Raw genomic sequence first — 144,179 nt, forward strand, 5'->3', positions numbered from 1 at the left:
GAATGAGACTCAGTGGTCAATGAAACATCCTGCAATTCAAGACAACAACTGTGGTGGACTGACGCACAAATTACAATAATTTCACTGATGTCATTTATAATTAAAGGATCAGCTGTACCAAAGCCTACCACATAATGATTCTGGGCCACCTCTGTGTTTTTCACTCATGGATCCTTTACTGAGCCCCCTTTAACGTTTGCAGCAAAGTTTCCATGAGTAGTAATATTCTACCGTCATTCTCTTCTAAATGCTGCCCTCTGCAGGGCAGAAGTGCTTTGAATCTCTGGGTGGAAGCAGCGTACTCTTGAATTGATGTGAATAAAAGGGGACAGTGTTTTTTGGTCATGCGTCCTATTCAAAGATTAATGTTGCATAGATGGGGCTCTAAAGGGCATTTTGAATTGTGGTTTTGTGCCTTTCATGTTTGTCATAATTCACCCTGCAAAGATGCCACCCTGGAGGTCGGCCGCAGAGTGTAACTGAAGACTCTTTCATCCAAGGTGCCACAGGTCGTTTATGTCTAAGAGAGAATTATGACTATTTTTTCCTCATTTGTCATCACAGCAAAGCTTGGGGTACACGGTCATGAATGTGTCTCCACCCACACAACTGGGTGGTCTGCCAAGCTGAATGTGACCCCAATAAAGACCTTTGTGCTGAGCAGCTCTGAACAGTGCCTGCTCTGGCATGAACCTCACTTTTGTTGAGGTGTCAAGGGGCACTGATTCACGACACATTATGCAAAACACAAAGGAACAAATAGATGGCCTGTTTTCTATTGAAATGTACCGCAAAGCCATCAGCTGACTTTTATTGTGTCAAATGTCACTTTATTGTGATTTTTTTTGTTCTGGAATGAAGATGGAAATTTTCTTTGGGTTTTGTGTTGTCAGTTTAAATCAGTATAAACTATATGATAAACAATCAAAACTTGAATGTGTCCAATTGTTTCTTTTTAAAAACATTCCCCTGCAAGTCATTTGATGTTTATTGCAAGTTGCATCAGTCTTTTTATATTGCAAATCTCAGTAAATTCAATTTAGAATTTCCATTTATTCATTCACTATAGGAAGTGAATTTTAACACACTGTAACACACAGCTGACCTGGTCGATGTAGAGAGTGCAGGCAATGGATCAGCCATGTGTATCATGATATTATACATAAACACCTGAGCCATTAAGACAATGTGACTTTCTCTCTGTTTAGAATCCAAAATGTAATATTATCCTAATCATATGATAGGATCTCTGTGTGTGGTGACTTCTAGACCCATTGAAAGCCCATTCTGTAAACCACTCCACCATACTATCTATATTCACATCACATCATGGTTCATTCACATCACATGATGTATATCTGAGAATGTATACACCTTCGACAGGTTGCCAGTTTATCACAACTAATGTACACAGACAAACACATTTTCAAGCATATACATATACAGTACATGTAGGGATATATATGTGAATTAATATTTATTTATTAAGATTTCAGAGATAAGATTTAAACATTGTATTTGCAAAAAAGAACAGGCTTCACATTTGTCACAGTAGTCATAGAAGGAAAAGCACGGGTGTTACTAATAACATTAGCAATGGCTCTGTTCCAGGCAGTCATGACAGTGTGACAGTTAACCAGCACGCACAACACCAGGACCCTGAAAATACAGCAGCTAAATTGAATTCAGCCATCATTAATTTTATTATTTACACCTGTGCTTTTTATTTAGTGACATGAGAAAATGTCTTTTGTGAAAAATGGCTAATGACGAAGAGGTTTTAATCTTATATAAGCTACTAATGGCAGCATTGGGTTTAGGGTGTGTCAAATTGGGCTAATTAAAAACAGGTACTGATGTTCAATTAGTGCTGAAATGGGAACGCTGACCAGTTAGAAAAATATTATCTTACATACACATACAAATGTCTACAGTATCTGTGCTAATTTCAAGTAAAATAGATACATTGTTTTTTTGCTTTTTAGTGGCTTTAAAAATTATGTCAGACTGGCAGCTGACAAACCAGTGTTGACGTTTCTTTTCTCCCACAACATAGCTTTACAACAACCTACAATAGTTGGTTATAGCTTCAAAACATATCTAGTTGTGTAATATCTATGGTTGTGACATTCCCACCCCCCCAGTTCACACAAGAAAAAACAAATAAATGTCTGAAAGAAAAATGTGCATTTATTTTTTTTTCTGCTCTCTCATCATGTTAATTGTTTTGCGACCCCTCAGATTTATCTTGTGTAGTCCCTTAAGAGGCTGTGACCTGCGGTTTGGGAGCCACTGCTTTAGTTTATTTCATTAGAGATGATGTCAGATGAAAGATGAAAGAAGACTTTGTATTGCAAATGAAAGCATTGTTTTTGAGGTGAAAAAGACTCCTGCAAGTCGAAATTGTTCATATTAGTACGGCATTAACATAAATCACTTAAAGCTATTGAATATTCAAAGCCAAACATTCATTAACATGCCATGAAGTTACTAAAAAAAGAACATAGCCTGTATAACAGTCAGCTAAAACTATCATGCTGGTTTGCATTATTTCCAGACAGAATCCTTCCCAGCTGAAAGCCAGCTTGTCTAACGAGTTCACACTGCATCCCTGAGGCTGTATCTGATGAACTAGATGCAGGGATCATGTAATGTGAGAAATATCTTTATATATACAGTATATATATATATGCAGTGCCAGTCAAAAGTTTGGACACACTTTCTCATTCAAGTGAATGTGAAAATGTGTCCAAACTGATACTGCATATTTATATATCATTTTATACAAACTTAGACTGGAAAATGACCAGTAGAGCTTAATGGCTTTCTTGTCAACTGAAAGTGAATGTAAGAGGTTGTTACCCTGCAGCTGTAAGTTCACAAATGCACCAAAAGAATTAATATAGTTATTAAGTACATACACATACAAAGGCAGATGCTGACTTGCTGATCAGACCAATAGTTATGTTTCCTGGGTTGCAAGAGGCTATCCTGGAATTGAAGTGCTATATGAAGTCTCAAAAAAGACTTCCAGTATGCTAAGCCACTGGTAATATGAACATGCTATTCAAGCTTGATGTTTTCTCACTAAAATTTTATGTGAGGGACAGTGAAAACAATACTTTCTGGAAGCACCTATGGCAGTGAGATGTGTTTGGATTACCTCCCTTTCATCCTTGCAGATTAGCTCAAGTTCAGCCAACTTGGATGGTGTGCATCAGATCAGCTATCATCATCATCCAATCATTTTTTTAAAGGAATTCAACACCAGGCTTTGGTTGAGCTGCTAAGGGACTCTTAAAGTATTGTTCTGAAGACACTCCAGTGTTGATTTTATGTATGTTTATAAGGCCACTGACCTGTAAAGTGTTGAAGGAGGAATGGAAAGCTCTGCATGGAAAGTGGAAAATCCTGATTTGACACCACTGGCTGACTGTGATCAAGGGGGCAACATGATTGTGAATTCCAACCAATACTGAGCAGCAGAATAACAGTCTATCTGTATGAGCAGTATGTACGGTATTAATAGAAAATGAAATCCTCTTTCCTGAATAATCTCTGAGCTGAGAAAGGTTGTCCCAGGACAACAACATAACAACGTTGCTGTGCTTATGAAATCAGTACAATAGATATATAGAATGTAGTTTGCATTTTGTGGCTGTTACAGACAGTGTGAATTGTATTTTTTGTAGGGACAGCTCAGGTGCAGGAGCAAGTGCATGGTTAAAGTACTAGCCAGATCAATGTGTGCTGTTGTTTATGAGAGATGCTCATATACTGTGACTGTCCTGTAACTGTAAGTATCGACTTTCTGTCAGTATGATCTTCAATATTACCACAATCTATTAAATATGAATTTGTTGTTTTGTCTCATCTCGCTGTTTCCTATAAAACAGACATAGTGGATATAATGTCAAATTTATAACTAACCAGTAGAGGGAGCTATAATACAATTCATTTGAAGTTGCAGCTTGTCTGCTGTAGTACTGTATGTTTTCTATTTATGACAGTATATGTGTATTCTTTAAATTTAGAAAAGCCAGTTTTCCTAAACTAAGCTATAACTGATGGGTTTTTTTGTATTAAACAGTGCATTTTTTGACGAATGGAAACATTAATGACTGACAGCTTTCAGTCCAATAAGAGCATGATTCTCTTCATCTGACTTTTTGCAGTTCATCCTTCAGTTCTTCATTCAGTGTGCAGATACTGGTCCATGTTATAATTCTTTGTAGATCATGTTAATAATTACAACAACTTCCTCAAAATAAAAAATTCTCTATCTATTTAAATGCACACACAAACAGCCAGCACCTGTCTTTTTTGCAGCCAAGAATAATGGTAAATTCATGTGTTTACTGCTGGAACAGCACAGAGCATGCTTCCAGTTTGAGATTGACAGCTGTTGCCACCACCTGAGATAGCAAGAGAATAATGAGGGAGGAGAGGAGAGATAAACCTACTTGGGGATTTTAACACAAAAAAAAATTAATATTCATGATTAGACTGCAGGCCTGTGTGACAGGAATAAAATGCATTTCTGTTGTAGTGGTGGTAAATGTGCACTGGTTGGGTTCCTTTCTGCATGTTTGGGTCTCCTGCTGTAACTGATAACAGTTCAGATAGTGTGAAAATAGGACTGGTTGTGGATGAAATAGGGCATGAATAGAAATAGAACTGTAGCCTTGGCTCCAAAGTCTCAGGAGAGACTTGCTGTGTCAGTTGCCTCGTGTGTGCTGTTGAGCCGGTGGCCGTCTATTCTCTGTCCAGGTGCGTGTGCGTTTTTGCTCGTGTGTGGGAGATCCTGCCCAGCACTCAAAAGCTCCTGGAGTCCATGAGAAAGCATAAGGCCTCTGCCAACTGCATTAAAATTAAAGGCATTGACAAGGAATGTGTTATTGCCAGCTCAGATGGGGCCTGCATAATCTGGGACCCGGTGGAAGCCAGAACTCGCCCACTCAACCCCTTCTGTTTCTTTTCTGCTGAAACAAAGTCACATCACAGGAACGGTTAAATCAATTTAGTTCTAATGAAGGCGATCGTGTTGTTAGACCTTGGGAAACTTTTGTAGAACAACGCATTTAGTCAGGGCTGTAAAAATACACAAAGCAGTATTGATTTCTCTCCTGGGGCATGCTGTTTCCTCACTCTGTCTGTCTATGTAGGCATTTTGTGAGGAGTCAGATGGAGCTGGATAACACTGATCAGCACTGTCCACAACACCTCACAAATGTATGTCATTAGTGTAGGAAGCAGAGAGCTAAGGCTGCAATTATTACTGTCATTATGGATTAATCAGCCAATTATTTTCTCGATTAATCTATCCATCTGTTAAATGTCTTGTTTTGTCCAACAAACAGTCCAAAACCAAAAGATATTCAGTACACTATCATGTATGACTAACAAAAGTATTAAATCATCACATGTGAGAAGCTGAAACCAGCTATTTTTTTTGGCACTTCTGCTTAAATAAATGACTAAAATGATTATTCTTTTATGAAAATAGTTGGAAATTAATTGCCCGAGGATCGATTAATCAACATCGCAGCTCTACAGAGACGTGTGAAAAACATTCACTATCTTTAAAAATCAGGAAAAAAATGCCTAAACTTTCATTCTGCTTTACTACAAAACCTACAAAACAATGTGATGTGCACAGTGTACATTCTTGCCTCTGGTCATATTTTACTGAAGAAAGGCAGCCACGGCAGGGCTCACAGTGATAGCGCATTGTTCTTTCAGCTAAGGGAGTGTTTGTTCCCGGAGCGGATGGCATATATGACTCAAGCGACCAGATGGTCTCTGTTGCCTGCTTCATTTTTGGGGATGACATTTCCTTCTTTGCAGGGAAGAGCGTCACGGGCAAATTACCTCTCTCTCCTTTTATAGGCATAACGTCACTTAACTATTAGGCAACAATGCAGCAAAAGTGATCTAATCGTGTGTGTGTATATAATAATAATAATGATCATGATAATAATAATAAAACTTGAACCAGAACTGTTCTGCAGCGCTCTGAATGAAACACACCTTGCTGCCTCTTTAATTTGTATTATCTTAACTTTGAGATTTGAGACATTAATGTTCAAAGGACTGCACTTTGTATGAGAAGCACATCAAAGACAATAAAATATAGGCCACATAAACATGGAGAGGGAAAAACAAATCCACTTAACTGCATTTCTTTACTATGCATCATCTTCCCTTTTCATAGAGAGGGAAGAACACATTATATGGATTTAGATTTCAGTCTTAGCAATGCGAGAAATCAACTTTGCAAGAGAGAAATTAAAAAGCACCTGCCTTTTAAAGAATCGTTCTAAAAATAACAATCGAGAGAGGAGGCCGAAACAAGGAGACAACTGCCAAACACCGAGGTGATTGTTGCTCAGCCACAGACTCTCAAACATGCACAGCACTGTATGATAGATGACAGCAGCTCAGAGGTGCCCCTGGGTCATTACTGCAAAAGTTTAAAAATCGTATGCTTCATCGATGCTAGTCTTTTGGAGTAGAAGGATGGAAATACTCCAATCTGTGGCTTTTTGGCAGTTTTTATCACACTTTCTTGCTCCTATAGGCAGGTGAGGAATTCAAAGAGTTGACATAACATGTCAGGGGAGGACCACTAGCTCCACTTGCAGACTTGCATTCGGTATGCGGTGATTGTGTCAGAGAGGTCAGTACACTTTACCTCTGCAGTGTTGGTTCACATGCACAGGTAACATGCTTGGCTCATTGCGTGCAAGAGAAAAGATTGTTATTTGCTTCTTTTTGGTGACATCAGAGTGTTGGGAAAAGAGTATTGTTGGAAGTTGTGAGTGCAGTGAGTTCTTCTAGGCTATTTGAGTTACACTTGAGTTTATTCTCTCTTGAAATTCAGCCTGCTGCTTCCCAACAACAACAACAGCAACAACAACAACAGGTCCTCCACACAATCACAAGCAGCACTCTGAGGAGAAGCAGAGTAGGAGGCTCTTCTTGGCTCACTCTTCAGGTTGCATTAGCAGTGAGGGGGAGAGTCAGTCGTAATGCTTTTGCTCACCATTGCAATAAATCTGCAGTTTTTAGTGTTAGCAAGAAAACCTTGTGTGAATAAACATATCTGTGTGGTGAGCAAATGAGATAAGCAGAGCCGCCCTTGCATACTTCATGGCCTTGGAATGAAGGTAATAAGCCAGGACACTGTAACCTGTGTGAAATGCCCTCCAAGGCTTAGTTAATGAATTTCCTTTGTAGGCTGCTGGGGTCACACACACATATTCACACAAGAAATGCTCGCTTGCCGTTTTTTTTATTCTGAAGTGATCAAAATTGACACTGCCCATAGAGCAGAAAAGTGACTGACAGAATTCTTTGACATGAAAACCCCTGGTAGCTGATGTCTCTTCACAGTGGGAAATCACTTCTGTCAAAAAATATCATAGCAGATTTTTGAGATTTTCTGAAGGTACCAGAGGGTAAAGGGATTCCCCCATAAAAGAGGCATTGATGAAAGATGCGAGCACAGCCTTTCAAACAGAAAATCATTTTATGTAGTCAAATATAAGTCAAATAATATACTATTAAAGATTATAAATGAAACATGAGCTTTGTACGTTTTTGATTTTCATCATAAAGTAACCAGCATCAAACTTTTGGCCTATTTATGACCTAAAATGTGATATACATATTGAGTTTATACAGGCCTAATTTATCCTACTGATCTGTGGAAAGTTGTCAGTGCCAACAACATGGATCCAGACTGTACCCTGCTCTCTTATCTCCCACATGTGCTAGAATGTGGGAGGAGGCAGCCACACAATCACAAGCCTTTTCCAGGCGAACTTGGGAGCGATGGGAGGGGAGCGCGCAGTGCTGCAGCTGGACGGCGGAGCGGCTCGTGTGGTGCCGGGCATGACGAGATGCTGCCTGTCACAGCGGTGTCGGAGTGATAATGAACGCCTTCAGTAAGTGCTGGGATGGATGAGGAAGGTTTGCTGTCAGCGCAGGGTGGAATAACAGTGTGCCGTTGTGCCTCCTGGCTCCGCGATGGTGTCACCTCTGGGCGCTTTTCCCTCTGCTATCCGGACAGGGGACACTGGCGGAGAAGTGGCACACCGGCATCGGAATTTACACAATTATCAGTCTCAGAATAGACAGGCGAGGGAGTAGAGGAGCTGTCATGGAAAGACAGAGCAGAGTCAAGGAGGAAATGCCGACATTGAAGGAGGAGAAGCGCAAAGAGAAGAAGCCGAAATCTGGGAAGCTTTTCCGAAAGAAATCGTTAAAGTCTGTAGGGAGTTTTATGAACAAAATCATCAAAACTTTGGGCACTTTCACCCACTTTGGAGACGCTGACGCGCAGGACGCGGAGGACGACGACGGGGGGTTTCGGAATGGCGCACCTTGCACCCTCAGCGCCAGCTCAGGAATTATCAAAGAGGATGTACAGGTGGCGTGGGATCGGATGGTGAAAAACACTCAGAGCACGTCTTCATCTCTGTGCACCGGCAGAGAGAAACTACTTTACCAATACGGAGACAAAGTCCCAGGTGTTCTGGGGCTGAAAAACCACGGGAACACGTGTTTTATGAACGCCGTGGTCCAGTGTTTGAGCAACACCGATCTGCTCGCAGAGTACCTGGGGCTGGAGCGGTACAAGCTGGACCTGAGTGAGACCAGAATAAACGGGCTGGTGAAAAGTGATGAGACGAGGCTTGCCAAGGGAGAAGTCACGGAGAAGTTGGCATCACTTGTCAGGGCTCTGTGGACTCTGGAGTACACACCGCAGCTGTCTGTGGACTTCAAGGTACGCAGAATTCACTCAAAGTCCCCAAAACACAGACCACAGGTGGATATGAGCTCAGTATGAGTGCACATTAGATAGTAGGGTAGGTTCAGTGAAAGATAAGGGCAATTAAAGGACAGGTTCACAATTTTTCAAGTCTGTCTTAAAACAATACTCAGGTACCCAAATGAACATTGAAACATGTTTTTCTTGCTGTAATCATTCCTCCTGTTCATACTGACCATTAGGCCTACAGGATCCCTTCATGATGCACTTACAATGAAAGTGATGGGGGCCAAAATTCACAAACCTCCTTCTGTGCAAAAATGTATTTAAAAGTTTATCTGAAACTAATATGAAGCTTCAGTCATCCAAATCAAGCAATATCTTTCAGTGTTACAGTCTTTTTAGAGCCAAAGTCCCTCTTTTTGTTACTACACTTCCACCCCAGTTCAACAGGGAAACACTGTCCGAAGACACACAAACAGGGAATTTGATGTTAAAAAGACTGTAAATGTGGCAGATATCCACTTGATATGACTAACTCAGACTGCTGAAGCCTCATATAAGCTTCAGATAAACTTTTAAACGCATTTTTGCACAAAATGACTGTGGACACACTGTGGATTTTGGGTCCACATTTGAATAATTTTAATAGCCCGTGTGAACCTGAGGAATGATTACAGTGAGGAAAACCTCTGTCAGTGTTCATATGGACACCTGACTGTCGTTTTAAGATTGTGAACCTGACCTTATCAACGTCTACTCTTACTGTATTAGTTCTTTGGTAATAAGAACAGTTAATGCTCAAGTGCAGAGTGTCAAGTCAAACATAATCACATGTTATGCAGACAGCAGTATGCCATAATAACCACTATGAAGTGCAGGGAGTAGCCTGAATGTAATGCTCAGACAAAAGGAAGTGTCATGAGTGTTACATCATTTGTTATAATTGCCAACAGTACAGCAACCATTCTCTTACCACAGGCAAAAACAAGCGTACAGCCTTGTGACTTCAATGTTTTCCTGCCAGGTGATAATGAGGCTGCTGCTCGGTGTCACCGGAGTCTGAGCGCCAGGGTCAAGTGCTGTGTTAAGAGTTTTTCCACTAGAACACACCTGCGTTACAACACTAAAAACTTGAGCGATAAATAAAAGGGAAATCATTTTAGCTGCTGTTGTGATGTGAATTATGTTGGAGATGTTTTACTGGAGCACTCTCCACTTAAGATCTCCCTTCCCCTGAGAATCAGGAGCTGTGACTATCAGGAGACCCTCAGGCTTTCCTCCTCTGCCCACGCTGAAGATAGAAGGGGGGGAAAAAGCAACCATACTTTATCTGCCTGCAGCTCTTTGCTCTGGATTTCTCTGAGCCATAGTTCAAGGCAAGAAGTAGATAATATGGTGCAGCGAATAAAGACACCCCACAATGGATCTATTCTTGGAAATGCTAATTACTCTGTAAGAAAAGGGTATAAGTATGACTACTGGAGTGTCTTGACCCCTACTGTGTAGATGTAAGGGTGCTCTCATGTAAATCAAAGGTTTACCTGAGAGCCAGTGAAGTGTTTTGCAGTTTTGCAGCATCAACAGTCACTGACACAGAGAATCAATTTTAACATTTTCCCATCTGTTGTGCTCTTCGATAAACTCTGCTACCCCTGTTAAAATAAATTCCCTCAGCCAGAATTCCTGCTGCCAATAAATCCCCAATTCCACACTTTCATTTCCCTCTTATCTCATGGGAATCTGATCAGACATTTTTGGGACAACAATCAGGGAACAGCATGGAAACATCTTGCCAAGATTAAAAGACAGATTCAAAGAAAACAACTCCCTCTTGTATGTGATGCTTCCTGTGTTTGAGCACACACACACACACACACACACACACACACACACACACACACACACACACACACACACACACAGACCCACACACACACTGCCCTGCCTCTTGGCTGTGGTTTGAGACCATAGGAGGCCCAGAGTTCATGCAGCTTAGGCCTTCTGAAATTGCCTGTTGAGTAATACCATGGCTGCCTGGAGGGAGGCATTATAAAATAATCAGATAGCTCTCAGGCTTGTGGCTGAGAGGCAAAATTAACTCCCAGTTGCAGGAAGTCCAGACAGCACAAAGCATTTATAAACAATCCTCCAAAAAAGATTAGTCTTTATTTAAATGGATAAATCAATCAAGTGTTTTCGTACGTTGATTATCACTTATTGCAGGCTTCTGTAAGTCAGGTGTATTGCCATAAGGGCACTGGTTAGGTGCAGCTGAAGCATCCATATTGAAAGCACTTAAAAGGACTACCAATAGTACCCATCTTCCCATCACATGAATTTTGATAAGATATGATAAAAGGGTAGGTGTTGAAAGGGATTCTTTTTTTTTTGACAATTACCCTTTCAACAGGATGTACACCATGCTGCACTTTTTAGTTTAAATGAATAATGCTGTTCATGTACACCACACCTGTGAATGTAGATATATCCTCATTTGATCAAAAGAAAAGGTTCCAAAGTTAATAAATCAGGAGTGGGCTCCTCACTGGTCAGTTGTCTGCAGAGTCCCGGTCAGGAGCGAAAAACACACTAAAAACGTCCTGCTGAATGCCTGGCGCTCTGCCACATACCAGTACCACCTGGCCTGCAGGACAAGAGAGGCGAAAGGAGGAAAGCAGCTTTTCTTAATGTTCACTTAAGTATCGTAATGCTGCTTTGTGATATCTGATAATGTCAATGTGTCCAGACGTGTCTCTGGCATTAAACCGGGCTTAGACTACGCAAGTTTTAAAATCCTTGCCGATTTTGAAATCGGGTAGCATCACGCACACTTCATAGATGTTCTCCACTCTAATCTCAAATATGCACATTCTACAGGATTTGAAAATAATGGCATATCGCACACTACATGATGGTATTGAGATTATCGTGCGAGAAGGAGCAATGCACCACCTCACATGATCTCATGGGGAAGCAGATGGAGACTGATATAGTGCAACAAGTTGCTTTAGTCAAGCTCTTCTCTTTTTCCATATGGTTATGATATGTCTTAGAAGATATGTTATATAGGCAGTCGTGTTCTTGCCTCATATCATCAAGCCTATCCTCCATCTCACCTGTCCAAAGCACCCGTATAACGGCTTGTTGTTGTTTCTTCACGGTCGCCATTATAAAAGTCCTCTCATTCACTTCCGTCTCCTTGTAGACTTGTCTCTCTCATTGGCTATTGTGGTCCTGCTCAGAAAGTAGTGACGTAATCATCCAAATTTTAAATCCTAAATATCAAACATGTTTGAAATTATTGGGGTGGCCCCAATGAATCTGCAAGCAGTTCTGGAGGTTTAAAGTTGGATCTGTAAACCCCTCACATTACCAGATAATCTGGGCCGAACATCGGTACCTACCAAGTTCCCAGACCAGATTTCTCCTCTAAATGTCAGGAGGGGTGAATCGAGGATAAATCAGCCCAAAACTCCTGTAGTGTGATCCCAGCCTTACAGTTGAAGGGTTGAGTTTCTTCAACCTGCTCTGGAAGCAGATGTGGGCTTTTGATCTGGACAGTTCTCGTGCATTTTCTGAATCCCCCCTGGCAGGATGGTGTGTTTGCACAGAGGGGCCTGGACAGGGACAGGGCCGAAACTCAAACAGTTACTCAACAGACAATTTATCAGTTTCCATAACATGAGAGGCGTAGGAAAGAAGGGAGTAAGGGTAAGCAGGCAAGATGACTGAACAGGAATGTGGTCATCCCCTCGGTGAATATTTATGGGTCTATTTAGGAAGCTAAATATATGTTGTGATGACCTCATCTTGGTGAAAGTGGGCTTTGCTTGCAGGTATGTGTCAATGTTTGTAGTCTCCATGTTGATTTTGAATGATTATCTATGTTGCTGGTTACAGTAAATAAGGATGCAGGTGTAGATCAGTGATTCCCAACCAGGGTTACTTGTAATTGAGAGTATCTGAAAAATAGTTAGCAAGCTAGCAGAAAAGTCTAAATAGTAAGCTAGCTAAAAGTAATGAATAAACGGTTTAAAAGAGATAGTTATAAGTAATTCATAAATAATTTAAAAAGTTTGCTGGCATTAAAAATATTGGATAAATCATTGAAATTGTAACCAAAAGTAATGGATAGATGGTTGAAATAGTAAGCTAAAGGTAATGGAGTTAACATAGTTGAAAGTAATGGATAAATAATTGGAATAGTTAACTAAAAGTAATGGATGAATGGTTGATAGTTAAAAGTAATGGTTGAGATAGTTAGCCAAAAGTAATTAATAAACAGTTGAGATAGTTAGATAAAAGTAATGGAGAAGTGGTTGAAATGTCTCACTTTTACCATTAGTAGTAGCCTACAAATGCAAACTTGACCAAACGAGCCTTAACACTGACAGTTAAATTGTGTGAAAGAAATGTACTACAATATCCACCTTTATATAGTTAAGAACATCATAATATAATGTTAAAAACATCCAGTTTAAAATCAATTCAAATGAACACTTTTGGAGCATGATGAGTGCTGATGATGCACTTGAGTTAATTGGGCTGTGGGAGTTTGTCTGAGAAAAAGAGTGGGAACTACTGATGTAGAGGATAGATCTCTTTTAGTTAGATGGTTGAGTGAATATTTACCAGAAAAAAACACACACGTTGCCAACTGGCCAGTGGCCAATCTGCCAGAAAGCAATAAAAAACATACAACCTTTTCCACAACCTCAATTATATCACTGAGACAATTGCCACCTTCAAAAGGCTGATGGTAATTACTGTTATTACTTTGCTGTAATGACTAGCTGCACAACAGCTTTAGGTTAGTACATGTCCATGGCTCCCATGGTTAATATCATAGCATTTATGCAAAGTATTCCTGAATGTTTAAAGAGCATCGATTTTAAAAAGATCTGCTGTACTACATTGAATGTTATCTAATCAGTCTTCTTTAAAAACATTTGTAATGTTAAGTGTGATAGTTCTTAAATTTGACAATGAAGAGGCCATATTATACAGTATATGGTGTTAGCCACGACATTTAGAGATTACACATGATTAAGTTTGTAAATATCTTATTCTGAAATTCAAGGCAAACATAAGACCTCCCACAATCAGAGGTGTGTCACCCATATGAGCAACGTTTAGAGTGCAGTGAACATTCGCTGAAAAATGCAGTTTTAATACGTTGATGCCTATCTGCTGTTTTGACATGCTCTTTATGTAATAACATTGTTGCTCAACAAAGACGCATAGCTGTCCAGTTTTATCGGCTAAAAACAGTAGCTCTCTATTGGTTAACATTTCATATTTTGTTACAATCTTATTCTTTAAATGATTGTAAGAATCCTGTTTCACATGACAACACTCATATATTTTAAACTTTGAGATCTATGAGATAAAGGAAGCTTCACTTTCACTTTCAAGACAAGATCAGAAGAGAAGATTAGAGAACTTTATCGCTCTGCCAAGACTCCGCCAGCAGTTTTTCTCTGTTTATGAATTTTTATGTTCACTTTTTGCTCTTGTCGGTAACTACATCTCAGTAACTACTTTGAAATGCATTCCTGGCTCCACGTCTAGTCAGTTATCAATCTGGTCATACCAAACAGCTATCTTTTATTAAATGATTTGAAGGGAAAGTTGACTTGAGTATACTTTTTTTTAAAGATCTGCTCTTTCCTTGTCATTCAGAGAACTACACGCAATTACGCTGTGCAGCTGCATTGTAACATTCAGTTACATGCTTTACTCAAGGACACTTAAAGGACCAGTGTGTAGGATTTAGTGACATCTAGCAGTGAGGTTGCAGATTGCAGCTAACTGGATACCCCTCCCCTTCCAAGCGTGTAGGAGAATCTACAGTGGCCGCAAATAATGTGAAAGGCCCTCTCTAGAGCCAGTGTTTGGTTTGTCTGTCCTGGGCTACTATAGAAACATGGCAGTGCAACATGGCAGGCTCCATGGGAGGACTAGCTCTCTATGTAGATAAAAGTCTCATTCTTATTTTCTTGGCGTTATACACTAAGTAAAACATACTTATATTATATTCCATTTCTGCCAAGTCTGTTCCTCCTGATGCCACAAAATTTTACACACTGCACCTTTAAGTGCTGGCTCTTAAAGGACCAGACAGTGTGTTTTCTTTTTGGGACTGAACTAGCAACTCTCCAGTGACAGGCCTCTGACACCGTCATTAGACATCCTACATCACGTTATGGTTTAATAGCCATAAAAGGCATATCTCATATTAGTGGAATTATGAAGCAATGATTACAGTTGGCTGTTCCCTCTGCTATAATCTCTCATCACTGCCTGTGCTTCTCCAGGCTGCCAGCTGCGGTTCATACTGTTAATTCCTGCCTAATTGAGTTGGGTGCCATTCACATCTGAAGTCATATTATACAGTGTGTGAGCTTAAGTAGCCTTCAACCTACTTTTAAGAAGAATGTTATTCACACCTAAAATAGCAATTCTTGAGAAGTAAAGGGGGAGGCAATTTTTGGTTAGTGCAAATTTGCAATTCTAGGATTCCTCTGATCAGGGAAGAGCTGCCCATTCAGGAGCCTCAGTTGTACCAACGAACACACCCAAGCTGTGAAATCCAGTAAACAAATAGTGCTTGAGATTCACATCTAGTGTGAGAGAATTCATATTGCTTCTCCAGGTGCCCACGACGGCTTTTGTTTTTCATTGAAGTAAAATTGAGATTATGTGGATAGGATAAATATATTTGTGGATTTCAAAAGGTTTCTCTACACCTAAAACTATTATTTAGCTGTAGAAAAATTGCAATTTCATCATGCAAATTCCCTCCCTTCTCCAGACCATAGTGTCCAAGTATGGATCACAGTTCCGTGGTAATTCCCAACATGATGCCCTGGAGTTCCTCCTGTGGCTGCTGGACCGCGTCCATGAAGACGTCAATCTGGCCTCCCACAACAACAACAACAAGACCAAAGCTCCTGGAAAGGTAAGCATTGAGCAGGCTGTTTGTCCATGTAGCAGCAGTAGAGGAGACGTGATATTTCTACTTCTCAGTAATGAGAAACCTTTCTTGACTGTCATTGATCAGGAAACATGTCCCACTTATGGTAATATTTAGTAATTAAGGTTCACAATGCATGCTTAATCGATGCATAGTTAAAACATGACTCATTATGATCAAATGCATGAATTAATTCATACTATATCATGAACTCCTGTGGCTTAATATATAGTGAAGTCATTATTCATTCATGTGATTATAGGCGTTTAATGGATCAACTTTTGAGTGTTAACTCACACTTAAGACATACATTAATTAATGTGTCATTAAAATATTTTAATGACACATTAATTAATTAATGTATCTATCATCTAAAAATCTCTTTGTTCATGCATTTACAGATTGCATATTCAAATGTGCTTGCATGAACCAAGACGATATGCACTGAATGTAGCAATGTAGCTGATATTCAAACGCAATATGCACAGTAAACATTAGCAAATGTTTTCTGATGTTTTTCCTCCAGTGGTTCACATCTCTGTGTTTGTGTTGTTTATTATCAAGCTAGCAGGTCTTATCTCACTGATAAGGATGTCCAGAAGTTTTTTGATAATTCCACAGACAGCAGTATCATTAGCTCTTCAGAGGTTACCTCCAGGTCTCAAAATATGTTCTGCGGTGCAGTTTTCATGCGACCGAAGCCAGTGTGGTAATCTAAGGTGTGCAACCTTGCTCTGTGTCTAATGCATTGCCTATGGACAAGTGTGGCGATTTGGTGTTGGATTTTCTCTCAGCACATCTCCTCCTCGAGGTGGGCCTGCAGGCGCAGTGTATTCCGATACTCCCTGAATGGAACTTTGAACTGCTCTGCTGTGAGCCATTAACGCAGAACTTTCATGTATTATTAAAAACATGTTTTTACTTTTGAAATAGACATCCCTCTTTTTTGTAGTTTTATCAGGGTGATAACCAGTGGCATAATTTATGAGAAGTGCTACACTGTTGCTTGCTGTTGGTGAGTCATTGCAAATAAATCCACTCAAACTCAGTGCCCCCTGTTTCCTGAGGCGCTAACTGCAGTGATTTATTCTGTTGTTTCATCATTGTGGGATCGGGATATATTGAGATCAGGAAGTCTTACACTCCCAAGGCTATAAATTGGATAATTTAAGATAATGTATAACATGCTCTTTTCTCGTGAGTGTTGGTATGACCAACATGCAACCTTCACATGCACTGACTGCTTATATTCACTAAAAAGGTTTTCTGTTTTATTTTTGTTTTTTTTCCTGTCTGTGGGTATAACCTTGCTCCTTTTCTCTGGCTCGTGTATAGCTTGTGGTCCTCTCCTTCTCTGCTCTTGACTCTTAGTCCTCACATTAGCATGTGAGTGATAAAATGAGACAGATAATGATAGAAATCTGTCTAACAGAGAGACCTTCATCCTCTGTGGGGGTCCAGGTCTCTGTATCAACAGAAAATCTTGCTCCACCAAGTTTCCAATTTTTCTGTGGCTCATACAGAATACTCTGATATCACATGAACAACTGTAAGCCTCCATCTCCTTGTCAGCTGAGACTGAATGATGGAGTGAGGTCAGGGGGTAGGGGGTGGGTCTGGACTGTGTCTTTGAGTGCACATGGGCATGCAGAGGACATGACAGGAGGCTAGGACTGGAGAGCTGCTGATAAGGTCTGTCATGATGAGTCTGCAGCACCCCTGGGAAAATGTCGCCACACCTTCACCCACAGAGCCGGAGAGGTGTGGAAGATGTAAACCTGACAAAAAAAAAACGTTGACTTAATCCTGGAATCCACTCTATGTTGGTTTCAGCAGCATGATTCATTTGATTAAAAGAGCAGAACGTTTATTTGGGTTTCCTTTTTCTCAACATTTAACCCTCTTCTCAATTAGAAGCAGAGATTTTTACTTATCTGAATAGTATCCTGATTGGATGAAAGCCATTTTTTTACACTGCAACAACATGAAAAGGCCATTAACAGTTTTGCCATTGTTGTTTTTATCATGTTTGATTTAGCCTTTTACAGTAGCTGACCTGTTTTCCCTTATTCAGTGTTACACACTTTTTCTCCTCTCCCATTCTCCAAGGAATGCTCAGATGACATGCTCTTACCAGGAACCAACTTTTTTCTGGCCAGATCCTATATTCAGATTCACTATGTCCTCAATATCCAACAATCAGTCACTGATCTAGCCAATACAAGGTGTCATCTCCACTTTTATGTTTATGACATTAGCTGGTGCCAGTGAAGCCAAAGATTTGGTAGCTCCAATTCTAAAATACAAGCAATGACTATTTATTTTAGTGGAGGCAGGATGGAGGAAAGGTTGGTGGAACCATGGAGGGAGAATGTGTTTGTTGGATATTTCAGAAACTGATTGTCAAACTACAGAGTTGTATAGGAGGAGGAACACTGAGACCTGTATCCATGGCGACTTGATTGTCTCTATTGTCTGGGTGGCAACATTTGTTGATTAAGTTTGCAAAGTATGTAATCTTTGTGGAGGTTTTACCAGTCTTAAATCCATTGGCCTAAGATGTTGCACCTTTCAGTCAACAGACAGCAGGAATAAGCTACAGCTCTTGCTCGAGGTACAACTTATTATGAATAAACCTGCTGTAGTATTAGTCTTCCATATACAGGCTGTGATTAGTCTGTACCCTAGTTAATCTTTGCGCCATTTTATGGGCCTGTGAAAACCCCTGACGTGTTTAATTAGGTACCATTTCAGAAGACTACGGTGCTGTAATAGAAAATGCTGCATATGAATAAATATCCATTGCAGCGTCAGAGAGAGAGAAGGAGAGAGCAGCACTATGGCCTCTGTCCAGAGCAGAAAATCTCTTGTGACAGTTGTCTCTTATGTTTGTCCAGGCCTTCTGCCATCAGCCAGTGTGGGCTCTTTGCAGACACCAAGGTTGTCATGGATTTCGGTTTTATCAGTAAGGAAACATGCAGTCATATAGGCCTCTGCTCAGCATCAGGAATGGGAGAGAAATTATTCCAGTAATGCTGTCTCCCCATGAATCATAGTGTGCTCCTTGCCTTATTCCCTGCTTCATCCCTGCATAGCTCTAACATACTGTACCTCTGTAAGAATGTACAGTAAAGCCGTGGTATGCAGTCCACTATCGCTGCTCCACAAAGGAGCTTTGTGAAGGGCAGAGAGGGCCTCACTGAGGCCAGGAGAAGGGCAGCTGAATGAAAAGTCTCTAAGTCACACTCACATATCTACTACATCAACATGCAGTCAGGTAACTAAATGTTGTACACCTTATAAAGCTATTCAGGATTAGTTTTCGTCTATGACGGTTTGTTTGTAAGTTGTTTCACCTCAGTGCTAATCTCCTCCACCACCACTCTGTTGTAGCTTTGGTAGTGCTGGCTTGCTGGCAGAGTCATCCAGGGTCACAGCCAGGCTGATGAGAGGCCTCATCTCTGTTTACCAGTCAACGAACATCCCCACTCACAGCCAAGGAGTCTCCATCCTCTTCTGCTGCTAATTCAGGAGCCTGTGGACCTATGCTAACTGTTTTTACGCGTGTGTTGTTACCGTAAGAGAGCCAGAGCAACCATCCAGTGTCAGACCAGCTTGTTGTTGGAGCTGAAGTATTTTGTGTTTGTAATGGAGGGTGACAGTTCACAGTCCTACACATACACAAGCAGACATACACTACACACATTCTAACATTTAGTGTTGACTCCCTATGGCTTTGACTCATGTGGCGTTCATTCTCTCTCTTGGTTTGTTGATCGTTTATCACTTAGGAAACACAGTGCAAGTGTGAAGCTCTCTCTCTCTCTCAACTCCATGAATGTGGCTCTTTGTAAGTCAGAGGAAGAAAGAGACACTTGTTGTGCAGCCTTAGTTCAGAGAGAGAGGTAAGACTGAGTCCTCTGCAATAGTGTGGCAAAGGGAGAGGGAACAGTAAGCAGTAGTGACAGTCAGAGAGATGGAAAGAGAGAGAGGAATTACTTCTTTGATTCAACATGACAAAAATTTCTGTAGAAACTGAAGAATGTGGCTGTTTCTCATTTACAGATGTGTCTGGTCAAGTAAGGGCACTGTTTTAAACCACACTAACAGCGTGGTTCAAAAGATGGCAATAATCTGTGGCTCGATTGTTTGATCAACTGCTTTGGTCCTATCCACTATTGGAATTTTTGAACAGACATTTATAGTCCCCAGAGGATGAATATTAATGACTTTTGTGATCCCCTGACTTTTCATCTGGTGCCACCAGGAGAGTGGTATTTCAGTTTTTTAGTGGAATGTCTTGAACTATTAAATGGATTGCCATGACATTATGTTACAGAAAATCATGTTCTCTAGAGGATGTACCCTACTGACTTTGGAGATCCTCTGGCTTTCACTCTAGCACCACCAGCAGGTCAAAGGTTTCACTAATTTAGAAAAATATCTCAACATCTACCGGATGGATTGGCACAAAATTTTGTACAGACATTCATTGTTCCCACATGATGAATCCAAATGACTTTGATGATCCCCTGACTTTTCCTCTAGCATCACCATGAGGTTGACATTTGTGGTTTTGAGCACAATCATTGGATGATTGCCTTGGAATTTGGTACAGACATTCATGTCCCCCGCAGGATGAATTGTAATAAGTTTGGAACTTTTGTGATCCCTTAACTTTTCATTTAGCATCATCATCAGGTCAAAATGTTAATTTGTCCAATAATTTTGTCGACATTCACACCAGCCTCAGCTGCACTTTGTGCTTAGTGCTAATTAGCAAATGTGAGCATGCTAACACACTAAACTAAGAACATGGTAAACATTATATTTGCTTGGCACTGTCATTAAGAGCATGTTGCCATGCTAGCTCTGTAAACCAGAGGATCAAAAACTGAATCACACTTATTATCATAAGAACAAAAGGAAAATGCACGTGAAAGTTTTTACCTGGGCTTTGTTGTTCACATGAGTGACAATGTACTTGAAAATGTCACACCTACAGCTCCATGACAGTAGAAGTGAGATGCTGTATGTTGAGACTTAACGTCAAAAAGACAAAATTAGAAACACAATCTGTCTTATAAGCCAGTAGAGTAGCTCTCGGGGTCAGTAGGTCTATACTGTATGTTCTCAGTAACGCAGGCCTGAATGTGAAAATGTTGATAGGGGTTGATAAGCTAGGTCCTCATCCTCCCACAAAGTAAAAGCACAACAATCACAATGTGGCTCTCCTTTGTTTATTGGTTGTGCTCTCCTTCCCTTCTTCTGCCTGGAGATCTGATTTGTACGATGTGGGCGGTTGTGTACTTAAATTAGAAACACATCCAGACACTGACCTAGACATTGTGCTGAGGCTTCAAACTTGGTGTCTTTTCACTTATTTTCGCAGTACATGCCCATAAATGCACCTCTAAACCCACAGCCAAGCAGCGCCTTCGCCTGTGTGTGGTCAGTGCTGCTCCACGCTCCTATCAGGGCTGGATGCGAATGATTCTGCTATGAGTCTTGTGTGCTTTCTGTGTGTGTGCATGCACGCGTTTTTCCTCCCCCCTCTGCCTTTGATTCTGTCTGCCCTGCCAAGCTGAAATGGCTTCCTGTGGCTCAGAGCCACCCAGCTGGAAAAGCAGCTTGGAGGGAAGGGTCCGAATATGACCACTCTGTGTTTGAGGTCCTCTCTCACCTCCGACCCAGATTAGTGTTGATTGGCTAAGAGCCTGAAGCGCCCCGCAGATGCTGAGGTGAGAGTTGTCTGCATGTGGATATAAGTCTAAAATGAATTTAATGTGTTCAGTATCTCTCTGTCAGTCATGGAGGATGGATTTGAGGCTGCCCTCGCTTCCTAAAAAAGGAGCTGGTTTTGAAAGCTTGGGGTTGCTCACTGTGGCACAGACACTATTAAGCTGCAACTGTCTGACTGCTCCAGACAACACAATGCATCACTACTGTTTTAAAGAACAGTTAAAGAACATTTCTATAAACTGCACTCATGCTCTGCAGGGAGTCCAGCCCAGAAAAACATCTCGTCTCGTCATTAAATTGTGGGGAGCTTTTAAATGAAAGGAAACAAGGTCATGTTTGCTTGAGCATGATTTTGACTTACCAGAGCAGCTACATGAGTCTTAATTACTTAAAAAGTTTAATATTAACTAGTTAAAAGTTTAAAACAGCACAATCACAAAGCTTCAAAAATAATTGTTTGAATAGATTTGTCTTCAAACATGCTTTGCAGAAGAATGAAGTGCCTCATCTTGTTTTTTTATGTGAAATATTGTTAAAGCAACAGACTGATTCTTTATTTAATATAAAGAAATTCCCTCACGCACAAATTATTCCCAGCCCTGGGTCTGATTGGCAGACAGTACCAACCCCAACAATTTAAGTGATTCAGATTTGCTGAGTGGAGGCTTTCCAGAGAGTGTGTCAATTCAATTGCCTGAAACCAGGCTTGATGGAATGATTTAAACAGTTGTTGCTAGAAATAATTCAAGCAGGGAGGCATGCCTGTCACGCCAAGTCCAGTTGTAATGTGTTATCTTGACTTAATTTAAGTCTGCCTGTGAAGATGAATGGATTTTTTAAAAAGCAATAATTATCAATCTGGCATCACGAACAGTTTAGAGAAAGAGCTTTAATCAAATATCTATAGCTACATTTCTATTCCAACAATATTATACGTGTAACCCTTAACAAAGGCTATTAACTTATATTGCTGCTTGTGATGGCCATTAAAACAAACTGGCAGATACCAGAAGCTGCCGTTTGTCTCTGATGTGTGAAGTCATTCTATCCTCATCTGTGTCACCACAGTCATCACCAGCAGCCGCAGAGGCAGGAGGGTAATAATAACCCTCATCGGCTCAGGAGGCCGACTTCCCTTCATTAGAATTAATTTCCCCCTCAGCCTCTCCTGCTGCTCTCCTAAAGGTGGGATAAATCTTCTTAAGAGACATTTCACAAAGTCATATTCACCAGCACGATATGCCACTGGTACACTAGTTTCCAATGAAATCTCTCCCAAGTCTGTTCCTTTCTGTTCATGTTGTATGCCCTCTTTCTCTTTGAGAGCCGTGGGTATTTCCATAGAAACAAGAAGAGGAAGGACACAATCGAGAGGCAGATAAACATGGCATCCAAGTGTTTGTTATATCTTGATATGCAACACACAGGTTCATATCCAAATGGAACAAAGAAGTTTCACTATTTGGTATTATCTGGCATTATTTATTATCCTACAAAGTTACTTTCTGCTTTTGAACCCAAATTGAGGGTATCAGCCGATACCAAGTAGCAGTACAATTGAAGTGCTCTGTTTTCCCAAAATGTGAAACCTGTAATTGATTAAGATACTGTGTATGTGAGCTAACATGAGGCTGGGTTAGGGAAACATTCATACACCAACATGCTTTGTAGGCTAGGAAAAAAAACAACTTTCTTGTCTAATATATGTAACACACACAGTTTGTGCTGATTACTACTTTGTTTAACATGTAATAAAATGTATTCTGTCCATGGAAAGTTTCAAAACAACCTTCAGACAAATAGTATAGAAAACATCCAAAATCTGCTGTTAGAAAAACTGTAGTTAGTGAACTTTTGGTAAGTCATTGTCATCACTTCTGGTTTCACAGTAAAGCCACACCACTACCTTTACATTAAAGTGCATTATTGTGATGCGCATGCAGGAAGTGAAAAAGATTCAATGGTAACTTTACTCATGTTAGCTTACAGCTGCAAATGAATGGATTGAAACAGTAAACTATTTTTAATGTGGATGAGTGACGTTTGGCCAATTGAAGATCGATACCACTCTTGTGTCTGTACAGTAAATATAAGGCTAAAGCCAGCAGCTGGTTGCTTTAGCTTAGCATTAAGACTGGAAAGAGGGGGAAACAGCTGTCAAAACTGGTTGCCTGGCAACATCAGAGGCATGACAAGACTTCAGTCCTAACCCTAAAACAGCAATGTGTGGTTTTTACACTTCAATTTTTGTCTGGTTTACACAAACGAGATGTAACATGTTAAGTAGTTAGCTTTATAGGGGCTAGTGGAAGGATTTTGTTATGTTGAGACATAGCCAGGCAAGGTTTTTCTTCCTTTTTCCAGTCTTTATGCTAAGCTAAGCTAACTGGCTACTAGGTAAAGACATTATCGATCTGTTTATCTAACTATCTGCAAGAAAATGAATAAGCATATTTCCCAAAATCAGTGCATCTCACTCATCACCAGTACTTGTCTGTGATAAACTCATACAGCTGGAGCCTATCCCAGCATTTAGTGGATAAAGGACAATCCTGAACACGTTGGCAGTCCACTACAGACAGAATATCTTAAGGCAGACTCAAACTCACATTCACTGTGAGCAATTTTGAGCCTCCAGTCCATTTTTTGGTTTATAGTAACAAAACAATCGAAACCCAGCATGGCATGTAAAACCAGACAGACAGTAGAAAGAAGCCTTTTTTATTATATTGTTCTCATGTATGAAGTCACCACTTTCATTATTTAAAGTCATACCAGCCTCAGTCCACTGGTGTCATATATTAATGACTCACTCTTAGGTCAGTTCGGGCGGTCAGTAAAGGGTTTTCGTCAATGCTTAAACACTCATGATGATGATGCTCACTCATCATGTTTTCCTATCTTCAGGATCACTCACAACACTCAGCTTATGTCCCGTTCACGAATATGATTCATCCATATCACACCAAGAACAAAAAAAGATTTGCAACTTGCTGTTGCCACATACTTTCTCAATGTGTGTTATACTGCACCACACTGTCACTCACGAAGTGTGTTGACAATGCATCAAGACTTTTTAGGCGACAAGAATAGAGCCTCCTTCCTGACTAGCTTCTCATCTTGGCTTCCTCTTGTCTTTATTCCTGTCACCATGTCTGTCTGACCCATCACATTTTTTCTTCCACAGTCTCTTTCATTTCTCTTGTTGAAAGCCCTTTCATTTCCATCTGGTGATGATGAAATTCATTTTGAGGCCGGTGTTCTGCTCTCAGGCTAGCAGGGGCACAGTGTCTTTCTCCTTGTATATCTCACCTTCAGACTGTGGGATTCAATGAACAATGAATCCTTTATGATGGACCTTACATGATAAAGAAGATACCGCTTCTACTAGTATAGATCAGTCAAAACCTGAAATGCTTCTAGCAAATGCCAGCAGTCCATATACTTCATTTCAATTTTTGACTGACACTGCAATTTCATGATCTTGAAGTGTTACTGAACATTTTTATTGCTTGTGTTGTACAGATGGAATTGATCAACCTTGACTTTTTGAAGAAGTAGTTCCCTTTTTTGGAAATGTTACATTTTTACAGTTGAATGAAGTCTGGTTTCAGACTCTCTATTGTGTTGCATTCAACATGTAGGCTATACATTAACATTTATAATAAAAACACAAGAAGAAATTACTAGAATGAATCAGTAAGGATTGTTTCAAAACTGTAGCAGAGCAGCTTGTCCTTTAATCGCAGTGTTGGTGGTCCAACTCCTCCTTACCACATGTACAAGTGTCTTTGAGCATGACAAACCCCAAAGCAAACCCCAAATTGCTCCTGATGAGTATTGTATGTTGGAGGAAAAAAAGTGAGTTGCTGTGGACAAAATTGCTGTCAAATGAATGTAATTTCACATTCATTTTTAGCTTGTGGTGTCGCTCTAGAGAAGGTAATGTCAGTCTGTCGGTCAGTTCCCCACTTTGGTCTAGACTGAAATATTTGAATAACTGTTGAATAGATTGCCATGAAATTTTGTACAGACATTCATGTTCTCCTTAGGATGAATTTTGATAACTTTTATGATCTCCTGACATTTCATCTAACGCCATCATCAGGTCAAAATGTCAGTTTGTTAATGAATAAATACTTGCAAAACTCAGCTGTGCTTTGTGTTTAGTGCTAATTAGCAACTGTTATCACGGTAACATGCTAAACTATGATGATGAACGTAGTAATCATTATACATGCTAATCATCAGCATGTCAGTATTGTCATTGTGAGCATGTTAGCATGCTGAAAATAGCATTTAGCGAGTGCAGCCTCTGTTATCAGGCTGTAGACTCTCAGTCTGGTTAGAGTTTTGTGGCAGCCATAGCACCTTAGAAACATTTCATGGGTCATTTTAAAGTGATTCCAAAAATGTTGAAAACTCAATTTTTAACTGTAAACAAACCAGACTTTGTGACACAGTATTGAACACTTTGGGAGAAATTCACGATGTGGTTTTTACCTTGGCACAGGACAGTCAGAGCACAAAGCAGGAGCCAGTAAGGACTTTGGTATTTTGAGACATTTCATTATATTGGATGCTCGCAAATCCCACTGTAATACAACAGTAATACTTTTTTCTGTAGTGGATATATAAGGCAAATTGAAGATCTAACAGCATTACAGATGCACATTTGACACATATATATTCTAACAGCGACTGTATAGATAACAGTTGTAAATGGCCTCTGGGTCAGTCTGCCCCTCCTCTTGTCCTGTCAGACAAGACTTGAGCAAACCGAATCATATGCAGCAGTCATTCAGTTACAACCCTGAGGTCTGGGCTCTTAGTATATCCATTCAAATGTGCCCCATGCAGAGTGATCACCCACTGGGAATAATGGGCGGAAGGGTCAGGGAAAAAAGCTTCCAGCACTAGTATTATTGGGACTATTTATAGAGAGGTACGCACGCGACAGGAGGCAATGTTGAGGGAGATTGTCCATTATTTATGTTCACTCTGTATGTCAGATTGTGTACTACTTCAACTTTCTTAAACATTCAGTTACTCAATAACACTCTCCTTTCTTTCACTCTCTGTCTGTCTGTACCCACACACACACACACGCACACACACACACACACACACACACACACACACACACACAAACGTATACGCCTGCCCCATATCTTTCAGTTTCTCTCTCTCTGTTACGATCAGCATGGGGTTTTAGGTGCTGTTGAGTCTTGTTCTCAATCACTCCACTATAGTGCTTTCTTCACCAGCAGCACATGTCCATCCCTGTGTGTTTCCACAGCTTGTTTAAATTATTCACATCAGGACCATTACTGGGAACACTCACCCCCCCCCCCCCTTTACAATCTACCTCCCCCTATCCTTGAAAACCCATCAGGATGAGGCAGGTGGTCTATGAGGATGGGGGAGGGGGGAGGGGGGGGGTATATTTCCTGGATTGAGTCCTGAGTTCCTTTACAGTGGATCAACTGGCAGAGATGAATCACTCCCAGCAACATTTTATTTTTTTGGGGGGGTGAATTATTGAAAACCTCCGCGATGGGACAGAGTGCACCGTTAATCTGTGCGATTTCAGGCTTTCACGCTGAAGCACAGATGACCAAGATTCAACAGTCATGGATTTAACAAATTCTTTGGAGTGAGCTGCTCATCTGCGTCTGCATCATCTCACTGCTGAAATGGATAATGAGTAAATGCAGCGCTGTTTCCAAGGCTGCCAAATGTCTTTTTAATAACATTGATCTCATTGTGGAAAAGCGAAAAAAAGAGGCCTCAAGGCGTGATTTCTTGGTAGATTAAAGCATGAGCATTTGTTTTCACTGCTCTGATTTATTCAATATTGTACTAATGATCATAGTAATTTAGATTTTATTGGGAAAAAATAATTGTAATGTTTTGAGAAAGAGCAATCTTTTACTTTTTAACTGGCACAGTAAATATGAAAACAGACGATGATGAAGCTATATATATATATTGAAGTTCCAAGACAGACAACTGATTCAGATCCAGACAATCTTTTCAAATTGACTCTCTGTGAACATATATGCGATTCTGAAATAGCACAACAAGGGAAATGTGATCTTAAACACAACCACTAACGTGTTATGTTTTATCAAAAAATATTTCACAATGGTATTCCCATTAAGATACACTCACATGAACCCGGTATTCTCTATTGTTTGCATGAAATTACCACTTTCTGGCAGCTGTCAGATTTTCAGCAGCCAGCTGCACAACAATGTGCTTATCATGTCTCGCTCTCTCCGTCACTCTGGCCCTCTGTCGTCCTCTTTCAGTCAGCTTGAAAAACTCACCGTCAGTGAACTCTGGCCTCCTGCTGACAGTGCTGAGCCAGCAGCCAGGCTCCAGACCACCACTTGGTTGCATGCTGTATCTTTGTCATTTATCTAAATCCCAGAAATCAATTACAGCACACTAGGTGCCAGGGTGAGGGATTTGAGTTTTAATTTTCTCCTTGCTCCTTGGGCACTGGCACACACTCTCTCCTGGTATAGAGGCTTATGGATTAAGCAGAGGTAGACAATTCTCTGGCTTTACATATCTCGGATATTAGCAGTTGCACATTTTTGTGTTTATATTTCTCCATGTTATCTTTTCAGATGCATTGGTTGCAGAGTAGTGCAGATCCATTTTTAAATTTTTTAATGGTATTTTCTCTGCTCAACTTCACTTCACAAGTTACAACTTGCCAGTGTTTGTGACATTTAAATGTTGTTAAAACCAGTTTTACGAAGTATTGACTTTCCCTCTCTGCCTGCAGTGTTTAACCTGTCCTCTGTGAGGATTTCCTGTCCTCAGTCTACACTGCATGGATGCAGCATAAAACAGCGCTTTGCATCATGGGATTGTTAGCAGAAATGAGTGTACATGCCATGCTTTTCGTTCCATTGTGTGAAATTCTGAGGGAACTATACAGTATAGTGCATAAATCTGACTTTCAGAATAAAATGTTGGACTGTTGGACTGTTTTGGTGTGTGATTTGTCATTTTTCAGCCTATAACTCATACACACACTTTGAGCCAGTTTGTGACAAGTGGGGTACTTAAGTGGAGTACTTATGCATGCAAAAACTTTGGGTTGAAGAAAGCAAACAATAAGTTAGTGACCTTTTCAAAGCTGTATGCACATTCACTGCTGTTAGATCACCACAAGTCCCCTAGCAGAACTTGCTGCTAAATGATACTCCTGCCTGAACTGACCCCATAATACACCAAAAGAACTAAGGGGGACCAGAATGTACTCTCTCCTCATCTTCCCTGAAGGGAAGAAACTGGCACAAACAGAGGAACCCAAAATTTTTCCATCTCAATGTGGTTGGTTAATAGCCACAAAAAAGCTACAAAATAGCCAAAAAGAACAAATCAAATCAGTAGCCACTGTGTCTGCCACAGGATGTAACAACATACCAAACTGGTCCGGACCAAATTACCAACAAGACTAAATTAGACTAAGGCTAATTTACTCTCATCAGCATGTTTTTATCCCAGACAAGCCACTACTTTGAGGGGAGACAAGCCAAGTTAAATGACTGACATTACTCTGATATTTGATTAATATGTTTTTGCTTTTGAAAATTTGCTGCTCATTTATTTTATATTCACATTTAGAGTGCCAATGGTTGTTTCATTTGAAAGGTAACCTTTTAATTTACAGGCAGGTAATTTCATAGTAATAACATTTATTATTTTAATAACTAAGTAATATTGGTGTAATAGAAAATAAAGTACAATTACTGAGTAATTACTGAGTAGAATTAAAGCAGAACAAAATATATTAGCATGAGGTGCATGGGTCAGCTGCATCAGTAGTGTAGGAAATGTATGCACTCATATTTTGGGGAACAAGATCATTTGTTGATCTGATTCATACTGTACTGCAGCAAAAGGTTTGTTTACTTTCTTAGTTTCTTCACTTATTTTCAGAGGTAATTGCTTTGATTGATGATAATGCTCGTGATGATTATTAGGAAGGAGAGAGGTCAGTAAGTTTGGATACATTTGTACATACTACATGGACAGGCTTTCAGTGTGTGTGCACTGTATATAGTAAGTACTGTATGTACAGAAGAATAATGGAGTCTAAGTGTAAAAAATGAAATTTCACACGCTGTGCTTTTCCCATTTTTTTCTCCCATGTGGTAATAGCCGACCACTGGTCAGATCTTACCCTAAAAATAGCTTCTCTGATTTTTTTTCCCTCTGTTGCCTGCCTGTGTAATTTTTTTTATCAGTTTGAAGTTGGCATATTTTTATGACGACCAATTTCAAAGATAGCATCTCAATTTCAGACCGGCACATGGCACTTCTTGAGATGGACCCCTGCTCTGTAGGGGTCGCCCAACAACCTGTAAAACAATTTATTAGACCAGCAGCGGTCTGCAGTATCTGGCCATGATCTTTTAGAGACTGAGGTCTTATCAGAACCACATGTCAGCGGCCATATAACTTGTCCCACGTTCTCACTGTGCTTAAATGTCCGCATCGTCCACAGCTACTTTTAACACGCAGCTGACGCCTTGCAGTCTATTGACAAGGCAGAGCTGGGCATGCATTTCTGAGAAGTGATAAGACCAACTGTGTCTGCACTCGGTGGCCTGAATGTTGCTTTGTTATCTCTACATAACGATAGCTCTGGAATCCATTATGTGGAGGGAAAAAAAGGCAGTGAAATACAGGGCTGATGTCAGTGTATTTGATTAAAAATGAAAAAATCTGAAGGGTTGCACTCTGAATCTCTCTCACATCATCTAATTACATGTTTTACCTCAACAAGAAGATCAGCTGTGTCGAGTCTCCCCTTTTGGCAGTCTTCATGTTTCGTGGCAGAATATAACAAGAGGAAAAAACTCAAAGCAAAGAAGGAAGAGTGAGAGAGGAGGCAGAGGTTTGCCATTGTACATGCCTGTTGGAACACAGTGCAGCAGGAAGGTCAGGTTTCAGTCTTGCGTTTGGTTTTTGCAAAGCTCAAATGCTCTTAGAAGAATAGACTCAGGATCTGAAATGGTGGTGAACTGTAAAGGACTCTCCTGCCTCTCTGTCTGTCTGTCTCACCCTGATTTCTCAGACACCCTCCACCTTCGTCTCCCTTTTAGAAATTCTAAACCTCCTTTCAGCTCCATTTGTGAGCGGAGGTCATGGTCGAGCTGCCAGCCTGGGAACAGTGGCGGCCAGTATGGGACCAGGAGCCGTGCTAGAAATGGGAGGAATAGTAAACAGAGAGAGAGCGTGTGTCAACAGAGAAAGCTCAGAGAGAGTGCAGTTCCGGCCCGGTGTAAAAGCACAGCTGAGATGATATGATGACTTAAAGTGGAGATGAAGCACAGAATAATATGAATGTGGTTTGTATGGTTTTTACCTTGGATAAGATAGAGCTCTGCAATCAAACCTGAGATTCATCTAGATTTGCAGGAAAACTAAATAGTATTTCGCTTTTTTTGCCAATAGGGGCAGGTATTTTTAAACAAGCTAGATGGTGATGTCATGAGCATGTTCATCTCCATTGTTAGCTGTTTGCCACTAGGAGCTGTCAGTAAAAATGGATAGCGAAGAGAGCAAAGGACAATGACAAAAGGCCAAAAACAACTAAAATAAAACCATAACACTTGAACATATGTACACGTGTTGTTTTAGTGATCTGTGATAATAGACATCACTGCCTTGAGCTACAGCAAACTCAGTGATAAATTTAAATACATTAGCGACATTCACTACTTGTATAATATTACTTAAAACATCCATTCAGTTTGGTCATTACTGTCTATTCAGTCTACTGAGAGATTTGGCTACTCTGCGATTCAGCAAAATAGCTTTGCTTCGACTTTTACAACCAGTTAATCAGTGTTTTTACTACAATCATCTACCAAAACACTGTAGAGAACTGCACGGGAGCGAAGCAACTCTGACAGCTGACTCTTTATTGAGCCTTATAGCGAGTTTCGGCTCATTGTTTAGCTGTCCAACTGCAACGTTAGTGTTTTGGTTCACTCTCACCGGTCCCAGAGTGTCCTTTTTGACTGCAGCAGTACACTACCTGCTCAACACCAAACAGCAAACAGATACAGTCACACTAGCAACTCTGACAGCTGACTCTTTATTGAGCCTTATAGCGAGTTTCGGCTCATTGTTTAGCTGTCCAACTGCAACGTTAGTGTTTTGGTTCACTCTCACCGGTCCCAGAGTGTCCTTTTTGACTGCAGCAGTACACTACCTGCTCAACACCAAACAGCAAACAGATACAGTCACACTAGCAACTAGCTGGTGAACATAGTGGGGCATTTAGCAGCTTAAGAGGCCGAAATTTCTCCAAAAACAGAGCTAAAAGAGAGTGAATATTGGATTTACATTCATCAGGTAGACAGAAACACGACTCCAAATGAATGATAATGATGCTCCGTACCTACTGGATGTGTAAATAAGTTTGCCTTATCCAGGGCTGCCAAGTCTCACGCATTGACCATGAGACTCATGCAGTTGACACTTTTCACACACTCTCATGTCACACATCCATTGTCTCACTCAGTGAAAATCAAAGTCATAACTGATAACATTGCGGCACGAAAAGAGGACACTGACAGCACACGGACAGACAAGACAGAGCAGCACAGAGCAACAGCAGCAACATGCAGCACCGATTTATTCAGACCATCAAGTGGAAAGCAAGAAATATACACAAATATATTGTAATGTATTCCCATGCATGCTGCTCAGAGTAATCTCAGTCAGCGGCTCTTCTGGCAGCAGCACAGCATCTCTCCCTCTCCTCTTGCTCTTGCGCCGTGTGCACACAGACAGGAGTGAGTGTGAGTTATCCTACATACTTTATCTCTTCTCAAGTCAGAGGACAAGATAAACGTAAGTTAGATGGCTCACAAAATTAGTGCACCATTATTACCAAGTATAATGAATATATTCTAATGTTAGATTACAGATGAAGAAAAAATATTCATTTTACTGTAATGCTGTTTTTGGCACAATTAAAATGTGTTATAATATAAAAGACTACACAAAGCAAGACAGTTACCTGGCATTAAGACGGTAAAAGACAATATAATAACTGATGCAGAAGGTCTTTCGGTTCAGTTCTGTCATTAACACACAGCGGTGTTTGTGAGACAGACTCCCAGTGTGTGCCAGCCCACACATTTGTTTTGTGACCTTGCTAGTCTTTCAGTGATCAGTCTTAGTTTTTTATCTTTTTTTCCTTAATTCTTTTATCCTCATCCAAGGCCAGCTTTCCCTCTGTTGTAGGTGAGTAGATGAAAGAATAAAGACGGGGGCTTCCCAGGGGGTTATGTTTAGGTCAGCACATTCCACTGCTTTTGAATATCGCTTTATTGTCAAGGAAAAGCAAGAATCTGCTATAGCTGCATTCCACAGGAGCTTCTGTAAGATTACCAAAATGATTGTGGTACTACTACTATATGAGTTCCCACTCACAGTGATAGCTCTTGACAACCTGAGTAATGTATGATGGATCTCTGAAGAATCTGCCAGTGTGAGCGTTGTGTTTATGGATGGCCTCCTATGTGCTGCAGGGCCCCGGTGGAGCTGAGGAGGTGCTATCTCCTGACCCGTCCCAATCCCAGCAGCCCAGAGTCCAGCACAGCTTTGTCCAGGAACATTTCCAGGCACAGTACAAGTGAGTTTACTTTTTTTACATGCTACACTCACATCTGCCAAAAATGAAATTTGGAGCAGCTTAAGTGTCTGTTACATTATATTTATAAAGTTGTGAAGTGGGAGGGACTGCTGGTTCAAGAAGAGTTTTTTCTCATTCTGTATTCCCATTTCTAATTTTTTTTAAACAATTTACTCAACGTTACTTAATCAGAAACACAGGAATCTCCTGGGTTGTATTACGATCCTATAAGTTTAAATTATGTCCATCAGTTTCAATTATTTGTTACTGTTAGTAGTTTCTAAGAAATCGTGTTTTGTCATTTTCGTTATTTTGGCATGATGGACGGCTCAACATACTACACTACCCATGAGCCTTGGCCACCACTGCAATGGAGAAGAGGCCAGTCGAAATGCTTTGTCGTTGCAGTTAAGCCATAGTCGATGAATTAATCCACAACTAAACCAAAATTTAAAAAGTAATTGATTTAAGCTGCAGATTGTGTTTTAGGTTTTCTCAACATCATAATTTTTAGCTTCTGCCTGCTGTGAGCAACACCTGTGACAGAAATTTAAGCTCAGTGATTGGATGTTCTTTGCCGAAATATAGCCTGGGGTCATACTGCTTGTAACTTTGACTTTTTATCAAAGGACCAGATATTTTATTATGCAGCTGTTCATCTTTTATACTGATGATTTAACCAAGAGAGTTTCATGCTGATCCAAGCCATAGGAGCGCTCCAGCTGTGAGTCACGTACATAAATTTGTCTATGGGAAAAATTAATTGGATTCTTACTTCCAGAACAAAGGGCGCCCGAAGTAGCTCCTCCCACTTCACAACCCTACAACTTTTCCCTTCACAAAATATAAAATGGTTGTCTGTTATTCTTGCCTAATGTAATTTTTCAGGGCAAAACAGAAGAGGTGTTTGTGTTTCCAGTAAGCTTGTTATAGTTTAAGATATACTTCATGCATTCAATAGGATTTTTTAACTGTCCTGTTTTGGATATATCTGTTTTACTTAGGAATGTGTGGTGTTGAAGAAAATATACTATCACTACATTACTGAGGACTTCTGCTCCTGAACCAAAACAATTTACTGACAGTCTGTCTGTACTGTCTATAGCCTTATATCTCTGGTGGAAATTTAACATGTACGATATCACCGTGTGTCTTGTGAGTCAAGTTTACTGTACAACAGCTCTACTGTCATGTTGCCAGATCTAAATGTCAGACTTCCCTGCTACAGAAAGGTCATAGCCTTAACTGCCACTACAAACACATGTTTAAGTGTCTAAGAACAGTCCTGTGTTTTGTCCAGTGTTGCTCCGGATAAGTGACTGAAATATAATTGTATAATACCTGTGTCGAGACAGGTCCAGAGTGTAATTGATACTGCGGATGTAATGCAGATGTCATCATTTCTTTCCTCCTCAGAGACACATATGCCTGGCAAGAAGAACAGTAATTCAGTAAATCTTCACTGTAATTACCAAGCAGGCAAGAGCAGTAATAGTGAAAAGGTCTGATGAAAAACTTCCCCAGTGCCCTAACCTCTGTGTCTCTTAGGGATAAAGAAATCCCTTTAGTACAAGTACTTATTCCGAGTGCTTACTTCTTGTGCTGGGTGAAATAATTAGGGTTGTTAGCTGTACCAATGCTTGAACATTTTCACTGTTCTTTTGTAACACTGAAAGGAAGTTACCTTGTGAAGCTGTCTGCTGTACTTGGATTCTAATACCATTTTTTCTCTTTATCAAAATTGTTTACTGTTTTTGCTCTTTTGTGATTAACAGCAAAGCTCCAAAAACAGACTTTTCATCACACTGTGTTATTAACTTTTCTCATGCAGCTGGAGGTCCTCATGGCTCCCATCAGTCAGTCATCCGGGAGATAAAGAGGCAATTAATTTTTTACACAATATATAGATCTGTCAGCTGCAGCCTAATGAGAGTGGAGCATCACTTACATGCCGAGGTTATCTGGCCAACTCATCTATGTGCCATTTCCAACAGGAAGTCACTGCATTTTTAGTCTGGGCGTAGAGAACATCAAGAAGCTTGCGCAGGGTGTTAGGGTGTTTTGAACCTATAGTTCATGCATCACTAAAAGCCAGGTGAGAATGTTCACTCCACTCAGTGGTTAGATGTGTCTAGAGCAAGAACTTAACACAGGAAGACGGTCCTGAAGAAGCTCCTCCGGCCAAATGCAACTTCGCTGTTAGACCAGGTCAGATCTCGATTCACTCTCCCGCTAGCTGCTTGCAACAGTTGTAGCAACAGTATGCAAAGTGCCCCTGGCTACTAGAGTCGTTTAGCTCAAACTTGCATAGTACACCTTGTAGTTGGATCACATTCTCACCACAAACAAACTGCTCCAGTGTTGGTTTGGAACCATACCGAGGCAACTCCCTTAAAGGGTCTTGGTACAGTTGTTGTGGTCCACAGCCAAGTACAATTACTGTGTTCGGATCTGCCCAAATGAATCGTACCAAGGGGCAAAACAAATCGAAATTTAACCAGACTAAAAAACGCAGGTCTGAAAACACACTAAATTAATCTGAAGTTTCCAATTACATTACACATGGAGGTTTAAATGTCTAATCTGTGCCTCCTTTATTTAAACCAAACACCCATAGTGTCTGTATCCACCCATATCTCTTGATGCTGATGCAATTCTCTGCCCCACCACCATCAGGACTCCAACCATAAAGCATTGACCAAACTGATGGATTATAGAGGTTTTAGAGTCTATGCCAAGATCTGATCTATGTTTAATTAATAAAAGTTTGGAAAAGTTGTCCCTCCAGACCAAACCACTCATATCTTGTTTGTCTGTACCTTCCTCCATCTGCCAATTCCTCAGAAAATTGGCAGCTCTGTGTGACTGCCAGTAATACATCTGTCAGAGCGCATCTCTTAATTGCAACCCTTACTGTCAAATGTTTCAGCTGTGACACCTTGGGTGTGTCTAGACAGGAAGCAGCAGTCTTAGCAGCCTGGCAGGCAAATTTTGTTCCTCTCACCCACTCATATACTGTGCTAGCCAGGGAGAGTGGGAGAGATGGTACAGAGGGAATATATATGACTGGGTTGGCTAAGCACAAACTTTACAAAAGGAACTCTAACATATACAAGTGTACAATCTGAATCTATTTTAGCAGTGCAGAAATTGCAGACACCATGCATCACAAGGCTGTGAGGTTTTAAGAGGAGATGGATGCTCTAATTGCTAGAATCGGACAAATATTTCTTGACTCCTGTCCCTCTCTTTTGCTCTGAAGAGTCCTGAGGCCCCACCACTGCCTGTGTAACACTTAGCAATGCAGTGTCCAATGTGATACAACATCTCGAGTTGACAGACCGGAGAATTATCCTTATAATAGCCCAGTTTGTCACTATGCAATCATCACAGCCATTATACATGTCCAAACAAGTTAAATCACTTTTCCGAGCAAGGCGAAGAGTTTTTTATTCTTAATTTATGTTATCTGTCACCACATGCTGCAGCTGATCAAAATCAGAGCTGAACGTTTTTATGTTCAAGCTTCGTTTTGCAATAAATTGAATTAGCCTTTTGTTTCCTCCATAAGAAGAAACAGATGTTTATAATCTATTGGTCCTTCACTACTCCGATCAAGTAAATCTTAAAACTGTGGTCTTTGTCTTCATGTGAGTGAATCACAGGCTGCGATGAAAATGTCTCTGTCAAGCTTTGTTCATTACAGTGAAGCCAAGTGACGGGCAGCCGAGCGTTTCAGATTACAAACGCAGTGCAGTTCCAGTGGGAGTGCAGCTCGTCTTACATTGATGCCACTTTCTCTGAGAGAACCTCACGTCGTCTTTTCTCTGAATCAGTGGTGACTTTTGTTTTGATCGTACCATGTCTCCTGATTTATTATGATTAGAAGGGCAGGGTTGGGTAACTGGTACTTTGGACTTTACAGGCCCAGTAATTGGTCTGTTTTTTATGTGTATATTGTAGTTTCAATTAGTGAATCATGAGGCGTACATTCAGATCATTAGTGTGGTGAATAAACTACCCTTTATCCACCAACAGACAGTACAGTAGCTGTCAGGCTTAGTGGGAAGAATTAGCTGCCAATCTATTAAATTATAACTTATTGAGACTTTTTATTTTTTAATTGCCTGCCTTAGGAAAGAAACTCAATTAGATAAAGATACTAGTGTGATGCATTATCCTGGAAAATGTTTGAGTAGCTACCCTCAAAGCCACAGCAGTGAAGAAAGCATCAAGCTCAGAGTCTCTTCAGCATGGCTGCATCGCAGACAGGGAATACATACCTCTCAACCTTTGCACGCTTCCTCCATTAGAGCATCACCAGAATATCACCTCTTCCTCTGCTGCTTTTCTCTTTTTAAGTTTTTTATAGCAACGTGGGGCACATCTATGTTTTATTGGGGCCTGAGTGTGATTTGTATGCATGGAGTGCAGCTGCCCTCACTGTTTCCTGGCGAGAATAAGACATCCGTAGGGCAGCCATTCTACTCTGCCAAGAGGGAGAGATCCACTAAGAGCCAGTGTCAGCTGGGCTTGCTTGAATAGAGCTTTATTCACTCCCCCTCTCCCCCCTCCCACCCACCCCCCACTGAGTCTGTCAGGTGCCTTCCTATAAGGAAAACACGTTTGAACAGTTCATCTATGGCTTAATTTCCCATGGTAAGATGCCCTGTAAAGCTTGTAAATGTTCACCAGAGCCAGGGAGAAATGAGAAGATAAGAGGGGAGTATTTTTTTAGTTTGTGACAGCAAAAAGAAATTTGTCAGTTGAAATGAATCAGTTATTTTTTGATTTAATCAAAATGTAGTCTCTATCCTGATACATAAAACACATGATTCTTTCTTACTGTAGATTAAAGTCGCCCAGACTCTCTCACACTCTATATAACACTCTATGTGCTGGTGTAGCTACTGGTTTCAGCTGGTTTGTGCTTCACTGAAGTCTATCATCATTTTATATACAGCATGGTGCTTTGCATTACAGTTACAGTAGCAGTAGTGAATCGAATCGAATCTGTCATTGAGAAAAAGTTATTTCACCCCACATAGTTGTAGATTTATATCTGCCATGCTGATAATAAAAGAAAAGAAATGAAAAGCTAAATCAGAGTAAGGACATTAGCATTGTGCCCTGTAGATCATGGCATTGAAAATACAAATATGCACCTTATCTGTTGATCCATGGTGTATTTTTTTCATGTATATATTGTACTGAAATCCATTGTGGTGAGGGATTTCAAAACTAGCAGAAGAGCTTTCTTTAATGATCGTCTTTCTGCTTTTATTAGGTCTAACTAGTCTGAGGCGGTGGGAATATGTTTCTCCCTGTATTTTTCCAGAAGAAGCCTGCTGAGCAGCCATTTCAGCAACACCATCTTTCACACTGATATGCTAACACACAGTCATACCAAAGACCTGCAAAGTACAACCACACTCCTTTAATGTTTAGACTGCACACTTGCTAACGGGGGTGTCTTTACTCAGGAGAAAATTTTTTATTCCCTTTCCAATCTTTTTTTTCTTTTTTTTTTTGAATTTTATTCCCTTTCTGACTAAATCTTTTATTTTCTAGCCGGTTTAGAAATGAAACTTATGAGCTTCCATGCACAAGGTTGTTTCTCTAAACTCCAAGAAAAATTAAATTAGTTGTTGCTTCTAGATATAAGTGTGTACAACTGAAGATTGATTGAGCCCAGTCGAGCTTTATTACATTTTGAATTTAATACTACATTTGATTTGTGTGTCTGACTGGTTAATGTCAAATCCACTCATGTACAAAGTAATTTTGGTCGACATCCACTGATGTTTCTCATTCATGCAAATGCCCATTGAGCCTTGAGATCTAGAGTAATAAGCTAAATTTGTGGGCTGACTTTGCTGTCCATAAATCAATATTGATAGAAAGCATCTATTAAAGATTCACTTGATCATTGTGCATTTGCAGAAAAGTGTATCCAGGGAAATCCTTCACAGATTAAAAATTATGATTAAACTATGATTAAAGATTCAGAATAATGGACAAAAGATTTAATTTACTTGCAGGACAGTTTACAAAATCACTTCCAGCAATCCGTCCATTAACCTCAGTGGGCTGTCTGAGTCATTGCTCAGACAGTTAACTTACTGGAATAGGTTTTTTCCTCCTGAGAAGTGGAGAGGGATTTAAGCGTGATCATGAACAAAAGGGACTGAACAGGAAACTTGTTGAATTGAAAATCACTGTTGTACGCATCCAGTCATTTCCTCTTTCAGTGATCCATGTCTTGTGCATTCAGATGCAGAAGAAGAAAGGCCATCACTTATGAAAGCTCCCTACTTTTCTCTGCTTTGGATCCTGTTATGGCATCACATGAGCATTAGTAGCACTGGTGAGAGTGATGCAACAAGATGGAAACCGCTCCTGCCGTTTTCCGTTTATAGCACCAATCACCCCAGGGGGCTTCTTCTACTACTTACCACACCCCCACCCCGACCCCTGATCCCTCTCGTTCTCATCAGTTACATCACTCATCTTTTCCGTTCTCACAATCAGATCAAGGCGTCCTGTATGGAACACTGTGTTCATTTTGACTGTGTTGTTCACTTGTGTAACAAGATTAAGCCATCTCCATTCCTGCCAGACTTAATCAGGAGGACTCTGAAATTATTTGGAAGTCTGTGTCAAGTTAGTACAGCTGGTTTTTCAAGACTAATGTAACTGTGTACTTACTCTCTCGTAGATCTTCGCTGACATGCCCACACTGTCTGAAACAGAGCAACACCTTTGACCCATTCCTCTGCATCTCACTCCCCATTCCTCTTCGCCAGACCAGGTGAGCACTGCTGTTTTTAGCCGGTCAGTCCACCACTTTGGTCCAGACTGAAATATCTCAACAACTACTGGATAGATTGCTGTGCCATTTTGTACAAGCATTGCTAGTCTCCTGATCCCATGACTTTTTACTGCTAATTAGTTTATTTTTCAGGTGCCTTCATTTTATACTAATTACCTGGAAAATGTAAAGTAATTTGCAAGTATTTAATGGTTAATTTTAAAGACATTTTAAGTAGGAATTATAGGAAAAAACAGAAAAAAGTGTTGAGTTGGTTTAATTGTTAAGTACCCATCATTATATTTGGGTTGATAGATAGTTCTTAATTTGCAAAAATGGACTCTTGACAATTCTTTAACAGACATAAAATATTTAGTTTTCAGTGTGAAGGTTTGTGTGTCAAACAACATATTAGCACATGTTTTTTCAATAATTTAGTAAAAGTAGCTGCTGTGTAGCTGTTAATTCCTAGGACATTTCTTTGAAAGAGTTGGAAATGTAATTTGGTAGTATACAGGAAATGTGCTCATTATAGAGAAGAAACAACCTAATATGTTAATATGTAGTTTGACATACAAAACTACACAATGAAAACTGAGCATTTTCTACCAGTTAGAGTCCAATTTATGAAGAATTTCTGCAAATTAACAACTATATATGAACCCAAATATAATGAACTGGCACTTACCAACTAAACCAACTTAACACTTTTTTCGTGTTTTTTTTTATCATTTGTACTAAATTTCACCACACTCTGTAAAATTTCCTAAAAATTAACTACTTGCAAATTACTCAGATAATTTCCAGGAAATTAGTATAAAATGAAAGGACCTGTGAAATAAATTAGCGTTAATAATTAGCATTATCTTAATTAGCGAATGTTAGCATGCTAACATGCTAAACTAAGATGGTAAAATTTATACCTGCTAAAAGATACAGCAGCACAGAGCCACTTCATGGCTATAGACTCTTCTTCTTGTCTTGTTAATACAGACAGTAGTACAGACAGTAGTACAGACAGTTCCAAATAAATGATTGCATCCATTTTAGACTTTAGTTTGAGTTTCCAAGGCAATATTAATATACAATATCAGTGCTTTCTTTAATGCTTGATTGTTATGTTGTTGATTGTGATGTTCATGCTGTTAAACTTAAGCTTCAGGCATTAAAAAGAGGGTTGCAGTAAAAGAACAGCTGGACAACACCCACGTTTGTTCATGCACCACATACAGTAGGAACACAAGTTATTGTGGAGCTGGCAGGCTTTTATCAAAGAGGAAAAGCTGGTGGAAACCCCTCTAAGCTATTAAAAACAATGTCTTATTCAACTTTACATCACAACACCCACTCAGCCTCCATGTCAGGTCAACGAAGGTCAACCTGTTCAGGAAATCCTGACATTTTCAAGAGGGGAGACCCCATTCATTCTCTGTTTTTCAGCCAGTGCCTCTCTCACTTTATCTACGTGGTAGTCTCTTTCTCAAACAAACACACACCACCTATTGGTTTTTGTTTTAAATTCTAAACACTGGCTTTCACTTAAATACTCACAACATGCTTACAATACTTGTTTTTGGTCTTTATAATACTTGTTTCTGCTTGTTATTGTGATCCTATTCACAACTGAGAAACTAAATCTGATATTTGGTCTCCTGTAACGTGCCTCTTCTCCCATCCTGTCCAGGGGAGACGGGCTGTTAGAAGCTGACCACTGTAGGTTCCCCTACACGCTTGGAAGGGGAGGGTGATGGGAGAGGTTGGTTGCAATCTGCAACTTTACCGCTAGATGCCACTAAATCCTACACACTGCTCCTTTAATTGTTTGACATCTCCATCGGTTTTCAGCTTTTTCAACTTCTTTTATGTAGTATGGTGCAAACTGAGTTTGACTTCTCAGGGTGGATATAAATAGAGTTGACTGACTCTAAACCAAAAAAACTTGTCCCTAACCCAAATATTAAAGGGGACCTATTATGCTTTTCCTTATTTTCAGTTATACATATATATATATATAGTTACAATGTCAGATGTTCATGTCAAAAGTGGCTGACATGTCAAATAATGAGGTAAATGTATGTAGAAGTAATTCCTGTGAGCAAAAAGTACCAGCTTCAGAATGCTGTGAACACTCAGTTTCCAACAGTTTTTTCTACTCTCAGCCCAAGCCGATATTGGCTCGTGATGGATTTCTTTATATGGTCATCTGCTCCACGCACAGCGCGTGAGTTCACTGCTCCACTCCACTAACATTACGGTGTTTTTCCATGTTTTGGGAGTAATAACACCAAGCCATGACTCCATTACACAGCAGGGAAAAGTAAAATAAGTAATTTACCTGTTGGAGCTGTGCTGGTTGTCTGCAGCTCTTCATCAAACATCATCATCACTGTGGCTGTTCTGCTTGTTCTATACCTCCCTGCGTTATTTCTAACTGATCCACTGAACAGGATTCTAAATATGTCCATATCTTGTTGTGTCACAATAAAAGTGTCCCATTATTTAGTCATTTAAAAGCTTTTAATTTGAAGCAGTGAAGCAGGAAATGTTGGTTTGCATCAGCAGTAACTTAACATGACTCTCATACAGCTGCCCCTCAGCAGCTTCCGGAAAGCTGGCCAATCAGAACAGAGTGGGCTCATCAGAAGGGGGGCCTTAAAGAGACATGAGCTAAGCTTACCTGTTAAGAGACGGAAGCTGAACTGAGGGGCTGCATTAAGGGTCAGTATAAGACAAATAAGAAGTATTTTGTACTGTGAATCATACAGCGCTACTTTAGTGGAGTCCAAAAGTATAAATTTAGAGCTGGAAATGAGCATAATCAGTCCTGTTTAACCATCTATCAGTCCGTTTTTAAATCAATTCTCCTGTTTAGGTTCACTGTGAATGCAGCAGCTTTTCCCAATTTTCATTGGGCAAGAGGAGGAGTACACCCTGGAGAGGTCAATCTAACCTTAAAGAAAATTTTACATTTTGGGTAATACACTTCTTTGCTTTTGGGCAGAGCATTGGATGAGAAGACTCATACACCTGAGAGTGGTATTAATCTTCTCATCTCACTCTTGGCAAGAAAGTGAATAAGTGTAAATCCCAAAATGTCTGTTGACTACTTCTTACTTATTTCTTACTATTTCTTTCTTATTTCATCTATAATATAAATCTAAATATTAACATTTGATTGGCAGAGCTTTTAATCTAAAATGTAGCTTTTACACAGCACAGCCCCCGTACAGTATGTAAGGCTCATCTCTTTATCATGATTGACACACAGAGGTGTGTTGATCACTCTTTGCCAGGTTTCATTCTCGCCACTTATTTCCTTCCTTTCAGCTTTTAGTCTTTGAAATAGTTCACACAAGTTCAGCCAACATCCCTTCTAATTTGGGAAATTGTTTTTAAAAGCTTCGTTCTGACAGTGTGCCAAGTTGAGATTATTTAGTCACCGTCCTTTCTTTTTACTGTGTGGCAGATAAGGTGAGAGAAAACACTTCTGAAAACACTTCTGAAGGGATACACAGAGGAGAAAACAGATGGATTGTCTTTAAAGCATTTTTAAATATATTTTTCTGTGTGAAGAGATCAGCTCACTCACAGCTAGATCATGTCTGTAAGCCATAAACACATACTGTTTGTTACCAAACCAACATTTGCTATGCCCAGCAATCCAAACATTGGGCTCTGTCTCTTGGCAATCATGTGCTCTTTACATGTTGGATGATTTTATTTACACTACATGGCTGCAAAGCTTGCTCTGGGAATGTGACAGAGACCTTTTGTACATGAATATTCTATCTCAGTGGCTGAAAACTGAAATCATCGTCTCAAATTAATGCTGAAATTAAAGCTTTGGGTGCAATTCCCTCCCCACTACAGAGCGGTTACCATGATTTGTTTTGTCCTTATTAGTGTGAAAAATGTAATTAGCATAAATTGGAGCTCCTCCTTGAACCGTGGCTTGATTAGTGCTGCCAATTTACTGTATACTTCTTCTACTGTGCTCTTTTGAAGTTTCCTGTTTCCCACCCAAATCAGTGGAACAAGAGTAAATCTTTCGGTTCAGTAGGTTTTGTTGTTTGTTTTGTTTTGTTTCAGATATACAGACTTAACAATACTTCTTGTGCCTAACAAGAACCAATGGAATTATGCAGATAACTCCTATTCTTAAATTTTTAAAATGGTTTCCAGTTAGTTATAGAACAAACTTCAAAGTACTGCAGATGTTTTGTATCCAAACTCCTTGGCTGTAGAGTAGAGGTTATCCTTGTGCAGTCATCTCTCATCCCCTGCTATCACTCTGCATCTTCATCACTCAGAGCCTCCACTGTGCGATGATCAAGAACACGCCAGACTTTTTCATTCTCGAACATCTTTCTAGGATAAATGTTTCTGTATGAGCTGTGATTTTGTTTTTATTTTGATCCCTTATCTAAAGAAATATTCTGCTTCTTTATTTTTCTGTTGTACCTATTCTTTTTCCATTCCTTTCAGTTAAAATGTTGATATTAGTATACATTTGAGTTTTCATATTTTTAAATGTTAGCTATACTATGACATGTTCTTGCACTTTGTTTTGCTGTTGTTACACTTTAATTTCCCTGAAAGGGATCAATAGAGTTGATCTCAGATTAAATGAATTAGTTGTACTATATTGAGGTGCAAATAAATAACAAAAAAACATTTGTCATCACCCCTCCATTCCTCCATACAGCCTCTCTTGGCCATGTCTTTCTATGCCACTAGCTACAGTCTCTAGGCCACAGACTCCCACAGGTACCAGGCTGGGCTCTTCTGTATCTCCTCAGTGTACTGGTATTCAAAGAAGCCATTATGTCCCAGCACCCTGCTCATGTCAGCACAGCCTCTGGAGAGGTCAGAGCCAAACGCTCCTCGTTTTTAAAAATGCAGTAGAGATTCCATTATTTTGCACACATAAAACTAAGTCCTAATGATCTATTATTAATGTTAAAATGTATTGATTTATTCATGAAAGTCTTCTTTTGTCCCTTCCTGGCCATAGAGGAGGCTGCAGTAGAAATGGCACAGAAGGCAAAATAGAGGCTGGGCTGTTTCCCACCGTCCCTGATTGTGTGTCTTTATCTCTGGCAGGCCGCTGTGTGTGACTCTGGTGTTCAGCACCAAAGGACAGAGGTTTCTGCGAGTCGGGCTGGCTGTGCCTCTGTTTGGTTCCATGGCCTGTCTGAGGAGGATGGTGGCTGACGAGGGGAAAATTTCCCCAGACCAGGTAACAAAAGCAGTGATAAACACAGTTGTGCTTCCACTCCCTTGTGTTATTCTTCTTATATGTTCCTATTTTAAACCATAAACTACTGTGACAGAGCAGCACAGCTCACCTTGGCTGGCACATGAGTGTGATTATAATGCAGATCTTATTCCACCGCAGCTCAACAGGGAAACACTGTCCAAGGAAATACAAAGGGGGAATGTGATGCTAAAAAGACTGCAAATATGTGGCAGATATCCACTTGATAAGACTAACTCAGACTGCTGAAGCCTCATATAAGCTTTAGATCACCTTTTTGCACAAAATAACTGTGTGGACACACTGGATTTTGGCCCCCATCACTTACATTAAAAGCATATTTGAAGCAGATCTTTTAATAACCAGTATGATGATGATTACAGCAAGGAAAACCTCTTTCACTGTTCATATGGACACCTGACTGTTGTTTTAAGACAGCCTTGGAAAATTTTGAACCTGTCTTTTAAGTAGGATGGATTTTTGAGTGTAATGGGAATGGGAATTAAGGGGAATAATAGTGCAAAGGTTGGTGTACTATCAAGTGGGTTCAAAGTTCACTTGTGCTGTATTATGACATATTCTGTATAACGGCACTGCAGTAAGGAAACTTAACGTGTATGTGTGTGTGTGTCTGTGTGTGTGTGTGTATCTCTGTTCGTCTCCAGGTGATCCTGACAGAGGTTTACTCCACAGGGTTCCAGCGCTCCTTCTTTGATGAAGAGGATCTAACCAGCATAGCTGAGAATGATGTCATCTACGCCTTCCAGGCTCCGCCCCTCTACATCAGAGGGGGCTCTGCACGGATCTCAGGTATAACATGTTATTTTTAGTCACAACATAACACACATCGACTAGTCTGTGGTACCACACTGATAGTTTTCCCGACTTTAATGTCGGTGTACACACTGATCTGTAAGCAAACAAAGTAATTTTATTTTATTAATTTACTTTGCTTAATGAAACCCACAGGGAATGCACCTTACTGCAGGGGGCCCTAGGGGAACACATTAAGAAGTATATAACTTCACATCGAGCTCTGTGAATTACGTACCCCCTGCACAGATTTCTCTTGTGCTATCAGATTTATGTCTTCAAAAAAACTGTGCTCAGAAGTATTTCAGTGTGTAGTATCCCCTTGTCTTTTGTTTTATGCTGTAAACAAATAGGTGCAGCTCTGTTGTGCTCTCTCACAGGGCTGTAAATGTAGGGTGGTCACAGTACTGCTGTTCTACCTTAAGAATGTGACTTTTAGTGTCTTAATTTATGTTGGTGAATAACTGCACAGAGCAGTGATGCCTTAAAAAAGCCCCCCCCCCCCGAGAGTCTGGCAGGTCTGAAGCTGGCACAGAGTAAATCTGCTGGGTTCTAACTGGCTCGGCCTGCTGGGGTTGATGGAGTCTCTACATTACCACTCAACACATCCACTCTCACAATTTGCTCTGTGAGAATGGATGTAAGACTACCATCATCATTTAAGGGACATTAACATATACTAATATCAACAAGATATCACTCATACACTGTAACTAATGTTTTAAATTAATATGCACTTGATAGAGTGAAATATATGCACAGCTCATCTGCTAAAACATTTAGTACCTTTCCTCCCACCTCCATTACTTTTTTGTCTTTATGTAACTTTTTTAAGGCAAAAACTGAGCAAACCAAGTATGACAGGACACTAAAAAGGAAACATAAGCTTGTTTTTTTTTGTTACATAATTGAAAATAAAAATTTACTTACCCAATAGATAAATATCCCACCAGTATTTCTTAAATTAAATTATATATTAGGTTACTTTATTTATTTTTATTTTACTCAGATAAAGCAAGTACAAACCACACCTCATGAATATTTTCTGCCTTACTCTGTGTGATTAATCAAAGTTGTAAAATCAAAATAGCATAAAGAGTGCCATTAAAAATATTGTATTCACATATAAAATGCATGTTTATTGCATTTTTTTCTGTGAAGTCACAACAATGATCTGTAATACTTTTAGACTGTCTGGCGCCATTAAGTTGTGATCTTTATGCCCCTCCTGCAATTAAACCTAAAAGGTCTGATCCCTGAGAGACCTTTCATCAATTATCCATAAATGCTTAAATGAAAACAAAAAAACTCAGTCTTGCATTTGAGATGGAATAACAAACTCTCACCAGGAGTCTCATTAAAGCTAAGCTTAGTAATCTAAGCATTTTATGTGCAGTGGAAGGAAAGCTTCAGTGCGGATTATCTCTTTAGTCCAAAACCAATACATCTTGTGGGCAATTGAAGCGAAAAATCTGAGGGTAACCCTGTTTTATTATGCTTCATAATGCACATTTGTGGCCAGTTCCTTTAATACTCGTAATACGCATGATTGATTGAATTTACTGCCGTCCTCTCAGTGAATTTCAAGGTAATAGTTACTCACGGCCCTAACTTAGATTTAAAACCTCCTGATGTGAGCGGCTGTCAGAGACAGCATGAGGCGCTCAGTAAAAAGCTGTTCAGTGTCTGCTATGAATAAAAAAATTACATACCCTTGGATCAAGCCAAAGGCAAACCAATAGTGACGTGACCTTCCCACTCCTGACTCCCAACCCTGTAGGGCTTAAAATTAATCTCTTACATCATCTTCTCACCACTGTATATATCACCTCTCCTCTATGCACTAAAGTCATAATTTCATGCCTTTCCTAGCACTGCTGTCTCATAAGATCATGTTGGGTCACAGGAATTATTGACCAGACATTATGGCTCTGACCCCTTTTTGTTATTGGTTACTGGAATTTGTTTTTGTTATCATTTTTATTCGCTAAACCCCATCCCTGTTAGTTACTGTTGCTATGCTTTCTGTTGTTGCACAGCAGATAATGCAGTTTACAATGATAACAGTGGAAGGAATACCACTCAAAATGTTTTATTTTTGAAACAATTGGTCCTTTTAATGCAGGTTTCTCATTTCAAGCCAACAATTGATTTTGCCTGAAATGACAACTGCTGGTGGCAGATTTTATCAGCTCTAGATAGCTTGCTAATTACGCTCACTTTAGCTTCATGAGTTTGTGAAAAATGCAGAATCTTAATTATGTAAAAGGAGTTTTACATATGCACTTGATTTCTCAGGCAAACAGTTAGCATCCTCACCAGTTGATGATCCATGCAAAAGATATGGAAATAAAGACACAGCATTGTTCTTGTATTGCAGTACAGAGCTAGTTAGACCTTGTATTATATGGTAATTTAGGAAAAATATAGGATCAGACAGTTATTTTATTCTAACATAACCCTGTCTGGCCACTTAGCTTTTTTGTTCATATTTTCAAATTGTATGTGTCACTTTTAATATTACAAGAGTAAAGGCTTTTAGGATGAGGACAAACTGATGCATTTGGCAAACTTAAAGCTATCTCAGTTAGTTTGGCTTGGGTTCCTGGATTGTAAACTTCCCCAAATCCAATAAAGAGCAGGACAGAACTGCTATCATTAGCTCAAACTCTGATAGCATCCAGGACCAGCTTCCACACAGTGGGGAAATACTACATGGTAGCCATGAATGGGGCTTTTTTAACACAACAAATGAATGTGAATGCATAATGCTGGTGTGTGTGAAGAGATACAAAGCTTGGCATGCCTAGTTGGGGTACCTAAAGCTATGATTGGACTATTGCTGTTTGGCAGAGTGGTTTAGCTAACAGTCTTCCTAAGTTTCTTCTGTTTTCGCATGCTTCGGTCTCTAGAAAAGAAAATGCACAAGTTAAATGCCAAAACTATAATGTCTCTTTGTGCAAGACCAGGTCCAAAACAAGTATATGCAGCTGTTGTCCTTATATATATTATATAAGGACAACAGCAGCATACAAGTGTGTGTATTGACAGACATTTGCCAGATGATGAAGGCATCCAAACTAGTGCTGACAGATTTTGTGGCTTGTAAGACATGTTCTTAACTATCTAGAAAAGGACCTGTAAGTGGTAAGTTCCCTGATGTGGACTGGTACAGCATTCCATTCATGTGCTGCTTTAAAAGGCAGATTGACTGAGAGCACATTGTCTTAGTGGGATAATGCAGTTTCCTCTTGTGACTCCTCTTGTAACCTGATTTGTATTTACTGGTTGCCTAACAAAGCAACAGAGTGGAAGAGAAGCCATGCAATTAACAATTTTATAGATGAGACATGTATTTGCATGTTCGATTAGGTTTTCCCAGCTCAGAGGGTTATGGTTTTTCCAGTATGTTGCTGTGGTGAAAACTATTAGGCTTCTTATCAAAGGTTTTCATGGGTTGTTTATATAATGATTCTAGTGGTCTCAAGGTTGAACTACTTGCCTGTGACCAGCTTGTTAAACAGTAGGTTAGGTGCGATATGATCACAGCATTCCTGTACATTCTAGCAGCCTCATTGCAGCCGCAATTCCTTATGAATCTGAAATTTGTTAGATTGTACTTGACCCTGTTGCAAACCTTCTTAGCCTGAGTTTTGAAGGAGAGATCTGAGTCTATCACGATCCCCAAGATATTTGAATCCTTATTTGAATATTTGAAACTACTAGCCCTTCAGTCATGATGGAACTTCAGAGACATTTTAAACACTCCTTTGACACATTTTTGATAAATGGAGGACAGTGCAGACATGATTAAGTGCTTTACATTAAAAATGAATAATGTATAAAATCCCTAAGCTTTGCTCACAAGTTTCAACTGAGAGAGAAGTCTTCTCTGTTTGGGATTTGATGGTGCACTGACAGAAATTAATAAGCACAATATCACTGTTGGGAGCAGCAGTGCCAAGACAAGACATGAATATGGGATCACCTGCCAAAGAATATAACAGATAATTGGCTTTCACATTGAAGTATCCATTTCACATTCTTTTATCTCTGGTACAAACAGAAAACTGATATGTCTTCCTCTGCATTTATCAGCCAGTTTTCAGTAAAAAGAGATCATGCTTCATACTGTAGTTTGGGTTTTGCTAATCATTTAATGGACTGCTGAACAATTTTACAAGTGAAGAAACACTTCACTGCCTGTGTTTGTGTGCCTCAGTTACAGTTTAAAGGGGACCTATTATGCTTTTCCTCATTTTCAGTCATATGTATGAGGTTATAACATATCTTGTTATTTTGACCAGGTTTTAGCGCTGGCAACAAAGCTCCGCTTATTTAGTGAGGAACATGTTTCACTCCCTGTAAATTCTTTACAATAAAAGTCTCACATTATTTAGTCATTTAAAAGCTTTTAATATGAAACAGTAAAGCAGGAAATGTGGGGTTTGCATCAGCAGTAACTTAACACGACTCAAGAGACAGGAGCTACAACAGCCTGTTTCAGACAGAGGGTGAACTGAGGGGCTGCATAAAGAGCTAGTATAAGATAAATAAAGAGTTTATGATTATGCAAAGCTATTCTAGTGGAGTCCCAGAGTAAAATTATAGAGCTGGAAATGAGCATAATAAGTCCCCTTTAAATCTCAGCTAAGGAAACTCATGAAGACATTCTCATTCATTTTTTAACAAATGATTTTAATCAAATCAAATATCTCATATTAGAATATTATCAATAGAATTTATCTTCATCGGCCTGCCACCTGTTGCCAATTACAGTGTACATGAAGCATTTGTCACAAGCAAAATAAATTCACCCAACCCACAGCTTCATTGCTCTGTGCACTAGAACTAGCACACACCAAATAAGATCTAACCTAATATTGCACAGTTAGTGAGACTAGTGATAGATATTTTGGAGCATAGATTCATAACATATTATACTTTTTATATAAGCAAAGTGCTTATTAAGTCACATAATCTCACTCATCTTTCCATTCAACAAATGAGCATCATGTATGAAATTCTCAGTCAATTAATTGTTTTTTTTAAGATGTAGATGTGTGCAGCTAACAGCCTTTTTTTCAAAAACCTTGAATATGCCTGAGCAGACAACTAACGGGATTGGGGGGTTGTAGCTGTGGGTTCAGGAGATTGCTGTAGGGGCAGAGGTGTTTAATTATGGGCTTTCACATAGTCTGGCTATGTTTTGCCTGGCTCATCCTGTGTGGCTGTTCAACAATGAAAGAAGCCTGAGAGTGCCGAGGAATGATGAATCCACAAGCCTCCTGTGGTTTCTTGGAATTAGTTAGAGGCTTTTTGATCATAAGAGATTAGGATCAACAGGTATGTGAGCTAAACAAAGTTAACTTCTGGTGTGGTGTGTGTTTATGTTTAAATATGAGTGTGGATTTTATGTGTTGTACTTTAAGTGCTTTTTTCAGTATGGGAATTGTTCCATGGTGTTAAAACACATACGCGCAACTGAAGACGCACAAGCACACACGCCTCATACCTCCAACATTATTCACCCTGTAAATAAGGTTTCAAAAAACAGGAGAGCAGTGAAAGGAGCCTTGAAAAAATGTCCAGAAATGGTGCAGTTTTTGACAGTGTGCCATAAAAAAAATTGATTTATTGAGCGATGAGAGGTAGGTCTCCCCCCAAGCATCCTTGTATAAATCTCAGCGGGACAGGCCAGGAGGTGACCTCGGCATTTTACTGCTGTTTCATGAACATGTTTCACTAGGTATTTAAAAGGAGATTTTTCCTTGTAGATCATTCCCAGAGCTGTCAGAGGTCACTGCTCATGTAAATTGCGCCACATGATTTAAGGAAGTTTTATTACTAGCTTGATTAGTCCGACATTAACAAATGAAAAGCTGTGCATACTTATCGTTACTGTCATTCTCAGGGTCAAAACACTGCAATCAGAGGTTTAATGTTAAAGCTTTGATGGTTTATATGTAGAGTTTGATTAGTTTTAAATAGGTCTCGCTCTTCATGCAGTGCAAAGCTTAACATCCTCACACCCCAATTATTTTGTAAGAGGAGGGATGTGCGACCGCAGCAGCTTGCTACTTCGCATGGATCTCAGTTACAGGATGCTCAGCCATGGCATTTTCCATTGGCAGCTGTGATGGATCATGGTTCAGGTGCAAACAATAGCGTGAATGAAACGTTGTGGTTTGGGGACGGCACAGCCAATCAATACCCTCTCGTCTGCGTCTGTGAGTCTAATTTACCATGTGATTTATCACCGTGAACTTCTGAGGCGCTGACCTGCGTGCTTAGCCCAGAGATTGTCAGCCGAGTGACGAGAACGCAGCTCTGCTGACGTCATGATTCACTGGAATCTTATAATCTCAGCTTTTCGCTCAGTCAGTCACACTCCTCTGTGTTGTTAGAGACACAAGGGGAACGGGAGAGAAGTGGGACTGCTTGGCACCCCACCAGGACAGGATGTGGAGCAGAAGATGCATCAGATAATACCTCCTGCTGAGGGTGCAGGCAGCCATTGGTCCATCTGTTCTCCCCTCTGATTCACTGTTCCCCAAATAGAAAGCTGCTGTCTCGCCACTTTATATATCTCAATTCTCCTTCTCACTCCCTGTTAGAGGTGTTAAGTTCAATGATCACATTTTCAGTACATGAGATCAGTCATCTTCCTTTCAAGGAGAAAATGTGAAATATCATGTATTTCATCACCACAGCCTCAGTATCAATGTGAAAGCATGGTGCTGTGAAGAATGTGATCAGCATCAGCAGGATTTATCAAGAAATTGTGACTGTATCTGTAGAAAATAAAAAAAAAAAAAACATCCTCTAGCTCATCGTTCTCTTAGAGCCTCTTTCCTCTTTCCTCTTTGCCCCACACTCTCTTTCTCACTTTCTCCTGTGTTATTCCTTCTCTGCCAGGGTACCATCACAGCCTGCCATCCTCTCCATACTCCACTGGTCCTGAGGGTCAAAGGTTACCTGCATCTGGGACGCTGTCGTCAGAGTTCCTCAACCAGGGCGTCCCTGTAAAGATTCTGCTGTTGGTGTGCAACGCTGCAGGAGCAGGCCAACAGACTGTTAGGTAATTACATAAATTGACCACTTGCAAAACCCATCCCCCAGCAGTGATTGTCCAATCATGGCTTAGCAACCATAACTAATGTAGCAACCATAACTCATGTTTCTTCACATTCTGAGATGGTGTGCATGGCTCACTAATAAGAATAATACTCAGCAGTTCAAGAGTTTGGAACCAAAAACACAAGATCAAAATTGTAAAGAATGATTAAACTGTGTTTATTTGCTCTAACGTAGGCTGCAAATGTTAGCATGCAGTTCTAACTTGCTTACTATCTATAGTAGTAATGTAGCATTAATTCCAAATCTAAGAGCCATGTCATTAGCTAACTACATTATTTTGTGTGGTTTCTCTTGTAAAAGTGAAGCAACTGTTTGAAAATATTAATATAAAAATATTGTTAAACCCAGGGTGTGATTTGTGAAAAAAATCAGAGGGGTAGGGCGTGTTTTTGATACGTTTTTATTCATGAAAATAAATCAGAGTCACAGTGGACCTATAGATTATGAAGCAGCTGTTACAGTAACATTTATAAAATAATTATGAAACAATTATGATACTTGAACTTCACCACTGCATTTGCAAGAATATTTTAATTAATTAATTTATTTATTTATCCATTTTTTTTTTTTATTAGCATGATATTTTCACTTTCAGCAATGCGATGTCAAGTTCATGCCTTGTGCTTTCCTCATCTGGACACATAGGAGATATAATTATATACAACAAAACAAAGGTTAAATGCTAATTTAACATGCCAGAATTAAACCTCCAACGCTTCTTTCAGTACTGTGGATAACGCTACTTGGCCAGACGTGCCAATACACATAATGTCATTCTTGCAAGTCACTGTTTAATTCAGCTCTCTGATTTTATTGTTGTTTGCACTAACAACTGTTCTCATGTTGCAGCGCTTTACTAAGATTAGCCTATTTTTATTTTTGATATTTTATATGGTCTACGAGTGAAGCAGCATAAATCACTGTGAGGGGGATATATTTTTGTTCCCACCGGGGATAAAACTCAGCAGAGGCAGGGATATATAGACCAGTGGGGGGGAAATCCCCAGCAAATCACACTCTGATTAAACCACTGTGTTGCTTGTCCAAGTATGTTACACTATAATAAGATTTCAAACCATCTAAGGGTTGTATTAACAACATTAGCCTCGGTCTTTTAGAAAGATATCATATATGTAGCCATCAAGCGCATATGAAGGACACTTTACACAGTTCTCATTTTATAACCTTTCAGCTTGAGACAGAGTTTTCAACCAACCGACAGAGTTTTAGTGTTAGCATTAGCTTATATTAGCCAGTTACAGCTGAGCAAATCATTAAAGCGACAGTCATCATTTTAGCTAAAAAAGTATTGAGCTAAAAATGAGAAAACTGACGCTTTTTTCCGCAGATATGAGTAGTTCAGTGCGCTTTTTACATCTAGCCTCGCTCTGGTGGTGAAGGACGCCAAGGTCATGTTGGCTCCCTGGAACAGAAAGGACTCACATCTATCTCAGTGAGATGAGTTTCAAATCAGACGACTGAGGAATCTGACATCTGGCACGATATAGAGATCCATCAGACACCAGAGAGATCAATATAGGTGCCAACACGACTGTGAGCAAGTCCAATCCCATCCATGAGGGTCGGTGTCTCAGTTTCTCCTTCAAACGCCTCAGCGTCGTTGATCAAACCACCCACCTATCTCGCTCTCATCAGATGACAGCTGGAGGACTCATCTGTGCCAAGAAAATGACATTGGAGTCACATACTTGCTTCTCGCTCTGGTTCTCTGCAGAATAGTATCATAGGTACATTTCTGAAAATCAGCAAAGTGTGAAAGCTCTTGGTTTTCATTGGCTGGTTGGTTTAAACTCCGAAACCAACAGAACACAGAAGATGAGAATGAATAAAGTTTCACATTTTATGTAAATGTTCATTGTTTTTGCATCACTTCTCTTGCAAGTGAAGAATTTCATGACATTTCACTTCTGATACATCTCAGTGCTGATTCTCACGTCTCTGGTGGCAGATATAAAATTAATATTAATTATTCGTATTACATAAGTATATAATAGATGATCACTGCATGATTCCATTAAAAAAGTCTCTTTTTTACAGGGATGATTAATTGCATGATGTCATTCTGTAAAAGAGTATAAATTAAGACTTCTCTAATATTGTGACAATCTTTAACAGGAATGGCTCACACTAGGTTTCATTTATAAGATATTCACTGCATTCTGTGTGAACGTTTAGGCTGGTAGAGTTAAAACATTCTCTATGGGAATGAGGAGAGAGTTGTTAACACAAGCTTAAAGACCTTTGAATTATACTAAATCCAATCCAAACCAAGCTAGTTAACCTACCGCAAAAGAAGGGATTTCTTTTGTCTCTGAGCAGCATCCAGTGGAAATGATTGTAATTTTGAGTCATTTTCTTTCCCATTTTGTTGTGTATATTGTCTCTTTGTGTGTTGTGGCTGCTGCAGCTGTTGCTCCTCAGCTACCACAGAATTTTAATGTTTGCCATCCTGAAGAGTAATCCAACCTAATTTATTTTGGTATTGACGTATGATCTTATGGGAACTTTTAAGACAGAGGATCAGTTTGATTTATACTCTGTTTCAAAGTCTGCAGGAATCTAAAACAAAGTAGTGCCTTTACAAATGCAGCAAAGCTTACTTTACGTTTATAACCCTCTACTCATAATGCCACTGATAAATCTATAGTTTATAGTACCCCATTGTCATTCCCTGTGTATTTTTGTGTGCATCTCTGTGCCTGTGTGTGTCTTTGTATGTCTCTTTATGCACATGCATGCTCACATGGTCTCGTACTAATAAATCTTGAGCATACAATGGAGGGCTGCCCTCAATTAAATGTCCATTATAATAAACGTGTCATGTGATCTATCTTTTCAGAGGGATGGTTGTCCCTCTCCTCATCAGCTATTTCCACTTCTTATTATCTCCTTCTGTCCTTCTATAGATATGCAGTAATGAGAATTCTGCTCTAATGCTGATAATGATAATAAATAATTATTTACTTTACAATAGGATAAGGGGACGTATGAGTCGGTCAGGGCTTAAGTGAACTAGCTGCATGTGTTGTGAACTGCCATTTGAAACTTGTTTTGGTCCTCTGTTCCTGTTCAAGGTTTGGACCACCATTCCTAATGAGGGAGGATCGGTCTATTTCCTGGGACCAGCTGCAGCAGAGTATCCTCAGCAAACTGTATTACCTGATGATCAATGGAGCACAGGCACAGGTACTGGACAGCTACTAATTATTTAATGTGATAATTAATCCATGTGAGCAAATTCAGTTTTTTCTTGCCCCTCTTCAGGGGAATATCAAAACACCACACCAGAAGCGGGGGATTTATTGATTCCCATACAGACTCTTTAGCACAGCAGATGCTGATCTGTTCACATGCAGTCAAGAGAATAATATAAAAATAATATTATACACAACTCTCTGCCAGTTAAAGGGGACATATCATGTACATTTCCAGGTCTATATTTATGTTCTGGGGTCCTAATGGAATATCTTTGCATGATTTCAAATTCAAAAAAACTCCTTATTTATCTTATTTTAGCCCTTTATGCAGCCTCTGTCTCAAACAGGTCGCTTTAGCTCTTGTGTCTTAAAGGCCCATCCTGATGAGCCCACTCTGCTCTGATTGGCCAGCTCTTGGAAGCTGGCCCCCAGTAGACTTCCAGCGGTTCTGGAGGCTACGTAAACAAACTATAGTAGTAAGATTCCACTTCTTTTTCTCATTCTTTATTCAAAATGGAAATTACTCAAATACATCCGTACATGTTTGAGCCCGAATCTAATCCAAAATATGCAAGCAGACAACGCACACATGTAACAACCTTAGAAACAACCTTAGCAACAAAGACTATGGAATGGATGGCCATTTGTGTGCATGGTCGAATAATCTGATGTCATCACAAGGAGGAAGTAGAAGTAACTTTGCAAACGGAGCGTTCTGAGCAGGCTGACGCCATAACTCTTGACTTGCAGGTCACACTCCTGCATATGTTAACCTCATGTTTTGGAACTTTTACCATGTTTTTATCCAATGTAATAAGAATATATAAATGACAGGAAATCACAAAAAGCGTGTTATGTCCCCTTTAAAGCAGTAGGATACAGAAATATATAATTATGTACTGTAGAAGTATGATAGTTTTTCCAACCTTCACATTTTGAGTAAATTCTGCAATGGCCACAATCAGCCAGAATGGGAGAATTTATTATTTTTGTTAAACAGAATGTGAATACAATGAAAATAAATACAACCACAACCAGAAAGCCCTTGGGCTAAACTTGCAGTGTGCCATATAAAATATGTTCCAGCCTCTAACTTCAATAGAAATTGTTCCATGACACTTATAAAACTTATACTTAATAGCCTTGTACTGTGGGCGGGTGTGTTTGGAGCACCAGCTGGAGGCAGAGACAGGACATGATTTCCTCCTGCCGTGCCGGCTGGCGCACCTGTTCCATGGCAGGTTTATCAGCTCGGGGCAGAGCAAAGCATGCCCGCACAATGACGCAGTGTGGTACAGGTGGGAGAGCACTAAGCACCAGCTGGAGGCAGGGAGGAATTGGTTTACTCTCACTGGTACACCAAACCAGTCAGGTTAACTGATTTGGGACAGGTTAAAGTGTTCTCAGTCACTGACACACAGAGAGACAGTGAAACAGGGACAGAGAGACACATGTGGCTGCTCTCCCTCATCATTTGTTTCTTGTTTCATGTGTTAATAAATGGATTGTGGACAAAGCAGTTTATTCTTTTGTTCAAAACCACTTCAGTGGCTCTGCGGCATGGTCATGTTTGACCAGTAGTATTATTGGCCCATCACATTTTCTGTTGCTGCTCCAGTCTCCAGCTACAACAACACTCTGTCCTTTATAGTGCCAATATTAAAAGTAAATATTGGGCTTTCTCAGGAAGTCAAAGGCTGTTAAACAGAGTCTTAGCATGTTAAGTTCTTTCTTGAATGTACACAGGATCAAAAAAGCAATCAAAACGTCAAATGAAAGAACTTTAAAGTAGGTAAATAACATTGCAATTACAAAATCAGTTAATGATTGAAATGCTTTTAAAGGGACACAAGAAGTTTCAACAAGTTGGAGCTAAAAGTACAGTCAAAGATATTCTGATGGCAAAGGTTTGCGGCTACTTTTTAGGTATAACCAGTGATCCAAATGCAAACAAACGGTTCAACCCACCACCAAAATTCAAACCAAAGGATTAATAGAAAGCATTACAAGAATTAAAACGAGCATGGTTTCTGTTGCTAGAGAGAGCAACTACAGATACAATAACTAAGTCATTAATAAACATTGAAGGAAAAAAAATAAGGCTTGATTAGGTCTATCTGAATACAGTGTTGAGTGTATGGTTTACTGATAGCTAATCTTACTTAGTAAAAAACAAAATGGTTATACTTTTTATTTACAGTAATCACCGCACTGAGTCTAAAAAGACTGAATTAACAAATTCTCTCTCCTGAACTGCAGTGAAGAAATACAGAGGCCAACTCTACATTGAACCAATAAGGAATGTCAGGAATGAAAGAAATTAATTATTAAAATAATACAAATACAAATGCAGTTCTGACACTGTGATACAGGAAAGCCTAAGTTAAGCCCAAAGTTAGCTAGCTGACCAGCTTATCTTGTTTTGTGATACAAGCATAAAGGCTACTGAATATTTTTATTTTTCATCATTTGAGAGACACACAAAATGCTGATTTTCCATCATTTGTGAGATTATTCCAATTTATATGTGAATAAACCTTTAATTTTTATGGTAAAAAACAGGCATGGTTGGTTTGTTTATCTTGCCACTGTTTGTGAGACTAAAACATCGGATATAATGATAAACAAACAGCACATTTTCATTTCAATTTAATTCAAAACACTTGATTTTTCCCTGAGGGGCAATTTGCAGAGGGATATTGAGTAGTGCAATTAACAAGTAACACAATACAGGAAAAAAATATGTTACTGGTATAATATTAATAATAGTGCAATAAAAGTATAATGCCGTATACATAGTATCCATATTGATGGGTAGTTCTATAATATATAGGTGCATGGTAATTTGATGAACATAGATAACGCACAATGGCAGTCCACTGCATGCTATCCTAATTACTACGTGTTTAGGGCTGCAGTACTCGTTACCTTTAGGTATTGACCGAAATAACCCAGTACCAAGTAGTATCTAAACTTCTCCAGTCAAATGATACTTGCCTTCAATCTTTTTTGTACCCAGATCTAGAAAAAAATTACTATTTGTAGGGTTTTCCCCGTAGCCAATCACTGCAAGCATTCTTCGATTTTGCAAAGTGTGATTGATTGATTGACAGCTACAACCCATGCAGTCTGTGGTGGTGTATTTGACAGAGTTGGCAGTTCAGCATGCCAAGATGCCACCAAAACGTACGAAAGTATTGCTATACTACACACCTGTCAAATGAAGTAGGGAAAAAAAGGTATCAAATGAAGTATTCTACTGGTATCACTTACAGGGTACTGGTATTGGTACTGGTATTGGTACTGGTATTGTAATTTTTTAAACGATACCCAGCCCTATGCATGCTGGAGGAATCATGTCCTATGTGGTAAAGAAAAGAAAGAATAACAACAGTCAGATATGCCACTGTGCAGGAGTATTTCTGCAACTTGTGCCTCTTTGTTTTACCTATGTATACCTATACCTTTTATCTTGCCTAGACGCACCCCTGCTGTGTGTCAATGTCAAATCTATTATTTACTTCACTGAAGCCACAGGTTCCATTTTCTTGCTTGTTTCTGCTTGCTCACTTGCTTGTACTGTTGTACTTGCCTGTGTTTCAGCATATGATTGTGTCTAGAAGCAGGCTGTTAATCAGGCAGACAAACGGATTTCCAATCAGTGTCTGTGTGTGTGTGTGGGGGGGGGCATGGCTTGTACAGGAAAATTGTCGACCAGTTTGCTGCACATAACTCAGCGCTCTTTGAGAAGTGCCAGGAGAGAGAAGAGAAGAGTCAGGTGCAACGTTTTCAGTGACTGTTGGAGATCTGTAGTCTCCATTCTGCCCCACGCCGTCAGACATTTAATTAAAACCAGGCTCGTACAGTATAATCAGTTTGCTGGAGCCTACCTCTGCCAAGAAAGAAGCAATGCTCAGAGCAGATGTTTGCTCTAAATCTTTCATCTAAACAGAATCTGTAGTTTCTTGCATCAATGAATTACACTCACAAGTGGATTTTTCCGCCTCTGTCTAATTTTAGCTTCAGCAAAGATGCAATTCAAAAACAAAAAAACACAGCCTTTCTGACAGCCATTTTCCCTGCTAATGACTGTGTAGCAGTGAATGGCTTGATGCTCGCTAATGCAAATCTAGCAATAGAGTACACTACAGCACACTGATGAACACTCAGACAAGCATTCTCGCACATGCACACCTTCTCCAGCGAGGCTTCATTGGTGCAAACTCAGAAGAGTACTACATTTTTGTTGAGGGGACAACTAAAGCATTTGACATACAGCGTAATTAGAGGCACTGACTGACACACATAATGCTCAAACTCACAACATAATGAAACTCTGTGCTCTTTGCCTGGGTTGTAATTGGAGATCTTTTGCCTTGTCAGGCACAAACAATGCGGCAAACATTCCTCACCTCACACCGTCCTCACTGAACACAGAGTGATTAAACTTGGTGCATTTGAACGCTGATTGGTCCAAAGCAAGACCAAGGATTTTCTCACGGGCAACATCATAAACTTTTCAGTCTCCACCAGCGTCCGTAGAAGCCTCATGCTCACACACTGCTTCGATTGGACTCTGAAATGAATTTTCACAGGTTTTCTCCTCCTCTTCTCGGCAGTCACGCTGACAGGGGGGTGACGCTGCTCAGAGCCTGACCAGATCTCTTGGATGCCTTGTTTGTTCATATTTTCCTCTCACATTTACCGTCTTTCACATACACCCAATAATGTGTTTACACGCCCCTGTTTCTGGTGTTACTCTCACATATTCCTTTTTGTCTGCCTCTATTTGGAGGGGAAAAAAAACATGCACACACACAGACACAGCACAGCGTTTTACTGTACAAGACTTTTGTCTGAAACTTAACAATTGACCACTCATTTAGTCCTGCCCCGCTGTTGTTTTGTTACTGTTGTTTTGCCTGTCAATCTTACTATTCTTGCACCGCAGATACTGTAATGCAGTTTACAGTGATTATAGTGGCAGATTTACCACTCTGAATCTTTAGTAATTTTTGAAATAATTGGTCCTAGATTACAAACAGACATAAACGAAAGCAGGCTTCTCATTTCTAGCCAGCAACCAGCGGTTTAGTCAGCTGAAATGTCAACTGTTAGCAGATTGTATCAACTAAACCAAGCCAGCTTCATTAGTTTTTAGAGAATATGTCATCTCAGGCAGACTTTTTAATGTTTCCAACTGACTGAATTTTAGTTTGTACTTTCAATTTTTGTAAAAATCTGTGACATCATCACAATGTAAAGTCTATGGGCCAAGTGGGAGAAACACTACTGCGCATATTCAGTACCCCCAAAAGTAAACTCGGAAGCTAAAAACTTTTTGGGTGTATGCACCAGGTGAGCAATTCTTATTGGACTGAATAGGCACCATTTTCGATCCGGTATCCAGCTCTTGTAATACAGCCATGATAAATTCCCACAAATCCAATTAAGCGCAACAGAGCAGCTAACTCTAAAAACTGATATAGTAATGTTAGTATCCAGGACCAATTTCCATACAGTGGGGAAATACTACACAGTGAACATGCTAGTCTTGAATGAGACATTTTAACATAACCTGTAACCCCACAAAATAATGTAGTATGAAATGCCCCAGGTCTTGGTTGTAATGCTGGATACTGGCAGTAAGCCAGTTAGCTGGACATGCTAACATTTGCAGCTTACATTAGAGCTGACAAACACACTGTTTAATCAATTTTTTACACTTTTGCTCTTGTATTTTTGGTTTTGGCCGCTTCAACATCCCACATTGACAGGTTGTGCCTTGTCACAGTTGCTGAAGCTATTATTGGACAATCGCTGTCCAGTTTAGCATATGGTCTACTCAACCTGGAGGTATGCAATGCTGAGACCTGGTGAATGATCTTGTTGAATAGCTTTGCAAATACAAGACCTTTGGAGTGTGTGCACATGTTTGTATCATATTTTAAAAGAACTTTCCCATGGTTTTTGAACCTGTGTTTCGGGGAAAGAACCCTATTCCTGAGAAGATGGAATTAGCAGGACTCTGGGTGGTCTTCACATGTACGCACAAGCCTTTTACTGGAACTCGTAGTGAGCCCAAGCCAGTCTGTAATGAAAAGAAAACTCATTTTGGGTTTGCACTTGTCATCTGGCATTCCGGGTTGTTGTTTTTTCTATGCAGCAGGCTGAAAATGAACACGCAGAAAAGTTGATTAGTTCTCTGGAAAAGCAATACACGGCACCAAAGCACCACAGAGAGATTTGATGCCTGTAGTGTCCACAAACACATACTGTTGACGTGCAGGAGAGAATATAATATACTCTGTTTCACCGCTCTGCATGTCTACTCAAAATGAGGGCAAATGATCCCGTGAAATGACTCACTTCCTATTGTCCTGTCTTCAACCCATACTGTAATTTTGAAAAAAAAATTAACATCTTATGTTGTAAACTAAAGGTTAAAGTTACATTAAAGCTATAGTTGCTGGGAAATTTGTTGATCTGCGAACATCAGTAGTAGAGCAAAATGTTATATGTTACTTAGACATCAGAGTGGTTTTTGTCATATGTTCTATGGGAAACAAAAACAAAACTCCTGCAGCATTTCTGCAGCTGACTGGCTCTTGCCATACTGATACTTTTAATAGTACTGTATATTGAATATATGAGGCATTAATTCAAGAGTATTGAGTAATTTCCCTCAAGGTTTATGCATTCCAGTGGGTTCATGTGTTCAGCATGTCAATATTTTCCAGGAATGTGCTGTCTGCTTTGGTGGACTCCTTGTCATCAGAAAGATCCTGCTGGACCTAGCTTTCCTCACAGAACTCCGAGTGGGTGTTTGTGTTTGAGCTCAGCCAGCAGCTACACACGAGATTTCACTGGGACGAGAGGAAATCAATTTCATTTTTGCAAAGCGCTCCTTCATTCCTAAAGCACCTCCAATCTAAGCAGATCTCAGAGTAATATAAGCAAGACAAAAAGATATTAGTCCTTTATTTGTTCTTTCTTTTTTTTTCTTCTCATCTTGGGCTTTTCAAACCAGCTGAGAATAATATGAGAGAGAAGCCTGATTATCTATGGGTTTATTCATGTTTTTACTTTGAAGGCAAACTAAATTTTAAACAGTGCTCCATGTTGAGGTGCTACGTACATGTTGATTTAAGCTGAACTACTGTGAGCTCAAAATGTCAAGTGCAGGTCTTGACCTATATTCCATAATTGCCCACTTTGTTCTCCTCTGTCTTTTTATTTCTCTCTAAGCCCACACACAGCCAAATTGTCTGTGTTAAATATAACCCTGGAAGTGTGAAAATATATACATAAGCTCAGTGTCAATTCAGCATTTTTAGATTGTTTTGAACATCTGCTCAAGAGCCATAATATCAACTTGTAGTGTTTTGTTTTGTTTTTAAAAGTTGGTCTTACACACTGCTTTTATAGTATTAAATTTTAATGACAGTTCAGTTGCCAAGGCACAAGCCTTCTATAGAAATTCTGTAGTTTTTGGCCTTATTGTATGTGCCATTGAGAAAGATGAATAGATGGAGTAGAGTGACCCCAATCCCTGGTTGCTCCCTTTCATCATGGGGGACAATAAATGTGAGACAGATCTTCCTCAGTTCATCTGATGCTCGTGGCTCAATGTCTGTGTTTTTCTCTCTGGCTGTTAACATTTACATATAGTATCGGTGCTGTTAGTCTGTATGAATTTTACCTGAGGACCAAAATGTTGTTAATAGAGAGAGAAATAATTATTTGTTGCAGTATTTAACGTGACCATCAATTATATCAGATAATCTGTCTGGTTCGTTGGGGACTATCATGCAGTAAAAAAAAAAACATCATCATATACTGTATATAGTATAGGGATAGTAAGATGAGGCCTGAAGACATATGAAACATGCCAGGTGGTAGAAGGAGGAAGGAGAGGGAGGTTCAAAACACCTTGATTTGCTGTCTGGAAAACTTCACATCACATCCTCTGCTTTGATCAAACTAAAAAAGGGACACATCAGTACTTACACAAACCATTATCCTTAACTATGGTAGTTAATCTTTTGAGCGTGCATGTTGGATTCATCAAACCATTTCAGCCCACATTTTTATGGCCTGAAGTCTCCAAACTGAGTAAAAGTGGTGAGAAATGTTGCTGCTGCTGCTGCTGCTTCTTCTTCAAAATCCTGAGCTATGTGTTCTCATTTTGCCATCATGAAACTATAACATCAGAGTTGTGCAACACCATGATGGATGAATAATAACTAGAAGCAGCAACATCATGAAATGTAGTGGTGGCGGCGCTCTGTTCAGACCTTAACAATCAGAGATAAAACATTTTTTGTGAACCTGACAGCACATGGAAAAAGAGAAAAGCTACCGTGGTACACTTTTGAATGTACTATGGTAAAGTTGCAGATCTGTTGGGTTATATAAAGACACTGGTGCTTGCTTGGGTTGCTGCATCTTAAGGCACAAACTAGTGTTTTCTCTAACATACCACACCAATGTTGTTTAGTTTGTAGCACAACTGCGATCATTGAAAATTAGATCTCAAGTGTTTGAACCTACGGTATTTGGAAGAGGACATGTGGGAGACTTTGTGTAGGAGATGTAAAGACCTTTAAGTTTTATGTGTTGTTGTTTAGAGTCTTGTTATGAAAAGCATAAAATACCCAGATTCTGTTGTGTTCCTCTTTACAGAATACCAGAGTGCTGTTCAATATCCGTGTGGTGGGAGGATCAGCATTTTACAGCTACCTGTCGCCTCAGGACGGGCGGCCGCTCTACCACCCTGCTGTCGACAGGTAAGGGGTGGAAAGTTAATTCTAGTAGAGGACTGACATCACACACACCATCATCAACGGGCTGTTGAAACTGTTCTGGATGTGGTAATTGATTTCCATCTCCTCCTCCACAGCTCCCTCTGTTCTAGTTACCACACAAAGAATTTCTATTTCTTAATGCATTGCGTGTATCCTATATTTCAGTGAGACAGTATATATGTCTGTTGGCTTCCCTTCTTCACAGTCTTGAGGGTGTTGATCGCTCTCCCTGCTGAATCTTGAATCCCTCTCTGCAGCTTTGGGGAGCAGCCACAGTTGCAGAGCCTGTTATGCTAAATAAAAGTGAGAAAAATTCATGCAAAAAGATCCTCCTCATGCAAGTGTGTCTGACAGGAATATTTTTGGACACATTTCTAGAGTAGATATACAGTATACATTCTACTTCCATGTTATACCTGTCAATAAGAGCAGGTAAAACACATTTCTGCAGGTGTGAGTACAGTAAACATGCAGTCCAGAGTGTATGTTATTGCTGTCTCGCCTCCACAGTCTTGTATTATTAGACTAAAGGATTATTAGATTCATCTAAATATGTTCTTTTGCGCTGGTATTATGTTCAAAATTTTAAACCCAGAAATGACCTAATTTTCCCACATGCTCATTCAAATTTGATCTAATGCAATCAATTTTAATGCAATTTAAATCAGCACTAATCTAATCTAATAAAGCATTTCTTGAGAAACTACAGGCAGGCTGCCAGTTACTGAAGACACTTTGTCATAAAAACACATGTTACCAGTATGGCTGCTCATATTGTTAATTACAGGATTTTTTAATTATTGGCATCGTCTATGCTGATGTTCTGTAGCCAATGCTTGATTTTATTTACTAACTAATTCAAATGTATACCATATCAACTGTAAAGGTTAGACTTGATTTTACACCAACAACTTGTCGTGGAAAGGGTAAGGGTTAATTCAATTAAACAAAAATCTCAATCCAGGTTTCTGAGTTCAAGACCTCTTGATTACATGCACATGGGAAGCAGTACATCAATGCAAGCTTTGAAGAATAAATGCGTGATCAGTAACTTATATAACTTAAACTACTTAAATATACCCTATTTGTATGACCTTTGCGCAACCCCTGTGTGACACCAGTTTCACTCCTTGTCAGTCAAACTTTCCCTTCTATAAATAACAAGGACTTCTTAGATTCAGGGTCATCATGTGCATCATTTACCTGGAAATAAGCTTTTTCGATTCTCCTTTAATAACTGACGAGACAGTAATTTTGCTTACACAAGACAAAGCACATGATCTCAAGAGAAAACATCATTACAGTATGAAAAGGTCATAGATCATAACATTGGTGATTAAATGAATTACTTCACTTACACAGGTGTTTAATAAGAATGATAGATAGTCCAACAATTCTATTCATGCTGTATAGGTAAGTTGGTTAATAAATCTCCACCACTGACTGAAATGTGCAGTCTTTTTATCCCTTTTCACAAATGCACGTCTGATGGCTTTCACTTGCAAAAGTGAATTGCTGTTTCAAAGGGCATTTTGGCAAGGTCTTGAAAGGACTTCCATTTGTGTAGTTGCTAAGAACAGTTCATTCATTCGTTGAATGGTGAATGATGGGGGCAAATGCCTTTGAAATCTTTTGAAATGTAAATTTGGAGCACACTGTATCCTAGAAACTAATGTAATGATAGTGTTTGAACTCTAATGATGCAGAATTGTGTTCTGTCCCCAAGTCAACTCACATCAAACAGCACAAGAATGTACGAGTGCTAGTGTTTTAGACTACTTTGTTCACCTTCATCAGACTCTGTAAACGCTCTATATCTACATGTTATGTCATATAAATTGCTGTTTCTTGTACCAGAGGACATATTGATGTAATCTCTCATATGTATTTATGTATTTACTTTTACAGTTCTTACAGTTACACTTCTTATTTTTCACAAATAGTGAATAGTGTCACATACACTATGTCACAGTTCAGTGAAAATAGCGTGTTCTTTCACTTTGTATGGAAGTGTACGGAGTTTTCTTTGAGTCATTCTTGTAATGAAAGTGTCGTTAAAGTGCTTCTTGCAAGAGTCAAAGTTAAACTTTGTCTCCTGTACATTCCCAGATTTTGCAACAGTGTACAATAGCATGAAAGCTCAATCTTGACCTTGGAAACTGTAGTTTGACAAATCTTAAACTCAAGGTCTATTTACAGTACTAGCTTTTTCTTGAACTTTTGACTGCATGGTGTGATTAGATGAAAAGTCCCCCTCCACTCAAAATGTGGGAAAAAAAAGTGCTTTGCTTATTGCTACATCAGTTGGATGTTTGAGCTTTTCTATGCAGGATGACGCATGTGCAGATGTTGTTTGCATATTCATCTGCTGAGGAGGGAGGTTAAGGGATGGGCCTTGGTGCATGTTTTGTGACATCACAATGCAATCATGGTCTAACACAAGCATGATGTGGAAACTTGTCTGCAATTCTTCAATACACATACACTGAGAATGAACTTTTGAGTGAAGTAGGACACATCTTGTGTCCAGCAGTTAAACTTTGGAAATGAAAAATATTTGTAGATTTTGTCATTTTCAGTGAGGAAGAAGAAGTAGACATTTTAGTCATTTTAAGGATTTTAATGAGGGAATTGGATGTTTTTGTGGAAAAAACATATCAGACACATATTATTATACCAAGCAGAGTATTTTTATATATCTTAAAACATAACTGGAGGGGATCTTTAAGATATGATTGAGAGCTCAGGAAAAAAAAAATAGTAAGTGGACCTTGAGTTATGATTATCTTGTCAATTCACTGTTTATGTTTTGAAACACAGCTGTGAACTATGTGAACTGTGTAAAGTTATGGGTGCTACAACAAAAATCAGTGGATTGTACCTTTATATTGTACATACATTAGTTTACTTAAAGCAAGCTCAACTAAATCCACAATAAAATCCCTCATACTCTCACACACAAAATGATAAACAATCAAAAAGCTAATATTATCCAGTGTTGTCCAAAAGTGTACTTATCAAAGTATGCGTCAAGCCACTCATGCTTCATTACTTACTGTGATAATGCTGACACCCAGTGGTTAAAAAGCCTCAATACACATTCACTCAATGATTGTAAAAAGGCTGTTGTAACTGCATGATTCAGTAAATGACTCAAAGCCTCAAAATGCAGGAAAATCTCAGCGTTTTTATGCATAAACATCCAGTCTCACACATTAAAGAGGAGTGGGTTGTGCAGATGTCTCTTCTTCGTCACCGGGTGACCTTTCACCCTCATGTCTTTTAGAGCTCTGAAGCTCTGCGGCTCAGGAGGACCTCCACACGTGAAGCTCATCATTGAGTGGGAGTACAGAATCAAAGACTGGTGAGTATGTTTTATATCACAGACCACCACCTGCCTATTATAAAACTCCTTTCCACATGTGCTCTATAACAAACCCTTTGTGTCTGGGGCTGCAGCCTGTTTGGTAACATTCAGGAGGAGGTGGTGAAGGATGCAGAGAGTGTGAGGAATCAGCAGCAGCAGCACGTCCAGCAGTACAGCTGCACTTTGGATGAGTGCTTCCAGCTCTACACCAAAGAAGAACAGGTAGTGGGTCTGTTATCTTAAACATGTGATACTTATGACAATCAGCAGCTCCATTAAGATGTTGTGGATCAGGGTTAAATACCTAAACTGCAGTTGTTGAAAATGTCGTGTAAATGCTGTTTCACATTTTATTTTGCACAGTGTAAGTTATCGTAGTTGTAACAGTTTTGTCATTCTGCAGCAGCTGTTGTTATTGATAAGACATCAATCAGCTGCTTAACTCCTCTACGACCAACTTACAGACATAACTATGGATTCAACGTCTATGTGTGTTTTATTATTCTTATATATGAAACTTTGTCCAGGCAAGATTTTATTTTGGATGATTTCAAGCCATAGTGTCCACAACAGATTTTTAAACAGGAACAGTGCGGAATATCAAATCATTGTTAATTGAGGTTAGTTAACTGAAGTTTGTATATTCTACCGATAGATTTGGGTTGTTCTTAACATTTACTTTTACTTTCATATGCATTATTTAAACAGATAAGAAATTATATGAACACATCATAAATTTGGAATGAAAAAATACTTAAGGCAGTCTTAATTTTTATCTCTATGAAAGGTACCATGTGGATTTTTTGTCTAATAGTGTGATACGTCTCTGCTGACTGCAGAGGGCAGCAATGCATATTGACAGTTGGTGGCTGTAAGGGATGCACACAATGAAAAAACATAATTCATGACAATAAAACCTCCTCAGGGCAGGTTAACTGTGATCCACAGGTGGTGATGGTAGAAAGTTGGTATGTGTGTGACTATGTGTGGCTCAGATACACATGTGAACGACAAGTGCTTCATTTGACCGATGAAGACAGTGAAAATCAACAAGGAAAAATTTTTTTTTCTCTTTTTTAAACATTACTGTGCTTGTTGTAGGCAGTAAAGGGCAGAGTTGGACAGGTTTTGAGTAGGCTATTGCCATCATGTGGAGTGTTTGTGATTCAACACAAGCAGTTGTCATGTAACACCATTTGTTTCAGTGCTGCTCATCAAATATCATTTGCTGCATTCAACAGTCTGTTACTGTCGTACAATTCAGTCAGCACTATTAGTTCATGACTTTTTTTCTGAGCTTTGCAACAGCTCATTATTTTTTATATTTTCAGTTAAAAACACATCACACAAATATTCTGAATGCGAGCTGGTTTCAATTTATAATTTGCAGCCTCAATATAAATTATTAATATCCTTGTCTCAAAAATCATTATAACAGTAATTATTCATCATCCTAACCTGGGCTGAACCACCTAATTGTAAATACTTCTAAAATAAAGTAAAATAAATGAGGGACTGTGCTGCTCTATTACTAATTTGGCCATTAATTATTATTAATACAGTACAGCTAGCACCCAATCACCATAGAGTGTATTAATAATGTCTCAGATTGCTGCTGTTGTTACTTTGTGTGACCACCCAGTGGAGCTCCAGGTGTGAGGGAGGCACTGCTGTAGGTCTGTGCAAATGTTGCTCTAAATGAGCCAACTAATCAACATTTAAGTTGGTTGCTCATAATGTACGGGTGATACAAACAGGTATTTAAGATCCCCTCCAGACATGTATTAAGACATATAAAACTATCCTTCTTGGAACAATAATGTGCGTCTGATATGCTTTTTCCAGAAAATACATTTTATTACCATGTTAAAATCCTTTAAATGACATCTAATCCTTCTCCCTCATTAATATTCCTACATTTCCTAAATGCCTTTGAGAATCCCAGGCAGCTCTGCAAATTATTAATAATGTGAATCATAAATATTGCAATCACAATATTAACATTTCTCTCACTACTTGTAAGTGGGACATCTGAATGAAATCTGTCACATTTCGGCACATTAGTGAGACTGTTGTCAGAATAGGTTAGTGTGTGTTATGACCAGTCCAGGCCAGTTTATCTAAGCCATAAAAGATGAAGGCATAATTTCATAATCATTGCTGAATTATGGCTGACTTGTGATTCAACGCTGACATTTCTTACAGAAGAAAAGATATTCACAAAGAACAAGAGAAAAACTTCACTGTGGAGTTTAAATGAATGACCTTGTTGAATACAATAACTCATCACTGCCCAGTATTCATGATGGCAATCAGAGGGAGGCGGGAAAAGTGAACAAAAGCAGTAGCCATGGCAACAGCTTCAAGCTTTACTTCCTGTTCCAAATGAAATTTCTAGGTTCAGTCATACATCATTTCCAAGAATATGACTAAGCCAAGTTAGAAAACAAAAGAGGTTTGGCTTTTGATTTATCGGGAGCAGGCAGAGACGATTCCACCGTCTGCTTATTTTTCTCTGTTTTGTCTCACCCTCTTCCTCTCTCTTTCCCCCCTTCCAGCTCGCCCCAGATGATGCCTGGAAGTGCCCTCACTGTAAGCAGCTGCAGCAGGGCATGGTGAAGATGAGCTTGTGGACGCTCCCGGACATCCTCATCCTCCACCTGAAGCGCTTCAGGCAGGTGGGTGAGCGGAGGAACAAGCTCACCACGTTCGTTCATTTCCCCATGGCGGGCCTGGATATGACGCCTCACATGGTGAACCGCAACCACGGCGCCCATCAGGCCCCTCCCCAGCCAGGCTGGAAACAGTCCCGGCGACCTGACCTGGCTCCTCCTGATTTCTTGTACGATCTGTATGCTGTGTGCAACCACCATGGAGGAATGCATGGCGGGCATTACACAGGTCTGATAACTGAAGACATTCTAAGACTTTTCATTAGTCGACAACAAGTAAAATCATAACAATATGCTTTTGAAGTCCACATTGATATGAATCAGTGGCGTTTTTTCTGGAAGTTCTCACATGAACTCTTTCCATTCTTATTGTGATTGCAGCCTTTTGTAGGAACTCAGTGGACGGCCAGTGGTACAGTTATGATGACAGCAGTGCTGAGCCGGTTCCAGAGGGGGAGGTGTGCACACGAGGAGCCTACATCCTCTTCTATCAAAGAAGAAACAACATCCCCCCTTGGTCTGCCAGCTCCTCAGTCACTGGTTAGTCCTTTTAAATTCTCTGTGGTGGCTTGTTATATTGAGAACAGTCAGGTTAAATCCGCTATACATCCTTGTGACACAATATAGAAATAATGGAGGAAATGTAGAAGTATCATTATACCTCACACCATCATTATGTACAGTTTGTTTACTTTTTTTCAGTCAGGTGGAATTATTTGCTGTCCTCATTTTGACTAGTGTCAGTGCTCTTTTTCAGTTAGACTGCCGTTTTTAGTCTGCATAAATAAAGGTTCTCAATGGTTGTAGAGAAAAGCCAGCCTATTGCCAGCAAAGGTCACCATTTTCAGCATCAGAGAAGTACAAGCATAATGAGGGTATTCACAGATGGGTGAAAATGCTGATGATTCCCCGTGATCACAGATTTCATTTTGCACTGTGGACGGATGGCCTTTGGCTTTTGTGAGGGTAATAGATGCTGCTGTGGGATGGCTTCTCCCGTCCTTTGTGTTTATGATTGTCCATGGTTTGTTTAAAATAAATTGATAGCAAAAACACATTTCCATTAGCTTCTTTTCTTCTTTCTGCAGGTTCCACCAGCTCATCCGCCTCTGACCACTGGCTTGTCCGGCTGACAGGAGGCAGTAAGAGAGGCAGCTTGGTGTCAGCAGGACCCATCTCTGGACCCCCAGGGCCCACACAGGCCCCAGAGTCTCCTGAACTGCCAGTGTTTGGAGACGAACCCCCCAAAACAGTAGACATAAGTAAGTATATGGAATAGTTTTAATATACACTGTTACAAATAGAATACACAAGTTATTGTTTTGCTTTGAATAAGCAATAAGACCAGCACATTATATACTCTAGAGCTTGGTAAGTCCAGTGCCGTGAATGTTTTGAAGAAATTTGCTTTTGCACTTTCTTGCGAAAGGTTAGCCACTCTTATTTTTGTACTGTCAATATGTAGCTAGAGCCTATACAGTAGATGGTTAGTCTAGCTTAACACAAAGACTGGAAACAGAGGGAAACAGCTAGCCTGGCTCTGTACAAAGGCAACAAAATCCTCCTAATAACACCTAACACTTCCCTATGAACTCGTCCCAGCCAAGAAATAGTCTGACTTTTTTTTTTTTAATGTGAAACAGCTGGTTATTTGCCGGACTACTTCTTGGTGCTAGAGGGTGGATTTTGTTACCTTTGGACAGAGCCAGGCTAGCTGTTTTCACCTGTTTCCAGTATTTAAGCTAAGCTAAGCTAACCGCTGTCTGGTGTCAGCTACATATTTTGCATACAGAAACAAGAGTGGTCTACATCTTCTCATCTAACTCTTGTCAAGAAAGCAAATAAGCATATTTCTCAAAATGTCAAACTATTCCGTTATATAACTTTAGTCTCTAAATATTTACCTTTGCAACTAAGTGAATTAGATGTTATTAGTTAGTTTTGAAATATTTCATCCTGAACCTTTATCAAATTTTCATACTTATGTATTTAATGTATCTGCATACTGTTATATCAATATTTCACTGGCTATCTACAACAAATCGATTTTATAACATACATATTTTAGTAGGAGCAGCTGATATATCTTGTTTCTTCCTGTAGATGGATTTGAAGCCAAGCCGTTTGTCCGCGGGACTCAAGGCAGGAGTGTAAGCATGAGATCGCCAACTAAGCCCAAAGAGACTTTGAGCAAAGTTCTGCCACTGCGGTGGTCCTTTGGCTCCAAGGACCGCATTAAACACTCAGCCCAGACCCAGCCCGGAGAGCTGGTGGAGTATCTGGAGTCCGGGCGCCGGCCACGATGCACCAAAGACCCTATCATAACATTGGTGGCCACGCCACCACTAAAGAATGCCCAGGGAAGAGCCTTTGAAGTAGGACAGGACTGCAGCTCACCGAGTGGCAGCAGCCTCAGCTGTACAGAAAGACTCAGCTCGGATACTTGTTACTCCCCCAAAATACCAGAGGGACAGAGCAGACCTTGTGCAGAGAGAAACGTCAGCAGCAATGTCAAAGGCAGGGATGACAGTTCTCTGAGGCAGAGGTCATCTAAGAGAGCTAGACAGGACCAGGGCAGGACCCTTGACCTGCAGCTCCAGAGAGGGGCTATTCTAGGAGGTCATATCAGCCACAGTGCACCTCCAAGCAGAGACTCCACACTGAGAAGAGCTAAGGTGCAGACAGGGGGGACCTCCAGGGCACAAAAAGATCTACTACAGATGGTCATTCAAGCTGAGGACAGGAGGGGGCAAAAGGGGCAGGAGGGTCGGAGCCACGACAGCCTCTTGTCATTTTTCAAACCTGGTTTCATGAAAAAAGACATTCCAAGGTCACCAATCAAGGGGCAGGATAGGCGTATGAATGGCCATGGACAACTGGGAAAGCTGGCATGTAGTAATTTGGCCAAAATGTCCCTCTCCAATGGAACGCTGACCACAGTGGCACTAGAGGAGAGGAGGGCCAACATCGCCCCCTGCTGTGACAACCAAAGCTGCAAAATGCAGCTGGTGAACGGAAAGGCCGGGAGTCATGACCCTGTAGACATTAAGCGTGCTCACAGCTCCAGCAACATCCAGACTAAGCTGGATTTGACATTTCGCAGGTGTGCGTCCCTCCAGAGGAACGGCGAAATCGTGGTCCATCCAACCCACCGCATCCTGCTCTCAGACAAGCCCAGCTACGCCACTCTGCAGCGGACACGATACAGTACCACCTCCTTGGGTAGGCACAGTCCCTGAGTCCTGTTTTCGAGACAGGCTAAACAGAGGCTTTATCTGTTTGGCTGGTTACGAGAAAGCACAAATAGGAGCAAATTACAGTGCATGGCTGAGGTTTCGCTTCTGGTGTCAGCAAATATATAACACATTCACTTGGTGTCTGCTATACAGAAAAGTAATTAGCTAAACAGGATTTGATTAGGAAGCCTCCCTGCTGCTGGAATAACTAATGCATTAATTAACTGTGTGATATGAGTTCAGTCTTTTAGAATTTAAAATCTAGCAAATACTGTCAGTTCTCATTTCTCAAAGTGTAAACCTAAGCCTGTTTTGTTATTATCATTATAATTAATGACAGTGATTGCTTCAGTGACTGGTTACCATGTGACTGATGGCTTTGTTCTTTGTTTGTTTTTTTCATCATAAGTGCCTCTGTGACAGCCCAGAATGACTGTTGAACCCTAGGACCTCTCTACTGATCTCTACACGTGGCGCCCAGAGAAGCTGGTAGCGGGATGCATCACTGGAAAGAAAGAAAGAAAGTATACCTTCTCTCTCCCATTCATAGTACTGTTATAAGTTCTTACCTGTGTGTGTCTTAAACTAAATCTATGCAGAGTTGAATTACTGAGGAGAGACACTGCTGTGATGTGATTTTTGCTTCCTGAGTTTGTTTTGCAAAGCAGTTTACTGTCAATACATGAGTTCATGAGATCAATATTTGAAAAGCAGAGGCTGATTTGGTGAATTAGCATGTTTTTTTAGCCCATTATGCATAGAGAGACAGAAAGATTTTCATGCCTTTTATTACATAAAACCAATATAAAGGTAGGATATCAACCAGAAAATGTAGTTGAGTATATTGGAATGTGTTCAGCATATACAATTTACAGATAATGGGCTAAAACATGTAAAGTTGTTCTTAAACACTGCAAAAAAAGTACTAACACCTGCACTGTAAATTGGCTGCTATAACAACATGCATCATTTGCTTTGTCATTTATTATTATTTTCATGTTATATTATCATTGCACTTACTTTAAAAAAAAACAAAAGTTATTTTGCTACATGACCCGAAGTTATACAGTATGTATTTTGAAACGCATTTCTAATTGAGGAATGATTACACTACCAAAATTGGCAAAAAGTTGAAGTTTTTTTTCTGTGTTCCATGTATTGATTGAAGAGACAATTAATCCACCACTTGTAACCAACAGATCAATAAAGTGTGGGAGAGGTTGGTTAGTTTTTACATTTTTCAAAATGGAAATGTGGACTTGTGGAAATATCTTCCCCTCAAAATGATTTTACTGTTTTTGGTCATCTTTGCTTTGTGAAGCGGTGATCAACAGTTTTGGCTGTCAGAAAACAACAAGTGGGATTGTTCCTACAAAAAAAATGCATTTATTAACGACCCCAGTAGCTTGCAGTGCAGTGAAATAGAGACAAGAATTCATGTCACTTTCACTGAAGTTGAGTTTTGAAATTGTCCTGATAAAATATTGTCAGAACCAGACACAAAGAGTCAGTTTGAAGCAGTTTTCTCATGTGGGATTGAACAGAAAATTCACAATGTGTGCACACACACAATATTATTTGTCCACAGCCACAGGGAAGTGATGAGTCCCAATGGTAACCATGTTTTATCACATTCACATAAACTTTCATAAAGTAGTCACCATTCAGAGAGTCAGCAGTTTAAGTTCCTGCGGCATATCTAATCTATATTTAATTCACAATCATCATCATTCATAATCACATTTCTGTATCTGCACCACGTCTAATTTTTCTGCTAAAGGAGGAAGAGGAGCAAAACTCCAAGGAACAAAATTTAAAATGCTCCATTACAACCTGGAGGAATTAATGTTCCTTAATTCCAACTTGGTTATTTGTTTCTATTTTTGAATTTACAAATAAACTTTTTTAGATGCTCTTTTGTTAACTTATGCATTGTAAATGTGTCACTCGGGATTATTAGGGAAAGTAAAAGTGTCCAATCTCTTCATGAGAGAAGAGTCCAGATTGGTTGCCTACACTGTAATCGTGGTCCATGTTGTTGTGTCATTTAACATTACTGTTTAACAACACTCTTTACCAAAATGAGATAATAGTAAATGAAGGATGTTTCTGAGACATTATTTGGGAAATATGGCTAGATTATATTTTATTATTAACTTTTTTAAAAGTCTACATTTTGTACCTGATGTGTAATTATGTAATTTAAGAACCAGATTAAAACATTAGTAACTATATGTTTCAGGTTACTGTATAAGGTAAGATTGATACAGTAAGTGGGGTTGAATTGGACACAACACACAACAGTCTCTGTATTGGATTGTCTATAATGTCTGCTTAATGTACTGCAAGTTTTATGGATTGCAAATTAAACACAGCTTTTCTCACAAATGAATTAAGTGTAGCTGAGTGATTTCTGACAGGAGTTTCCACCTGAGTGATTCAACTTATATCTGGCTCACATCAGGCAGCTGTGGTATTTTTTAGGATTCCTGACTAGTGTGATAGTTCTGAGTGAATTGGGTGCTATGCTGAAGTCCTGCAATTCATCAGCCAGACCAGCAGTACTCCTAAGCTCCGATAAAGGCTTCTTTCCCTGGAATATAGTGAAGTGAGGCCAGAGTGTTGAGAGGTTTTTTTTTTAAGTGCAGTGAATGAAAGATGTGTATGAGAGTGTATTTAATGTCAGTGGTTAAGCCTGTCAAGAAAGGACATTTTCAAGAACACTTTAATGGATTTTAAGTTTTGAAAATGGACCCTGAAGTGATTCACAACACATTTGTTGCTTTGTTAACCACCATCAGGGTAACCTTGAAATATTTTTTCAGCCACGCTCACTGCATGGCTCCAGGGATGTCAATGTCAGTCTGTCTGACTGTGACTCTGTCCGTCTGTCCCCACTTTGGTCCAGACTGAAAAATCTCAAACAACTATTGGATGGATTGTCATAATATTTTTAACAGACATTCATAACCCCCAAAGGATCAACACTAATGACTGAAAATACCTGATTTTACAATTTGGATAGACTGCCATGACATTTGGTACAGGTTTTCATGGTGACCAGAGGATGAATCACACTGACTTTGGTGATACACTGACTTTTACTTTAGTGCCAAACTTTCAGTTTGTCCAGTACTTTGGTTTATGACCAAATACCTGCAAAACCAATCATCCTTCCCATCAGCCTCACCTGTACTTTGTGTTTAGAGCTAATTAGCAAGTGTTAGCATGCTAACATACTAAACTGAAATGGTGAAGATAGTAAACATTATTCCCACTTATATACTAACTTGTTGAGAACAGAAATTAATGCAATGCCATGCTGTTCAGTTGATCTGTTGTGTCATTATTTTAATTGTCTCACTTTCTTTTCTGAGCTCACAAATCAACCACCATCATGATGTGAAAACAGTTTACACGAAGTAATATATGGTTGTTGCCCACACTCAATGTAAATGATGTACTGCAGATAATTAGCAGCACGTCAGCACTTCCTGCACAGAATGCATATTGGACTATTGTTCCAATGTACCCAAGCCAAACCATTAAGCCTATAAGAGGCTCAGTCTGTTATTCAGACTCAGACTATAATGTCAGCTATTACATGACTAGTTGAGTCTCCAATCAGGGGGTCTCTCCACTTCTTATTTACTTGGTTGCCTATTTATCGCATAAACAAACGAAGAGGGTATTTTAAAAGAACATCCCTTTAATATGCAAATTTATGCAACAAGGTGCTCCAACTCTAATCGGATCATCTACTTAATGAGGAAGATCTGCCGTGCAAGTAAAAAGTGTTTTGTGTTCTCACAACACTGACACAGGTAGAAACAACATAATGCTGAATGTCACATATATTGTTACAACATGACTCTATACGTATTAGTTTTGGTATGTCTTAAATGTAAGCACAGGCTATAATCTTTATTATTATAGTCACAATTCTCCTGCAGGTGAGCCTGACCCCCAGCAGGAGAGTGGATGAGTGGAGAGTGCTGCTACTTAAATGTAAAGTAAAAACTGCTTTCAGCATCTGACATTTCCAGAGGGCCTTTCAGAAAAATGGAACCTAACAGAAGAGGTGTGCTGGAGCAATATATTCATCACCACATTTAGTCGCTGATGCTTTCTTTGATCAGTGGAGAGAGCAGTCAGTATAGAGTTTGTTGCTGAAAATGTCTCTGTCTTTTTTCACACACACACACAAAATACAGTGACCCACATGAAGGAGAATGCTGTTTATTTGAATGTGGGCTGGTTGGACATTGGACAAATTACATAGGCTACACTTTTATGCAGCAGTGTGAAATTTTGATGTCCACGCACGTGTCATTCTTGTTCATTCCTGGAATTTCTCATTTCCCATTTCTTAGAACTGCAGCCTTGATCTCTGCTTTCCCTTTTATTCTTTACACTGTAATTCCTTTCTCAGCTATTTCATGTAACCATGATGGATGGATAGAAAATTCACATGATTGTACAAAGATCTGACATCAGTACTGTGTCCCTTTTTATTTAAATAATGAGGAATTGTCTGTTTCTCAAAATGAATGACAAAATAACCTAATTAACATGCTCCACGTGCCAATGTATGATTTGAGAGGAAATTGAGGATTCCTACATATTGCTAATAGCACAGATGCAATGCATCTCACTGCACGTCATTATATAGGTTTTAATCAGCCTGCATGTAGTTGATACCACTTACTGGCAACTTGTGCAGAATAATAATATTAATTTTATGTTATCTCCATAGACATGTTGATGTTGATAAGTAATTCAATCAATGTTATCTCCATTTAGACTAAGGGTAAATTGTCTCAACCATTGCACTGATCATTGGGCTTCCTTCACCATAAGCAATCACATTAGTGATGCATATGGATGGGGGTAGTTGTGCTCTTAATTATTTAGTTGGATGTTCAGAAGTATGTGCTTGGATGAATCACAATTAAATGGTTTTGAAATTCTCAACACACATTTAAAGATTTATTTAAAAATTTATTCATGTATCTATTTTCCTTATTGAGTAATGCCTGTTCTGCTCAGTACTGTGGTTTGACAACTAAGTTTAGGAACAAACTGCAGGTGATGCAAAATAATATTATTTGGTATTTATTAAATGCATCACCTCGGACTCATGTTGTTAGTGTTGAATTCAGATGGGTAGGACTGCTGCCAGTACAGCTCAGAGTAGAACAACAGAAGCTGCATCATACAACATTACAATAGGACAATATTATCAATGCTTCTCTATACTTGTGTTCTCAGATAGCAATGGTCCATCTCAGAATTACTATAATAGTAAAGTCATGTAAAGTGCCTCGAGTGAATAATGTAGCCAGAAGTTTCTTTTGTACACTGCTGCCATGTTGTGGAACAGTCTTCTGCTACACATGCAGTTTTTAAAAATCAGAGGGGTTCATAGGAGTCAGGTTAGGACTTTTTTATGGAACAGAGACATGTATATGATGAAATCTGCAATGACATTACTTTAGCTGTGCTTGTATTTTGACGTGGGAGTTATTTTTTATGTTTTAAGATGTGGTGATGTGTTTTTGGATTATATGATTGTATTGTTTAGTTTTAATTGTTTCTTTATGTTTCTTTGTCTTTTAACATCTTGGGACCACGTTGGAAATAAGTGTTTTCACTTGAAAATGTTATCCCTTGGATTTTTGTTTTTGTGTCTTTAATCCATAAATGAATCATATCGTATCGTATCATATTGTATCGCATCATATCGTATCGTATCGTATTGCATCGTATTGTATCGTATCGTATCGTATCGTATCGTATCGTATCGTATCGTATCGTATCGTATCGTATCGTATCGTATCATTTGTATAGAAAACTGCCTGAACGTTCATGTTTAAAGGAAAAGTTTGACATTTTGCAAAATACGCTTATTCACTTTCTTGCCAAGAGTTTCATGAGAAGATTGACATAGCTTTCATGTTACATATAAATATGTGGAGCTAGCAGTTGGTCATCTTAGTCTAGTGCAAAGTCTGGATTAACATATAAAATCTTGTTTGTTTAATCTGTAATGTGCCAGACTATTTTGTGTTATAACGTGTTAACATGTTAGTGTTTAGAGGTGCTAGTAGGAGGATTTTGTTACCTTCGGACAGAGCCATGCTAGCTGTTTCCAGTCTTTCTATGTAGATTTTCAGCCATTTCCTACACAACTGCTGCAGGAACACTCAGGAGAAAAAATGTTTTCTAAATTAAATAGTGACTCATAAAGGATACAAAGCAATATAATACCATTCATTCAATACAACTTTATTAATCCCACTAGGGACAATTTGTTTGGAGCAGCTTGTTGTACATATAACACAATACCATGCAAACAAACAATTAAATAATATAATATACAGCACACAAAAGGAATAAAACACACCAGGGAGCTATGTGTGAGATAAAGGAGATAGAAAGAAGCCAAAACAATTCTGTTCTTATTGTGTTTTCTTGTTGTTTATAATGATACTCCACATGGTAAGGATCAGTGACTGGCAATGATTGGAGTTCATAAGCTACTCATGTAAATGAGTACATGGCGTGACATCAGTCTTCAAATGGCTACATGGACACACATCTGTGTTATGAATATTGTTAGCATGATACAGCAGTCCTCAGGGTGTTTGTGAGAACTGGAGACTGGTCCCTGCCTTTGGACCAAACTCATTACAGTAAGGGTAATTGTGGTCTTTGCTCATGCCAAGGTTTGTTGTGATGGCCGGTGTGTTTTTTTGTTTGTTTTTTTTGTCCTGAGGCCATTACTGTTGCTGCTGCTTTATCACCATCACCGAAGGATGTCATCATTCAAAATCAGAGGGAAGGTGGACACCTGCTTGTGTTTCCTATTATTATAATGTCCTAACATCTGTTTCAATCATTGGTGAGGTTCAACAGGCATCTAAACCATCAGGTGAAATGCCATCCTTAAGGTTTATTGTTTTTGCACTTATGCTAAGAGGTTTATGATGTCCTTTTCATAGCACATTCATGTGAACATCAGAAAAGATGTGTGTCTCTGCTTTGTGTTTTTCATATCATTGCAATGATGATGATGGGTAAAGACATGACAGTGACTTATGGGCAACATTGCGCGGGACTAATTCTCTGTTTATTGATCATCTGGAATGGGTTCAAATTCATTTTTCCTAAGTGAAATTTGACATTAATATTGGCAATTCAGTAGAGAAGTCAGCAAAGAAAGCATTCCTTGGTTCGTAAAGCAAATTGTTGAAAGCTTGCCTGCTGTCAGAAACAACTGCTTGATGCTGGCATCTGAGAACAAGAGAAAATTGCATGAGCTGATGAAAGTGAAACACATAGTGGTTCCAAGAAAATCACATCCTAAATCCTTCATCATGAAAATCAAATTAGTGCACACAGAGGAGTTATGAAAATATTTTTTTGGAGGGGTCAACAGCTCCAAGTCATTATTAGGCAATTTATCCCTCCACCAATGTTTTTGTCCTTGCTAACCTGGCTCCATTTGTGTTTCTCTGTTGTTCATGTACTGTAATCCCACAGTGCATTATTTATAGCAGACTTTCTGTCATTTTCAAACCTGCAGAGATAAAAAATACACATTTACATCAGCACCTTGGGCTCCTCTGCTTATTCTGTGTCTTTGTGTGCCATGAACATTAAAGCCCAGCTTCAGAGGTTATTTGATGACTTAGGCTACTGTTCTCTGTGGTTGACATCAACATCAACATTTGCAGGTTTAATTGCAGGAGGTTGGGAGAATACAGGGCAGAAAATGAGCTTTAAAAGACAGAAATTTCAGGAATGCACTGCAGGAGTCCCTGGCATTTATCTGCATTTCTGTCAAAACCCTGCATTTATACTACAGTCATTGTAGCCTGTGGTAATAAATAAAACATATATTTCAAAGACGGATATGCTTCATTGCAAGAAGTTATGAAACTATCCATGTAATTTGTATCTCACCATACAGTTTTACAATGAATGTAGTCAACACAATAAAATGTGAGTTTCTATACATATATAAATCAATAAAACTATTTATCTAACTTTATTCTGCATCTGTTTCTTCCAACATGTGTTGCTTGAAGGACATATATATATGTGAAATGACTCCAGCCTTGAAAGTAAGAATGTGCCACATAGTAAGAAACATTTACCTACATTTCTATTGACGTCAAGCATATTTGTGATCAGAGCTTTCTTGTCCTATCACCAAATTTACTCAAGATAATCTCTCACCAGAGTTCACAATACATAATTGTCTTGCTATTTCAATGTTTTGGGGCCTGTGGTTCTTTTTAAGATAATGGGGGATACTTTGATTCCTGCCGTCTGACATTTGGATCTAAGCAGTGCTGCTGAGTCTTTTTACATTTAGTAAAGCAGCAAAAAAAAAGAAACTGCTCTCACTCTATTAAGTCTGAGAAAAAGTCACAACAGACATTTGACATATATGACCTTGCACACAGTTGAATGGAGATATTTCAGTTGAGTTCAACACTTTATTGACACAAAAGTACAAAAGCAATTGTTGATCTTACAAAGAAAACATGTAATTCAAGCGACTGCCAACCAAAATCTATAATACACTGACAATAAATAAATAAATAAAATATATAATAAATAAATATAAATATAAATGTATGTATGTATGTATATGTCTACACATACATTTGCACTGTGTGTATGTGTGTGTGTGTGTGTGTGTGTGTGTGTGTGTGTGTGTGTGTGTGTGTGTGTGCGTGTGTGTGTGTGCATGTGTGTGTGTGTGTGTGTGTGTGCATGTGTGTGTGTGTGTGCATATTTAATTACCATATACTATATGTACATATATACTATACTGCACATATTTTGCACAACTTTTTTTTTTTTTTTACAATTCACAGGTCAGGTCATGTATAAATGAGTATTTTAATGTTTATAATGTATTTAGATTGAATTCCATTTACTTGACTTCTTATTTAGTTTGTATTTATTTTGTTTCCTGTACTGATGTAACATGTAAATTTCCCGTCTGGGGATCAATAAAGTCTTATTTTATCTTATCTTAAATCTACTTTGAACATCAACATTTTAATGAGGAGCGAACTGAATTTGACCTCCCGATTAAACAAGTCCTTCAGGTTTGAGAAAACAAAAAACAGACTCCTGTATCTCCTGAGTCAAGACATACAGCAGACTACAATATCATAATATACACATGATAAACAATAGATATCTGCAGATAAATAACTGTATCACAGCATCACAAGCCAAACAGCCACATAGATATAGTAAAATGTCACTTTGAGTAATGTGATCAATGAGACTTCCTTGGATATCTACATAGAAGCAGAGCCTATAGACTATCACCTCCTACAGGGAAAAAAACAACATTAAAAATGCAGTCATTATGTAATATACACTTTTTGTCCTCACTAGCGAGTGTGCAATCTGTCCTCACGTAGTCAGTGATTTGGTTCAAAACACATTGGTCACGTGGGGTATAAGGAGCTGCATATCCTCTAAGGGCCGCTAGCAGAGCTCTTGCACTCTCTGTAATTATTACACTCACTGTAATTACTACATGCACTGCCTGCAGCTGTGTGTGCTTGTTTTAATGGTGTTCCACTCCTGAATACAATTGTTTTGACATTTTAGATGTGTTAATATGCAAGCAATGACTCGACAAACAGGCTGTTAAAAGGAACCGTTTTTATGCCACAATGAAGCCAATTCTTTACAGCATTTTAAAAAGCTGCAGCACTATAAATATGCATTACATGTCATGCACATGGATTGTATTGTCAGCTGTCTCTGATGATTTTCACTATGAAATACATGAGTCATACAGATAATGTGGTTGTTGTATGGACTATTAGTGGCATGGTTATCACATACACTATAAAACTGTATGATAGACAAACATAATAATAACATAATTCTGTAATCTAACAATACTTGTGCAGCAAACAAAAAAAGATAATGACATAAAACATATGACAAGATTAATTACTTTTGAAGATAATATTTCTCAATGTTATTTCAGGTCATGAGAATGCATATGTTTAGGTGTAAGAGAAGGTGTGGTTTTAAAAGTCTACTTTCAGCTCAGCATGAGATACCCATGGGTTAGGGTTTCAAATGCAAATCCAAAATATGAATGAAAAGAAAATTATACAGAGGTACAACAATGATTTATCAAGTTGTTAGCCTACATTAATACCAGGGTGATTTCAGCAGTCATTCATTATGCTCTCTTGTGATTTAGCTTATTATTTGAATTCCATTGTTGAAAGTGGTTGAGCCGGTTCTCTGATTTTCTGTAGCTTGCTGAGACTAAAAATGGAATTTACCAGATATAAGATGTCATTTAATATTACTTTTTTCTCTTTTTGATAAAAGGATGACTACATACCACTATTACTCACATTGAACATGCCTTGAAATTTCACAGATTACAGCACTACTTGGCACATATGTACTGTTTAGTTAAGTATATTCAAATATCCATCATTATGTCTTTATGTAAACAGAAAATAAGAACATTCAGTAGTGACAGATGGCAGCTTGTTGCTGATGGCGGTTGGCAGTTATGACCAGTAGACTGTCCATCTCAGTGCACAGCCACAGTGACAGGCAGCATGTTTTGAAGTAATTCCCTTGATGACTGCGAGTGACATGGATGAGAGCTCTCTGGTGCCATCCTCAGACTCATACTACCATCAGCCAGAGCAGGGGCAACTCTGAAGACCCTGTGGGATGGCTGAATGGCTACAATGAACTGCCTCTTGAATGTTTCACTCAATACAATGTAGATAAACGGATTAATGCAGCTATTGGCATAGCCCATGCTGATAGCAATGTTGTAGGCATACAGGAAAGCAAAGGTAGGTCGCTGTACTCCCAGGTGGGCCAACTGCAAAATGTAGTAAGGGGCCCAGCAAATGAAGAATGCCAGGCATATGGCCACTGCCATGCGGGTCACCTTGCGTGTGCGCACCCTCAGGCTGCGCTGGGGCAGCGGAGCAACTGTAGCTGACATGTTTTGAAGAATCTTGAAAAAGACCCCGCAGATGACCACCAAAGGCAGAGCAAAGGCCAAGAAGAACTGGTAGAGGGTGAACCAGTATGTATCTGTGGCTGGGTTAGGCAGCAGGAGGGCACAGCCAACTGAGCCATCCTTGAGATGCATGAGTCCTGCGTACATCCAGACAGGAGTGATGGAGACCAGAGAGAACACCCACACCAGCGCTACTGCTGCCCCTGCCATGAAGGGGGTCCGAACATGTTTGAAGCGGATGGGGTGGACAGTGGCCAGGTAGCGATCCAGAGTCATCACGGTCAGGATGTATGTACTGACAGTCTGGCTGTTGGAGTCAAGTGCTGTAAGGACAGTGCACATGGTGGCACCAAAGCACCAGGAGCCATTGCCCACAAGCTGGTGAATGAGGAAAGGCATGCCAAGGAGAAAGAGGAGGTCTGCGATGGACAAACTGAAGATAAATATGTCTGGTACTGTTTGCTGGGAGCAGAACTTGGTCTTCTTCACAATGGTGTAGATAACAATGCAGTTTCCAAAGATCCCAAAGAAACAGATGACACCAAAGATGCTGGGCATGAGCACGTTGTTGTACTGCTCGTGATCTGGCAGAAAAGGATACAAACAGAATGTTATTTGTCAGATATAACGTAGATGTCCTACTGCCTGTGATTATCTTCCATAAATATATTTTCTTTCAATTTATGTTTAAGCCACTGGATATTGGGGAACTGATCAGTGGTCATAATGACTACTGATCAGTTCTGAATGTGCCTCTAAGGGCTGTAAACTGATATCAAATATGAATGAATAAAAAAGTTCACAACATGCCTCATGTGTCTGAATTATTTTTAACAGTAATTTCACAGCTTTGCTCAGTGAAATTCAAGTATCCTCGTCTAACACTCATTTTATAAAAAACAGAAGAGGAAACAACTTACCTTCTTCTAGATTCTCGGGACGGATGACGGATGAAAAAGATGAATTTGAAGTATAAGACAAGTCCATACCAATTAGCTTTTGACAGTGTTCCTCTAAAACAATCAGTTTATGATAATATAATTTATATAACAAGCAAAATAAAGTGTAATTAAACAAAGGGTGCCATAAGAAAAGCAGCATAAAGTGATAAAACTTCAGTTCGATAACGCCGCGCGCTTCTTTAGATTATCCAAATGACTTCATTTAACAATTGACAATTAAACGCACCTTAAATAGAAAAGCACTGAGCCCTCATAACAGACTCGTCATTCAGTATCAGTCCGAAAATTGGCCACGTATGGTATGTATTCTAACTCCAACACGCACCGATATTTTGTCGTGTGATAGTTTTCATGTCCAGAGGACAAAGGTAAAACTGTATGTTGTCGGTAAGTGTGGCAGGTGGTGAAGCGTCGCGGACTGAGAGATGGAGGGAGATGTGATCAAGTTTTCTCTCTTTGTTTCCCATGTTTTTTTCACTTTTGCTCAGACGCAGACTTTCTCTAACTCAAATATAGACCTAATTAATACTTTCTGTTTCTGTTATATAATACAATTTAACACCCACTTGCTTTTTTTCTTCTGCTTCTGCTTCAGTATACTTTCAGTGACACTGCTATCTGCATATTTTTAAAGACATACCTATAGATATCTCATCTTAACACTGCTCTTAAGACATTCCGTTAGCCTGTATATTCATTGATATTTAATCGGAACCTTTGCCATAATTTGTAGCTTTGCTTGAACATTAGAGCAAGTTTATCCTTTCTATAAAGCATTTTTAACGCTGTTTTCACAAGGTTAAACCTGTCCACTAGGTGTCAGCATTGTCAAGGTATTTGTCTCTGTTGTCACATACGTGCAGGGCAACGTCACAGTAAAAGCAGATGTTCAAAAAATTATAACAAAGAAAGACCAAATATCCTACACATTGGCCAAGTGCCAAGTAATGGGCTCTGTAGTGGAGTAAAGGTGAAGAAAAGTCATTTAGACTACTTTTTTAGTGTGTGTGTGTGTGTGTGTGTGTGTGTGTGTGTGTGTGTGTGTGTGTGTGTGTGTGTGTGTGTGTGTGTGTGTGTTTATGGCTGCTTTGCATATGAGATATCCAGGCATAAATCTTGACTCGTCAGTAATATGTGATTTTTTTTTAATGAGAAGAACCAGCAGTCTCTGCTGAAATGCAGAAAGCCTCTTTATCTAGTATTTGTCGAGCTCATTTTCTGATAAGAAGACACGTAAACCTTATCGCGTTGTTATGATGTTCATCAGGCAGCTTGCTTCACCTGGATCACTGTAAGACATTGCCCTGTCTATTATTTATCACCTGACCAATAAAGTCAGTTGTATATGCCAAACATTGTTGTGGCAACAGTTTGAGATTGTTTTACATCCATAATAAATCTTAAAGCATTATGGTCTGCCTTATTAGGAGGACTTTACCTGATGTCCCATTTCACCTTATTTGAGCTTAACTTACCTTAGATAGATAGATAGATAGATAGATAGATAGATAGATAGATAGATAGATAGATAGATAGATGGATAGATAGATAGATAGATAGATAGATAGATAGATAGATAGATAGATAGATAGATAGATAGATATTATTAATGTGTTGTTGTTGTTGTTGTTGTTGTTGTTGTTGTTGTTGTTGTTGTTGTTGTTGTTGTTGCTGCTGCTGCTGCTGTTAAATCGTAGGTAAACATGGATAATTAAAGCCAGTTGTGGGTGACAGTTATATGGTGGGTTTGGCAGATAAGCGGAACAGACTGACAGGGAGGAGCTCCAGTCACAACAGCAGCAGGTTCCTCCCGCGTTATGTTTTTATTCCCACCCGCATTCTGCGAAGATCCGCCCTAGTCTTCCTCTGATTGGCTCTGACTCTAACCAATCTTACCAACGAAGGGAAATACAAACAGCCAATCAGAGGCAGAGAAGGGCGGGTCTTTGCGGAATGCGGGTGAGGGGGGAAAAAATAAGGCGTCCCTCCCAGCTCTGTGGAAGGAAGCGGAAATAAACGTCGCAAACCTTCTGCTAGTAGCTAGATTTCAGCTCGTAGGACGGGGTGTAAGCGACACAAGACATACATCGTTTGTTGCCTCTCAAGAGGAAACACGGAGTGGATAATTATACGAGAGGGGTTTGTTTGTGACGGTGGCAACATCTAAAACGGAATATCTCGAGTGGTGAGTTTTCCTGACGCTTTCTCTTGACATAAAAGTTGTGTACTGTTTCCTTTCGCGACGCAGGCTAGTCAAGTTCAGTAACGCTAGCTGGGCTAACTGTGCTAGCAGCAACAACAGCTTGCGCTATGAAAAAAAAGGTGTTTTCTTCCTTTTCACATTTGCCAACGTGAAGCTTGCTAGTAGGCCTCGAGCGTTAAATAAACATCTCATGTTCATTTGGAAGTGGGCTCTTGTGTTGAGAAATGTCATCGTCACTCTACCAGTGGTGTCATATTAACCGGGTTAAGTTTGATATTCACTCGGCATCGCAGTTATTGTTACCCGACCGTTAGCCGGCATGCTAGCTCGAGCGGTCAACACTGGGCGCAGTCTGTTTGCTGGAACGGAATCGATCCTGGCGTGAAAACGGTTAAAACGCGTTTTGATGCTCAAAATGGCATTTTAGTTGTTGTTGTAAGCAGACATAAATCTGATCAGGAGACGGTTATAGTTAGCTTCTAGAGGATAATTGCAGTCAGCTCCCACCTTTTCATTACTTTGTTTTACTACTTCTGTCAGAGATGTGCGTTATAGTTTGTCTGTCTTGAGTATAGTGGTCATGGGTTGAGTTGTCAGTTGTATCACTGTAAACAATGACTTCAGTCACATTTTAGGACTTGTTGTATCGCTACCGTCAAACAGACTTTTCTGGAAAAGTATCCTCATCATCGGTTCTGGCTGACATGAACGGGCTATCCGTGACGAGAGGACTCATTGTTGTTTAATAAAGCAATGAAACCCTAAAGTTTGCATTGGCAGATAATTTTGTTACTCTTCTGGTATCTGTCATCTGGCTGGCCGTCACGTTTAATGGCTTTGTTAGACCAGGGTTGTATTAGCGTGAACCTCTCAGAGCTGTATGGTAGTATATTAGCAAACAACATAATGAGATAACGTAGCTTTATCCATTTAACTCAGCAGCTGTAGGTTTAGCCAATGTATCACTGTCAGCTCTGCCTAAGTGGACTTATCTCTGGTCTGGCCAAGTGGTTAGCTGTTAGGAGAGTCTGTAGGAATTGTCATGAATTGTATTAAACTTAAGTTAAAAATTACACCAATGTCCTGTTGTTCTCTGTTGTTGGGAGAAGGAGCAGCAAGAACATGCAGGCTATAAGCCCTTTTTACACAGGTTTGACATTGGAAATGACCATCAGTACTTGTGTGCTTTTTTTCTTTTTCTTTTCTTTTTTTTTTTGGATATTGTTAGATCTAAAGACAACAAGACTGTGATGCCTAGATCACTAAATAACTTTCTCGTGATTACAGGAAAACCATCACAGAAAAAGGATCAGATTAAAAGTGGTTTTTGTTGGGCCATCGTAATCAAATTTTATGCTTATATGAGGATTTTCATGTCTCAGGGTAAACTATCAGCATTTCTTTTCTTACACACCATCCTCCCCTGTGCAATTGCTGTACTCTACTTTTCCCGTTCTTTCTTATCTGCAGGTACCCTACTGTGACCTTTATGTGAGGTCAAAGCCCTAAAGAAACGGGTCATAGACGGGAGGAGAGACTCGGAGAAAAGCATCTGGCCACAGAAGCCTGGATAAGTGTTTTTATTTTTTATTCAGTCCCCGAAACACAACTACAGCTAAGCAGTTTTCCAGCACCCAACAAGGACCATGGAGGCCATTGCCAAATACGATTTCAAAGCCACTGCTGATGATGAGCTTAGTTTCAAGCGTGGAGAAGTCCTCAAGGTAAGTTACAGTCATTTAATTATTTGATGTCAAGGCTTGTCTGCATTACTCATAATTATGAAATGCCTGAAAGTCCTTTCTTGTTGTAAGTTCATTTCCTGGGAAATTAAGCATCCTGTCTTAAAAGAAAGTGTTGTCAACGTAAGGTAATGGTTTCCAGGCACAAACATTATTTTTTGTTAAAATTCACCACCCAAATTAAATCTGTATCTTACATTAAGAACAATAAGTTCTTTTTCATTCATATTTTACATAGTTAATGCATTTGCTAGATTTATCAGTCAAACTCACACCCACATTTAAAAAGGTAAAGTATCAGTAAGTTTGGGTTATAGCCTAAAAGCCAAAACACACTGCTGTGTCATATGATGGTATACATGCTAATTACGTATTGCAACGGAACAATCTTATTTTAGGCCTATATGCTGTGGCTTATCGTATGATAATATAGTGTTCTAAAGAAGCAATGCTTATGTTACAGTACAGAAAGAACAATGATTTAAAAAGGCAAAAGGTTTTTGCTCTATTATGAACTGTTTCAAGTGCTCTTTGTGAAACCTCAAGCTTGTCCAGACCCTCAGGCACAAGATGCTTTCTTGTTACCTGAAAACCCTTCCTGTCACACTTTAATCTTGATGAGATAGCCAGGATATTAGAAAGTACATACGGCAATTTTCCTACACCGTGGTCCTCTTTTGATTTAAATGCAGTCAGAATAATCCCAATTTACAGTTTTAAGAGTATTCTCCTTAGGACAGAACCCCTAAAGAAACCTGAGGGTTAATTATGATTTATAATATACAATTCTTTATTATAAGAACGAATAGACAAACATTCAACAGAACCAACATGCCTTTAGGTTAAACACTGAATAAATAAAATAAATATGTAAACAACTGCTGTGATTCCCCTCGTATCAAATGCCTTGTTTCAAATGTCTAACATTTTAGAGATAGTATACTGAACATTGATTAAATAAAATAAAATAAAAACTTAAATGTTGAGGATGATTGTGCAACTGTACATTCTTTGAATATTGCACATTTTTGGCAACTTCACTACAAATTTCTTGCAAGAAAGACTAATCTGTCAACTGTCTCAGGCTTGTTTTGTTTTGTTTTTTTCTCCATAATAAATTTTAAAAAACACAAAGTAGCTAACCTCATTAGGTAAACCAGGGTGTAGTCCTGACCTCAGAAAAGTTTGTTGAGGTAAATTTTGCATAGGACGTCCGTTGTCAGGGTAGCTAGCAGATTAGCATGCTAGTTGGCCCGGCATTATTACTCACCCTCCCCCGCATGCTCAGCCATGCGACGCCAGTGTTTGGTCAGGAACTCGCCGGCGTCCCGAACAGACGATAGCCGCCTCCTACCACCATCTTTGGTCGTGATGAGCAGTCTGTCTGGGTAGTGCAGAGCGCGTTTTAAGCCAAGGTTGTAGAGGTCCCTCATCACCTCTTCAGTACAATTTCTTCTTCTTTGGTGACAGTTTCCCCGCATTCAGTTTCGTTCCATCAGCCACACATTTTCATCTGAGTCGGCTACTCCACACAGGTGGTCATTCTGAGTTGTTGTGAGTGGGAGGGACCCGAAACATGCGTAAACCACATGTGTTTGTTTCTCTGCTGTACGATTGGCTGTTCGTGTAGTGTTTTTGTAGGTAGAAGGAAACGGACTCAAAAGTAACTATCATAAATAAATCTCATAAATTTATCATTGTTATCATGGAATCTTATCATGAAAATTATCAAGATCATTTTATCGCCCAGCCCCAGGCGACTGTGCAGTAAAACAAGATAAACCTTCATATTTTCTTTCCATATTCTAGGAAAATGTTTGTAGCAGAGTATTATGTGTAAAACATCCTTTTGATAATGCATGACTTTAAGGATTCATTTTTCTCTCCCCACTCAGCTTTAAGGTCAGTCCTTATTTTACGAAAAGATGGTTCTAGGAAAGACTGCTCTTTAGCCACTGGCTGATTACAGAGTGAATAGCCCCTTTTGTGAATGATATATTTCTAAAGGACCACACAACTTTGTGTATTTTCAGTGTTACCTGTCATTCTGTTTTGATCATAATAATAAATTGTTTTTATGGGCAACACCAGCTTTGTTTTGACATGCAGGTAGACGGAAAACTGTTGTGATGCAACATAACATACATTTGTGTGTCAATAATATAAAAATATAATTACAGCAAAGTCAATTATCCAGTTTAGAAAATGAATTTTCTAAACTATGAATTTTGTCACCATTACTGCTATGCTTATAAGGAATTTGCAGAATTTTGAAAGGAATAATAAGAGGACTCCACAGCACAACTGCAGTTAATAATAAGGGATCAATTGGGACTAGTAAATACATACTCCACATAGTTTTACTGTCATTCCTCCCACAGAATTTAGATATTAACTCTGAAGGGCCTTGTGCTTTTCAGTCCATGTGAGATGAGACTGACCCTGTGCTACTAATTCATAACATGCACGCGCCTTGATTTATTAACTTATAATATACCGTGTATGTATAATATAAAGGTCATCTGTTGTCGATAACTTGCTTGTGCTATCAGAGGATGAGTGCTGTTTTTTTTTCCCTGAATAAATTATTTGAGTAGGGAGTTTTGAAGAGACTTATCTCACCAGGGGGCCCTTGAGGGAGGGAGGGAGAGAGAGAGAGAGTCTGCTCAGGAAACACTGAGCTAAATATGAGCTCATATTAAATTTGCATATCAGAGGAGAAAGTGATGTACGTTTCCTCTAATTTTAACAGCCGGCTGTCTTGATGGAAAATTTCAAGCCTTATTCTAGATGGCAGAGTTTCAGGCAACATGTTGATGGGAAATACCATAGATTTTTGTTCCCCTTCCTTTTTAATTGACATCTTTAAAGGAGATGTGCCTATTGGTCCTGGATCATTTAGAACAAACAGAGGATTTTTCTTTTAATTATGTGGTTATATTAGGTCATGCTTATTTTCTTTTACTAAGTTCTAAAATCCAAAATTGTACTTCTCAGTTCCCCATATGTCTATCCTGTCATTTCTTTTGTTTCCTTCCTTGAAAAGTGCTCTTCAGACATTTTTACACTCTCTTTTACAGAAGCTCCGTCCACCAGAGCTATGTGGCTTCATGGAAAGTATGAGGCAGATGTAAATATGGTCATTTTACATGCTTCGGGATCAGTTTTATCCCATATGTGAAGATCTAGTTTGGCATTGAGGTTCAACAAAAACTAAACTTATAGATGTGATATCAGTAATTGATGTCTATAATCTTTATGCTTTCACAGTATATATCACATAGCCTAACATCATCTGACTCTCTCTCTATATATATCTATCCTGTTTCTACATATTTGACCTGGCTAGTGGGTAACATACTGTAAGTGCACAATCTTAAGAGCTACCAAAAAAAAAAATGCTTTCCAGTTTATTTTTGGACAGAGAACAAGTCTGAAATGGGGAAGGAAAGCCTGCATGAACATTGCCTCTAGCACCGTCCACATTTCATCTGAATCATTTGTGTTGGCTGCTTTGCCCATAGGACTAGTTCACTTTTTCAGACAGAATGAATTCGCATGGTGTTTGTCCCTATGTCAGATACCATTCCCCCCCCCCCCCCCTCGATTTCTTTCATCTTCTTTATACTGTATTCCTCTTTTGTTCCTCCTCACAGTACTCGTACATTAGTCTCATGTCTGAATGTTTCCCCCCAGGTAACATATGAGAAACAGGATAGAACAAGCTCCTGTCATCCACTGATACATACTAGCATACAGGTGGACCCATGCTAGTAACCGTTTGTGTAACATGTAACTATAAGGCTGCAGTTGAAAGCCATTTTGGAAATTCGTCAGCAGTAATTTTGCCAGCAGTTAGCTTGGTGAGAGAGCTTACCAATACCTCAAAGTATGCCAGCGGTTAGCCTGGTATTAGCTGTATGTGCCCCGCTACCTCTGTGGCTGCCAAACATTTCTTTCTGGTAATTTTTCTGCATTAGTAACTTCAAAGAACGAAGCACTATATGAAGCTACATCAATTTAGTGCCTCTCTCTCTCTCTCTCACTCTCTCACTTTGCTCTTTGCTCTCTGCTTTTTAGACCAGTCATATCTTTGGTTACGTAATGGTTTTAACATCAGTAATACTAAACTAAGATCCCGTTACTATAGACAAAATTACCATTTGAAGAAGTACATCTAAAAAAAAAACCCCAAAAACAACCTTCTCTGAGGTAGTGTGTGTTCATCGTGGTTCCTTTTCCTCCATCACCAGTGCTATCTTGTCTGCTGATACTAATACTAAACAGCTCTGCTCTCAGGACAAAGGGTCCCTCTCATGAGAGAGCAGGCCCGTGTTCAGGCTTTGCTTATTTGAGCATCCTTTACTTTCACCATTTTCACTACCACTGGGAGACAGGGGGCTGTGTTGCTTTCTCCAGCCCTCCTGCTGGCATTCAAGAAGGTTTTATTGAGGTTTTCAGTTTTTCCACTTTGTTCAGCTACTCCTGCTTTCATTCCCAATATAACTATGATACCACACAAGGTCTGGATGATTTTGTGAATGTTTACAATACATTAATGATAATTGTTGTAGATACATTAAAAGGCAGTAAGGCATTGTTGTCGACATTGCAGCAATTTTAATGCCTTTTTCAAATCTGCATGTAGTATACACAGAATCCTCTGTAGTGAGTATGACCAGCACCAGCAGCACAGCTAGTTACAGTGTCAGTGACTCCATAAACTCACTATGTTGAAACCCAAATATTAGGCAGCTTTGGCTAAGCGCCACAAAGCCACACAGCAGTTTTCCTCCTCGTTCCAATTGCTTTTAGAAAAGGCCTTTTTATGTAAGCATCTATTTAATGGTCTGCCACTGAGGGGATGAAAAGGTTATGGGGACATGAAACTCTGTTGTATTCACCCATCCAATCATTGTGATATTTGTATATTCTGAATTGACTCACGTGTCATAATCCCCACAAAGGTGTGTGATTACAAATAGGTGGTTTCAGTTTGTCCGCAAATTAGTAGCACTAGATAAAGGTATTAAATGTCAAATAAGAATTGCCCTGAAAGCCAGAATTCCTGTTAAGAAGTTCTGTGTAACAATGCTCAATCTTTCAGGGGAAATGTATAATCCATCTGAGAAGCGATTACTGACTATTGTGAGTGGTTTTATTTTCGGTTGACTCTGAGCAATCGTGACTCTTTTTTTTTTTTTTTTTCACTACACATGTGTTAGCTCTGTTTGTTCAGCTGCTCCTGCTTTCATTCATGATATTACAACACAGTTATGAACATTTATCAGATGAAAAGGAAGCCCATATTCTCCAATGCCACCAAGACACTTCGTAATCAGGTCCCACAACTGTCAGCCGGCTGTGTTGCTGTGACTCACACAGCTGGTTGACCAGACCAGGCTCCCCTCTAATTTGCAGCTTTGAGTCATACACCAACATTTAGTACTCTCGTTTGCCAGTTCATGAGAAGTGAAGTAAACTGTCACATTGTAATAGAGGATCTTCACACTGTCCTCCTACGTAAGAAAGACAGCTGTTAAGCAGCACTTCGCAGTGTTCTTTTAACGTCAGAGGCATTAAATGTGTCACACATGCAGTACAATATAATGATATCTACTGTTTTGATTAGGTGTGTACTTTTACTCTACATATTGCCTTTGCTCCTTATCAGTAAATGGCACACAGAGCTGTTGCAACTACCTTCCTGTTTTATCTTTACAGACGGTTTCAAGTTGTTTAACTGTTCTCGCTCAATCTTTACATAAAGCCAGATTTGTTAGATGCAAAAATAAAAACCTTTGACAGCTTACATGTAAATGTCTTACTGGGAAAGTGTGGAGTGTGTCTCCATGACAAATTTGCATAGTGCAGACTACTTCAGTTTCACAAAGTGGTTTCCCATCAGTATAGACAAAAAGGGGAAGGTGCCACTGGTGGTTAGATGTTTGGATTTTTTGAAACAAAAAGTCAACTTACACAGTAAAATTCCTCTTCTTTAAATCCTGAGCTTAGTCACAACTATTTCGTTAAACTTCTGGGTTGACACTGAACAGTGACGTCCAGACACATATAGGCTTTTTAACATTACAACACACTTACATTAGCATGTTAAGTAATATTTGTTTACTTGATCATGGTTACAATGTATTTTCATGTTTAAGATGATCAAAAAGTTGTGAAAAATCCATTGTTAAAATGAGTTTCAGATGTATGAGAGTCTTGTTGTTGTTGCATTTGAGACAGAACAGTATGACACTGTAAGAATCAATAAGAGGTAATAATTCATCACATTCACAGCTGTCTCTCAGCTCAATTACATAGATTGACAGGTCAAATGATTCAATATCAGGTCTTAAATTGAACCCAAACCAGTCATATCTACAGTAAGTGATAGCTGCTCCTATTATGGACCACATTGTTGTTTGACCAGTTTTGTAATCCAAGCTGCAAAATGCCATTCGGCCCGTCAACCCAAATAATTGTGATGGCCAAAGAATGCTACAGTAACATAATCTAGTCTTATTTTGCACATTTTCTGTGTCAGAAAGCAGATCTAGAGGCAAAGCGACAGGCGTGTGGAGGCCACACTAGAGTCTGGCCATTGCCCAGAGCACTGTGCACTTGTTCTCATTTCCTCCTTAAATAAATAAAGATTAACAGCCCTGCTAGCTGGCAGAATTAGCTCCCATCAACAGATCTTTGAACTCTGCCTGCGTAGCATGATCTGAGATCCGCCTTTCCACCTCACTCTTCAAATTGCTGCCTGTAGATTCAAAGCATTTGTTGTACCAACTCTGTTCAAGCCACACCGACTCTGTCAATATTATATTGCAGCCATCAATGAAATAGCATGCCATAAAACATTAATTTAGAGTCACCTCAGGAATCGAATAAGAGCTTGCCAGTAGATCGCCAATAGAACCTTGGCCTTTGTGGAACATTAAGACACTCAGTCGACATTATGGGAGGTAAATGTCAGCTCATAAAAGTGAGTGTTAACTATAGCCACACTAGGAAATGAAATACTGTCTCATAGAGAAATGGCTAAAAAAAACGAAGCAGTTTTGGTACAGTTAAATGAAATGCAGGCCTGATGGTTCATGTAGCAGCTTGAAAACCTTTATTAAACATTAAAACTTTTTGAAGGCCTGCGAGGGTTGGGAAATGTTAGAACTTGAGTGCTGAAGAATGGTAAAAGTATGTTGAACTGACAAAACCAAATTTTGAGATCTTCATCTCAAATTCAGTTAGCGAGGTAAAGGTCTCTTAATTGAATTTCCTTAATTATACAAAAATACCTCAAAATGAAAATAACTTAGGTGTTACTAATCACATGAACAAATCTTTTTTACATTCAAGTGTCTCAGTAAGTCATGACAGTACTTGCACAATACCAGGACCCTGAGACCGAAGCAGCTAAATGGAATTCATTAATTTTATTATTTATACTTGTTCCTACTGTGACATGACATGTCTTCCATGGAAAAAAGGTCTATTGAGATAACTCTTGCTGGAGCTAAATGTCAACATAAGAAACTCTGAGAATTGCAAAAAGACTAGACAAACCTTTTCCTTGAGAAAGACAGAAGTGTAACCACCACCACCACCCACTGATCTTTCTGCCCCAAACCTTTTAGTGCCTATAATCAAATCAGGCTCAGAATCTGCGGTAAAGTTGTCTAGTCTGTCTCAACATTAGTGTGTCCTTGTATCTGTGTGCGTTTAAGTTAATGCCACAGCTTAGCTGTTTTCACATCCTGTTTGATGTCTTCCAACCCCCCAGTAACTTCCTGTGTCTCCACAGCAAACTCCAGCAACTGTAGTGTGCACCTACCAAACGATAGTACTGAATTCACACAGAAGCACAAGAGTTGCTGAGCCTCATCCTTTTAGACAGTTGGAATATGATTGCAGTAAAATCATATGTTTCAGCAAGAACTCAACACTTTTAAAGACACAATGTGACAGTCCATATCTCCTTTTACCTTTGTTTTCTCACTTCAGTGGTAGTGTTATAATCTTATCAACTATATGTATTGTGTATAACCTGATCTCTTTTTTTTGTTTTTTATTCCAAGAGAAGGATGGAGCTTTTAGCCACCCCTGCCCCTCCCCCGATTAATTGCTCCCTCATCGCCTATTATTGCTTAGAGGGTATTGATTTCCTCTCTCCATCCACTTGCCCACCATGAGGAGGAAGAGTTTTATCAGTGCTGCCTTGTGACGCCTGAATGTCTTGAAAATACAAACTTTACTTGAAAGACTTTTAAGCCATCATAAGAGCTGCTGAGGACTTCTCTCTGAGCTCCAAACCCAGATCCAAATCCCAAATTGATTTTTTCTTTTCCTTTTCTTAAGTTCCAAACATTTTGAGTTCAAGTCGGCAGCGGTTTTCTGTGGATTTCTTGGCCATGTGTAAAGCGGCACTGTAGTTTACTACGTGGAGCCGAAGGGTCAATAAATCCCTGCTATGTTGCTCATTGTTCAGTACATCTGAGACTCACCGTAGTTACACTGCCAGAGGCTTAAAGGATCACTGCAGTCAGACTGTGTGTGTGTGTGTGTGTGTGTGTGTGTGTGTGTGTGTGTGTGTGTGTGTCCCAGTCACATTTGCGTAAGAGCTGATTGGCAAACTAATTTTCTAATTAAGTGCTGAATCTCTGGAGAGAAAGCGTAGATAAGTACATTTCTCTGACTCAGTTTTCCCATCTTCTTTCTTTTGTCTTATTCAAACAGTGTAGTCTTGTTAATACAAGAAAGAAATACATATATGCTGTGCAAAGCATCTAAACATACACCAAACAGGTCATGCTGGCTTTTCTCCTACAAAATCAGACGAGAGGATGCTAGGGATGATTCTGTTATGACTAAAGAAGACTATGAATAGTGCAAACCTCCTAAAGGCAGGTAGTTTTTAGGTAAAACATAGGCTTTCAAGTTACAGAATGTAATCTTAACACAGCAGGAACCAGAAAGCTATGCTGAACTACACACAGCTTTAAAAACACAAAGAAACCAGACAGTATAGAATAAAGTGTAGCACAGTATTTTAGTCATCCAATGCAATACACTAGTACAGGTGTTGCTTTTGTTGTTTACACAACCTGTATTTGTAAATGGATTTCCATTAGTAAAACAGTAGTAGCCACTACTTTCAAATAGCAGGAATAGCAACCTTTTTATCAGCCGGTGACGCCACTACCAGCATGCTTCAGCTCACGGCGCCAATGGCAGGGGATGTGGAAACTGCAAATATTGCCTTAGCTTAGTAATGGAGGAAAGTGTGTTTGCACGAACCTTCTCTTCTTCGTTTTTTTGTCCTATTTCCTGCGTCTGTGCATTTGAGGCATCAGCTTCAGGTCAACAAACGGCGGCAGGTCAAGCAGGCAGACACTTATCTTTCCCAGCAACTACCCACCTAATATCTGCCCAACCGGGGCAAGGTTTAATATGTCAGCACTGGTACCTGCTGTGGACGCGGAAGGTTGAAACATGCCCTCTTAAATTGACACACTCTCTCCCTCTGCCCCCGTGGCCTTGCTTGCTAACAGCTTGTTAGAGCAGAAAGTAGGCTGTGTTCAGGGTCAGCCTGTAGACTCTTATGCAAAGAGTAGCAGCAGTACAGGTGGTCGTTTAGCCTTAAGGCGAGTATGTAGTCGGCAGGTGTGGCTGAAGCATGGCGTTTTGGTTAACCTTGTTGAAAGTCAGATGTTTCCTGGTGACTATTTGCCCATACAGGTGATGCTTGCAGTTTGTAAACTGGTAGTTGATGGTGTAAAATAGTGTGGTTTTTTTTAGTTGTTTCATTTTTTAACTTTCTCCTTTTAACTTTCACACCTGTCAACTGGCATGTAGTTGCCCTAGATACAGATTACTGTGTATAGTGATGTTTTGACAGAGCGCCTGAGTGTTTTATTTAGCTTCCTTATAACACTTCTCTAATCATTAAAAGATGACGAGTGTACACGTGTATCCAGAACAGGCAGAATGAGGCTCATTAAATCAGCCATCTAAAGCAGGAATTAGGATTGGTAATCTCTGTGTGTCCTGTTTAGCCTCTTAGATCAGCACCCCAGGACATAAACATCCCAATAGATGTCACTCAGACAGACTCACTCATTGTCAGTAACCACCACCAAGACAAGGATCAAACTTTCTGATTGTTCTGGATGCACCAAACTTTGTTTATTCTTAATGCAAGTTGTTGCAGATCTTAAGAACAGTAAAAGGGGGAGTTAGGAAGAATATTTCAGCGACACTGTAAATGCAGGTTAGATGTTGCTTCTAATGGGAACATTTAAAAAAAAAAAAAAAAAAAAAAAAGCTGTGCAGCGTGGGAATGAAAAGACAACTTTCCCTCTCAGAGGATTGATGGAGTATCACAAAAAGGCATTTAGCTAGCCAGCTACCGCAAATGGAGGACAGTGCACCCCGCAGAATAAAACATAGCTAGTTTGGCTGCTCTGAAAAAGAGATGCCCTCATTTTATGTTATTTGCCCTTGAGGAGTTTTCCTAAGCTGATCACAAAGAGTGTGATTCTTCTAAGTGCTCCTCTGTCTTCTTCTCTTGCTCGCTCCCTCTTTCTTTCTCTCACAGCTTCTGTCGCTTTCTTTTGCTTTTGCTATTTATCTCTCTTGATCTGTCTTCTGTCACTGTTTGTAGCTTGTTTTTTGGTCTTCTGTCTTCTGTGGCTCCCTCTGCCTCTTCTTCTCATTGCTCTTCGCCGAGTGTTGAGTCAGAGAGCTGTAATTAGGTCTCACTGCTTCTCTTCTCCACATCACTCCCTCCTGATGTGCCATAAAGACACTGACAGCTGTATTTAAACCAAACGTTATCATTCTCTCTACTCAACTGCAGTTATCTCTCTACACAGCGTATGAGTGAAAAATAGTCCAAAAAAATGGGTTGACATGATGTTTAGTGCATCATAAATGCATAACCGATATGGGCGTAGTGACCTATATCCCTTGACATAACTGAGAAGGTGATAGATCTCGATCATATAAAGACTTCAGATTCAGTGCTACTCTAAGCAAGAACACATTGTTTGGTTAATTTCTTCAGTAACAGCTGTTAAAGCTCACACTAGCATCAGACAGCAACAAGCCTGCTCTTAATGCTGTACAACTGCAACAGTTGTTCCACATCTGTTTACTGCACAACAGATTTTGTCGCTTTTTTTTTTTTTTATTTTTTTTTTATTTTAAAAAGCCGGAGTCATTAGAGGGTATTGCCAAAATAAACTGTGCCGAGAAGTCAAGCTGTGATAAACAACAACATGATGTAAGTCAGGATCCTCCCCCTAGCTGCTGTAGTCAAATTATTGTTGGAGGAAGAAAGGAGTGCCAGAATTATCCTCCATATCAGTGATCACACTAAGTTTTAATTTTAGTTTACCACTCGTCTGTTTTGGCTGGCGAGTCCATTATTTTTTCAGGCATTATGACAAAAGGAATTATCTTTTTTTTCGTAGCATGAAATGTAGAATTTGTATAACCTTGTCCACCATGTGTCCCGTCAGTAACTTTCCACTAGCTTTGATTCAAGGCTGGTTAAGACGTCATACAATGCTATTGTATTCATTCATTACATATGAAACTACTTGCATCCTTTCAAATTTCCCTGATTGTGTAACTTTAAACACTCACGCAGTCTTACTCGGTTTGTGTACTGTAGCTATTTTAATCACGGCATGTACAATTTGAACCCTTTGCAGCGGCTCAATATATTAAATTACATTATAAAGAGACTGAAATGATATTTTCAGTTCATGTAAACTTGCTACTCAGCTTTCTTCTTCTGTAAGAGTATACATACCACTGATGCTCAACCAGTCTGGACCACTCGTGGCTCTCAAAAACATGTTATTATACAGAATGGTTCAAGAAAAATCAAGAAAACAGCTCAGCATGTTTACGCCTCTAGTAGTGGCGGTGTCGCTGCTTTATTACCTCACGTTTCGGTGGGCTGGATCACCATGTGAAACCACGGTCAGCCTCTTCTGCAGGGTCTCCCAGGTCGGAGGTGCACTGCGTGTTTTGAAGCAGCAGTCTCTGCTCTACAAGGGAGGCTCCCCATGTGGTCATGGCCTCAAGCATTATTTTAATTACAAGAGTGTTACAAGCCTTCATTTACTGGAATCCAGTGTAATCCCTACCTCTTGTCTTTCTGAATCAGGGTGGCACTCACTGCCTCCCTGACTCGGAGCTGTCCTGAATCATGTCTGCTGCTTTCCTGCTGGGAGCAAAGGAGGTCACAGTCATTCTGATGGCTTTTTTTTGTTTGTGTTTCTAACGCTGTTTTGCTAAAAGCTTACTTGTCTGGGTCTTCACGCCAAGCGCCCCCACTCCCATCATACCCCCAGACCGCTGTGATTTAAAATCTCTCTCCATATCATCAGTTAAAGGCAGCACATTTATTCATTTTTATGAGGGTATTTAAAATCATTACATCAGTACTTCGCTCTTTCTTAGATTCCACAACCCTTGCGTACTATCTAGATACTGCGCTGTGCTGTTCAGGCCGTTTATCCCCTGTGTAAAATCTGGTGCCACAACAGGGGTCACCGCTGTCGCCAGTATGTCAAAATACCAGGCCTCAAATTCCATTCCTGCAGGACAACCACACAATTGGCACGGACAAACACACACACACGTACGCACACAGACACATAGATGTGCCTAGGCAACTGTTACTACAACTTCAACTTTCATTTTTTTTCTTTTTGGGGTGTGAGCCAGGCCCAGCTGATGACTTAATAATATCTGCTGCAATTTCTGTTAAGGACTAACCAAGCTAATGCCTCCACAGACACATTAAAATCCTATCATTTACAAATTCAAAGTCTTTGAACATCTTCATTCTTGGCCAGAAATAGGTGCAGTATCATCATTGAATTACTAGATTTGTACCATTTCAGGTGATCTATATAGTTTCTCATCTTCACTCAGTCAGTGTCCGCACATGAACCGAGGGCACATTTAGTCTATTGAGAAACCACATGAAAAACCACTTCTTTATCTGATTCTGTGGCATTATGTTAGATATTTTAATAAATTTGAATTAAATTTGTAAACCAAATTTGTTGGTTAAAGATGAAGGTTGAATGCAAAAAAAAAAGGCTTCTTCTTTTCTCGTGATCTGCAGTGTGCTGTTCTGGTTCCTTAAAATGTATATTTCCTCTCCGCTTTAGTCCACTGGCTCTTCTTACCAGACGCTGAGTTTCACTTTGCATGTCACTAAGTACTGTTATAACTGATCATTTTCTGTGGTCTGATTAGATTATCAGTGTTTGATGTCGTCATGGTTGCTGTCTGGTTTGAGACAGCAGAGGAGAGACAGCAGAAGGGGCTCTATATGAGGTCCATTAAAATTGGTGGCAGACCCAACAGGCTTTTGGCCTCTGAGTTCTGATGAAGCTTTAGCTTGTCTATCTTTCTCTCTGGCTGACCTGCCTCACGCTCAGATTAACTCACACTCCAGGGTAATCCCTGCTCCTGATTTATTGCAATCCCATGTGGACTGTGCAGACATGTGGTTTATTTAGCATCTTTTTTTTTTTTTTCTCAGCCCCCACTGTCCGTCTGCCCTTGTGCCTCACTCTCTACTTCCATCTCATGTTAGGCAATGTTAAGTGAGTGGGTCTTATGTACGCCTCATCCAATAAGGATTATTTCTTTTATCAAGAAACTTATTGTTATATAAAAGATTTGCTCTTACATTCTGTTTCTAGGTGGTCATGAAAGGGAGAGTAAGGGTTTTAATCTAATCTTCTTATTGTCATCACTTGTACCTCGTCCACATCAAAGCAACGACCCTGCAAAAATCTGTCTGACTATTATAGAAATAGTTGGTGACAGCAACTTCTGTCCTTTTCAGTTATAATTTCTGTTACATAATAAAAAAATACTTGAAGATGATTATAGAATGTGAGTTGCTGCATTGGCTTTTCATGAGATGACAGAATAAAGGAGAGGGAATCACATTGTATTGCATTAGTTTCTCCACATCTGCCTAAATAAATCTCTAGTGTAAAGACCGCATAGCCGGGAAGATTAATAATGAGGCTGAAACTCAGCTTCCCTGTTTATCAGAGGGAATTATACAAAGTATTGTATGATTTCATGGTTTAACAGAGACATACTGAATTAATGTCGTGGGCCCAGGTCTCGTGTGAGTGACATCTATCCATGTTTAGTGTGACACATGAGTTTGTTGGTAAGTGCTGTAATGTTTTAGTGTGCGTGTGAGAGAGGGAGACAGGGGGAGGAGGAGGGAGTCTACAGTGGCAGCTGTGGAGGAGATAATCCCCAGCATGGACCTTAGCCTCTCAAATAGAAACTCCTACAACTATTGTGGCTCAATCAGATTAAAAAGACAAAAAAAAAAAAAAAAAAAAAAATCTTCAGTGAGAGGGAGGGAATGCTTATCATCCACAGAAGTGCAACAGCACGATGCTGGCTCGGCTTGGAACACAGAGGCCGAGCTCAGTCAGACACAATGCTGCGGTTGTCTCCTTTCTGTATGGTTTAAAAAAACTGCCAACCAAGCAAATATTTTATTTCTGCTTTTCCTCATGGGCTGCCATTCTTTCAGTTTTGAGAGCCCCTAGATAGACCTGTAAGCATTTAAGCTGAAAAAGCCAAACATTTTCACTGGGCTTTAGTTAATATACTTTTTGGCTTTTTCCAGGGTGGACGTCTTTATCTTTTTAAAGAGCTTCAGAAAAAAGATAACTCCTCAGATTTGTTGCCACAATTAGACACTTATTAACGGGACAGATTTGAGTCTTGTTTGATATGTATATTCAGAAGATGTTAGACTTGACTTAAAACAGAAACTGAAAGCAGTCAAATGGATAATGATATTCCTTTTAAAAAGGTAGCATTAGTAGAGCTAATTATGCAGCTACTTATTTGATCCAACACTCACTCAAACACCTTTAATTGGAGTGTAGCTTGAGGTAGCAGCTCAGATGTCTGCAACAGTGCTGCTAACATTAGACGCTGAGCTAAAAAAACTTGGGTGATGGCACTACAGTTATGAAAATTTTAAAAATAAGAGGGTTGGGTGGAAAATATGTGCTTTTTTTACCCCATCACCGCAGCAGAGCTGTTGCTGTTGTTGGAAAGCAGACATTTTGACGTGTCATAGGAGGAAATGCAAAGGCGTTAATAATATCATTAAAGGGGACGTATCATTTTCATTTCCAGGTCTATATTTATATTCTGGGGTTCCACTGATATATCTTTACATGATTGGGTTGCTTTTTCTACTTTGACATGTAAACATGTCTCTGTGAAAAGTCCCTATCGAGGTCATTCAGTATCTGACAAGCTGTGGTTAAAGAACTTAAAGAACTTTCAACTGGTTTTGAAACAGTCTCATGATGCCTCTATATGACCTACATAAGCAAACAAGACCATCAGCGAGAAGATCGGCTATTTCTGTACAGTTATTCCAAATGCCTGCCACCGGGTCGGATTCTCCACGAAATCAGACAAAATGATTTACGACACGCAGAGCGGAAGAGCCTTTGTTTACATTACATGTAGCATCGTAGCATGAGGGAGTACAAGGACAAGGGGAGGACATTTCTCCTCATTTGATAGCGTTAAAAGTAAAGTTAAATCTATTTTCGGTCTCCTGACTCATTTTTAAAAAAGAAAGAGAAAGAAAGAGCAGTGGTTGAGCAAGCTAGAGAATGAATGAAGAGAGTGAGTGGCGATGTTGCAAGAAACAAAGGAGTGAATCAGATAAATAAAACATTTTCTGATTGTTTCACAGCAGTTACATTCTAAAGCACAAATAAACACGTCCGCACAACCCTGCGGGAAGGTTCCGCATTGCTGGATTTGGTGTGAATACAGCCTTACAAGTTAGTACCTAAGTATGAAAGGTACTAAAAATAGTACAGTAAAGTTTACTGTTTCACCATTGTCATATTACAATTATTGATCGTACATAGTCACAAATAAATAGATGACGTCATCGCTATGCAAACAGCTGTGAGCTTTAAAAAAGAAAAATAGTATTAAAAATAAGTAACTCTTTTATTTCACTCGCTTCCAAAACAAATGCACACACTAGCCAAGATCTTTACAACATGAGGCGGTGGTGCTCATGGGAAATGCAGTCTTTATTCCTTTTCGTGTTCCCCCACTTCTGAAAGCAAATTTGCAGCCTGCTGTGCCTGCTTGTTTTGTGGTTAACTGAGCAAACTTGCAAAGAACAATTCTATAACTGTTTGAGACGAAGACGGACCGATATGTTTATATATGATGTTCTAATTGACAACTTGCTTTGATTGATTGATGCATGTTTGTACGTGTGGTTATCCTGGATGAGTTTCATACTTGTTTAATAGAGCCTTAGTAGTCATTCTGTACTTTGCCCTGCAGTCAACATTACTGAGACGTATGTGAACACATCTCTTAACTGCACCAAAGATGTGACTCCACTCGGTTTCACTTGATGTCAGCTACGTTTTACTGTGCGCTGCAATATGGCAGGTTTACATTTAAGCCTAAAGCGTTTATAATGAGTGATTCTAATGCAGATATCAGACGAGGAAAAAATTTGATTGGAATACCCCTAATGCAAACGGCGGCTGTTTTTTAATCTCCTGGAAAATTCACATAAGCATCTTAGCAATTCATATAAGCTTTAGGCGTAGAGTATAATGCAGCACCTGCTGTGCTCTATTATTAACTTTGGTTGTAGACTGGGTAATTATGTAAGGTTACCCAAGTTCATGAGGACCAGTGGCATGTTGTGCTGTCTGCCACACAGTCTCTCCCTACAGACTTATGATATATCACTGATATAATTTAACAGTGTGAGATATAAAGCTGCTTTGTTTTACAGATGTTGTATTAACTAGCATGGTGGGTTGAAAAGGGGTGATTCTAATGGCTGTTGTCCTCTTGCTGACATCTTATCTGTTTTCACCCCTGCTTTACTTTCTGGTTTTTTTGCATATCTATTCAATGGCCCTTGTTCAGTGTAGATCATAGCAGACAGTGTGTTATGTGTTTTAATTATCTCGTGCATATGGTAACTAATTTATTGTATTCCAAGATGCATTTCAACATCTGGTTAGTGACAACAGATAAAGAATTCATGATTTTATCATTATTATTTTTTGTTCAGTCCATTCTACACTTGGACTGTATTTCCTCCCCTGTTCTGTTGATTGATTTGTTCCTATTGTAGCTAATGTTGATGTTGTAATGAATGTTTTATATTTTCAAGGTGCATTGTAAAATGTGACATCTTGTTCTTATTTTCAGACTTGCAGACTCATTCTACTTTACCACAGTGTGCATACTTGTTATCAGTTTACTGAGAATAATTCATCAAGTTAAAAAAGTTCTTCTGCTTTCCTGGAGGGAGGTCAGAGTGCAGTATCAACCGAGCAGTGCTGCTGGAGCTGGCAGGGTCTTAAGGGCGCTTTAGAGGAGTAGATGCTTGCCAACAAGTGGGCTTGAACCTGGGTTGTTGTGAGGATGAAGCATTGTCTCTCTGACTGCTTGACAACTCTGCCACCTACAAAACTGCAGTAGAGCATATTTCCTACTCCCACAGTTTTGTTGATCTTTCTGATTGTTTTTAAAGTATCTCAGCTACAAGTGGTGAGAGTGTTGCTGTCCTCTGTGTGTCTGCGTATGCGTGTGTGTGTGTGTGTAAAGTAATATGGTTTCTGCATTCCCATCGACTAACTTTACACGCCACCTCTTCCTTCCACTCAGCTCTGCTAAAACAGCCTCAGGGCAGGCACACTGTGCGGTGAGCCTGACTCCTTGGATCTGCTTTACTCCAGCGTACATAGATCAAGCAAATCAGTCACTCGCACCATCACATGCAGCTCATGACTGCGAGCCCAGGGCGCTGTTCTAGCGTCTCAAAATGAGGTTTCCTGTGAGTCAGCGGTTTAGGGCGACAACAACACATGCAGGACTTAATTAAATCAAACACACTTTATCGGACAGAAACGTCCGATACTTGGAGAGTGTGTGCGTGTGTTTGTTGACAGAAAGTGATAAGGAGGTCATTTTGAGTTCATGGTATCAGTAAGACATGTTAAGGTGTTGGGTGTTTGTCATTGAGTGACCAAATATTTGTACGTCCGCTGCGTTACATACGACACCCCTATTCCCCCCCCGTTCGTGATTCCCACCAACTCACGTTTTCGGGCCAAGGCCACTCCCTCATCCAGTAATGCTGGTCTGGTGCAGGGTTAGCAGCTGGGGGAGGCCAGTGACAGCTGGCATTCTGCAAGCTCACTGGAGCAAATAGACCCAGACCACTCACGCCGCACACGGGCCAATTGGACAGCTGTCCTGGGCTGGGCTAGGGGGAAATTATAAATTTGAGGGGAGAGGAAGAGGGAGGCAAAGAAATAAAAAAAAGTGGAGAAAATAAAGGGACAAATGGAAAAAAGTTTGAGTCTGATATGCATTAAGGATTGTCAGCTGTCCGCAGAGAACTCTAGTGACGCTGCATTAAGCTATTAAAAAAAAAAAAAGTTATTCTCTTTGAATAATGCAGATGGGAAGTGATTAATTGAAAGACAGTGAAAGAAATGGCTTCTAACAAACTTGACTCATGAAAGTCGTCTGAGTAAAACTGAGTCATTCTTCACTGCAGGGCTGTCTGTCTGTCTGTCTGACTGGATGAGAGAAGTGAACTGCTTTAATTCAAACTACTCAAACAGCTCGGTCGTGCGACATGTGTGTTGTGTCTTTTTTTTTTGTTTTTTGTTGTTGTTTTGTTTTCCAGGCTTTCAGTCTGTGATGGCCACAAGTTAGACTCAGTGCGTGGAATGGCCTTTGGCTGTTTTTTGCGATGTCATTCAGACGGAGGTTACATGACTCAGTGGCGTTGCTTAGATTTCCTCTTAAGTTTGTACATGTCTAGATGTTGCTGAAACACACTGAAATGGAACAATTTCACATGACATCGAATACTATAGGATGTTCAGTGTGCTGGTGATGTACAGCAGTAGGATTGCATACTAAATCACACACTTGACCTCCAATAATTTCAAAATAAGGCTGGTTTTATAACCAATATGGCCAAGAGATTGTCTTGTTTCAAGGGATCGTTGAAGTGCTTTGAAACCTTTAACACCTTTTTATAAAGACATGCCCTGTATCTGCAGCAACATGTATACCCACACTTTCTCACCCGCTCTCAGTTCTGTGATGTGTATTTCTTTAAATAACACAAACTCATATAGGGTGACGTGGCATTCACATGCAAAAAAAATCCCAAAAGAAATCATTTCAAGTTATGAATGGAACAACGCTTATTGGAACCTTTTTGAAGATATATCAGCTGCTGCAGTGTGGAGGTGAACTTCCCCCCCCCCCCCCATCTCTCATAAGCTTGTTCACAAATAGATCATAGTGGCACATGCTTATTGATTTGGACATGCATTGATGCACCAGTAGCCCAACACACCTTCGCTGTGTCAGACATGAATGACCTCGCAGCTGTCTCGGCGTCACTCAGGCGTACTGATGAAATGAGTGAACCTTTGACTTCTCTATTCACATTTAGACACATTATTTGTTCCTTTGCTAGTTAGAAGCTGTCACTTCAAACTGTATCCATGTGGTTGTATTTGCAATTGTATTTTGTAATTTCCTAATATTTACCTGGCTGTTATCTAACATGCAGTACATGCACCCTACTAAGTCACAGGAAATTAAATTTAATGCTCTAAACCTAATTTAGTAGGTTGGTTGCTTATCGTTGTTTTCCATTGTTGACATTTTTATATGGCACTAACGTGATTGTCTCCCCTCTCTCTCTCTGTCTCTCTCTCTCTCTCTCTCTCTCTCTTTCTTTTTGTCAACACTAGGTATTAAATGAAGAGTGTGATCAGAACTGGTACAAGGCAGAGCTAAACGGAAAAGATGGTTTCATCCCCAAGAATTACATAGAGATGAAAGCTCATCCGTAAGTATTCTGCATACCAATTTTTCCTAATGTTGGGTTTTAATTGGTCTTTGTGTATCTATCAAAGTGTGCTACATACAGGCCATACAATATATGAATTCTGCTGCGCTAACGGATGTGAACCCCCAGATCCATTAGAGTAACAGGGTGTGTATTTCCCTCCCTGTAGGTGTAACTGAGAGGAGGAACAGTGCTTACTTACTGTATACTTGAGGTTGTCATGATGTTGCTCTGTCTGCAATAAAACACTATTTTGATCACATTAATTTGATCAGTTGCTCAGGTTGACGAGGCTTAAACTGCCACCATCCGGTTCACTCTTATGAGACCTGATTGTACGTGATGCCTTGGTCAAGTGTGTGTTTGTGTGTGTGAGTTTGTGTGAAACCACTTTAGAGAACGCCTGGCAGGATCCTTAGAGGACATTACCTCTAGACCTGCGCTCAGTGCCAGATTAGCTCTCTCTTTATTAATGTGCTCCAGGCCTCTAGCGCTTAATTGAATATTGACCTTATTGCATCATTGCCGGGGTGCTAACAGATGTACCTTTATCTTTTTTCAGGGGGGGATGTCACTGTATTGGGTTTTCTTGTGTCTTTCCTGTTGTGTTTTGTTTTTTTTAAATTGTATCCACTTTGTACCAGTGAAGTAATAATACTCAAGTGTTTACAGTCTTTATTATGGTTATATGGAATCAATATTTAGCTGGGCTTCACACATCTGTACCCCTGAACCTCTCATAATCATTATAATGAAGGTTCTCAAGGGTATTACAGCTTTTATACAAAGTTTTCAACATATTCATACTGAGCACGACATTTTCTGCACATTAATATTATGCGGAAAGTAGGGTTGGGTCGGTTTCTGGTTTTGCCGGTCTGGTCCGGTGTACGAGATTAAACCGGTTTGATTTTATGCGAACTGACTGAACCGGCATTTGTCATTATGAGACGTCTTTAAGAGTCTCATACGGAGGCTCCAACGCCGACAGGGCCGTACACCTAGCTGGACGCCAAAGACAAGCCGGAGGTGGTAGGCTGACCCAGACTAACGGCACAGATCTCACCAATAACCCAGAGTTGTGTGTGTGTGTGTGTGTCCGTGGGGGGAGTGTCAGTACGTAGCCATTAGGACGTTAACATTCTTTTTTTTTAATATAAATTTCATGACGTGCATAAGTCCCAAACGGTGGACTCTGTGTCAGCATTGATCTTGCAGGGTTCAGGGCTGATTTGAAACAGGAGATGGGATGTTGATCTTTATAAATCTGGTTGTCAATATCAATATTAACACCAGCTTTGATGTGTTTCATCACAGTACAGTCATCTAATTTAATTTACAGCTCAAAAAACACATTTAAGTGTGCAGTACCACTTTAATCATTTTGATTGCTCGGCTCAAGCACTGAAACAAAACAGTAAAACCATTTTTTGGTGTTTTTTTTTTTTTATTCAGCTTTTATTAATTGTCCAAATATGTCAATACAAAAACGCTGTGCATGCTACTTACTGTCAAAATGACAGAATTTGTTAAGTTGAAAAGAGGGAACTGATTAGCAGACTATGAGTCATGTATATGTTGACATGTTGTTACCAGTTGTCATCAGACACCATGAGAGATTTGTGCTGTGCTGTTATCTCTGCTTAATTTTCACCCCTCAATTTGACCATTACTTTAATATTACTTCCTCATCAGGGGTTTAGGATTAATTTTCCTGCCTGCCACTCACCCAACCACATCAAAGACTGCAGGAACAGCTGTGGCATTTAGTAGGCTGTGTATGTGCAGGATCTGACATTTCTACACAAGAAGAGATCTGTTGACGTTTCTTCCTGTACCCTGGCACTTACGTAGTGAAACAGTGCCTAGTTTTGCAACTGCTCCGTTTCACAATAGGTTAATTCTAATTTTATTTTTTTAATATTTAGACTATGACTGTACCCTTTCACTCATCACTGTCCAGTTTGTCAACCTGGTTAATGTTCACATCATGTGTCCCAAAGCTTTTTGCTTTAAAGAGGGGAAGAAAAAAAAAACCGTCCCTCGGCTCCTCCGTGCGTGTGGTTGTTGTTTTGTAAAGAATGCTGCATCATGTATTTGCTCCCCACCAGTTGGCAAACACTAACTTACAAATAAAGACCAATGCCAGGAAGTTTTGAAGAGTTTGAGAACTTAAAAGTGTGGCAATATACAGAGCAGCTGTGAAATATAGTTATCAGAGTTAATCAAGCAATTAATTCCAAATAGTGTGTTCACATATTTTGTTTGCTTTCTTGCTTGCATGTTAACATAGGAGTAAAGTTTAATTTTGTAAATTTAGGGGATGATCAAGGCGGGGCTGTTGATGTAAACTCATGCACTTCCAGTACCTGCTCGCCATAGTAAAAGCTTCCCATCAAAGATCATTTATTGTGAAATAGGCCAATTTTCCACTAAGACTGGATCCCAGATGAACCCCAGATCAGACTCCTGTCATTGTGAGAGGTTTCCTCATGTCTCGTATTGAGTCACTGCATCCTTGGACGTCCTCAGTAAAGTTGTTTTTTCAAGAAGATCTCCTTTTAATTAGCTATGTTTGCGTATTATTTGAGTCAGACTTGTCTTGATGAGGTAGTGGAATATGGTAATTTAGTGAAATAGTATTGCACCTTGTTGTTTATGGGTAGAATGAATTACCGTAAAGGTTACAGTGGAAAACTATCCAGTACAGTAATGGTCACGAGGCAATGAAGTGCCTTTGTCTCCCATTGTGGTGACAATGAAGTGCCACCCGAAAGCACCAGGCACCCACACAGACCTACACACAGCTGTGCTATACAGCAGGGCACAATACAGTGTGGCTCCGCTCCAAGTCACAGTCCTCTCTGTCTGTGCACAGATCTTTTCTCCACCCAACAGTCATCAGGCCAGAATTGAGTTTTTGTGGCTAATGCTTTGGTTTGTGTTGCAATCTAAGCAATAGAATTAACAGCATGAATGATTTAGACCATTCCCTTTTGCAGAGGTAAAGTGTGTGTGTGTGTGTGTGTGTAGTTGATGATAATGCCAGTCATTCTCCTCATCCTGTTTCGTTTCCTTGGCTCCATTAATTGCTCTGCTATCACTTTTATCAAACAGGGAAAGAGACTTGGTGTGCAGGCCTGCTGCGCTGTCATGCACAGATCCAAAGCAGATTAAGAGTTGGCCATTTCATTATTGATTTTCACCTACGTGTAAAGGAGCCAAGATGTCATCTTTTGGCTCACTGTACTTTTTAATTATTAACACTAGTAAAGAGCTTTCACAGGCTTTGTCTCTTCCTCTCTATCTTTATCACTCTCACTTATTCCCTCTGTCAGAGTTTTCTCAGTGATATATTAGTAGCACACATGCAAATAATTAATTTATGCTACTTCAAAAGTGGTGAGATTAAATCTCAAATCTGATCTTTTCTTTTAAAGATAATCCTTCTCAATTTTTAGACTTAGAATCACACTGCACAGTTGGAGAATTATGGTAGAAAATTTTCCTGTGTTGGCTTTGCTTGGTATGATTTTTAATAACTAATCTACTTCCTTGTATGTGGCCCTTACTCTAATTTATTATTCCCTGCTTCCTGCTGTGTACATTCAGAGTGAATGCTGAATTACATTTATTTCTATGTACAATTCAGCTTATTGACTGTCATCACTGGGCAGCTCGATGGGTCAGTGGTTAGCACTGTCTCCTCAATTCAAACCTGACAGCCAACAAGAAGTGTGATGCTGGCATGCTCTCGTGTTTCCTCCCACAGTCTCACACTTGAGCTAAAGTTAAACTCTGCATAGCTTTAGGTGTAAATGTGAGTGTGATTGTACCCAAAATAATCATGTTTACAGCGTTGTCCATTATCGATTGAATGGATCCAGTCAGATATATGCAAAAAGAAGACTGTTAAGTGGTGGCTTTGGGTCGACTCTCACTTGTACCTGTTTCCTTCCTCCTCCAGGTGGTTCTTCGGGAAGATTCCTCGGGCCAAAGCAGAAGAGATGCTAAACAAACAGAGGCACGACGGGGCCTTCCTCATTAGAGAGAGCGAGAGTGCACCGGGGGACTTCTCTCTCTCTGTGAAGTAAGTAGCAACACACAGATGTATCACTCAAGGGGAATAAATATGATTCATATTCATGCTGTTATCTATTAATACAATTTCATGTTATCCTTAAATCAGTGTACAGTTTCCCGACAATTGATCAGGTTCATAAGTTTCCATACTTGGTCCCTCTGAGTCATCAGCACAACCACTTCCTTATTCCTGTGAAGTCTCGGTGCTGCCCTCTGCTGACCGGTGTTTTTTCTAATCAGCATTTTTTGAATACTTACTAAAAGAGCTCGTTTCCTCTTTTCTGTCTTTCCGATCTGACCTTCCCAAAAGACTCATTGGTTCACAGCAGGTTACATGTAAAGTTGTTAAGATATGGATCTTAACAACTGTCTGGACTGTCCTGATTCTAGTCAGCTGGTAATAATGTCAGTCTGTTACCGGCGTGACTGATTCATTTGATTAAACACTTAGCAGTCTGTCACAGACACGCCTAATGCATTTGATAAGTGAGGTTAATGTCTGAGTGTTCCACTGCATTTGTTTAAATCTGCACAATGCCTTCAACAACAACTTCACATGGCTGTCAGAAATATTTGTGAAGATCCCCCTTCCTCAAAGTTTCCCCCCTCTGTGACCTCTTGCAGGTTTGGAAATGACGTCCAGCACTTCAAGGTTCTTCGTGACGGGGCTGGAAAGTATTTCCTATGGGTGGTGAAGTTTAACTCGCTCAACGAGCTGGTGGACTACCACCGCTCCACCTCAGTCTCCCGTAATCAGCAAATCTTTCTGCGAGACATAGAGCAGGTCCCCCAGGTAAGACTTACATCCCTAAGACTGAACAAAACTATTTAGAGGTGAACTTATTAGAAGATATAATTGGATGTACTTTTCAAATTGACAACCATACATGTTCATATTGATAATTTCCTTCACTCAAGTCTAGATCACTTGTGGCAAAGGGTGAGTGCTGCACTCTATAACCAGAGAGAGCATGTCGGTTGTCACTTTAACCACATGTGAACTTACTATTGCTTGCAGGAATGTCATTGGACACATCTGTTCTGCACTGTGGTCAGCAACCTGTTGAAAAAAAACAACCAGTGCTTTCCTCTCTAACACTTAAAACCAAAGTTTTATTTTAGAGTTGTGATGATAATGTGATGAGTTTTTGATACCAGAACAAGATAACAGCAGCCAACAACATGCTCTGTTGGTTTTACTGTATACATAATATTTAAAATATTAATTAGGAGAACAGGTGAGAATTATAGACATGATTTATTTTATTCATGTACCTGATCAGCTGATGCAGTGAGAGTCCTTTATCACTCCAATTGAAACTATTATGTTGTTAAGAAGAAAACCTCCAGTATTATCAGAGTGACTGTGACAGCGTTATTCTCAATAAGTTCATACTAACATCCATCATTGACCTTTACGCTGATGATGGTGGTAATGAGGTCTTTAATTTCATTGACAGTAGACCCCAGAATGAAAAATCTATTAGAAGCCACAGCGAATTTCATCAAAGTGCTCAGTGGCATTGTCTAAATACTTGCTGCCAATTTGGGACAAAAGTGCGTTATTTACCTCATCACCTGCTCTGTATTGTCAGTGTTATGGTTTTGTTTTAGAACATGTGCATGTTGTCATCAGCAAGTGAAGGAAGAACTGAGAAAGAACTTTCTGTGTGTTTGGGTTTCATAAAAGCTTCAGAAGAGTTGCGGCTCACTTAATGTATAAATCTTATAAGCTCAGTGTCAGACTCTGGAGAATCAGTGACATTTGAAAGTCAGCCACTGAACTTGTGAATTATTTTTTTTGTGACTGCCTGACTGCTGCCAGAATATTACGTAGGGTCACAACAGCGAGGGGACTATTGATTTTTTTCTCTTTCTTTGTGTCTTTTCATCACATTACACCCTCACTAACCTGCCTGCAACCTCTTTCTCCTTGTTTTGTTTGCACAGCATCCCACATATGTGCAGGCGCTCTTTGACTTCGACCCCCAGGAGGAAGGAGAGCTGGGTTTCCGACGCGGCGACTTCATCCAAGTCCTGGACAACTCTGACCCCAACTGGTGGAAAGGCGGTTGCCACGGCCAGACGGGCATGTTCCCCCGCAACTACGTCACACCTGTCAATCGGAACATGTAAACAGTCAGACCATGTAAACAACAACAACAACAACAACAACAACAACAACAACAGCAACCATCACCATTACCATCATCATCATCGTTCTTGATCTCATCAGCCCCCATCCAAACCCCCCCAACCACCCCCTTCACCCCCTCTTGGCCATCCCACGATAACAGGAGCAGACAGGAAGAACGCAAACAACTGAAAGTGAGAGAGAGAGATAAAACAGGAGTAGTGCTGTCGTAGGCGGCGCTGTGTGGGTGGCAGCTGAGCAAAAATCAACTTTAACTTGCGCTGAGAATGTTCACCTCCCCAGTGAATGCCTCGGCGAGGACTGAACTGTCTTTGAGGGAAATCTAAATGCAGAGAAACTTAAGCGTAGTGCACCAACCGTGAAGATAACCAAATGATTCTACCGCTAGAAGTCCCACAGCTGCTTCTGTCTTCTCCTTTAACTTCTTAACATTCTGCCTTTTTTCTTTTGTGTTTTTTTTTTTTTTTCTTTTTTTTTTCTTTTTTTTTTCTTTGCCGCATGTTGTTTTTAATCACCTAAATGAAATGCCTACCGGTAAATCCTAACTCTGTTTTAAAGAAAAAAAAGAGAAAAATATAAAAAAGAAGTGGTTTTAAAAAAAAATGTACAAAAAAAAGAAGAGAGAAAAAAAAACTGATGCCATCTACAGCAAGTTTCCATGTGTAAGATCATTGGCACGTGAGCATTGTACATCAGCCATCGGCTGTATAAATAAATCAACTATAGAGAGAATCCATTTTTTAAGAATATATATTATATATTTGTATGTGTTTGTCTGTTTTACCTCTCATCACAAATTGTATTTTTTTTCCATTTGTAAATTATGTTCAATCTTTTGTTAGTCTGGATAAGACCTAGTAGCTCTAGAATGTGCTGAATTGTCAGTCAAGTTTTTTTTTTCTTTTTTTTTTTCTGAATCTATCTGAGGGCTCTCAGATAATAACAGCATGATATTTAAGGGGTCATAAATTCCATTTGAGAACGTTTCTCTTGTCTATAATGCGAGAAAAGTAAAAGTTAGTTCTCTGAGAAGAAACTAAGCCTGTCAGGAAGCTAATGTTGACCAGCAAGTAGAGCCATGAATGCTGCAAGAGCTGTTGTATTACGAAGCCCTGTATAAGGTCAGCCACCTTTTTTCAAAGCCAATGTATTTATTGCAGCCATTTTACTTGGGCAGTGAATGTAGCTGACTGAGTCCGTAGACATTAACATGAGGGAAGCACGGTCGGAGAACTGAACTACACAACCACGCAAGGGATTTTAAAAAGACATGCTGAATTAGTAATGTTGTCGATATTCATTCATAAAGAGAGTGGTGTATGAGGATATGTACAGGTAGTTAACATGCATATTCAAACACATTCATTACATGCATGCATACGCAGACGCTCTCCTCCTTTGTTATACCTGCACGTAGCAAAGAGGCAGAGTTTGGATAATCACATTGTGTAATCACCAGTGCAGATCTGCGGCTGGCACAGATTAACAGTTCAGAAAACTGAGAGATTGTCTTTTATGCTAAAAGTTGAGAGATCAGCTTAAATGATGTAAAAGATTTTTTTCTCCCCTTTCTTTTTTTTTTTTCTTTTGTCCAATGTGGCGTGTGGTCAAGCACTTTTTTTTTTTTTTTCTTTTGTCAGACATTTTGATTTCTGCTCTGGTCCAGTGTGTTTGTGTGTTTGTTTACTGTGTTTGTGTTAATGGTTTCTGTTTTCTTGTTCTCTCTGGATAGTGCCTTTCTCTCTGGTGTTTCAGTGTCTCCGACCTGCTACTTTGAGCCCCCCTCCCCTTTTTTTCCGGGGCCTGCCAGTCCTGCAGTGAGAAACAGTGTACATAATCCAACCTGTCCCATCCAACAACGCCCCCCTTTCCCCCTTCCTACATCAACCTGCATCCACCTTTGTCCTCACCAACATGGAACTCTTCTTATTTAAGTGTCTCTCGCCTTGTCTTACCTAATGATACTGTTTTTTTTGTTTTTGCTCTTTTTTATTTGCATTTGTTTTGTTTTTTTGTTTTGTTTTGTTTTCAATTAATAAAATGCAATTATTAAAAAATGAGAATCATTTTTGTGGTTTATATTTTAGGCATACTTCTTAGAACCGGGTGGTAAGTGGCTCAAAAATTCACAAACTCACTTATTCATATTTAGTAGCCTGCAGATTCTCAACAGGAGGAATGTGTTGAGTCATCATAACAGTTTTACACTTGCCAACCTGAAGTGTTTCAACCTTTTCTTTCTTTTCTATAACTATTGTTCCTCCAAAATGAAAATCTAAAACATAAAATACATACACGATAGCGTATATTAAAAAAACAAAAGAGCTGCAGCTATAACAGTCATTGCCTGCAGGTGATGTGTCAAAACTTCAGCCACAGTTCCTTTCTTTGCCTGTAGGTGGCGACGGCAGCAGTACATTTTCACTTTTAAGCTGCTGTTGCTTTTCTCACCACATTAGCGAGCCTGGTTTGGGGTGCATTGCATCAGTGGCATTGTATGTTATTGCTTATTAATGAAGTATCTAACGAGAGGGAGTATACTGGTGTTCTCCTAAAAAATCGAGAGTACTTAAATCGCTGACTAATTTGCTAAACAGCGGCCTCTGTGGCCACAAATGGTAATTACAGGATGACACATTGAATTTCCCTCCATTTCCAGTACAAAGTGTTAACGTTTTGTTTTTCTTTTGTGACAAAACAATTGAAATGTTTGTGGTATGCTAAAATGTAGTGTAATAGCATGAGAAGATTTCAGCAAGCTAACACAGCAATATGTAGCTATACCTAAAGTTTGCTAACATTAGCCACCATATGCTAGTGTACAAATCAGAGCAAGACATTTAATGTCTTATAAATTCAGCTCGATATTAAGAGGAGAAATTTATTTTTCCTTGCTTTTTTCCATCGCTGCTGACCATTTTTCAATGCTATTTGTGTCAGATTTATAAATGCATCTTCACACCTAGACAGCCGGTGGTTTCCACATGTCAGTGCAGTATGGTAATCATTTTGCAGACTCGAAACTTGCGTGTGATGAGTAAACCATCACAGTGAAAGTCTGTGGAGTTTGGATCATTGGCAGATCTGCTGTTGCTCGTTAATGCAGTTGAAAGCGCAAATTTGTTTTTCATTTGTGAATGGCGGTTCTTTGTTCGTGGGAACCTTTAGAAAATACCAGGATTTGAGAGCCGCAGTCATTAGCTGTGGTTGTAAAATCAAACCCGGAAAACACCAATGTCACAAAAAGAACAGAGCAGCTCACCAGCACAACATCTTTTCAAGACAACCCATGCTCTGAGCTGTGCATAACCATAATGATCTTACTCACTGTGATGGATTGGCTGTCTGAAGCCAGTTTAAAGACTAGATTTTTCAATTCCTTGCTGAAACAGGAGTCACAGGGGGGAAAAAGCGCACAAAAACAGTACAGTATACTCATTTGGTCTGCAATAAATGGACTAAAACATGAAAAATGCCCATATGGTCATATGAGGCGTTTGACCTTTTTGACATCCTAGCTTTGGGTGATCTTGCCCATCCAGATGTAGCTACTGCTGCTGGTGTTGTATGCAATCATCTTGGCTGTAATCTGAAAATGCGCTGCATCCTCTACCTATGACCAAAAGGGAATTCTTAAAGATACTAGGGCATCGGCAGTGACTCAGTCAGTAATTTTAGCAAAACGCCAACTCAATACATGAGGCCTCATTTCATTATGAAACCCATCCGAAGCATCTCTCTTGCTCTTGAGGTGCAGATTATGTGCATGTGTCAGTTGATCCGAGGGTGCAGCGAAGAGGAAGCGGATGATTTCATTTCTTGTAGAGAGACGCCCCGGGGTGCTCTGCATGCTGCACTCTGCTGCAGCACAGTGAGATCTTTAACATCATGTTAGCCACGGTCTGGTGCACTGTCTGCTCCACATTTTGACTTTAGCACTCTGAGTACCACTGTAGCTCTTCCCCCCAATCTGGCTCCTCTCCGCTTTCGTTTTTGTCACCGGCTGCCTTAAGCAGACAGTTACATCAGTGCTGCTGTCCTCTTTCTGGCCTTCTCATCTGGAATCTATTCTAGTACTTAAAGATCCCCTCCAGATATGTTTTAACATGTATATAAAATACTCTGAATAATCATTTGTGTCTGATACGGTTTTTCCACAAAAAAAATTCAGTTATTAAAATCCTTAAAATTGCATCTCCTCATTCTCCCCCATTAAAAATTCCTGAATCTATGAATATAAAAATATTGTAAATTTCAAAAGTTTAACTGCTGGACACAAGATGTCTCCTATTTCACTGTAAAGTCCATTCTCAGTGTTAATGCACTGGAGGCTTCAGGTTTCCACATCACACTTTTTAAGTTGAATATTGAGCCAGGATTGGCTTCCAAGCTAGTCGTGATGTCACAAATCATGCTCATAGGTTGACCATTAAAATCTGATTTTCAATGAGCTCAGAGAAACTTTCTACTTTCAGCAGATTAATGTGAAAACATCCCTCTAGTGTCAAACTCTGTATATACATCATCCTGCACAGTGAAGCTCAAACATCCAACTGAAGGAACAAGAAGAAAAACACATTATTGAGCGGAAGGCGACTTTAAAGATATCAGCTCGCTCCAGTGCTTCCATTCATCCTAATGCCATCTACCAGTAATGTAACCCAGTGGCCTCTGTTAACCACTGGTGGCCCTGACAGCAATTCAGACAAAATTGAAATCAAGGTTTTCTGAGTACATTGTGCATGCAAAACTACATAAAAAAAATAAGTCTCACCTAAGTATGAGAGGCTTTAATAGAGTGTAAGACCCAAGCACAAGCACTCTACCCCGGGGGGTTTTAGCTCTCCAGCTGGACGAGGCTGCTTGGTGCAGTTTTAGTAGTCGACAACAGGCACATGCCAGCATTAAAAGCCTGTTTTGACATTTTAAGATGATTTGAGGATTTGCAAGTGAGGAGGACATTTCGTGCAGGGTTGAGAAGATTATTATCAGCGTGTGAACTAGTGTGACCCGTTTGTGCGAGTTCCCTCAGCATCATAATTATAGCCACTGATGTTTTCAATTCAATGTAGATGGACACATGTTGACATGTTTGTTCATAGACAGCTAGATATTGTTTGAGGTTGGTAGATGTGAGAAATAAAAGCCAGTGCATGAAAGAGAGATTTGCTGCCCACTATACGTCATCTCTGACTCCAGCTGAGGGTGAAAACAACAAAGACCAGTGGTTGCTTGAGCTCTTTGCAGTCTGTTTCTGCCCATGTTTACTGCTTTTAATGATACCACCTGAGTGGGCAGCAGTCCGCCACTGAGGCGACATTTAACCCTCACTCCCTCAAGCAATATATTAAATCGTGATCCCATGGAAACAATCTGTGTCCCTGTGTAGGTGTCTGATATGTGATAGAGTTATCAGATCACTCGTTTCAACTCTATGAGCACATGCATTTATCTGGCATGCAAAGGTTGAGACCTTCCACTCCACTCCCCACCGGCAAACAGGTAGATGAGATGAGCGCAAACACTCCTGCCCCGTGTTGACCTTTGTGGCTGTTTTGTGGGTGCTTTCAGGGTCACGTTTGAAGTGCCTAAAGTTCATTCAAGATCTAAACTTTCCCGAGCCTCCAGTTAGATCTATCTATCATATGCTGCCATTGTAGTAAGGCAGTTTAACAGAGATATCTTTAAACAGTGCTGCTAGCAAATATCTCACAAATACCTAACAAACATGGCAAAAAAGTCTTTTTTTAAGGTTAAGACAAGTACACAGCATTGAGAGGTGAGGTGTGGGAGGAGAGCTTATCCTGCTAAATCATTTCATATATTAGCATAGAAACACAGCTGCAGACAAATGTTGGGACTCCTGAAATCTTAATATTATAAATAACAGCATTATTTTAGGTGAATTCAGGTCTGTTTAAGCTGACTTGGTGAACTCACACTGCCGCATGCTTTCTATTGACTCATTTATGGTATATTACTGCCACCTACTGGCTCATCTCCACAGTTTGTGATGTCACTTTTCTGTAATTTCCAGTATACCAGTAATAACGAAAGTGTGAACATGTGGAGTGGGAGAACTTGTGTGTGGGCACATGTTGCACCATGATTCGCTGGTGATCACATTTTGACTGATCTGTAGCCTCCATCATCAGGGAAAAAGGACTGAAATTCTCAGCACAGATTTTATTTTGCTTTAGTTATGTGCATGTATTTGGCCTTTAATGCAACTTTTGAATTGCAATTTGCCACCTAGTTTGAATCTGAAAGCACAAAACAGTCACAAGGGTCAACATGGGGCAGATGTGTGTCTGTGTCTATCAGTCTAATTTGCAAAATTAAGGCAGCAAAATCTCACATGATAAAATACAGACAATAAAGATAATTCTAAAGGATACTACCAAATTCGTTCAACCAGTGAGAATGCATGTCAGAAAAATATAACATATGGATATATTTAAGTATAAAATGGTCATATCGCTTGCTGTATTCCTTCAGTGCATTCTTTTCCACCGTGTTGAATTGTATGTATAATTGAACCAGCGTGTGACAAAGTACATAGACTCAAACACAAAACAACACCTGCCTCTAGAAGAAAAGCATAGTCACCACGAATGGTTAAAAATCTGGACTGTATGTGTTGAAATCAAATCCACAGCGATGCCATGCAGTTGAGCAGCAGGGGGCGCTGTTTCATTATTTTTAACTAACATAGTAGTGATTTCAGTCACGTAGCCGATGATCATTCACTTCCAGTGTTGCCCTGTGAACACGGACAGGACATTTCGCCCACAGATGTAATCATTTTGTGGAAATGTGCTGCTTTAGTTGCGGATCAGAGGTATTATCTGAAGAGAAAGCATAAAAAAAGAAATACCGTTGTCGGCAGGATTCGAACCTGCGCGGGGAGACCCCAATGGATTTCTAGTCCATCGCCTTAACCACTCGGCCACGACAACCTGTCTACCAAGTGTTAGCACAGAGATTATTGAATGTATATCTCAATGTGGAAACAGTTTGCGATGTAGTTCTATCACAGACTGTATAAAAATGATGAGCTATATGTGTGTCATATCATCCAACTACACAGAGTCATATGAATAGTGTGCTGACAACAATGTTGAGTAGGGGCACAAGAACTCTTATTTTACATTTTTATATGTGCAAAGAAATATAGCCTTATATCTTTATTGTATATTAAGACCACATTAAACCAGGTCCAGATCAAAAAACATTATACTTGGACCTGTCATTTCCGGACTAGATTACCAAGGAGACTCTTCATTCAGACACAGTTTCAGATTTGTGAAACCTTTATTCTATTTGTGAAAACTGAAAAAAGGATTTCATGACTTTTTCCCCCATCCAGACCACATTAGACCAGGTCCAGATCAAAAAACATGTATTTAGACTTGTCTGAATTATGATATTTCTGACATAGGCCCCACTAAAGGCATTGTCCCAAGTAGGGGGCATGGCCTTGGAAGATGCAGTGAGAAAGGTTAACCATGGTCAGTTTGACGAAGGGTGAGAGAACATCATTTTGTTTTTAAAAGAAAAATTGGAGGAGTGAGTAAAGAAAATTTACACTATAAAGATATTTTATGTTTGTAGCCTATTTCAAAAGGTAAAAATTACTTTTCTACCTTTTGTTTTTAAGTGAAAAAGAGGAGCTCTACATGGCCATAACCAACAAAATGAAGAGAATCATGCCATGAATTTCTAGCCAGCCAGTCAGTGAAATTGACCTTTTTTCAGATTTCACAAATAGAATAAAGGTTTTACAAATCTGAAACTGCATCTTAAAAAGTCCTTAGCCTCTCTGTGATAATCTAGTCCAGATTTGACCAGTTTAAGTATAGTGGTTTGGGATCGGGACCTGGTCCAATGTGGTTTGGATGTGAAAAAAAGCAGTGAAATCTCCCCTTGTTGCATTTTCACATATAGAATAACGTTTTCAAGGTCAATAAGAAAAAAATCTACAGTTTAAAAGGATAAAACTGAGGATTATGATACCCTGCAATGTCCCCTGTCATACTGGAGTATTGGTTTCTTGAGACTTTTTAATACTGAGCAAGCAGGGGCACAGCAAATAGGCAGAAATAGCAATAAGGCTGAAAATCAGTTTACCATGAGTAAGGGCAATAAGAAAGAAATGCTACAGTTAAAATGATCCTGATTTAGGATTGTAAATCAATTAAAGACCATTTCATTCTTTGATTCATTCTCATCTCATCTTCCCTCTATTTGTTACATTTTTCAGCTCATGAATTAGCTTGAAAATGGATGAACAGCGACATCTACAGGCGTTATGCCGCTTTTAAGGTGGACCGGAAAGTTACAATAAGAAGCTGTGACTCGCAAGCTAACTTATACCTAACGGTTGACGTTTGCAGAATAATCTTTCACATGCAAAACTTACGATAAAATGAACACAGTACATTTCAAGTTATCGGCAGTGTAAGGGAAAGCTACGAGACTTTGCGTCACCTTTACTTGACTGCTGTTGCTTTACTCTTCATATTAGCTAGCCTGTGTTTGGGTGTGCTGCATCAGTTATTTATGTTATTGTTTATTATTGCAGTATATAACAAGAGAGGGAGCATACTACTGTTTCTCCCACAAAAAAGTTAATACATCCATAATGTGTGCATCAAAAACTATACATTTTCCAGAAATATCCCATACATTTTGATTTAAACCTCACACACACAAGTTCTGATCCTCCACCTGCAACTCCATCTGCTATTCTTTATATGTGCAACAGAATATTATTTCTTATTATTATTATTGTATTTAGATAGCCTTGTAGAATGATTATTAAAATGTACTCTCCTAGAAAAATGAGTAGAAATGTGATTTAAAAACATGAAACTAATAGTCATTTCTGTCCTTGTTGCCACTGAGCTGGAAGCAGTGTCACCACGTGACCACTGTAGCGAGGGCCTGCTGTTTGTTCAGCCAGAGAGGCAGAGAAGAAGAAAAATGGCGGCTCTGAGTGAACCTAAACGGGACGCCGGGCTCACATTTTGAGCTTTCACACTCGAAAACACGCGGGGGCTTCACGGGGTTACTGCACCGTCTGAATCCCAGCAGAGCCAGCTTCGTGGAGGTGTCGCTTTCGCTCGGGTCCGCGCGGGCTAAACAACCGCAAGCATCGGGATTGTAAAATAAGTCTTCGCCTATCATGAGAGGGAAAAGAGGCAGGCCGCCCAAACCGCTGCCAGCCGCGGAGCCCTCCGCTCCGACGGCCAGGGGCTTACGACCCAGGAGGAATCTGAAGCCCAGGGCGAGGGACAGCGGGGAGGAAGACGTGGAGAGTCCCACAAGGGAAACTACCAAGCCGGGCAGAAAGAGGAAAGGGGGATCCGTCACGTCAACACGGGGCAGGGGACGAGGCAGAGGCGGCGGCAGAGGAGGAAGAGGAGGAAGAAGAGGGGGAAGGCGGACGGCTACGTCCAAAACAGTGGTGTACGACGACCACGAGAGTGAGGAGGACGACGATGCTGTCAGTTTGAGGTCAGAGGAGGACGACTTTATTGAGGAGGAACCCCAGTCCGAAGAGGACGAGGCCCTGAAAGAGGACTCTGACTGCCTTGATGATGGTGATGATGTGCTGGACGAAGAGGAGGAGGAGGAGGAGGATGATGGTGCCAGCTACTGTACAGAGAGCAGCTTTCGGAGTCAGAGCACACACGCCAGCACTCCGGGTAACAAACAGCACGTCTCAACACACACTGCATGGTTTGGAAAATGTACCACGAAATGCTGCAGATGATAGTTTTTGATCATCTGCGGCAGGAAGCAATGAGGTTATTGTTCAAAATGGAGAATGAACACAGGCCGCAGTCCGCTCACTAATGCTGCTGCAGGTGGACTGAGTCGGTAGCTGTATCACTAGCTTACCTTGCTGCCAACACACCATAAAGCACACCTTTCAAATAATTGCCACTTATCTTATGAAGAACTACGAATTGCCCATAGCTCCAAATATCATTCAGTTGCATTTAAGTCAAAAACTTAGCTGCTAACGTGCTAATGTTAGCAAGTCAAATTAGCTCATGCAGCCTGCTGTCATAACGGCAACTTAACATTTTTATAGTTAGCTATCCTCGACATTCAGTGCTTCTTGGTTGAATAGAAATTGCAGTAATTGACTGAAATTAATTCATTAAGAGAAGGAGAAATGAGCTAGCTTACTAACTGAGCTAGGCTAGCATGCCTGTCATTTTTGTCACTGTCAGCTTCCAGCTGTAGTTCATCGTTCCAAACTCATCAAAACACTGACATACTAATGTCAAGCAAGAGGGTTTATGATGTCCGACTAACATTTACATTGTTGGACAGCTGGTGTTTTCCTGGATATAGGAGGCAGCCTCGTCTTGCTAATAATGACACTGACCATGTGTTGAACCAAAGTAGCGTAGTTCAGAAGTTTTGCCCACAAATTTGAAACCAGACTTCACAAGCACGACTCTCAACATTTTGGTGCAAAATATATTGGGTTTTTTTGGTTCCTTGAATAGTCCTGGCAAGCTGCATGTCTGAAAATAAATGGAATTATAACTTTATTTAGAAAATATGCACATATATCCATCTGTATGTTGGTGCTATTGGTTAATAAAATAGGGTTTTTGCTATGTTGGTCTATAGAAGAGCTGTTGATACTGGGAGGATCAAGTATAATAGTACTTAGGTGCAATACTTCAATATAGATAATGTGATGGTATTTAAAGACTTTACCTCCTTTCATACTGATATTCAAGTTATTTCCTCTACTGTTGCCTATGGATTAAAGCAATGTAGTCATGGTTTACTAATATCATTGTGTATCCCACAGGGAAGAAAAAAGCACGGGCTCCCCGACCTCGCACACCCATCCTGGAGGAGAAGGAGATACCCGCTCTTGAGCTTCCAGAGACCTCTGAGGATCTCCTGGTGCCTAATGAGGAGCTGCTCAACGCCACCTCCATCTACGAGGTGCTAAGGAACTTCAGCACGGTGCTGCGTCTCTCCCCTTTCCGTTTTGAGGACTTCTGTGCAGCACTGGTAGGCCAGGAGCAGTGCACTTTAATAGCAGAGACCCATATTTCCCTGTTGAAGGCCATCCTACGTGAGGAGGACTCCTCCAACACTACCTTTGGCCCTGCTGACCTCAAGGACAGCGCAAACTCCACTCTGTACTTTATTGATGGCATGACATGGCCTGAGGTATTGCGGGCATACTGCGAGAGCGACCGGGAGTACCATCATGTCCTGCCATACCAGGAGGTGGATGAGTATCCCTATGGTCCACTTGATAGTAAGATCAAGGTACTACAGTTCTTGGTGGATCAGTTTCTCACTACCAACATTGCTCGTGAAGAGCTGATGTCTGACGGCGTTATGCAGTATGACGACCACTGCCGCGTGTGTCACCGCCTTGGTGACCTGCTGTGCTGTGAGACCTGCTCAGCGGTCTACCACCTGGAGTGTGTGAAACCGCCACTGGAGGAGGTTCCAGAGGACGAGTGGCAGTGCGAGATTTGTGTTGCACACAAGGTGCCCGGTGTCACAGACTCTGTGACAGAGGCACAGAAGAACAGGCCTTATATCCGCCAGGAGCCCATTGGATATGACCGCCACCAGCGGAAATACTGGTTCCTAAACAGAAGGATTATTGTGTAAGTTAGGACCCTCGCTGCCCCCTTTTACTTCCTAAAACACATGAATGTGCATAAAGGCAGCACCACAAATGAAAATAAATAGCAATTGTAAATATTTTATAATTTTTATTTATTTAACCAGGTGAACATATATTGACAGAACAGAACATTATTCTCTTTGACCGACTGTAATAACAGCTCAGAGACACATTTAGCACAGGACAACGCATTACATCACATATCAACTCAATACAGATATTATCACTGAATACTTTCAAAACAAGAAGAGAGAAAAACACAGCAGTATCACTAGTTCAGTGCTGGTCAAACACAGTGGCATGTTTAATTCACCACTAACTCTTTTGCAAGTTGTTCAAAGCAGAGGGAACAGGAAGGCATGAAGTAGGGCTGGGCAATAATAACTCAATCATAAAATATCAGTTGTCAGTGGAGATATAATCAAAAACTAACACATTTAATTAATTATTAAAGGGTTTGTTTTACATGTGTGGAGAGGTCTGTCAATATATGTTGATCATTGATTGCATTGTGGGAAATTGTTAAAAGATCTGAGGAGCAGCTGAGTTTTAGTGTTCATGCACAACATATCACCACAGTCAAGTAGCAGCTATTTAGTTACCTGTGACCCATGTGGTTAGATAGACTTATGAAACACTATAAAGTCAAAAGACAAACATTGGCTCCACGTTTGGACAGATGAACAAACACATGCAAACATGATTGTAGCCAGTTGCATTCAGCTTCCTAAAGGTCTCACGTTACCAGACTGATCTCGACACCACGTGTGTGTTTGTGCTGTTTCAACCTCCAATGTGAAAGAGCTGGAGAATGTAAATGAAAGTCACCGGGAAACACTTTTGGCACATAATCATGTTTTTTTGGCAGTGACACTTTTCCTTAATGCCAACATATACTGTGTTTGAGCACAGCCTTCACAAGTAAAGAGTCTCAGTTCACCTTAGTGCTATTGTTAGACAGTATCTGGCAGAGGCCTTTAATGTTTTTGATTTGGAGGAAAAGGGGACTCAATGCTTGAGCTGAACTGTTGTGCACTAAGAGAATATTAATGAGACATTTGGGGTAGATGAGCAGTCTACTACACTGTTTAACTTGCCCCTTGACACTCAGCTTTGTCACAAATTTTAGGTTTCATTTTCTATGAATCAGCTTGCTTTTGCAATGAAAATCTAGTATGGAAATGTAATTCTTTCAGCTTATACAGAGTCCCCCTACCAACAGAGTTTATTTCATTTAATTGGTTATAAAAAAAAAAAGTAGAAACTCAGTTGTGTTGTGGAACTTGAGCATAATGTTTCTTAAACTAAAGTTAAAACTAAAAAAGTTACAAATGAACACCTGTGATGTTATTATACTAGGTATTAGTAATATAAATTACAAGTTAGACAATGAGTATAATGTAATGCCTTGTTTTTTTACAGTGAACATGTTTATATTGTGTTGTACACAGAGCTGTTTTTGTTCTTTTAGCGATGCCTTACAGTGAAGTGGTAGAGGAGGTGACGTGGTTCTGCATGCAGAGACGGTTTGTTCTAATATTCAGCAGTGTGTCTAATCTATCCTGTTGTCTCTTCCCAGTGAGGAAGATGGGGAGCATGAGAAGAAAAAGATCTGGTACTATAGCACCAAGGCACAGCTGGAAGAGCTCCTGGAGTGCCTGGATAAGGGGTACTGGGAGATGGACCTCTATGCCACTCTGGAGGAAATGAAGGAGGAAGTGCAAGCTCACATGGACATCACAGAAGATCTTACCAACAAAGCCCGTGGCAACAATAAAGCCTACCTCACTGCTGTCAACGGTACAGATTTGATAATCATCTATATGTCCTACAGTTGTGTTCAATTTTAAAGAAATTGAAGTAGTGTAATCATGTTGTGGTTAAGAGATCAGATTCATGCGAGCAGCGCTTGAAGGTGACATGGGGGCGGGGGACGGCGTGTTATCTGACAGTTAATGATCAGGCGGTGTGTGACTCAAGCTGTGTAGTGGTGTGTTTGTGTCCTGCAGGGTTACATTCTGCAATGTGTCTCAGCTCCAGGTAACATACTGTAGTTCTTCCTCTCAGGCAGCAGCTCTCTGCTATGATGGCAGTTGACACAGAAATGTTAAGTGCTGCTTCTTTCTTCCTGCTTCATGTTCTCTCAGACAACCAGCAACTGTTTTCCCCTGGTACCCTTCTCCGAGGAGTGGTTGGAAGACTTTTGATTACTATGCCAGCAGTTTCCGTTTCTTTTTGACTGGCTGCCATATCTGTCTGTTTTTGTAACAGTTTTCCTGTTTATATCACCAAACTGCCTGATTCCAGTTCTCAGAAAGACAGTGAGGCACTATGTTTTATGTGGGATGTGTTGCTGGCATTCTGTCAACAGCTAAAGGTTTGGATAGGTGTTCTGCGGCCCCAAATGGAAGGAGATGTTTTGCAGAATATATATTTTTTTCTTATCTTCTCTGCCTTTACCAATGATTTATGGGTATTGCTGGCATTTTTCATCCGTTAAAAGCCCACTGCTGCCGCGGCACAATGCAGCCTGCACCTTGCTGTTCAACTGCTGTTTCTGTCCCAGTGAAAACTGTAATTATAAAACACAGTTCTCTGGAGATTTTGGCCTTCTGGGGAAAGAAAATCTGCATTGTCTTAATGTGTGTAGATTGGATTTATTTTTTTTTGCTGTTGTAGATTCATGTTACAGATTATATTGAATATAATCATGAGAAACCCAGTCCATACTATTACTATGTTAGTTATTCCTCACTTCACATAGATTAACCAATCAAAAGTCACCTGAAGTAGAAAATCAGCATTTTATCGTTTGGATATGTTATGCTTCTTTCAACTTTTTTTCTGATGCACTTTTTTGGAGCAAGTGGAATCAAATGGAAACTGAAGGAATGTGGAATATTATTGTAATGTGAATGTTTTTGACCCAATAACTGATACAGTACGATGCAGTATGGACTGTATTTACACAATGTTTGAGCTGAAACCAGTGGTCGATTAACCTTTTCTGCTAACTATTTTGATAATCAAATAATCATTTCAGTCAATTTTTTAAGCTAAAATGACAAAAATTGCTGGTTTCAGCTTCTGAAATGTGATGATTTTTACGCTTTTCCTTGTCATACACGATAGTAAACTGATTACATTTGGGTTTTGGGCTTTTGGTCAGACAAAACAAGACATTTGAAGGCGTCACCATGACTCTGGAAAATCATTTTTCAGTCCTTCACTATATAACCAACATAAATCTTTAACCAAACATTCAGTTCCTGCTCATGTTGTTTTGTTTTTCTCACTTGTGGACAAAGAAAGTGTTTTTTTCCTACTACTGTACTATGATCTCAGGCTCATTATGAAATTGTCTTCACTTAGAAAAAGCAGTCGCTCAAGACAGCAGTTTATATTTGTCTAAATGTTATTGTCTAATGTCAAGTGTTTGAATGGATGTAATTGTTGCCTTTTATTTAAAAAGATTGACATGTTTCCTTTTTGTATGTAGATGTGATCCTGGAACGTATGAAGGTCATGCGGGAGAGACAGGAAGCAAAGAGGCGAGCTGAAGAGGCAAAGCAGGAAGCAGAAACAGGCTCTGTTAAGACAGCCGAGGACCCTGCCAGATTCACTTCACAGCTTGACAACGGACAGCACAAAGACACTGAGGCCAAGGAAGAAGCTAGTTCACAAGGTAAAAGTGAGGTGGACAGTTTTATATACAGGCTTTTGTTTAGGAGTCGACTGTAGCTCACTCTCTAATTCCTCTAAGTAGAGAAACCCTACAGCACTGGTAACAGCAGGTGTAGTTTTCACAAAACTGTGCAGAGTGAAACTGTGTCAGTGATGTCTCTGCAGCGATATCAAGACAAGATTCCTTTACTTATGCTTGACTTGCTGATAAAAGATATCCTGACTCCTGGTATGTATGTCATGCCACAGCAGCAGCGGTTCCCCCAGCTGCAGAGGAGAGCTGCGTGTCTGATCCTAACCCCGGCTCAGCCACCCAGGACGCAGCCGTGCCTAAAACGGAATCCCTTGAATCAAACAAGGAAACTCAGCCTGCCCAGGAGAGCGGGGAGTCCCCTCCAGTGGCAAAGCAGGAAAGGACAGGTACTCATGTCCGGTCCGGTGTCGTGCTATCACCTGCATCTCTAGCCATTCAACTCATCCTCCACTTCTTATCCAGCTGCACGTGTGCATCCATCCTCATCTGTCTGCTTGTTGCCGCTGGTTGCTGCTAACCATACTCTGTCCTGCTCATTAGCTTTTTTGCGTGCAAGGAGGCAGCTACACTGATCTGTTTTGTTTGTATATATTAATAATTTTCATGGAAATGTATCTTGTCTAGACTGTGTTAATGACGTTTCTGTCTGTCAGGTTTACATTTGTTTTAAGCTAAAATCGGTTTAAGTTTGTTTTTGGAAGGACAGATTTGTTGTCACTGTTTTTGCTAATTGGATTTGCAAGGTTTCGTTTTTGGATAAATTATAGTGAAACTAAACGCCAAGACCGTGGAGGAGGCTGTATTTAATACAGTTTAAACCATCCTCATAATATGCAAAGCTGGCATATTATGAGGATGATTGCAGGTGCATGTCTTTGAATTTATTATATTTTTCTCTCTAAAGTAGCACCACTAAGATCAGTGTTTCTTCTTATACCTCTGCTATGCCTGCAAGGTTTCGATAGCTCTCCAAAATTCCGTCCCCGTTGTGAAAGATCAGTGTGGCTGTTCCCTTGGGGGTTCCAGCATAATGTGTTGCCATGCTAGCTCTTTATTACTGGTCTCAGTTTGATGTTGTTCAGCCAGTTTGCATTTATTGTGTTGGCAGGCTGCTGGTTAATGGAACATCTGTGTTTCACATGGCTTCATTCTACTGTGTGTGTGTGTGTCTTTGAGCATTTTATTACACATATTCCCTGTTCGCACTTGTAATTGTGCAGAGAATGATCCTCCACACACAGTGAAACACGACTTTGTGAGTCTCTATGCTTGTTGCCTGCACATAAATAACATTTGAGCCTCCGCAGACAAAACATCAAGTTAAATGATGTTCATTTGTACAAACTCTCCTCCTTTCTTTGAGTAGCTCAACCAAAACAATTAAGCTCTCACCACTGATGCAACAATGGAGTGACCATAATTAGCCTGATCTTTCGCAGACTCCCTTTCACAGCATCCCGTCATTATCTTCTCTACACATCAAATTAGATAGTGAGAAGATATTTTCTCCCCTCGTTTAATTGTTCCACAGAGATCTTAAACCGTTGCAGGCCATTTTCAGCCATTCGTCTTGACCTACTCTAAACATAAAACTAAAGCTGGTGCATTCAGCAGCTGCTTTGGTAGCTAAATGTTCCATTTGTGGTGCATTCATCTCTCGTCTTGTGTTATACATCATCCCCTGCACTCATAGTCTTGAAAAGCCCGCTTTTGGCAATGTGGTAGACGGTGTCCCTGGCAGCAGTTAGCACACCACGTCTGTCACAACCGGCTCCTTATTCTCATGCCAGTTCATGTGCATTTGGGTGCTTTCCTGTTGCTCAACAAAAGGCTCGCTGCCTTGAAGCCCCACCTGCTTCCTCATCAACAAAAAGATGCAAATATACAATATATGCAGGACTCTCTCCTGTAACAACTCAGTGACAGAGCTCATGTCTTAATTTGGCTTTGCAGCAACTGCATAGCTTGGTTTGAAAGTGTGCAGCTTTTACTGTCCATAATGGGTTTGATTTTATAGGCTTTAACTGAAGAAGCACTTAATGCTCCTCTAAACATTTTTATTTTTTTTTTTAACAATTTGTTACTCATATGCTGACTATTTATTTCTGAATTGTAGGGATGTTGTCATTTTTGCACACAGCTGCTGTCTTTACAAGGAGCATGTTACTTGTAATACTGACGCTCACTTTCGCTCCTTGCACCATTAATACTTGGTTTTATACCTGTACTCAGTTTTTCCTACCATTTTTTTTTATTTTTTTAGATGAGGACATTAAAGCAGAGTCTGGCAGTGAAGACCCACATCCTAATGACACGCAAGCACAAACCCAAGATCAGCTGCAGCCATCATCTCAGCCCGAGTCGAGTAGTGGCAGCAGCCAGGTTTCTGGATGTGGGAGACTCAGGAAACCAGAGCAGCCTGACCTGGCCGATAGGTCATCCCAGTCCTCTTTTACCAGCCAGGATGGGACAGGTAAACAGAAAGAGTCATAAAGGACATTTTGGAGTGCAAACAATAAAACACACTTTGGAACCAGTTCAGTTGTGTTTAACAGTCTCTCAGTGTCTCCATTTGAATCAATGTTGGCTTTGCTGTTGCCCTGATGGTGTCATTTACTTTCTGAATGACAGAGGAATATAACGAAAGGGTGAAGAATGATAGAGGGACAGCAGCACGGGACTCTAATAACCAAACGCCCAGAGGCAGCAAAGAGGTGAGTCATGAGTGTGGTTTTTGAAACTGCAGTCGAGAACAAAAACACTTTTTAACTTTATAATTACTTTGGTTAAAATGAAAGAAACATGAATACTGAACATGCCCATAGCACCTCTTGTCAAAAACTGTCAAATACATAAATGTTGTTTCCAAATGCTTGGTCATATTCTTATTCTTGTTTACTTAGATATTTTTTGATTTGAATAATAGTTTTGTCAATTTTTTATTGCATTTTATTCAGGCAAAAATGTTCAGACAGTAGTAAAAACAGCATTGCATAGCACTAGCTTATTTGATTAAATGGCAAAAAGAGGTTTGTAGAAAAATGATTTCCCGTGTTTTTGCTTGCTATCAATACTGAAAAAATCATAAAATTGTTACCAATCTCTGCTTATTAAAGCTGCTAGAATAGAGCATCCTTTAAAAAACAGCTTTTATTCTTCTCCATGGCTTGTAGTTTGATTGAATGTTACGTCTCCTTGCGTTTTTCAGTCATCTCCCGCACACTCTGACGGTGAAGCTTCGCGTCTCAGCTTCTTTAAAAGGGACCTTGCGGTGAATTTGAACAACTTGTTCAAATTGGGTCAGGAAGGTAAATACAGGGTCTACCACAACCAGTACAGCACCAATGTCCTGGCCCTCAACAAACATCAGCACCGTGAGGACCATGACAAGAGACGCCACCTCTCCCACAAGTTCAGCTTAACTCCCGCCTCCGAGTTCAAGTGGAATGGCTCCATCTATGGTTCACGGAGCCTGACTGTCTCCACCTTGCGTCTCACCATCATCCAGCTGGAGACCAATGTCCCTGCACCATTTATGCACCCTAACTGGGCATCACACAGGTACAACTTAGATCAGGTGTCAGGAAATTCAATTCACCATGAAATGCAGCTAAATTTATGTAAAAGTTGCTGTCCCAGTGTGATGGGAGATCCATATTGATTTAGCTGCCAACATTAGGTATTTGGTGGATAATATTTGTACAGATTTGGCATGACGTTCCTCTAGCTATGGGGTACTAAAGGAGGTGTTTGACTTTTGGGAAACAAGCTTATTCACTTTATTGCCATTAGATAAGAAGAACGACACCACTCACATGTCTGTATGATAAATATGAAGCTACCACCAGCAGCCGGTTAGCTTAGCTTAACATAAAGACTGGAAGCTAGCATGTATTGCACTGACAAGAATTAGTCCAGCATATAACTCCCCATAACACCGCAGAAGTCGTTCTTACACGTCTGTTTTTGTACAGACTAAACACAGAGCCAGTCTAGCTGTTTGCCCCTCTTTCCAGTCTTAAGATAAGCTATCCAGCTGCTGGCTCCAGCTATGTAAGTCCCCCACAGACATAAGAGTGTTATCAATATTGTCATCTAAATCTTGAAAGCAAATACGTATATTTCCTAAAATGTCAAACTATAACGAAAATATTACATATTTTTGTTTTGGTTCTTGCTAAATATTAAGACACATTTTTGCTTGGTGTAAGATTTTCAAATAAAGAAATACGCATTTTTATCTGTGTAATCTTTATTCTTTTATACAGTTTTGTCTTTGTGTTTCTCTCTTTCTTTTTTTTTTTTTTAGGACCAACTGGAACAAAGCAGTGCAGATGTGCAGCAAGGCCAGAGAATTTGCTCTGGCCTTGGCCATACTGGAGTGTGCCATCAAACCAGTGGTTATGCTGCCTGTTTGGAAAGATTCTCTTGGACACACAAGGTAAAGGAAGAACAAAACTATCTGCAGGAATTGTATGACAGTCAAACAGCACATACACTGTATTGTATAGCATGTTAACATGTACTCAGGTACTCTTCAGCCATTGGAAGTGCACTACCCAGCTGCAGGCTGCAGATTCAATAATTTGTCTGATTCCTAATTTTCCCATGCACCTTACCTCTTGGTTATATATACTGTATTTTCTTGCTTCAGGCTACATCGCATGACCTCCATGGAGAGGGAGGAGAAAGAGAAAGTGAAAAAGCGAGAGAAAAAACTGGAGGACGAGGAAACACTGCAGCAAGCCACTTGGGTCAAATACACCATCCCCATCAAACACCAGGTAAAATAGAAGTGTCTGTCATCAGTAGATCATGTATTTTACATCATACTTACTGATACAGCACTGAACGATCAAAACAGTGATATATTGGGATAGTAATGAAATTGCCATTGGAGCCTAGAACTTGTGTGGGATTTTGATTTAACTATTGTTACAGAGCTGTCTTGTTGGTTTTGTTTCTCATATTTAATGCGTATAAATATCTTCTGACCATCCATATATATTGTGGTTTTTCATCTGGAAGCTTCATTGTGTTGTGTTGTGTTGTGACTCACCTAAGTGTTTTTCTGTCTAGGTGTGGAAGCAGAAAGGGGAAGAGTACAGAGTGACTGGGTATGGTGGCTGGAACTGGGTCAGTAAGACCCACGTGCCACGTTTTGTTCCAAAGCTACCAGGAAACACAAACGTAAACTACCGCAAAGAACTGGAGGGTAAGGGCTGGTACTAGTTTAATTTTTCTCAATATATTCTGCTGCTGGCACTTTTGGCTCGTATACTTATTCTTGCTATCTTAACAACAGCTAAAATGAGCAAGGAAAAAGCAGCAGCTTGCACAAATAAGCAGAAAACGTTGCCGGAAAAAGAGCAGACTACTACAAACACAGTGGATGAGGACAAGGAGCAAGCATCCATTAATGAGTCATCTCAGAGCACTTCATCAGAGGACGGACAGACCTCAAAGGAGGAAGTCAAACCCGCAGAGGAGGAGCGGGAAAAGAATGTGGAAGAGAAGAGAGAAGATGAAAAAATGGAGGTTGACCCCTGCCCAGAAACTGCTGCTTCAAGTGACGAAAAAGGTAAATGTTTAATCTTAATTTATCTTTGTATAATCCGTGATGCTTTGTTAGCAAATATATATATTTCTGCTCATCCTAATAGTCCTAAAAAGGACTAAAACAAAAAGATTGCGCATCACAGAAACTTATCTTAAAAGTGCAAGCGTTTGCTTCCATCATCCACTGACCCCTGTGACTCTTTGTTATAGAGAAAGTTGAGAACAAAAGCCCTTCCTCGCCTGCTGTGCAACCTGTGAGGGAAGAGCCAATCCAGAAAGTCGAGCAACCCAAGAAGGAGGAGACTGCTGCTTCGAAGCCTTACTACGACGTTGTGAATGTCAGCGAGAGCTTCCAGTTGCGAACAGCTTACAAGAAGAAGGTAAAGCCCTCCAAATTGGACGGGCTCTTGGAGCGCCGGGTAAAACAGTTTACTTTGGAGGAGAAGCAGAGACTAGAGCGGATGAGACAGGCAGCCCTACAGTCAAAAATGGCTGCCACAAAACCTCCTTCTGGGGTTAAAACTGAAGGATCCACCATAGTCAAACAGCAGCCTGCTGTGACCCCATGTGTTAAAGTAGAGGAGAAGGAGGAGGGCAAACCAGTTAAAGATCATGTGGTTAAAAAGCTTGACTTTGAGGAGGAGCAGATGGAGGTAAAAACAGACAACATGGATATCAAATCAGACTCCACAGCACCCAATAACAGCAAGCAGACAGAGGTAAATCCTGTGCAGGGGAATGGTGGGGAGGCCCCAACCCACAAAGAAGTGAACGGAGGACCCTTAGCAAACACTGAGCTCAACAGTAAAAACAATTGTATATCAGAGGCAATAGAGAAAACACAGAAGCCAGAGGTGGCTCGAGTGGGAGAGAATGCTAAGAAACGTGGGTATGAGGAAGTTGAGCAAGGCAGTGGACAGAACAACACAGAGAGCATGGAGGTAGACCAAACCAAGACCAATTCGGTGCAGGTGAATGGGGAAACTGTGGCCAGTGCTCCTGCAGACTCAAACTCAGTCCAAGGTGATATCAAGGAGCCTCTGGTGAATGGAAACCTCTCCCAGAATGATGTCTCCAACATGGGTCATCCACCTCCCCTGAAAGTCCCAAAATTAGAGAACCATGTGGCAGAGAAAGGAGATTCTCTCAGTGCAGTAAGCAATAAGAATCAGGATGTTCCCCTGGACAAGCTTCCATCTTCGAGCCCTTCTTCTCTGAATAGCAATAGTACTGACAATTGCAGTGGTAGCGAAATTGTGAAGACTTCCACACAAGCAGTTGTCACGACTAATACCACCACAGACATTAGTAAGGCTGCTGTGATGTCTCAAGCAGCAAGTAGCGCAGTCTCCTCTATTACCACTTCCACTTCCTCCATTACCCAACCCAGCTCCTTGGCACCAGGGGCAGCTGTTTCCCAGAAGACCAAACCCAACACCACAGCAGATGCCAAGATGGGCAGCCCTGGTTCAACAACAACCACTTCCATGACGATTAGCAAAGAGTATTCTACCAGAGACCGAGTCAGCCTTCTCAGGTTCTCCAAATCCAAGAAGGCGCGGTCAGGAACAGCCCTGCCGTCCTACCGCAAGTTTGTCACCAAGAGCAGCAAGAAGAGCATCTTCATCCTGCCAAATGATGACCTGAAGAGGCTAGCGAGGAGAGCAGGCATCAGAGAAGTGCCTATCTTCAACTACAATGCCAAGCCAGCCCCGGATATATGGCCCTACCCTTCACCTCGGCCCACGTTTGGGATCACATGGAGGTCGGTAACACAGCTACATCTTTTTTACACATAAATGTTTCTTGATTGTTTGGGACTCTTAAAGATTAAATTTAAAATGGGCACTTGTAGTATACATTTACACCAGCCTGGTGAAAGTCTTTCTTTAATGACTTTATTGTTACCTTTTATTACTATGGCCATTTTCAACACCATTTCTCATTGCTGATGTTTTCTGTTGTCCATGAATGTTAATTTTTATTCATGAGCACGATATGTTACCAAGATTTAGAAATATAAATGTATTAAATTAAACTGTGTATGTAAGTACACTTACTGCTGTTGGAAAAAGTAGCTCATGTTTTTTATAACTGTGTCCCACTCAGGTACCGTCTCCAGACTGTGAGATCATTGGCAGGGGTCAGCTTGATGCTGAGGCTGCTGTGGGCCTGTCTGAGGTGGGACGACATGGCTGTGAAACCCTCTGCTGCTGTTGGGACAACTCGGAAAGGTGAGGAACTGGTGAACCCTTCTTCTGCTTCACCTATATTGAGCTTGTCCTTCCTTTGGGTTCTTGCCTTTGAGAGTTCCTCCTTCCAGTAGTTTCTGTATCATTTCAAACATGCATATTTCTCTCTCTGTTGTGATAATTAGGGTAATAAAAACTAGAGCAGTAGTATAAAGTTTTACAACATGTATAGTTTTATTAGTTATCATCCCCTCCCTAAAAAGGTTTGGCGTTAGTATTCAGGATGATAAACTTGCAGTGAATTTACATTTTGTTGCACTCATTATGTTATGACAGCTTCAGCAAGTAGCAAATAAACGAGCTTATATACCAGTTGCAGTCATAAGACCAATACAGAAATGCTCATAAGTCCGTCACTAATCAGATAAACTCACATGGCTGACAATGTACTGATGAGTGACTGTGGTAATGTGACTAAGTATTGCATTATATTTGATTCTCTCCACAGAAACTACAGACACAGACATCATCACAACAGAGATTATAAAACGAAAAGATGTGGGGCCTTATGGCATCCGCTCAGAATACTGCATCAGGAAGATTATCTGTCCCCTCGGAAACAGAGACACCCCCAAAGGTAAAAGATAAAAGTTTGTTGTGAAACAACGATTTTTAAAAAATTAAAATGCAAATTTGAAGTACGACCAAGATCGAAGGCTGGAGGAGTTTGGGCAAACTTTTGTAAAGATAATAAATGGTTTGTTTCTCCCTTCCTATGAATAGAAACCCCCACTCCACAGAGGAAAGGCCTGCGCTCAAGCGCCTTGAGGCCTAAGAAACAGGAGCCAGCCAAGCTGACTGGGCCTATCGCTGTGGAAACATGGGTTCCTGAAGAGGAACTGGAGCTGTGGGAGATCAGGGCCTTTGCAGAAAGGTGAGAAGCACACAGCTCACCTCCTCTCCTTCAACAGCATCATTTTGGGGAACACTGAATTCTTGTGAAACACAGTGCTTACCAGATTGTCTGCTTTTTCCTTGGTGTTACAGAGTGGAGAGGGAGAAGTCACAGGGTATAGATCCTTCCAAGACTGGCAGTACTCTAAAAACAGCAGAGGAGGTCAAGGCACATTTGGAGAATCAGCTGAAACAGGCTCGATTGGCTGCCCAGCAGGTGGGAACACTGTACACTGCATCAGTTTTCCTGGTGTAATAAGACCATGTTTGGGTTTAAATGTCACCAAACTCAATGTACTTAAAATGTTCCAACGTGTGTTCATAGAAACGCCTGGAGCAGCAGAGACCAAGTACAACTGCCACCACTTCCACAGCAACAACCACCACCACCTCAGCCAGCACTCCCATTACCCCAACGCCCACAGGCCCGAGGACAGGTCAGGTCACATCTGGAACCAAAATGGTCCTGGCCTCCAAACTGGGCTCTCCAGTCTCCTTCCAGCAAGACAAGAACTTCCATCAGTCGTTTGCTTCCTGGGTCAAGCAGGGTCAGAACAACAACAGCTCAGGTAAGATGGTGGAAGACGAGAACTTGAAGCCCATCTGAAATCTTTCATTGAGGGGTTTTGTTAGAGACCTATGTGCCCTTCATCATATTCTGTTAGAGACGGACAGACAAACAAAGTTTTGTCACAAGAGCCTCTTTTGGTTTTTCGTTTTTATTTTTATATTTTTCCTTTTTTCCCATCGTTGTTTGATAGTCATATCAATTTAAAAAGTCAATCACCGGCATGACTTTTCACAACTTTTCTTTTTTGTGTGTCATTTTTCTACATTGGTAAATGTGATTGGCTTGCCAAAATGACTTTGTGGCTCGTGGTGTCCACTTTCAATCCTTTTGAAAACTAGATTTCAAATGAATTTCTATCCTACAGGGATACATGAGCCTGTGTGTTATCACAATATAAACACATGGCAAAGCAATAATCCCAGACTTTCAAAATATCAGCCCCCTTGTTGACTCAAACCTTCCAGTGGACACCACAGCTGTAGACTGGCTGTTGTGGTGGCCCTTGTGGGTATGCGTGACTGCAGGTGGCATGGTGTGTCTTGCAGCCTCCACTGGCTCGGTGGCCACCATGGCTAGCAGCATCACCACCTCAGAACAAACCTTCCAGATCGCTGGCAGCCCAGTGACTGTGGCTGGTCAGGTCCTCGCCGCCAAACTACCACTGCCCGCTAACAGCAAGATTGTCACGCTCAACATGCCCACTACTCAAGGAGGTAGGGAGCACGAGTGTCATCCATTTCCGCTGGTTTGGGCTTGCACTTGCCAAAATGGATGGAACAGCAAAGACTGTCTTGTGATAAAGACAGTGAGCATGGATATTCTACCCGTGTTTCTTTTTTTTTTTTTTATTGGTAATTTTTTTTTTTTTTTTTTAGATGGAAGAGCTTCTATGGCCAAAAGTTAGATTGCCATTTTTTTGTTGATGTTTTGTACAGCGGCATTTCTGGTTTCTGAGTTGTATTTAAACTACTGCCATCTCTTGAACTGAGGGCAACTGTTATGAATTGCTTTATAAATGTGCATGTGTTTTGGTTTTTTTTCTGTTTTTAAAAAATGTATTTATTAATGTTTATTATTGTTGTTTATTACCCTTGTGTCTTAGTATTACTCCCTCTGTTAATGTTAACTCCTTCCTACAGAATGTTTCTTTTTTTTCTTATTATTCGGTCATGAGGGTTTATGTATGTGTGTGAAAATTTTTATTAAAATTACTGTATATAAATGAGATACAAAAAAAGGGATGTGCATGAGCATGTCTTGCCACTTCTGTACATCCTTGACCTGTATCATTGCATGTACCCAATGTGTATTTGCTCCTCTCCTTACATAATCGTTCTTATTAACAGGTGTGGTTCAACAGAAAGTCCTGGGCATTTTCCCCTCTGGGCCTCCTGCAAACCTGAGGACATACAGCACACTACATCCTACGACAGGCAACATGAACCTCAGAGCCACCAACTCTGCCTCAACTACTCAGCAACAGGTATTTTGAATTTTCACCCTAACCTTTTCAGTTTTTACTTGAAGTGAAGAATGTTGAGCATGATGATTGATCATTTTTCTGTTGCCTTTGTGCTACAGGCCATCAAAACAGGAGGCCAAACACAGCCTGGCACGACGGTGAACCAGTCATCTACCCTGTCTACCTCTGTGGGCACAACAATGGTTAGAAGTCCAGCGTTGGCTCAGCAAGGTGTTCTGTCAATTTCCATTCTCAAATATGTCTTCAGATCTTGTGGCTCATGCTTTACAAATAAAAGATACACATTCTTACTCACTCTTTATCCCTTATAGGCCAACCTCAGCAGGCTTTGACCCAGATGGGCCGTGTCCAGCCTGGATCCACAGCTGTGCCAGGTTCTACACCTGTGCAGACAACTGCAGGTCAGAGAGCAGCGGGTCCCGCATCATCCCCTTCCGCAGCCACCTCGGCTTCTGGACAGTCACCTGTAGCTTCCTCCCAGACCAACAGACCACAGCAGGGTCAAGTCAAACTCACTATGGCACAGCTCATGCAGTTAACACAAGGCGCTCAGGTGAGGGGCACTTTTTGTCTACTAATTTTTTTTCTCCTATAGTGAAAATGTGAACCCTATGAATTATTTAGTGTATTTCTCTTTTCATCCCTTCTTGTGGTCTTACTATTTTTTATTTGCCTATGTAAACCTTGTCTTGAAAGTTGCTGTACAAGTAAAGTTTATAATTATTAAATTATGTTACAGGGAGGTAATCCAGGTCTGACGGTGGTGATCCAGGGTCAGGGCCAGACCCAGGGCCAGTTGCAAATCATCCCACAGGGTGTAACAGTCATCCCTGGCCCTGGTCAGCAGCTAATGCAGGCAGCCATGCCCAATGGCCAGGTCCAGCGCTTCCTCTTCACTCCCATGCCCCCATCCTCATCAGCGTCAACTTCAGCCCCCACCACTGTGACCCCTCAAACCCAAATGTCAACTCCAGTTCAAGCCAGAGCCCCTGCACAAGTCCAGACGACTCCTTCAGTCTTAGCCCAGGCCCAAATGGCAGCCCCTCTACCCACCCCAGCACATGTTCCAGCCTCAACACAAATGCCAAGTTTGGCCCCTACCCCAGCCTCGATCCTTGTGCCTACCCCAGCACAGGTTGCAGCCCAGGTCTCAATGCAAACACAAGTTTCCACCGCTACCCCTTCATCTGTACTGCCGCAAGTTGCAGCCCATGCATCATTCTCCACACCAGCCTCTGTCCCAACACAACCTCAAGTTGCAAGATCTATGCCTGCACCAGCACTAAATGCAGGCCCAGCCATGGCCCAAACCCAAGTCCCCACTCTTACCACAGGCTCATTCCCTACACAAACCCAAACTGCA

The 144,179-nt window shown here is 40.1% G+C and overlaps 4 protein-coding genes and 1 non-coding gene across 9 annotated transcripts in view; 3 read left to right on the forward strand and 2 right to left on the reverse strand.

Moving 5' to 3' along the window:
- Positions 1 to 7,826: 7,826 nt before the first annotated feature.
- usp43b (ubiquitin specific peptidase 43b) lies at positions 7,827 to 76,887 on the forward strand. The gene is made up of 16 exons (XM_044331596.1): positions 7,827 to 8,791; positions 15,594 to 15,740; positions 33,071 to 33,174; positions 39,893 to 39,985; positions 45,089 to 45,224; positions 45,908 to 46,052; positions 52,974 to 53,136; positions 56,291 to 56,402; positions 65,099 to 65,202; positions 68,507 to 68,584; positions 68,680 to 68,809; positions 71,146 to 71,488; positions 71,641 to 71,799; positions 72,348 to 72,521; positions 73,363 to 74,481; positions 74,905 to 76,887. The coding sequence occupies exons 1-16, from the start codon at positions 8,165 to 8,167 to the stop codon at positions 74,913 to 74,915; spliced, it is 3,645 nt and encodes a 1,214-aa protein (XP_044187531.1). The 5' UTR covers positions 7,827 to 8,164; the 3' UTR covers positions 74,916 to 76,887.
- Positions 76,888 to 83,397: 6,510 nt separating this feature from the next.
- mchr1b (melanin-concentrating hormone receptor 1b) lies at positions 83,398 to 86,909 on the reverse strand. Its single transcript, XM_044331877.1, has 2 exons — positions 86,463 to 86,909; positions 83,398 to 86,126 (listed from the first exon to the last, which is right to left on the reverse strand). Exons 1-2 carry the CDS (start codon positions 86,641 to 86,643, stop codon positions 85,096 to 85,098), a joined length of 1,212 nt encoding a protein of 403 aa, XP_044187812.1. The 5' UTR covers positions 86,644 to 86,909; the 3' UTR covers positions 83,398 to 85,095.
- Positions 86,910 to 88,474: 1,565 nt separating this feature from the next.
- On the forward strand, positions 88,475 to 117,593 carry grb2b (growth factor receptor-bound protein 2b). Its single transcript, XM_044332012.1, has 6 exons — positions 88,475 to 88,689; positions 90,178 to 90,431; positions 110,321 to 110,418; positions 114,386 to 114,508; positions 115,126 to 115,294; positions 116,452 to 117,593. The coding sequence occupies exons 2-6, from the start codon at positions 90,354 to 90,356 to the stop codon at positions 116,635 to 116,637; spliced, it is 654 nt and encodes a 217-aa protein (XP_044187947.1). The 5' UTR covers positions 88,475 to 88,689; positions 90,178 to 90,353; the 3' UTR covers positions 116,638 to 117,593.
- A 5,940-nt stretch (positions 117,594 to 123,533) lies between these two features.
- Positions 123,534 to 123,615, reverse strand: trnas-aga. Its single transcript has one exon. It is a non-coding gene; the product is annotated as a tRNA-Ser (tRNA).
- Positions 123,616 to 125,594: 1,979 nt separating this feature from the next.
- Positions 125,595 to 144,179, forward strand: part of LOC122966690 (nucleosome-remodeling factor subunit BPTF-like) — a 26,750-nt gene continuing 8,165 nt past the window's right edge. The window contains exons 1-22 of one of the 5 annotated variants that reach the window (XM_044330958.1): positions 125,595 to 126,366; positions 127,497 to 128,319; positions 129,919 to 130,139; positions 131,839 to 132,024; positions 132,270 to 132,443; positions 134,321 to 134,530; positions 134,689 to 134,771; positions 135,266 to 135,618; positions 136,367 to 136,498; positions 136,712 to 136,841; positions 137,137 to 137,272; positions 137,363 to 137,638; positions 137,827 to 139,381; positions 139,726 to 139,850; positions 140,317 to 140,445; positions 140,592 to 140,742; positions 140,856 to 140,979; positions 141,088 to 141,331; positions 142,680 to 142,816; positions 142,915 to 143,026; positions 143,128 to 143,369; positions 143,556 to 144,179. The exon at positions 143,556 to 144,179 is cut by the window's right edge and continues 397 nt beyond it. In XM_044330958.1, the coding sequence (XP_044186893.1) occupies positions 125,844 to 126,366; positions 127,497 to 128,319; positions 129,919 to 130,139; positions 131,839 to 132,024; positions 132,270 to 132,443; positions 134,321 to 134,530; positions 134,689 to 134,771; positions 135,266 to 135,618; positions 136,367 to 136,498; positions 136,712 to 136,841; positions 137,137 to 137,272; positions 137,363 to 137,638; positions 137,827 to 139,381; positions 139,726 to 139,850; positions 140,317 to 140,445; positions 140,592 to 140,742; positions 140,856 to 140,979; positions 141,088 to 141,331; positions 142,680 to 142,816; positions 142,915 to 143,026; positions 143,128 to 143,369; positions 143,556 to 144,179 (6,690 nt within the window). In that variant the 5' untranslated portion in view covers positions 125,595 to 125,843. The remainder of the gene's footprint in view (positions 126,367 to 127,496; positions 128,320 to 129,918; positions 130,140 to 131,838; positions 132,025 to 132,269; positions 132,444 to 134,320; positions 134,531 to 134,688; positions 134,772 to 135,265; positions 135,619 to 136,366; positions 136,499 to 136,711; positions 136,842 to 137,136; positions 137,273 to 137,362; positions 137,639 to 137,826; positions 139,382 to 139,725; positions 139,851 to 140,316; positions 140,446 to 140,591; positions 140,743 to 140,855; positions 140,980 to 141,087; positions 141,332 to 142,679; positions 142,817 to 142,914; positions 143,027 to 143,127; positions 143,370 to 143,555) is intronic. The other 4 variants (XM_044330960.1, XM_044330961.1, XM_044330959.1 and 1 more) reach the window with 4 other exon arrangements.

This window comes from Thunnus albacares, chromosome 17 (assembly GCF_914725855.1).
Source record: "Thunnus albacares chromosome 17, fThuAlb1.1, whole genome shotgun sequence".
Lineage (NCBI taxonomy): Eukaryota > Metazoa > Chordata > Actinopteri > Scombriformes > Scombridae > Thunnus > Thunnus albacares.

Bases quoted from the DNA above. Each gene is read 5' to 3' on its own strand.
- grb2b (XM_044332012.1), top strand. From the start codon at position 90,354: ATGGAGGCCATTGCCAAATACGATTTCAAAGCCACTGCTGATGATGAG. The intron at 114,509-115,125 runs GTAAGTAGCAAC...GACCTCTTGCAG, and splicing joins GACTTCTCTCTCTCTGTGAA to GTTTGGAAATGACGTCCAGC. The intron at 115,295-116,451 runs GTAAGACTTACA...TTGTTTGCACAG, and splicing joins ACATAGAGCAGGTCCCCCAG to CATCCCACATATGTGCAGGC.
- usp43b (XM_044331596.1), top strand. From the start codon at position 8,165: ATGGAAAGACAGAGCAGAGTCAAGGAGGAAATGCCGACATTGAAGGAG. The intron at 46,053-52,973 runs GTATAACATGTT...CTTCTCTGCCAG, and splicing joins GGGCTCTGCACGGATCTCAG to GGTACCATCACAGCCTGCCA. The intron at 68,585-68,679 runs GTGAGTATGTTT...CTGGGGCTGCAG, and splicing joins GAGTACAGAATCAAAGACTG to CCTGTTTGGTAACATTCAGG.
- mchr1b (XM_044331877.1), bottom strand. From the start codon at position 86,643: ATGCTGCTTTTCTTATGGCACCCTTTGTTTAATTACACTTTATTTTGC. The intron at 86,127-86,462 runs GTAAGTTGTTTC...CTTTTCTGCCAG, and splicing joins TCCCGAGAATCTAGAAGAAG to ATCACGAGCAGTACAACAAC.